This window comes from Atractosteus spatula, chromosome 7, assembly GCF_055471065.1.
Source record: "Atractosteus spatula isolate fAtrSpa1 chromosome 7, fAtrSpa1.hap1, whole genome shotgun sequence".
Lineage (NCBI taxonomy): Eukaryota > Metazoa > Chordata > Actinopteri > Semionotiformes > Lepisosteidae > Atractosteus > Atractosteus spatula.
Window position 1 is genome coordinate 39,935,033 of NC_142712.1, and position 131,323 is coordinate 40,066,355.

Consider the following 131,323-nt stretch of genomic DNA (forward strand, 5'->3'; position numbering starts at 1 on the left):
ACTATGGTGATTATAGAGTGTTTTTATTTGGATCCTTAATGCTGATCCACAGTGAATAGGAAATCTTAAGTGACTTCTATGAATCTGTATAAAACATTTTTTTTTCTCCATTGGATCTGATATGAATGGATGTGTAAACATGGCAAATATATTGTAATTGTAGCCGTTACTGGAGCACCAGCAATTGCCAAATTGTGGACAAATTTGATCCAATTTTTCCTGAAGCATAAATAATTGCATTGGGAAGTCACCTTTGAAGTGTCACATAAAAGAGAAGGTTCAAAAATATATTGGAAAACAGCAAAAAATACAAAACTAATTTAAGAAGCCAAATTTGTTTGCTGTAACACAAGATCTTCTTGGATCGGTGCAGTAACAATTTACACGTAAGAGTTCCTGGTCATCACATATGGCCAGCAGCCATATCACTCTGCAACTCACAACTGGCAGCCCACTGAAGCTCAGCAGGTGTGAGCCTGGTCAGTACCTGGATTGGAGACCTCCTTGGAAAAACTAAGGTGGCTGCTGCAAGAGGTGTTAGTGGGGCCAGCAGGGGGCACTCACCCTGCGGTCCATGTGGGTCCTAATGCCCCAGTATAGTGACGGGGACACTATACTGTAAACAGGCGCCGTCCTTCGGATGAGACGTAAAACCGAGGTCCTGACTCTCTGTGGTCATTAAAAATCCCAGGGCGTTTCTCGAAAAGAGTAGGGGTGTAACCCCGGCGTCCTGGGCAAATTTCCCATTGGCCCTTACCATCCATGGCCTGGTGTGGTGAGTGTTCTGGCGCACTATGGCTGTCGTCACATCATCCAGGTGGGGCTGCACATTGGTGGTGGTGGAGGGGAGTCCCCATTACCTGTAAAGCGCTTTGAGTGGAGTGTCCAGAAAAGCGCTATATAAGTGTAAGCATTATTATTATTATTATTATTGAGTGCCAAGTGTCAGGTGTGGTCTTTGTGCAGTTGTGCGAGAACAAGGCTCGTTTTATAAATGTATAGTTAGAGCTGATTGACTAATGACTTACAGCACTGAGGCCACTCTTGAATGGTGAACCTCCCAGCCAGTTTAGGTGCTGCAGAATTGTATGGAACTTGTATGGTGTGATCTGCACAAAAACATGTTAAGAAAATTACTAGTCAGGAACCAAGGCACTCTCTTGGACATTAGTACTAACTTATTTTAGTGAAGCGTTCAGATAGCTGTTAATTTTTCTCTGTTTTTGGAGGAAAATAGGTTCGACTCTTAATGTTACTCTTAAAATAAATTTGATTTACTACAGGAAGGTTCACGAAAAGAGGTGGTGTGGTATACAATTCATATGCTGTTAACAGAATTTCATTCACCCCCAGTCTTCACATACCTTGCCCCATTTGTATTGTATTAGCTTAAGGTAAGTTGTAACCATTATTCTCTTTTGAAAGTAGACCTACTCAGATTACATAATCAGTGGATTACATAGGCATGATATACATGGATGTAGTAGCACATACAGCAGGCTGAGGCCTGTGAATTATACCTCCAATGCTTTCAACGGGGAATGTCTGGTGGAATACCAGCAAGATCTGATGACAAATACACAGGAATGTACAGGAATTGCTAGGCTGCAGGGTCTTGATGCTCTTCAGGCCTTTCATTTATATTCCAGACAGCCTCATTTATAAATAGTACCAATCACAGCCATTCTGTCACCTCAACTACATTTAACATTCAATTATAAATGCCTCAAAGGATGATTAGTGAAATACAGCTGGGATATTTGTTTAGTGTTTTTACAAAAAGTCATCTTCCCTTGAGACTCTTAGCTGCCCACCAAAATTTGTCAAGAAGGTGGTATATTGTGCATGATTAAAGTATTTTGTACAATTTCCACTAAGCTCCAGTGTCCCTTGCCCTGCTGTCCTGTATGAATGTATTATTTCCCCCAATATTTGTGGTGGCTACATGTTCTATATTCTATATTGCTGTCAAGCAGGGCTTTCAGTCACAAAGCAGGTATGATTTAAACAAACACATGCCCTTATGTCGCAGTTTTCTTGCTTAAATCTGCTCAGGATGTCCTAGCTGCCCCCTTAGGCTTTGTCCAGGCCACACCTGCTGTGCTTGGCTGACTGAGGCCATTAGCTTGCCATGTTTGTTTTGCTAGTATTTAGCGCCCTGAGATGTTCATTGTAAGAGACATGATGGGGATGCAGATCACATTACACCATGGGCTCACGAGTGCTGTGGGGGAACTGGGCAGTTGTGCTGATTTTTCAATGGGCAGACTTATTTCACTGTCGGGGCTGTAGCCATGATGCTTCTGAAAGCTACTATGATTGGGCTATTTTAGAAGGAGGTAATCTTTGAAAAAGGCTCCAAAGCTCGCTACCGGAGAGTAGTGTGCCAAAGTCTGTTCGGACGGAATTTATTTGTTCCCCTCGGTGCCTCGTAGGTCACACCTTGGCAGGATCTGTGTAAAAGTTTCTTTTCTGGAGCGCCCAGTTGGAATGCAGATAGTATCGGCAAACTTAGAATTTTAGCCTGCCAAAAAAAAGGACCTACAGCAATTAAAATAACTGAATGAAAGGCTAGAATGTGGTGTGCTGCGCAGCTCACTCTAGTAATCACAGAAAACAAGGGCAGTATCCATCTATGTAGGCAGGCCTGAATAGAAAGTCCTTGTCTTACTGTCTGACCCTGGAGAATGCTCCGGCATCCTTGAAGGGCTGTTAATCCCTGTTCTCCTGCTTTCCGTAGTCACTGGCTGGCAGGATGGATGCGTTTCAGACACCCACTTCTAATCACCGTCGTGGTCAGAGACGGAGCCAGCTGCCTGTCCACACAGACCAGATTCTGCCTGTTGGAGTTTCCAGAGTCTTTCAGCACTCCGTCACATTTGCTAGCTGTTCAAGCTGCCTGTGTGAAACGCCTCTCAGCTGGCTACGGATCTCTACCCCCTCTAGTTGTTCCGTCAGTACGATGGTTTACTTAGATTCTGCTGTTAGCTTCTCACTGCGTTTCCCATCCCAGTTAAAGAAATGAGTTGCGTTTTTTAACGGCAAGAGAACACAATGGGGGCTCAGCTCGCAAGTATCGCAGCTCAGGTTAAACCTGTGGTGCTTTAAGGAGATTGCCTCTCCTGCTGCTAACCTTCTGCTAATTTCATCTGCCAGCAAGGGGCAGTAAGTATGACCTCTGTAAATGACAAGGTCGACAGTGTTTAGTTTGCATTTGATGCTTATCTAATGTCTGATTAATTTTCAGAACATGGTACTCCCCCATTAGTGTGAAGTTTATTTTCCCCGGTGAAATGCAAGAGACCACCTTTTCAGAATTAAATAAATATTTCAAAAGAGAACTGGTGGTTTAAGGACAAATCAGTGGTCAGCGGGGTGGTTCTTAATGATGGGCCCTGCATTACAGTGACTGCGATAGTGATCTGTCGACCCCAGCTTACCAATAAGCTCTTTCACCTTTCGCTCTACAGCCAGCGCTGTGTCTCCCAGTGCTTACACTTAGGAGTTTTTTCTGCACCATGAACCCAAGTGTGTGACCCAATTGTTTTGTTGTTGTTCTCTTCCTAAAAGAACTTCTTGGAAATCTACCGTTGCAGAGCACTGAACGGAGTCCTGCTTCGCTGAGGTGGAGTGAAAGATTTCAGAAATCTGCTCTGTAAGTAGCAGGTACTGTCAGAGCAACCTCTTTTGGTGAGGAACATTTTAATCAATGCTGCTCATTATACAGCTGTGGGCTCCCTCCCCCCCATACGCCTTGTGACTGCAGTAAGCTGGGAAAGAAGAAATCTTTTCACGTCTCCTGCTGGGCATTCCAGCCAGTTTCGTCTAGCTCTTATTCAGCTGAACTCGGATGTTTTCTCTTGGGTCCGCTGCAAATGCATACTCTTACTCTGCTTTGAGCGGTTTGGGGATACAGTGAGCAACCTAGGAAGGATGAAGGCTTGTACTGAGTGAATTCACCTCTCTTGCCAATACTGTTTCTCCTCCTCCCTTTTTTTCTGGAGTAAGAGGCACCATTTGACTTCCATCGTTTTGGTGCTCATATCCTGTAGGCAGATTCATTTCAGCATCCAATGCTTATGTTCAGGAAAATTGTCATTTTCAATATTATTTCATAATCTAATAGTGAATAATCAAATGAGTGGCATGGCACACCCGGGAGAAAAAACAAATACCAGAATTCTGCTGTTACAGTGATAAAACCCAGTAGCTACAATGCAGGACCATTTAGAATTGTATTATGGGAAGAGGACATGAAGACCTGAAAATTACAACTCGGCTTTAATGAATGAGCCGTGATTGAAAACCACAAGACTCACACTTTACAGACTTGTAGTCAAGGAGGTCCAGTAAGGAGTAAGTTTGTGAAAATGTTGACTCATCCTAGCCAGGACACTGTAGCAGCTGAAAAAGATGGAGAGACTGTGGTTTGTGTAAGTTGACCATACCTTGCAGTGCTTTGTTAAAGGAAAAACAAATCCGGTGTACTGAAAGCAAAAAAGATTTTAAAGTGTCTTCTGAGACTTTTAAGTGGGCCATTCTGAGTGATTATTATGACATATTACTATTGTTTCAGTGTTTTTTGACAAATGAAGGTGTAAAATGCAGATACTGTTAAGAGTGACCAACACCTAGTCTACGTTGTGATGTTTTAATGTAGACCTTGATGTCAAAGCGCTTGCTCTTTTTTTTTCAGCTCCTGAATGCTGCTGAGCTAATTCCCTGGCTGCCAGCAAAATGGGAGAGCAGCTCATTGATAATGGTATCAGGTAATCAGGTAAATTTGTTATGCAGCAGCGTGAGGAGGGATTTAAATTTTTCAAGTACTTAGAACAGAATTGAAAGCAAAACAACACCGAGCTGTGTAACATATGCGGTTATGCTGATTTACAGGTTTCAGTTTCATTTAATAAGGTTTCACAGCACTTTTGCTGATCCATTACCTGTCAGTTCTCTGCCACTGTGGTCATTAATTAGTTAAATATGCTGGAATGCAGGAGCAGAAGGCACCATAGTATATTTAGTAAGTATGGGGTTTAAGGTTTAAAATTAGCACCGTGGTTTGGTTCATTATTGTGTGAACCGTAAGGATATTATTGATTTGGTTCAGTGTGTACGTGCTTTTGTCTTTTTTTCCCAGTGCTTAGCCATTGGCTTTTTGTTGCTGCAGTGGCAGAGCAGCTCTGATCTAATATTTACTGAAACATTTTCTCGTGTATATTTCTTAGGATGTGTGCTGTTTCTCAACGTTTTTAGTCTTGGAACAGAGAAGACTACACAGGGAGCCAGTTCCTTTATTCAGAATCACCTGAGACATTGAGAAAGTCAACCCAGCGGACTTTTTCAGAATCAGCAGTGAAAACTATGTGAAAGTGCATTGAAAACTGACAGGAGGCACTTCTTTACCTAAAGGGTTGTGTGAGTCTGGAACAAACTGCCCACCCAATATCCTGAATTCTTTCAAAGAACAGCAGGGTGAAATAATTGGATTAATTAGCTACCAGTGATCAAATGTGCTAGATCAGCCAAATGCATATGTGCTTGTTGTTAGCCTGAGTTAGAATGCAAACATACCATCTCTTTTGAAGCATTTTTCTTGCCCTGGAAAATAGATTGTAAAAAGAGCTCTCAACTTCAATTTACAGAGCTCTGCAATATTGTGAAAGGCTTTTAATGTATTTTAACCAGTCATGTATTCAGTATAGTTCACTGTCCTCTTATGTATATTATATTACAGTATATGTACATTACAGCTAATTCTAAAAATTAAAATAATGATGTCCTATGACGTCTACTTGTTTAAAACAAACAAGCATTTCAGTTAACCTTTCAAGCTAAAAGGCTACTTAAATTTTAGGGTGCTAAATCCTCACATTATTTTTTCTCCCACAGAAATTAAATCAAAAAGGAAAATTCACAGAAAACCAAAAGGTGAGTACACTGTCTTTCTATAAATTGGAATTTGGTTTGTGTATCAGTTTTATTCAGAGGAGCCATAAAAACATAGAGTAAGTTAACATTAAACTCTTAAAAATTGCATTTGCAAGAAGTAATGCTAAATGTTTATGCTGAGTATTTTTGTACATCTTAATATCTAAATAAAAGTGTATTTCTGCAACAGAGCCTCTTGTCTTATCATTACAGTAATAAACACCAGGTACACTCTCTGTGGCTTATTCTCTCTGAGCTAATTATCTTATAGTGAATATCTCAGACAGTCACTGCCAATCTCCATTTTCATCACTACAGTATTCTCTATAAAGAAAAAAATCTAAATAGTCAAAAGAAGATGCTCTAATCTAATATGGTGAATAGGGACTGGGGTGTGAGGGGTTAATGAACATTTACGTTATCTCTAAGGAAGCAGCAGAGGGGTCTAAGCTCTCAGGCTCAGTGTAATGGAGAATAGCCATGGGACTTAACTTGAACTACTGGCTGCTTTAAAATAGTTTGCTGGTTATCAGCTTTTTCTTAAAAATCCCTCATTTGCCCATCCAAAACAAAGGGGTTAATAACCAGCTGATTTCTTAGTAAATATGCTGCTGGTGATGCACACCAGTTAAGTCTGGAATTTCATTTTAAATTGTAAACGTTTAGTTCAGTAGTTCAGTGACCTAACTGTAGAAGCTTAGTTATAGAAAGGAAAGGGTATTTAAATCTTGTCACTTTCACTAGACATGTTAAAAATGTGTATTTTGGGGGAATTTTTATGTTACAAAGGAACAATAATAAGTGCCTTAATTCTTTTAAATAAACCATTGGCACTTCTAACAATACATTTCAGAATTTAGTCAAGCATGTTTTTTTAATATTTTGTTTTTACTCCACTTCCAGAAGGCTGTAGGTTTTCATTGTTCCCGAGCTCTTTACCAAACTGATCTAATTGTTGGGTGTTCATTTAACAGTTCCCAGCTGTGTTAGGTGCTAGAGATATAAACTTACAAGACCTGCTTGGTTGCAGTGCTCCAGTGCTGGAATTGTGTGCCTCTGGATGAATTAATTGCCTCAGATTGGATAACACACTTCTGCTCTGGCCTGAACACATGTAACAGTGACTGTACTGCAAACTGAGGTGTCTTTTCAAACAAATTAGGGTCTAAGAGAATCCACTAATTATGTCAGCTGAGTTAATGGAAGACTTGAGCTGGAATGAAAAACAATTCTAGGAAGTGGAGTTTGACAACCTGTACGTTAGGAGGAATCTGAAGGGAGAAACTGTAGGATAGAGACCTTTCAGCAGCAGTATTGCTGAACCCTGGCTTGTGATTTCGATGGAACTTATTTGCAAATTTTTCAAGCGTGAGACTCTTGAAATCTGATCCACAATAAAAAAAAAAACTAACTAATGAAAAAAATCGTAAAAAAGTGCAAGATCTGGTAAGCCGGTTTCGGGGGGTGAGTGGTGGAATTTTAGTCTTTGTTTTTCTGAAACAAGTAAAGCAGCCTGTATCCCTCACAGCCCTGGACCACTTCAATCCAGCAGGTCTTGGTAAAATAAACTCCAGAACAACCCATACATGGTCAAAATTTTATTAACATCAACAGTTGGTACATGTTGCTAAAATTAAGACAACCCATCAGCTGAGAAGAAAGGTTTTGCCCCAGTCCCCAGAATCCACTGAGCCCAGTAACCACCTGTGAGGCTGAGGTTTCTCCCCTGCAGGGGGCAGACGTGAAGAATGCAAGGATAGAGTGGAGTATATATAATAACCTGAAATAACAGAAGTTCTGATGTCACAAAGCTGTCTTCAGCTTTTCTGAGAAACAATACTCCTTTCATTTTATCGCAGCAGCCACTCCAGTGTGGAACACAGGAACGACTTTCATTCACACCTCACTCACACTTGAGAGTGGATTAACTGGAATCAACACCTGTAACCAAAATACGTAGCTGAACATTTAACGCTCCCGCGAAATAAAAACCTTCCAGGCAACAATGGAGAAGAACGAGACAGAGGTCACTGTAGGTACAAACCCCTCAGAACAGCTTTCAAAATTACAGATATTTCATAAAATCATCAAAAAAATATAAAAACCCACACATTTTATAGTATCCACCAATATTTTTAAACAAAACGCAGGATACTTTTAATATTTTGTCTAAGGCATTAAATGGGTAAAACCAATACTCTTGAAAAATCATATTTATGTGTGTATTTATAGCGAGGTTTCTATATACACACATTTCTATGCTTTTAAGCAATTTCAAAATTTCTAAGCAAAAGAAATAGCTGATTGTGAACAGAATGAGCACAGTATTGTTGTCCCAGGAGATACAACAATAGAATCCCCCCCAAAAATGTATACAATACAATACAATAATCATGGGGGACTACTGAATTAGGTCCAAATAAAATGCTACATGCAACAAATTTCTTCGTTTGCGTCGTGCTACCACTAGAGGGCAATAATAAATAATTGTGCTGCAATTACTGCAGTTCAATGTATTTACAACTCTTGCAATACTAATAACAAAAAAAAAACAACCTGCAGTGATCATGGCACTCGTGTGGTTCATTCTTGAGTGAAAATGTGTTGAGAGTAACTTATCTAGGAATTCTGCAGTCCTTCCTCGGACTCTGCATTTACTTGCACAACTATTTGGAAAATGAAAAGGAACAAAAATGCAGATTACACCTTTGCAAGTCAACAAGGAAACATCACTGAGTTCCAATGGATCCTGTTGTTTAAAAAGAAAACTAAACAATTTAGAGAATAGCTTTTTCAACAGACATTGTATTTTGGCAACCTTGGAATAAATACACACTTAAAAGAATCAAACGTTAAGAGCTGGGCATATACACAGTATATTGGTCTCTTCTATTCACATAGTTGCCGGAATTCAAACCCAAGCAGCAGTCTCATGATCATATCAAAGTATCATTAGCCTCAAATAAAATGCCCACTAAGACCATGGCATAAATTATTTAAAACAATATCAGGCCACATACACAGTAACACATGAAAGTTCACGCAATACGTTTTAAGTGTTTCTGTCATTAGGTCTTTATAACACACCATGAGGAAGGAACCCTCAGGGATCTGCTCGTCGAAGAAGGAGATAAAGAATTTACTAATGAGATGGGAGCTTAATCTTGCAAGATCACAGGAGGTTACAGGCACTTATAGATAGATGTTCTTCAATGTAAGTGTGCTAAGAATTAATCAGAATTTGGAAAGCTGCAAAACAGACAATAGCCAAAATTTGATAAAAGCAATATATCACTAGTAAGGGGGCAAGAGAATGGTCTGAAGGTCTAGAGCAGAAGTGTCCAATCCTAGTTCTGGAGGAGGCCTGTGTACCTGTGGGGTTTTCGGGGCTCGTAAAAGCAGCAGCACCAGAAGAGCTGGGGAAAGAAGCTGTTAAACTGGTCCCAATAATTAAACGATGATCTGGACAGCCCTGCTCTGTACCTTGGTTCCAGCAAGTAATGGGCAGTTGTACTACTGTAGGCCCTATAAAGTGAAGGACATTATTTATTAACATACAGAAAATAGAGGATAGTGGAGAAAACAAAAGGGGGTTTTATATTTGAGGCCTATTTCTACATTTGTAAAGAGCTTAAAGCATTTTTTTTTATTTACAGGGTTTTTGGCATCAATAACCAATTGATATACTAATTAGTGACCAATACTGATATGACTGAAATCTGTTACACTGTTGTTTCCACCTGTGTTTCCATCATAAACTCATCTAATAAAAGCTTGTAGTTTTTAGTGAGAAATAGAACACATTCTTAATTGGCACTTTGAGGCGAGACTGCATAACCTTCTGCATGCTAAAGGTGTTGTAACCAAGGCCAGAGTGCAAACAAATTCTAGACAAGCAAGTAGGTCAGTTACAGGCATTTATTAGCACCAGTGATCGAGGGCCCAGTTGGAACAAAAACCCAGAGTCTGGGATTCCTCAGGAGCTGGACTGAGAACCACTGGCTTGAGTGAAGGCAGAAAAAGAAGACAGTCATAGATTTTAACACGAGGCTGTCTCCTTGGGATTGATGTCAGATGGGGAACATGAAGGACTTCATTGCAAGGCACTGTCCCAAATCCCCTGGGCCATGAAGGATGACGACAGCTAAACAGCGTGTCTTCTGCAGTGTCCATGTACAGTGCACAACACATTCAACTTTCTCATTTCGGGTACAGAATCAGAGTGCGTAGACCACTTATAATGGGCTGGTTTCCCTTAACAAGGACTGTCTTTTAAATTTGCCAATCAGTCTGAAAACAGAAAAGCTGTTCAGTAGTTTTCTTCTTTATACAGTATGTATAAATGTAATTTCATGACCACATGAAACAAAATTCCTCCAATACAATCACACGTCTGCTGGCCTGGTGGAGGTGGTTAGGGTTCAGAAATACATTTCCAAACCAGGCTGTACTAAGACATGATGTGCAATGGGCATTATTTATTTTGGTCTTGAGCTTTACAATTTAAGACCCAAGAAAGGCATTGTGCACATCCTTTTAGCACAAAAGTGTACAGGAAAGGCACTCAAAGTCACACCTAGTAAAAAGAAAGGCATCAGTAAATATGGAAAAAATGATTAAATTTTTTGAGTGAACTGGATCATCACCCAGGATACAGACGAAGCTGTACTGATTATAATTTAAGACCCATATTCTAGAGAAATTTCATGTTCATAATTGAAGATGAGCAGAAAATGAAATGAGCAAGATTAAACCAATAGTTTTGTGACACATACGTACTTCTTGGCTGAAGAACAAAAATTGGATGCAATATAAAGACATTGATTAAAATTACCTAGAAAAAATGCACCTCAAATACATTTGGAAGACTCAGGTAATTGCAACAGCTGTATGAGAGGGTGTCGTGTGAACTGTGTGTTTCCTTGGTTACATTTTTCATGTTGCACTTCAGTTGTAAAGCCTTCTCGAGAGTTAAATGAAGCAGTTGCAGAGAATATTAGGCACAGAATTCATAAGAATTTAATTACATGTGGTAGAGCTTTCTGTAGGTTTGTTTTCATGACCCCAACTGCTGTTCATTAAACTCCAGAAGCCTTGGCTGAGTTTATTTAACAACTCCATCTTTGGTTTATAGATTTATATTCTGTTCACTTACTAAAAAAAGCCAAAAAGAGAACAAAAAATCCTAAATGTGTTTTGGCAATGCTAGGTTAAAAGACAGAATACAAATGATAATGCTCATTAAAAAAATCTTCCTCTCCCGTTTAAAAATAAACCCCAGAAAATCTCATGAAATTCTTCTGCCTTAGCCCATGGTCTTTTTCAATAGCACTTATTATTACATTTGGTAGTGCAGATTTAAAGGCATGCTTTCATTTCTGTTAATGAATTCAGTGTTCTAATGACACAAGTGTAATACATACAGTATATACAGTATCTATTGAAGAGAGTGCCTGCACAGCCAAAGAGCTCACCAGTACCGTGCAAAGTCTGGGAGGAGAGCTCAAGGTATGCTGGGTAGCTACTGGGAATAGGTCATGAAGGTGCTTCAAGAAAGACAGGAAAATGAATTCAAGCTTCTTAAGAGAAAGTCTGACCATCTCACATTAGTGGTAACATGATTACTTGCAGTGCATATGGTCTAGGTTGAGTCTGAGTGATGCTGCATCTGAAGACCTGAAGATTGCAGGTGAGCACATTTGTACTGCAGGGTAAGGTAACAGCTTGGGTTGTTGTTCAGAAAGATGCATGGCAGCGCTGCAGGAATGCTGGAGTCGACGGCTCGTACAATTCTCAGTTTTAACATTTCTTTCTTGGACAGTTTTGTGTGTCGCTTCCAAGGCATCCCGGACACTGCCTTGATGCCCCAGCTTGGGGACTCTTGCCATCTTCTCCGTCTTGTTTTTTTGAGGACCGGGCCAATCAGGCGCAATCACGGGCTTTCTGAAGAGTTGCAAAAATCAGTGAGAATCATTTTCTGGACTTGAAAATACAAATATGAATAAAAATAATTATGATTTTAGTCTCGGTGCCTCCAAAAACGTACACCTGGTGCTTATCCAGACAACAGAAAATTGGATTTTCCTTTTTCTTTTGCTTTCATCATCCATGTGATAGAAGAGGATGTTTACTTAGAAAGTCATGAATTGATTTTGTTATGTCTGGGTTCTTTCCGATGTCAAAGGTCCTACCTTTCCCCACAGTAATGAAAGCCTGGGAGCCCCAGTGATGCCCACGTGACTTTCCCAGTCCCACCCAGTTCCTCTCCCCACGGTTCGGTTTGTGCAGCAGGGTTCCGGTCCGGTCCTGTTACACCACCCCATTCTTGGTGGCGTCTGAGACGAAGCAGCCATTGGTTCTGCACTCCGGCTCTCCGGATCGGGCTGCTCCCCGCCTCTTTGCCTTCCAGCTCTGCGCGAGGGGCTCCAGGAAGAGCGAGATGGAGGACAGGAGGTAGCACACCCCCGCCAGGTAGAAGGAGCAGTCGTACGTCTGCGTGTAGTCATACAGCAAGCCTGGAACGTACGACATGACAACACGGTCAGTGCCACTGATGGCCAGGTCTCCACCACTGCACAGCAAATACTGTACGCCTGCCCAGACAAAAGTGGCACTGCTGCATTAGACACAATTAAGTATATCGGATATAGAAGACTTACAGACACTTTTACCCAAACTGATTTAGAGAGACTAAGTGAACTATACATCAATTACAACCCCTTCAAGGTACCATGAAAAACAATTGTCTCCTTGGACCAGCCAGCCTCAGTAGCAGCAACAGTAGCAGTACAAAGAACAGTATGTATATACAGGATGTACTGTATGTATATGCATTCATCTGCCTTTCTTCTCCTACAAGGTAGTATTATGCATTCTCACCACTAGAGGGCAATCGCAGTCCAGCAGCTGTCCAGGCAGCTGGGCCAGGCAATGCGTTTCACCCTCCTGTGTACCCAAACCTCAAAAGGTCAGATCCTGTGGTTTTCCTGGTAAATTCAGCCACTCTCTATTTCCAGGACATATCCTTCTCTTTAATTGGGGCCCGTCCTGAGCCCTGGTACATTTATAGTGTCGTAAATCACACCAAACTCTGCAAGTCTGGCTGGCTGGTGTCGTTGAGCTCACGTGGGATGGCAGAGAAGTGCTTTCCTTTAACGAAGAGGCCAGGGTTCACTTTTCAGCCCTTCCTCAAAGCCTCAAAGATCATCTTTCATTTCTCTCGCATAAGGCCAGAGGCAGGCAGCCGGTTACCCCTTGGTATTTCTAATGTTAGAAGATTAGAACATTTAAATAGGTTTAACTGAAAGAAAACAAATCTGACTTAAACCTAAATATCAGCAATATGTATTTATGGGCTGTGAAATATTTCACATTCCACCACCAAAGAAGCTTGTCCTTCATTGGGCTTGGCTCCTTCTGGCATTTTATATTTAATAATGAAACACTGGCCTTTTAAATTGAAGTCTCTCTAAAATAAACTTGTTAATTATCCATCAGAGCTGAGTGCTTCATAATTTCCTTTTCTCCTCCTGAAAACTGTAACTCTGCCACAGCAAATTTCAACTGCTAAGCTTTATCAATTAACACCCTCCTTTCCTATTGTAACAGAGGTGATCAGACAGGTTAAAATTTCAAGAATCTCTTACCCAGTCTGATCAATGCTGGGATGTGTTACTTCTAAGATTGAAACTTTTTACTGAGAAACAAACAGTGGAATGGCTGACAAATATTGCATTAAACAAAGAAGTCACCTGCATCCTCAGTCAGATGCTGTTGACATAACTAATGCATGTCAGACTTGGCTTCATTTAAAACAATGAGGTCTAAAATTGGAATTCAAAGAGCAAGCCTACTAGAATGTACAATAATTACAGATGCCTGGTTACTGGCTGCCAGGCTGCATCTATCAGATTGAGCAGTGCATGTTGGGGTTGAAGCCAGAAGTTCAGTCCTTGCTGCCACTTTATTACCCGATTTCTTCTGTGCTTCAGAATATGACACAGACTTATACAAGTTAATACGGAGAGACATTGCAAATGCAGAAATGGTATTGGTTCCATCATTCATTACATTTTAAACCCTGTCTGTATATACTGTATAATGGAACAAACGAAAAGGCACTTCTTTACCCAAAGGGTTGTGTGAATGTGGAACAAGGTATCTAGCTATGTTATTGAAGCCTAGTGTCTTTCAAGAAACAGCTGGATGAGATCCTTGGAACAATTCATTACTAACTACCAAACAGTCAGATGGGCCAGATATGTAACTCTTTTTATGTTATTATATTATTCTGAATCATTGTATTAACTGATTCATTTTTTGTTTGCTACTCTTTTACACTATTTGTTTTAGTTAATTCATTTCTTTAAATATAAGTCACTTTGGATAGACACATAATTTAAGAACAAATTTTGTTGATTAGTAGTTACCTCCTAGAGTTGTTCAGACAGCTGACAGCACACAGATCAAAGCTATCCTGGGATTAATGAGATAAAAGCTGCTGCATATGTAACACGCTTTCAGATGATACTCTGCTTCTCTCTCTGTGACTGCCTTGGCTGTTATCTGTGAAAAGACATGGGTGGAGGGCACCTTGCACGCAGCAGTTTCAGTCCCTAGATGGATAGCAGACTGCCCAAATCAATCCCATCTGCTTGTGATCACAATTCTCACCATCTCTATGCAGACTGACTTTTAGAATTTGCCTCTGTTGCTCTCAGGAAGTGTGCATTTGTTGTTTTCGTTATTATTGCTGGTTCATGGGGTGGTAAGTTTTGATTGCTGTAGCAACCCTGCAGGCAATACATATCTAATAAATATCTATAAATCTCTAAAGATCCCTGTCAATATTGACAGATGTTGCTTGGTTTTCCTCTTGTCAATGTGCAGTAAAAAAACAGATTTGCATGAGCACGTTTTCAAAGACAAAAAATGATTCAGTTTTTCTAAAAACTGTACTGTGCAGTCCCATAAGGAAGTATCAAAGATTCCAAAATGGGGCCATGAAGAGGTTAGGGAAATAAAATAGGCAGCAAAAATATTATTGCATCAGGAAAAATATTATTGCATAGACAGTCTTTAGAACACACAGGGGGGCCTATCCACAAACTGGTTTTGGGACATATCAGTGATTGATCCCACCCATCATTTACCTGCAGTAGGTGGTCCTGTGAGGCAACCAATCCCTACAAAGAACATGGAGAAGCCCATTGAGTTGTTCAATTTTTCCACCCCAACAAGATCTACCTGAAAAGGAAACACAGTAGCAACAATTTATTGATAACCTTCACTCCTCAATCTGTTGCTGGCTGTACTGCAAACACATTCATGTGAATTCAATGTTTTTTATATTCAAATAGGAAAAGGAATTTGATTTGCAATTTTTTTCCACAATTTAAGCACCTGAACAGAAAACGTGTTTTCAACAGCACTTCTCTGCAATAAAACCAGTGTGCTCAGTGTTTCTCTGAGTACATCACCTGCGTGTGCTTATGGCTACTGACTGTAACACTGACCTCAGGTACAATGTGATGCACATCAAAATCTGCAGTATTTTTTACTCCTGAGCACAGTTAATGTGTATTTCTCTTTACTCAATAAGAAAACAGCTGAATGAAATTGACGGTGCCCTGGAAATCTTTCAGGGTGCAGATTGAAAAAAATTCAAGAAGTTATTTTTCATCTGGAATCTTTCTCCTTTCAAAAGTGTAAGTATCTTAACATATCAATATTCTGGGAATCTGAGCTTCTGTAAAATCTATAAGACGCTGGGATTGTAAATTTTATTCTGAAAAACAAAGTCTCAAAAGGCCACCTAATATTTAGTGTTGTACCAGGGAACTGAATGCCAAGTGGAGCAGATCATATTTACCATCTGCTGTCGACCACTAATATGGATTTTATTCTCAATGAACTTTTACAGTGAGCTTAAGAAGTCAAAAGCAGGCTTGTTGTGTTTGTGCTTGTGCTCAGGGCCAGGCTGAGGCATATGTTTCAGATTGAAAAACTTCAAATAGGCAGCCCCGTCTCCGGAGGCGCGGGGCAAGGGGAATGCTGGCCGAGGGCAACAAAACCACAGACACAGGGGCTGGCGTATCCAGAGAACGCCATCTGAGAAGGGAAAGTGCCGTTCAGATCGCAGCGTGCTTTATAAAACCTCAAGCGCAAGCACGCACACACATGCGCACCCTCCCTGCGCCACTAAGTGTGGCTGGAATTCCAAATCTCATTAGCCTCCAAAAAGGCCCCAGTGTGGGCTCAACAGCTCTCTTTAACAACCAATTAATTCATAACCTCTTGCCTCAATGCCATATCTTGCACTGCCAAACAGCTGTGGTAGGGGTATCTTTCTGGCTACTCGCAGGCTTTAAGAACACTCTACTCTCTTTAGCTCATCAGTTACTTTCAGGGGCCCTGCTGGAAGACAGCCTCCCTTGGATTCTTCTACAAACATCTGCCTCCAGATCTCCTCATTCGGCTTCCACCTGCCTGCAAACCTATCCAGCTGGTTTGACACTGGACTATGGGTCATTTTAATGTTTTTTTGGGAACTCTTGGGATCCAGTTTGGAATTGTTTTAATGAACCCACTATTACAGAACTGTTAATTGCCCATTTTGCATGGCTTGACTCGCGTCTAAGAACACTGTGGCCTTTCGCAGGGGAGACTGAGGAAGTGGAGGCAGACTCCTTCCGCCTGCCCGCCCTCGAAATTCTGCAGAAACAAGAGCTTGTATCCCTACCCGAACTGACATCTTTTCCTTCCAGGTTATGCCTTGATTAGCCACACGGACCCGTTTTCCAAATAAAACGCTCGGTTTAGGTTTTGCCCTTGTTTTAACTCACTTCGAAGACTTTTTCACCAAAAGGTGAAGAACACAGAGCAGCTCAAGAGAGCAGCACCCTTCTCTGAACTTGTAGGAACAGATTTCTAATCTGAGGTGGAGGCATAACTTCTCTGACCCTGAACCAAAATAAACACGCAGTCTGCTGAACCCATTAACGGGACAAGTCGTATAGTCGAGTCATTCAGGGCCTTATAGATTTTATGATTGATGGCTTGGAGTTCTGAATACATTTGTACGATACCATGAGAGAAGGAACAAGTCCTGGCAGGAGGCAGTGCCTCAGTCAGTCTAATATAAACACAAGAAGTAGGTCAGGGAGAGGGCCCAGCTGAGTCTAGGCAAAGCAACAAAGCAAACCTTCCTATTCCAGCTGGCGCCACCACCTCCTTGCTGCTCGGCCTTTCTTTCAAGCTGAATCAAATTACAAAAGCCCCAGCTCACAGGCGTCCTTTACTGCACACACACGGTCACTCAGTCAGGCCCCTCTGGCCATCATCAGATGGACATTCCTGCCGAGGGTCGCAGCAGCCCAGAATCTAACCTGGAAGTACTGCTCTGTCAAGGCAAGGATGCTTGAGACAGCAAGAGCCAGACACACTTAAGCATCATGTCTCTGGACAATGGGAGGGAACCAGAGCACTAGAGAAACCCACAGGAATGTGGACAGAACATGCAAACTCCATATACTGTATAAGCTATCCCAAGACAGAATCGAACCCAGGACCAGAGAGCAGATATCCCCAAACATGTACAAATTAGTGTATATATATGAAAGAATAGAGACCCCTAAAGTGTGTTTACATGTAGTTCTGTCATTTTTCAGTGTTGTAATTTGAGTAGTTCTCTACAAGGCCTGACAAACATATTTCAAGTAGATTATGTCAAAAAGAAGAACTCTCTCCTAAACAAGGGGATCAGGCTACAACAAGAGAGCTGCTCAACATTCTTATTTGTCACCAATGGGTTTTTCTCCATTTTGTCTCAATGCAATAGGGACAGTGACACGGAGGACAGCTCGGATGCATCCCGGCTCCAGGGTCCCACGTTCGGTTCCAGTTTGGCGTGTGCAAGTTCTCACAAAAACACAGGATGGGTGTTTGTCAGGTGCTCTGTTTTTTTCTGGCCATGACTGTAATTTGCTATGAAGACCCCAAGGTCATGTCCCCGGTTGGCATCTTGTACCATGAATTCAACACACAGTCACTGTGATAAACACCAATACTCAAAACAGCATTTCACGGGACATTCCTGATGTCCCCCTATCTCTGCATCTAATAGTTGTCAGAATATTAAATTGAGCCCATTGCAGATTTGCAGTTCTGAGCACTGCCCTGCCAAAGATGTTTTATATTAAAACTAAACTGCACCCAGTACAACCAACACTGACTATGGGAATATAGAGAAACAGAATGAAATGAACATGATGGAGTGAATGGCCTCCTGTCATCTGTGGCCTTTCTGATGTTTATCCATACTTGTTAGTACAGTGTTTTTGTTATCGAACAAGGAAAAACCATGAGCAGAAACAGGCCTAAAACATCCACTGCAAAAGACATAAACACGACAGAGAAACTGTGAGAAACTGGCAGGTCTCCTGATAAGCTACAGCAAACATGCAGCTGCAGTAAGGGGAGAAATAGGCACCAACAGTGTACTATTACTTTTCACTTCAAAAGTGAAAAAAGTGTTAAAAGGGAGAGCTTTGACAAAGATCATCTGTATTTCACACAACACCAAGCATAAAAAGGGAGGCAACACAAATTGTTTGCTTTTCTATGGTTCATGCAGGGCCTGAAGCTTGATGCAAATGCCTAACATTTATACCGCAAAGTCAATCACAATGTACCGGGAGTCTGGGAGGCGGGTGGGTATTTATTTTAGAAAGCAGTGGTTCCGTATTTGGAGAAAAATTGCCCTATTCTTTTCTCTTTAGTTTTAGTTTTATCTGTCAGGTACTGTAGCTATGAAGAGCTACAAAGGAGCTATGCGTGAAGTACCCACTAAGACTGGAAGCAACAACGCCATGTATCCCCCACAGAAAATGGCGAAGAAGACAGCGTAGACCATGAGGTGGATGTAGGTGGTTGCCAGGGGTGACAGCAGGTTGACGAGGCCACAGAGGATCAGGTAGGCCTTGTGGTAGTGGTACTTATGGACCAGATTCCTGTCCGCCACCCAGCCAGACACCAGCTGGGCCACCGTCTCAGTAATACCTGGAAGAGAGAAGCAGTGTACACTTGAACTGACTTACCAAAGCCACTGCAGATTGAAACAGCAGCATCTCAACAGTGCTCCTGAAAGGCTTTTTTGAGTTCTTTCACACTCTGACAAATAACATTCTGAAGAAACATGTACCTTGACTTTTGGAAGGGACTTTGTTTGCAGAAAAAAAAGAGTACAGGACTGCATGGCTGACACTTCTAAAAATTAGTACAGTTAAACTGACTCATCATTTTGACAACAAGTGCTCCAATAGGAAATACTCAGGAAGCCACAGTGGATTGTGCTCACCCAGCAACAACACTGGCAGCTCTAAGGAAACATTTTAAGGGAATCTTCTCACAAGCATTTGCAGGTTGTCGGGTTATTTACAGGTTTGAGGGACACAGAATGACATGTGATCAGGCCTCTGTCCTGCAGGTATTGACGAACACCTGGCAGCTGCTTTATAAAGCATGTTTCTGTGCACGCACTGTATGTCCCCTTTCACTTAAAAGCTTCCTTTACATATATGATGTCTTTTTGAAACTGAATACTATCTGTTAATTACATAACAGCTTTAGGAGCCGAGCCAAGTTTAGTGAAATGTTATATATGTATATATTTAACAGTTTATAGTTAGCCTACCATGCCCAAACCAATTCCTTATGCAGAAATTAGTGTGATCAGGATGATTCTTATTTAGAGAGAAAAGTACGGACATTGTTTGTCTCCAGAAACTGTTTCAGCCCGGACAGAATCCTTTTTTATTTACAAAATGTAGTCAAATACCTCCTTTCCTTCATTTTTTTCTTCCACTTCACTCTTACTGCAAGCTCTTTCTTTTATGTTTTTATGCTGTGATCTGTACTTATGGTATGTTGAGCATCATAATACAACCTAATAATCTTAACTTAATTAGCAGAAATAATTTTGAAATACAGCATAATATACAGTATGATGGGCTTTGAAAGTTCACAAAGTTGAAATGCCTAATTGCAGGCCGAGAACGACAGTCCCCCTGCACATAGTCATGAGTTCACCATTTTCCCTCGTCTGTTCAGGCCTATACAATGAGCTATGAGCTATGAGCCTCAGTAAGCTCATAGCTGAGTCACGAGTAAGGCTCTTGGATATTAACACACTTTGACTTCACTAAGGTCTTGTGTCAGAAGGGCTTGAGGTTGGCGCCTCAAAAATAATAAAGTAAGCAGGTGTTAAAAATCCGAAGGAACCTCTGACATTGCACACTGACGTAAACAAGTCAAATGAGTTCTCTGGACAAATCCCAGGAAGAAAGGCCCCACAATGACAGTCTTGGCTAACCTGTCAAAACAGAAACCCCCCAATTTTCTTCATTCTGATGGCAATCTCCTCGCCTCACCTGACTTTCAGAGGCTCCAACACTTGATATGATCCAAAGCAGACCACTGTGAGACTAAGCTGCTGAGTTATTTTCCACTGCAGGGTCTTTACTCACGGTACCAGGCTTTAACAACACATTTACTTTGCTTTTCTGAAGTTATCTCAACTCTATACATGAAAATGATTTATTGTGAAGTCACAATGTTTTATGGCAGTTTACACAGTGTAGCTTCACCCTGACATGGTTTTCTCCTCTGGTAACGCAAACTGCATTTTAATTGTATTTCAGATCTGTTTTCAATTTTTTTTTTCTTTTTGAAAGAAAGAGCATATGTAATATTTTGTCACTGTCTCCTCCCAGACTCGGAGCATACAGTATCTGGAGCTAGAGGGAGTTTTTGGTTGTTTTTATTCCCTCCTCATGCTGTTACAGTTTTCACGGCATCACTAAGTTGTTCAAAGTAAATATGGTGTGTCGGTCCAGACCGCTCTGACTTCACATTCTGAGCTGCACAGAATGTCCTGGGCTGGCTTCAGTGATGGCTGGCTGCTGAATCGAGTGTATAATACTGAAGAAGATAACCTGAGAGAAAGCAAACAATATTTCTTCCTATGCTCTTCTGAATAGCCAAGCTGATTTAAAAGGGTAAAAAAACATCTCGAAGAACTGTTATGTTCAGAATGATCTTGAAAAAACTGTGTAAAAGGATCTGGAAGAAGCCAGCCAAGATGTCTGTGCGAGCTACAATCCTTAGAAAAGTCATTCTCTGGTAAAAATATAGTACAGTGTAGTAAAGCACAAGGAAATTATTTTAAAAACACGGTAAAGCATGATTAAAGTGAAGGAAATGCAAGGTATAATCAACCAACTGCATAGCTGTAATCCTAATTGGCTATGCATGCCAAGTGCTATGAATGCTTTGATAAATTGACACAGTAAAATTCAGCTTAAACTCTGCTGCACTCTCAGATCAATCATTCAAGGTGATCAGCCAAAGACAACATATATCTGACACAGGATGAGATATGCTCATGGAATGATTTCTAAAATTCCTATCTGAAAAGCAAGTGTTCTTCATTTCCTAATTCTGCTGGTCTAAGTTATCAGAACTTTGTACGGTTCCATTGACAATGTCAGGGACAGCTATCAATAGCATTTTGACTGTCAGTCAAAGCCATGATTACTGAATAACTTCCCCTCCACAAAAACACAGAAAAATCAATTGCACCAATTGGCTCAGCCAAGTGAACCAACGTTCAAAGAAACGCTGACAGATTCTCTTTACAGCTGCCAGTCTGTGCTTTATGGTGAACGTTACAGCAAGGTAAAAGTGAAAGTGGGAGAGAAGTCATCAAGGGGATATCTCAATATACGTGACTGTCTTTGTAATCACAACTACTGACTACGAGAATTCATTTCCTTTCAAGTGTTCCAGTTTCTTAGTAGCTCCACTTCACAACAAATGTGCCTTTTGAACCATCATGCATAACATGTGCTGTTGAAAAAATGAACAGATCAGTTAAGAGACCAGAAGCTAAGATGAACCAGATGCTGTGCTGGCTCCTCAAGGAGAGAAGCTTGACACTAGATGTTTTTAGATCATTATACTATTTTTGTCAATCATTTCAGAGGTACACATCCCTGGTCCTGGGGGTCCCACATCCCTATGGAATGGTTTTCATTCCAGCTGAGCTCTTGGCTACAGTTAATCGAAACCTTCATTAAAGTAATGATTGGTTAATTATTTGGTTAATATGAACTCGGTTTTCAGTTCCTAAATGCGTTGAAGGTTGCCTTTTAAATATTACACTGCTTAGGGAATCTAAGATCTGCTCTGTTTGAGTAGAGAAAATACTTACAAAGGTTCCAGTCAAGCAACCCGTTAGCCCAGTTAAGGGCTCAGCTAGAACAAGAAGCAGCAGATGTGTGGTCTGCAGGACCAGAGCCTGAAATCTCTGCATTAGGTGCCACTGCTGTGTGTAGCCCCCAGGAAGCATGCAGGAGCTGTGCAGATATAGGCATGAGACAAGCTCCAGATCCTGAATCCTATATGAAAAGTGCACAGCCACACCAATCTGGCTTGGAAAGAGCTGGGTACATAGAACTCTAGGCTTTGTTTGTGTTGTTGACACTGAGCTCAGGGGTCTCCTGTTGCAGAGACTTTTTTTAAAATGAAAATGTGTTATACCTAGCTTCTCTCTAGCTTCTCTGTACTTGACTCTAGTCATTCTGCTCTTCTCCTCCAACAAGCATAGAAGCTTGCCATGTCCCCTCTTGGACACTACATTTTCAAGAATGTGCTGACATACTTTCATGGAGGTCAGTAGTTTTGGTCTTCCAGCTGTCTCTATCTATACATACATATTCAGTTTCCTTTATTGCCTCTCTGCCTGTCCTGGAAGCCTGGTGACATCCCTTGCTTCGCTCCCAGAGCAGTGATTTTCGGTTCCGGCTAAGAGGGAACACAAAAGGACTGGCTGCCACTCCTGTCACCAGTTTTCATTTTTTTCTAGTTTTTATTTACATTTTACTTTCATTTGTCTTTTTTTCTCCTTCTCCCCCATTTTTACTTCCATTCACGACAAACAAGATCTCTTGTTTAACATAATAGTCCCTCCAGGTTACGGTTTGTTTGAACAACCTCACCCTTCTGGCCGTGGTGGGGGCATAATTGTTATTTATAATCTCCTTTTCTGTTGAAGTCCTGCTCTGCTCTTTTGAATGTCTTGTTTCTTTCCCACTCTACTATTATTGTTAGTGTCTATAGACTCCCCTGGGCCTCGTGGTGCCTTTTTAGAGGAGTTTTTATCTCCGATTTAAGAGGAGCCGTGTTCTTGGTGACTTTAATATGCATGTGGACTCACAGTCTTCCTATTTAGCTTCTATCTTTGGGTTAGATCAAAGCATTCCAACAGTTTGTTCTTAGCCCAACTGATCACAAAGGACACACCCTGGATTTAGTAATTGGAGACGACTCTTTTGTTTCTCACTTCACTTATTTTAAACTGTGTCTCTCTGACCACTTAGCTATTCCCTTCAAGCCAGAACTCTTCCCCCTCATACTCTGTAAGTTTTTGCAACTGACAATCTGTTGACCAGACAAGTTTGCAAATTCTGTTCTGTTCTCTTCAGCTTGCTTTTCCTACTCTGATCCTTTAAAGGACAAACTTAATGAACACAATGATGCAGTAGAGTCTGCTCGATCCAGCTACTTCTCCCACATCATTGAGAACAACCATAACAAACCTAGACATCTGTTCTCCACCATCAACTGATTGCTTAAGCCAAACTGCCCCACCACATTACCTGCCTCATTCCAACTCTATGATCGACAACATCCGACATCACATTCTCTTCTGGAGACAAACAACGCATGTTACCTCCACGCCTCCTCCCTAGTTTAACTGGCTCCCTTCTCTCTAGCTTCTCTCTATGTGACTCTGAATGCCCCGGTAAACTGGTTTCGTGTATGAAATCCACTACCTGCATTTAGATCCAATTCCCACAGCTTTATTTCAATCCTGTTTCACTTCACTCTGCCCTATTGTCCTCAACATAATAAATGAGTCCTTGAGCACTGGCGTGGTACCAATGGCCTTCAAAACTTCTGCTGTTACCCCAGTGTAAAAAAAAACAACAAATATGTCTCTGGAAACCTAAACAATTTTTGTCCAATATCTAACCTACGCTTTCTTGCAAAAATTGTAACATGCTGTTACAAATCGGTTAAATAACCTCTTCGAACCCCTTTAATCTGGTTTCTGACAACTACACAGCACAGAAACTGGCCTAGTTAAAGTCACTAACAATCTACTTATGGCTTCTGATGCTGGTTCTCTTTCTATCCTTATTCTTCTTGATGACAGTGCTGCTTTTGATCCTGTTAACCACAATATCTTTTCTTTCTTGTCTTCAGGCTGTGCTTGGAGTTTCTGATACTGTTCTTAAATGGTTCAAATCTTGCTGATCACTGTCACTTTGTCTCTTGGCGGTTTTAGTTCTGAAATTGGACTCATTAAGTCTGGTATTCCTCAGGGCTCATCACTGGCACTTATACTTTTCAGCATTTTCATGAATAACCAATAGCTACTTGGTCAGCTGTTAAGATCACATGGTCTAAATGATCATTTCTATGCTGATGATACTCGGATCTACATCCATACTAAACCTGACACTAATGTAGCTGCCTCTGCTATCTAATTACATCTCTGACAAAAACATGGGCTTTTATTTAACTGGTCTTTTGTCTGCCCCTTTGCTTTCCTACTATATCCCAAACCTCCATCTACTATCTCCTCTCAATGTGTATTTTTCTGTTCTTTAAAGGGCTTTGAAAAGCTACTTTTAAAGACACTATATAGAATAAAGTATATTGTTTTATGTCACCCAAAGGAGACTCCACAGCTGAAAAGTTGTTTCTTTTCTTCTGTTTTCAGCATGGAATAAAACTTTAGTTGTTCCTTTGCAGCCTACGCATGCTGACGCAGCTACCTACTTGAACTACTTATTATTTTATTATTATTAATAATAATACGCTCTACAGAGATTAGCTTAGTTTTGTAGCTGCATACCATTTTGTGAGCAGAAGCAATAGGTACATTTCTATGCTGCACATTCTCCCTGCTCTTCCACAACTGCAAATAACAAGGGAATGAACGCCCTCAGGGACAAAGGACAATGACAAGTACACCATGTTAACTAAGTCTTCTCCAAACATTCCCCAGCCCACTTCTTAAAAAAAAAACACGTTCAGGCCTTTCTTCCACTGTACCCGTCGCAGACACAATGAATCTCTGTATAAATTCAGCAGCCACTTCAAAGCTCTGCAGAATTTAGAAACCTCCCGTCTCCAAGGTAGCGGCTCCTGTTGGAAGACGTTGCCTAGCGATTTTCTGGGCACCAGCAGCGGCCATAGCAAGGGCCTGTTTGGGAAGCCTTAGCTGTCTGGGTTGAAAGGAATCCTTTGAGTAGGGGGACTGGGCTGGCGGTCTCTACTGCTCTGTGAAGAGCTTCACACGCAGATGGAATCTGAGAAAGCAGGCTGCGTCTCACTCAAACACGGCAGGCACTCACACTCACACAGACTGTTCATTGTGAGCGTGCTCTGTAGCTCAGGACCCCTCCGGAGCTTGGCAAGACCCTGGGGTCGGATGGAACTCAGGATACAGAGAGAGACTCCATCATCCCCTGCACTACCTCCTCCTTGACTGGCCTGGCATCGACAGGACCCCACTGAGATGGGGCCAGTGTGATGGACACTGTCATTCGGAATTGGGGGGTGGGGAGCTGTTGGCAAAAGCTTAGTTTAGCCACATGCAGTCTGGGGGGTTTCACTACTGCCTTAGTCAGCCAGTATGAAAAAAAACAAAACATGAGTACATACAGTTGAGTAGTTGTGATCTCTTCTATCATGGTTTTAAAACCAGGTCAGGAGTTCCTAAGGGACTTAGGCAATAAAGACACTCATTTGGAACACAGGTAAACCACAATAGTCCAGGTGAACTTCAATTAGGTCACTAGCTGACTAAGCAAACAGCTGGCCAAAGAGCTGCCAGGGCTGTGTGGGCATGAGCCAGCCTGGTGATCCTCAGCTCACCGTGCAACAGCAGCCCCTGGCAGCTGCCAAGTGTGCCAGTGATCAGCTGGTGCGAGCTCTCCCCTGCCTACCTTCTAGCTGTCGAATGACTGCAGCAGTGAGCCGAGCTGATTTGCAGGTGCAGGGTATACAACTACAAGATTGTTGGCATTTTACATTAGAAAAACAGAAGAGATGATGGCTAACTCCCACCTGCCTGTCAAAAGACTTTAATTCCTCTGTTTTTCATGAAAAATATAAACATTTCAAAACTTATTTCCTTGCCAGTGTAGAGTATCAGAGTAAAGGGGCCCCAGTAGAAATATAACAAGACACATTCAGATGGGGATAGAAATTATAATAATAGCAGACATTTTAACTCATTGGAATTTTTTCCCTTTTTAAATATATTGTTTATATTGTAAAATAAAAGTATTAGTCCTGAGTCAGTCTATAAAAGACGCAATCAGGCAGATGTGGTGGGAGGGTCTGTCTGGGCTGACACTGGGAACTCTTCATGCTCAAGTCTCTTCAGGACAGTAGATAGCAGCAGCTTCGTGCAGGTGGAAGGAAGGAAGCGGTATCAACAGAAAGCATTTCAACTCCGTCGCTTGGGCCACTGTGCTAAAGTTCAGCAGCTGTTACATAAGACAGCAAACACTGAGCTGCTCACAAATAACTAATGAGTGCAGGTTCACAGAGGGCTTTTCTTTAATCAGACCGCAACTTTAAAACACATTTTCTGGCAGGCATCACTTTATAACAGCCTGGAGTTTAATGCTTGCAATTCTTAAGGGAATATTTTATCAGTTAAACTAGTAACTATCCTGTCCTAAGGATTGCTTATGGGTCTCTTAAGAATCAGACAATACTTAATTCTGACTTGTACATTTTTATAGTTTACTAGATACCCATGTGTTCTGTTCAGACATAAATGGACAAAGCATGGCAATGGGTATGTAAGAACCACAGAAATGCATGTTACTTTGTGTCAAAATCATTCAACACAAACTTTTTTCTCAGTTCTCCAAATTGGAAAACTCCTCAAGCAGGCACGCACACACACAATTTTGTGCAAACATTCATACCTATTTGACTTCCAAATCCTACCTAAAGATAAATCAGAACCCATGACCCCATGGTAATTTACATTAAGCACCTTTGCTCCTTGGACACATTGGATTCACTTTTTAAAAACAAGAATGTGCAAGTGAGAACCAGTTTTTTCAAACAGCTCAGGCTCAATGAAAAGCAGGTCATGCAAAAGTCATTAAGATTCGACAAAGGAAGGGAATGTGTGTGCAAGTACCAGGTCTCCTTGCCCACAGTAAAATTCAAGCATGGCATGCAATGTAACTGTGACTTACCGGCCACTGAGATAATAAAGGAAGCATCCATGGGGTCAATCCCAAGATTCCTGGCTCGGGCTGAAAGGTGGAAATAGGGGATAAAATAGGCCAGCTGGCTGAAGACCAGTGACCATGTGTAGATGCAGAAGAAAGGGTCTTTTAGTAGTGAGAAATCCAGGATTTTGGTCTTTGGGAGTTCTTTACTGACACTTTTGCTTGTTGACATCTCTATCGACAGAGCCTTGCCATTCTGCTCCAGGAACACCTTTGTTTCCTCTGGCATGTTGTCCCCATTGCAGTCATTCTTAATATGCCTGTTTTGGAAGATGCCGTTTTGGATGACACCGTTTTGGATGAGGGTGTTTGCTGGTTCTAGGGTTTGTGAGGCTTCTGGGTTGATGGGTACTTTTTCAGGTGTGGACACGTTTCTCTGCTCTCCTGACATGGAGTCGGTCTTGATACTGCCGGTTGTTAAAGGAATGCACCCATTAAAGCAGTTCTTATAGTGATGCTGAACTTTTTCTGCTTTGCTTGCATGGTCCTTCAGGAGAGAGGAGGAAGAGGGGGGCAGCTCAGGAGCCTTGACACTGATGGGTCTCAGGAGCATTCCAGATGCCACCAGGTTGAGCATGAGGCCTCCTAAGATTAGAAGTGCTCCTGTGAAAGAGGAAGAAAAACACTATGTTTTTGCAAGAAACGTCACATGTATTAAATAGTTCAAATAACATGCCTACATCTGAAATGCTGCACTTCCTAGTACCTATTATAAAAGGAGTTTCTGTGGGTCAAACACTTTGCTTGACGCAAAGAAGTAATTTGAAGTTGAGGCAATTTTTACTAAATCTTTCAGACTTTGTTCAGAGAAATTGGACAGATTTCAGCTTTGAAACGTGTATCATGTTATTAAAGTATCTAATTAGCTCCACGGCATTTTGGCATCGTCGCCAAACTGATTACCTACCAAGATATACACACTTTACCATAAAATCCCCTTTAAGTCTATTAAAATGTGTCCTTTGCAGATTCGCAGTGGCAACACACTGGAACACACTGGTGCAGTTGCTGTTGTCTCTGGCTTGGAATCCTATCCTGATCAATGCTGACCCAGAACAGCTCTCAAAGCAATTGACATGACAGCAAACGCCAGTTCTAACCAGGCTGCTGCTTCCCCAGGGGTAGGTTACAGACAGGATATGCTGAGATCCAAGGACTAATTTTCAGTTTCCCCTTAGCAAGTCCAAAATAGAGGGCACCATTTGTGTCATCTACAGCATGTTCACAGAACAAAGTGACACGTGCAGCCCATTTAAAAGCCTTGAACTGCAAACAGGAACAGAAATAAAAAGATCTAATAGAGTGCATATGGACCATCTTTAAAGATTTTAAACCCTGTTTCAATGGTTGATTTCTAAAGGCAGCAGGCATGCAACTACCCAATATTAATTCAAAACAGAGAAAAATTAGACAGAAAAACTCAAAACAAAAGTTTCAACATAAGAATAAAAACTCAGTAAGGTTTGGCAAGGGCAAGTTCCAAAAAGTACGCATTTTCCCACACTAACTTTCCTCTGCCCACCTCTATATTGACCCAAGCTGCTGTGCCAGGTGAGCCTCTGCCTAGTTGATAGTCCATCATGCCAGACTTCCTGGTGTTTTTGTAATCCTGGCGAATGTCCACCAGGAGCTATTCAAACACATTTCACTCAGACTCAGCATGAACTCCGTGACACCTGCTATGTCCTCATTGCAACAGCTGTTATGCATTATAAATACTTACGTTATGTTTTGCCTTTTTGATTAATGGTTCTTAAGGATTATAAATTTTATTATTCGCAATCATACGAATAATGCAAGTAATACATCATATGAATAATATAAGTATCATATACAGATCTGTGAAGGTATTACTCAGACTACATAAAAAATCTTCGACTATTCTGTCTGACCGTTGATTAAGGCTGGTGTTCTGTCAAAGGGGGAAACTTAAATTAATGATCTAGTGCTAGTTCCTTACAAATGTATGTTCCAGTTTTTTTAAGATATTGGAAAGTTAGATGGTTCTCTATTTTTCTTGCTGAGAGATTTGGAGTCATGTACGCCTTGATGTAATCCTCAGATCAAAAAACCACTAACAACTTACTGATCAGGACTTTTATATACTTTTAATAAATCAGTTTCCATACAACTAATGTTTTATTCCCCCAAACACTAATTTCTATATACTGTAGATTTTATTAGAAGACAGGATTATGTCAATTACCCTTAGCCTCATATTTATGTCCAACAGTGTTATGTTATTGCTCTTTTGTTTTTTGATAAGCACATAATTCACTTATGATTCCCCTGGTATCTCCCTTATTTCCCATGGTCTTATTTGGTCCACATACAAACCCAAAGGGAATATTCTAAAGGGAATATTTCATTTTGGCACCAGGCACACAGAGCCCCACATACCTTCCCAGCCATACTGCTCCAGCAGAAGCTGAGTGAAGGGAGCAAGGGCAAAGGTCAGCCCCATCCCCGAGCGGCCAATGGAGTAGGCAGTCGCCAGCCTCTTTCTAAAATACATTGCCGTGACGACAGAGGTGACCTGATACAAGAGAGCAAATCCCGTGCCTGAGGAAGACAACGACAATGTGAGGCTGATAGTACATCCTGACAATATCGAAGCCTAAAATGAAATGATATCTCAGTCAGAGGTTCCAAAACCAGTGCTTTAGAGCCACAAGGCCCGTGTTTTGGTTCAACTTCAATTTCTCAGTTAAACGATTCCTGCCCGGAACAGGAGACTAAAACATGTTTATCTTGAATTTTTGCATTTTCCAAGCCAATCAGGATGTGGAAAATACTTCCCATTTCTAAAAGTACGCTTTGAAGTACTGAAATGTTGATATACAGTATCATAGTGTTAAATTAGGAGTGAAATCAAATTATTTATTTTTTTTATTGATTATTAGAGTATTATAAGTACTGGACGTCTTCAGTCGCAAAGCTGGCAGAGGAAGTATACAATTTACCAGTATTTCAGAGGCTGTGCACCAACACTAGATAGAAGAGAAAGAGATCAGACTCTTGGCATTTTGGTGCCATCTTGTTTGGGTTGACTAAATTAAGTCAATGTCAACCCCAGGCATCTTTTCTCCACCATCAACAGACTGCTAAAGCCTAACTGCCCCACCACATTACTTGCCTCATTGAAACTTTGCAACACATTTTTAGATTTCTTTAGCTCCAACATCGACAACATCCGGCATCACATTCTCTCCCCAACTCATATCGTTCCCACACCTGCTCCCTGCTTGTCATACTTTTCTGGTTCCCTCCTCTCCAACGTCTCTCTTCTTGACTCTGCATCCCTCAGTAAACCTGAAATCCACCACCTCTATATTAGATCCCGTTCCCACCACTTTATTTCAGTCCTGTTTCACATCTCTCCGCCCCATTGTCCTCAATATACAGTAATAAATGAATCCTTGAGCACTGGTGTTGTACCAATGGTCCTCAAAAACTGTTGCCATTACCCCCGTGCTAAAAAAACCTATCATGGCTCTGGACAATCTAAACAATTTTTGCCCCATCTCCAGCTTACCCTTTCTTACAAAAATTCTAAAATGTGCTGTCAGATTTCAATTACATAACCACCTCATTGTAAATAACATTTTAGAACACTCCAATCTAGCTTCTGTCAACTTCACAGCACAGAAACTGCCATGTTCAAAGTTGATCTTCTAATAGCTTCTGATTCTGGTTCTCTCTCTATCCTCATTCTTCTTGATCTCAGTGCTGCTTACGACACTGTTAACCATAACATCTTATTTTTTTGCCTTGAGATTGTGTTTGCAGTTTCTGACACTGCTCTCAAATGGTCCAAGCCTTACCTCACAGATCATTGTCTTTGTCTCTCTTGGCGGATTTAGGTCTGAAATTGGTCTCGTTAAGTCTGGTGTCCCTCAGGGTTTGATACTGGGTCCCCTACTTTTCAGCATTTACATGTTTCCACTTGGCCAGCTTTTAAGATCACATGGGCTCAACTATCATTTCTATGCTGATGATACTCAAATATACATCCATACCAAACCTGACACTGATGTGGCTGTCTCTATTCTATGTAGTTGCATCTCTGACATAAAAACTTGGATGACTCAAAATTTCCTTCATCTTAACTATGACAAGACTGAAGTCATGCTTATTGGCACCCCCCCCCCATCAACTTTGTAAAGCCAATCCTGCAACCCTGTCTGTGGATGGTACTGTACTTGAGCTTCAGTCTAAATTGAAAAACCTTGGGGTGATATTTGTTTCAGGCTTAACATTTAACCCACACGTGCAGCATATTGTAAAAACATCTTTCTTTCACTTCAGAAACATCGCTAGACTACGCCCAATGTTATCACTAACTATGGCTGAAAAGCTGATCAACACATTTGTCTTCTCCCGAATTGACTGTAATGCTCTATTCACTGCAGTATCTAAATCCACACTGAAGAAACTCCAGTATGTCCAAAATTTGGCAGCCAGAATCCTGACCAGGCCTAGTGCAAGTGATCACATTACTCCTATCCTGGAGTCCTTGCACTGGCTTCCTGTCAGGTTTGGTGTAGATTTCAAAATCCTCATGCTCACCTATAAGGCTCTGCATGGCTTGGCACCTCAGTACCTGTCTGATCTATTATAACCCTACTCCCCATCTCCCAACCTTCGCTCCTCTAATTCTGGTCTCGTCTACACTTTATGGCTGACAGGGTTTCTCCTGTTATGCCCCTAAGCTCTGGAACTCTCTCCCCAAGGATATCAGAGAGTCACCTTCTCTAAACTCCTTCAAATACAGACTCAAAACCTTCTTCTTTAGAAGAGCCTTTACTTAACTGGTTCCATTCTTTACCCCTCTGCTCCTACTGTATTTAGTACCACCACCTACTGTCTCCTCTGCATATTCTCATCATGTTTTTCTTGTGTATTTTTTATTGTTTATTTTTAATTGTTGTTGTTGCTGTTGTCATTCTGTTAAGCACTTTGAGAAGCCACCTTTATTGGCACTATATAAAATAAAGTTTATTATTATTATAACTGGATCAACTGGAAATTTAGTTTGGATCTTTTCAGATATTTAACTTCTGAAAATTACAAGATGGATTTACTCACACGTCTAGAGTATAAAGCTGTAGAGGAGACCTGGAGAAATGTTAACATGCATCTGTCCACAGAATTAAACAGTCAGCCCAATGAAGGGAAGATGACATGGCTCTACAGGTATGGTGGGAAGCACTGTTGAGGCCCAGCCTCTTCCTCTCACTCACCAACGATGATGCCCATGCTAATGTACAGGAAGATAACATTGGTGGCGAGGATGCTGGTCAGAAAACCGGCACTGACGAGGACAGCCCCTACGATGGACGTCAAGCGGTTGCCCAGTTTCCCACAAGCCACTGACGCCAGGGGTCCTACAGAAGAAGAAGAGAACTGATCTGCAGGAGAAGAAGATGTTGCTTCAGACCGGTTACTGAAAACTAGAATTCCTGCTCTTTTCTTCATTTTTCCACATGAAGGGGCTCCATAGTCGAAACATTGTCTTCTTCTTCTCAGTGTGGAATTATCCTCTCCTTGTTCCTATTCTACTGTCTTGTCTTACAACAAGCTTTTGACCTGACATGTTCAACACTCCACTGTATGCAAGGGCTATCACACAATGCAATATTGTTGTATTAAACAAATGTTTCATGTTGCACCATGTTAAACTGCCTGAAAGTGTTGCCTATCTATCACAAGAGCTAAACTAGTGTAAATAAATCTTCCTGACAGTTCACCAAGGCAAGTGGATTGTTTCACCCTTTTACCATTTAAAACAAATTTACTTTTACTGCACTTTCCTTCATTTTACCACGAATTTACTCTACAACAGTGCACTAGACTAATACCGTACCATAATTATTATGATAACAACAGTGTGGTACAGCAGCTTCTGACATTCATGAGGGTAAATCATAATGATGACTTTCTAGTGCTGTGATTTACACCAAAAATGTTTGTTGTGGGAGAATATGGTAAAAGAAAGAAATAAGTACCCGATGTCCAGGAACAGCTGTGCTAAAAGTGCTGAAGTGCCATGTTTATCTATTAAAATTTCATAAGGGCTAAGAAAGTAAAACAGCGAGAATAAATTTTTAATGACAGTGACAGAGCTGTGTTATTGGCAATGCTGACCAGCAGAGAGCCGTAGGCTAGACATGATGGAACCGATCCAGCTGATTTGCTCCGAGGAGCCTCCAAAGGCATCCTGGAATGCCACAAAGAATATCCCAAATGACTTCAGAGTGCCCATAACCAGAATGTTCACCTGGAACAGCAGAGACATATACATAAGTCAGACAAAATGGATGTGACAGGAGAAGAGTAAAACCTGGGACATTTCTTTCTGTTCTTATGAATGTCCTCTATAAGGAACATTTTCTCATTTGAGTGTCTCAGCACATCCTTATTCTTATCTTCTAGAGTGGGCAAACTGTGCTTCATATTAGACTGGCAATTATCCCATCAGGTCTACTGATTCAAAAAACATTTAAAACTATTCAGAATCCAATAAGCCAATCTAGAGGGAATCTGCTTTGTGACAAATAGGGCAATAATGTTTACTATAAGAACAGAAGAAAAGAGAAAGCAGTAAAGTGCTTGTCCACTTTACAGGATTGTGCCATTAGGAGTTGAGAGTCATACGGTTTCACAATAAACACAATTCTTAATTCTTAGACAAAAAAGAAACAGAACTGTACTTAGAATGGAAATCAGTGTCAGAGGGTCAAAAAACATGGTTATAAAATCACTCTCTTGGATATTAGCTAATCTGCATTTCTGCAGATACACACAATAATTGGTTAGTGAGGTGAAGGCAGTGGTTTGGGGTCTCTTCGGAATGCTGTTGAGAGAGCATGCAAGACAGAAAGCTATTCATGGCAAACTGAAATGTACACAGTCCATATGCTTTCAAATATTCCAAATCCAGATCTCGAAGAAGCCATCTGACAGAAAGAATGGTCTACCTTTCTCTATTATTCAGCATCATTACACAAAATAGGGTGGCACAGTTGTTAGTACTGCTGTCTCACAGCTCTGGGACCTGCGGTGCTGTCTACATCTGAGTTTGTATGTTCTCCCCGTGTTTGTGTGGGTTTCCCCCAGGTGTTTCCATTCCCTCCCAGTCTAAAACATGCTTGTAGGCTAAATGGCTTCTGGGAAAAGTGGCTCTGACGTGTGTGAGTATGTGACTGTGTGTAAGAGCACACTAGTCATCCATCACTCTCATACTGCTGTGCAATTGAGAAACCTTGTTGTGTTTGATCACCGAGCGCCTCTCCAGTTACTTACCAGAAAGCAATGCAGCACAATCATCCAGCCCCAGCCACCATCTGGAGGGTCCACATACTGCAACACGACGCCTTCCTCCTCCTTTTTCACCATCGTCTTCTTCTCTCCAATGGCCATCTTGGCTGTCTTGACTTCGCTAGAAGGAATCACACAAGAGTCCGAGGCTTAGCCAAGTTGGAAAGGATGACAGGTGCAAAGGCAGCACAGTGTATCTCAGAAATGGGAATTTATTGTGCAGACATGGCGCAAAACTGGAGGAAGGCACAAAGACCGGTAACTGGGAAATGTACCTCAAGGGGGAGTTTCACAAAGATTATGACCTTGATGTAGTAATTGTAGATTCGATGCTCCAATATGAATTTCCAGGGGACACAGCAAAGGCTTGCAATGTATCAAGGAGCTCGGAAACATTCAGGAAATGGGTCTCTTTATGTTCGTCTCGGCTGTGGTCACTGGGACACTCCAAGGTGTTTCTGAAACAATGGTCTATTTCTGTGCCAAAGCAAAGACAAACCAAAACCAGCTTGTCCTCCTAGTAGCCGGGCACCCCAGTTGAGTTATGCCATAGAACTGACTCAATTTTATGCCAAAGATGGCAACACCATCATCCACATGAAGGCTGCATTCAAAACTAGTTCTTAATTACAAATTACTGTTAATAGTCATTGTAAGAGGTTTCTAAAACTATGAACGTACTTGTCTTCTACAAAGCAAAGCCTGGCTGTGTGTTTCACTGTGGTGACAACAAAGTGTGAGATAGCACCGTGAAACATTGCACAGTGTAATGTCGACAAAGGCAAATCGGAGCAATTGTGTGGTAAAAACATAGTAAAACCTTTGCCTGCACAAAACTACCATTCAAATTTACTGTGGAAAAAAGTCACTTTACAATTAACCTTATAACTCATAATAGACCTTCCCAAGGATAAAAAAATAATAACAGTGTATTAAAATGCAAGATACTTTAAGCCTTATCTATCTGCAAAAGACTTGAAAAACATGTGCAGTTTTCCCAAAGTTCTGTGCTGCCTGGTCCTAATTATATATGTTCTTTATTTAACCATATGCTGGAACGCCTCTGGGTAACATTTCTGATTTAATCAGAATTCTCAGATTGCCTGGGAGTTCACAAACACATGCCACGTACTCAACTGGGATTGTTTCTGGAGCTAACTCTTTATTTTCTCTGCTCATCCACATGGTCCTGACACTTGTATTGCTTAAAATGGATCATGCATTTATTACGTTCACCAAGGTTACATTTCGCCATACGACTTTTATCACAATTTTCAATGCTTCACTCAGTCTAGCCTTTGTCTAGAGTAGTTAAGATAAAGTTTTATCCTTTTGATGCAAAAGAGTAAGATAATAAATAAATATAAGCATATACAGTATATATAAGCATTCTCTGTAAATAAAGGCACAAAACCTGCTTTTGGCGTATTAGATGAACCCTGTTTTACAATAGTGCCACATTCAGTACAAAAAGCAGAGACTAATACACCCTGTTAAAAAACACTTTTCCATAGGCTTAATTTTGACAATGTTTAATCACGTTCATCCCTGTTTATGCAAAGATCTGAGTCCTGCCACCACCACCAGCAGATTGTGTTTTTAGAACTGAAATACCCACCAAGTTAGATCTTTAATAAAAGTGTGTGTGCAATAAATTCTTACGTGTTAAGGTAGTTGTTGTTGCACTTTTCAGAGCCAACAAATAGGACACCTTTTGTGGTGAGAATTTCAATATCATAAGCTTGTGTTTAACACAACCATGCTGCATAAATGCCAGAACAATCCAATGAATCTGTGTTTTGGCAGGTGGTTATACAGTATTATCTAAGAAACAGGTGCTTACATAAGGCAGAGTCAAGTCAACAGATGACACAGTACAGCGGACGACACCACACACAGTATATTACAAACAAAATAATAAATTCCTTTGCAAAGGAATTTCTTCAGGAATTTCTTTTTCACCTCCACAATTTGCATCAGGACACCAAACACTCAAGAGTGTGAGAGCAGGTGAGACTGGAATGTTACAGAACCAGATAAAAGAAATGGCACAAATGACCTCCATTATGAAATGGAGGATAGAGAAATGCCCCCAGACATTCGCTATTCATGGTCTTTAATCTGTTGCATTTGAATCCAAAAACCCTGTGAGACTCTGAAAACTAGGGAACTGCTGGTGATAAAAAGAGAGTGAAAAATCATAAATTTATCAAGGTAACCTGTCAAGGCACAAGTGTTGTCCTGCTTTGTGATATTCTAATGCTTTGGGCCATGCTGCTGAAGCACAACTCCAACACGTCTATAGTTACTGATCTTTGTAAAATTATTAATGTGTAAGAAAAGGGGTAACACAGTTCTGGTCAACCGGTTTACTGTGGCCTTCATTGGAATCCATCCGGATCGTCGTGGTTAAATTTCAGCAGGTGTTAGACATTTTTTTACCTTTAGAATTAAAGTTAAATATTAATTTCCACTCCAACATGCACAGGGATTTTTCGAGGTCTTCACATATCAAGACCAAACAGGCCTTTAACTAAAGGTTCTGAGAACTCTGGTATTTTGTATCGTAGTACAGGTGAAATGTTTTGCACAACATAATAAATGTATGTGGTCAAAAAATTTAATAATAATTTTAAAATTAAATAATAACTTAATTTCTTTAATATTTTAGAACCCTGTCACCCTTTTCATATGTACTGTACATCAAAAGAAATACATCACCTGTAATTGCAAAAAACATTACAAAGTAATAAAAAAATGAACATATTTTTTCGCCAAAGGCGGGCAGACATTTTATTGAACAGACAGATAAAATCCTTATACAGATTATCATCTGTCACATGTCTACTGTGAAAATCCCAGGCCAGTAATGAGCCTGGCCACCACAGCAAACAACACAATCAGTAGATCAGGGAATCACTCTTCGCACCAGGTTGCAGCTGCTGTTGTGTGAGAGTCTCTCCCCTCCTTTCATGCAGTCTGGACAAGCACCTGTTCAATAGTCTCGATGCCAAGTGTCAAGCCAGCTCATAACACAAATGGTCAGTGAGGCTTGAGTCTGGCATGCAGGGCAGAATGGCACACTTGAACCGTCACATTCTCGTCTTGCAAGAAAGCCGCTGCAATACGAGCAGCACGAGGATGTGCGCTGTCCTAATTGAGAAGTTGTCATGTCAGGGTGAGCCCACACGAAAGGCAGCAAGTGAGATTCCTTGACTTGTTCAGCATAGTGCCATGCAGTTAGACTGCCATCAAATCACCATACGAGAAGCTCCATAGGGACAGACACTCCTGCCACACTTGGACTAACACACTTGGATCTCCCGATTGGTCATGCTGAGGTGCTGTGATTTGTGGTTGATCATTTTTGGACTGTGTTTGACTATACTAAGCTGGTTGGTTGTTCCTGGATCTAAACACCCCAGGCAGTGAGGGACAGTGTGTCAACTCCAGCTAAGCCATCAACACACCTCTGGCATGAAGAGTGACTGACTACTTTTATTGTGTAATGTACTTTCCTGATTTTCAACATTTTTTTTCACTTTAGCTTTGCTTCATTCATTCTTCACCTGTCCTCCAAAAAATCATTCTGGCAATTTATCCATGAACAGCTTGGAGTAGTTGTTTATATATTGTTATTGCTAAGTTGCTGGACACACCTTGGATATAAGGAATATGTGGAGTCTGCAAAGCCTTGGGAGGTTTGAAGGTACAGCATACTAGGGATATCATCCATGTCTTTTCCTGCATTTCTGAAAACACCTTAATGAATTTATTTAAATATTACATTCTCTTGTTCATTGTGCTCTTCTCCGATATCCAGGAGACATCTTCATAGGGATTAGGATCAACTAAATCCACTTTACTCCAGCAGTTCTCAGCCCATGATGCACTGTGTCTTAAGGAATCCAGTCTCAGGCAGATTTGACATGATCCAAACTCAAATGAATGACATCTGGACCACAGAGCTCAACTGAAGATACACAGAAATGGTTATCTCATTTTGCCTGGTGGTCACTTCTGACACTGGGTCATTCTCTGGTTTGGTTGCCAAAAACTGGATTGCTTACCCCAGATATGTTTTACACATAAAACAACCTATACACAAACACGTTCTCATTATTATTCATTCATTGATATTCTATGCCCATCTATGCCCATTTTTAGATGATTGCTGGACCACTATCATGAAACTAAAGTGACCACCACACAACATAACATATTTCTGAGTCTCTTCCTTTTAGCAAAAAGCCTGAGAGCACCCTTTCTTTCCATTACAGGTGGGAAATGGATAACTCATACAGTCTAGTTTATAGATTTTCTGGGCCATGTGGGCCTATCCAGCCCTGGTCATGTCTGATTCAGGAGACTAGTAAGTGGATTAGCAAGAAATGAATCGGGCCAGTGTCTGGCTACAGTCCCGCTCCTTTCCTGTGCATTTCTCAAGCAGTCTGGGAGTGAGCAAGAAGGGGAAGGTAGAACTGTGTTAAGTGGTGCTCAAAGTATGATCCAATGACAGACCTATAATATCCTAATCCACAATAGCATGACACTTCAGCCACCTCCTCTCCACAGACTACCTTTGTAACTAATATTTCACTGGACTCTAGTTATCTGCAAAACGAATGCATAGTTTTCATTCAATTAAAAAAAAAGGCATTGAATAACTTATTTTACAAATAGTTAGTCCTTGCACCCTCTCTTTCACTTTCCCTTCGTCAGCATAAAATGCTGTAGCTAAGCAAATCTTCTTTCTCCTCCTTTCTAATTGGCTGGTCCCTTGATCCAGTGTTGCAAAGCACAGTGAAAGTGCATTGAAGCCATAGGAAACTGCAACAAACCTCCAGTGAAACCATAATAAAAGTGCACTGTAGCCTAATGGGAGTAAGCACAAAACTCAAACTTCATCTATGCCATCTGCAATTAAAGTAGCAAATCCCGGTTAGTCCAAATTTTCATACAAATGTTGAATCTATTCAACCCACCCATAGTGGTTTCCCTTTAGGTTTTAGTAAGGGCTCTTTGTAGGCTTGGAAGAGGATAAGAGGTCACCCATTCCTTGGAGCTCCTCGTTTTCTATGTCTTCTATCCAGATCGCTCCAGCCTTTTTGGTATGCAATAGATTGGTACAATATGTCATCTTTACTTAGCCTCAGCAACAACACAAAACAGTATTTTGAGGGGGAAGAAAAGTCTGCGCCCAGGGGGGCCTAATTGAAAGCAGAATCTGCTTTACAAGGGCAAGCAGCTGCTTAGGATAAAACCATAGGACGTGGGTCATAAAGAGGGGAAACATTTTCTACCTCAAACTTTTCAAGCTCTGACATTACTGGCAAAAGAGAAGTGACTGAGATGGTGGGGGGATGTAGTTTCAATGCCTACAGGGATGTAAAACTTCAACCTTAATGGCCTGATTAAAATGCGCACTTTGCATGCAAATGAACATTTTCTCAATGCACAATGAGAAAAAAAACAGGAGGGCTTTTTGCATTAGATTTGATTACTAGTTTGACCAACTCACTATGGGACAGTACTCTGTGCCCCATGTCCATAATGAAGCATGTGGCTTGTATGCAAATCAGTTTTATTGCTGCATTTTTCTGTTTTTCTAACCCTCAGTCCAAGAGGCACAGTATGGCCTTTATAGAGCAGTGCAGGAAATCTATGACTGTTCGCTGACCGAAAATCCAAACCGCCAACAATTTTCACTGGTCATGTAGCTCCATAAGACATCATCTTTTAAGCAAAATACATTTGCTTAGTCATTTCATTTTCCATCCATCCTTTTCCTAACTGCTTTAACCAATCCAAGGTCATGGGTGAGCCGAAGCCTATCCCAGCAAGCAATGGGCTCAAGGCGGGTACACTAGACAGGACGAGACAGAAAACACACTCTCGATCTCCCTCCTAAGGCCAATTTTCCCAAAAGCCAATTATTCTACTTATATCTCTGAACTGGGAGAGGAAAAAGGAGCACCCAGAAGAAACCTACGTAACCAGAGGGAGAACATACAAACTCCACCCAGACAACACCCCAGGAATTGAACCCGGGGGCCCCAGTGCTGTAAGACAGCAATGCTTACCACTGTGCCACCATATCATTTCATTTTAATTAGACTAACTGTCCAGTTTGTAGACAAGAAATAAATGGTCAGTGAGCGAACAAATGTAACAAGCAGAAAACGCAGCTTGTTGAATATAATGCCTTTCAAAAACGCTGACACGCTGGCATATTTTTCATACATTCTTATTAAGATCACATAAACCACCCTGCTATAAGAGGAGTGGTAAGAAGCTCACTGTGAAATTTTATCACGCTTCGGTTTTGTAATTTGCACCTGCTGTTTCCTGCCAGCTCTGCACAAATTCTGAAAGGCGGACAGATTAACGAGCTGGAACCACGGCAGTGACTAATTACTTTAAACCTGGTCCGAATCAAAGGGAACCCCACTGACCAGAAAAAATTCTTAGCAACAGAATCCAGGCATGAGCAAGCAATCTGGCTAGATGATGTGTTCACCCTTTCACTTAACCGAAATGTGCACTTCTTTCACAAATTGGTCCCTAAAGCTCGGAACTGTTAATCAATCAACACTATGCTAGATGAGGCACTGCAATCCTTCCACAGAACCTCTGCTGTTCATTATCCGGGCCTGCTGCAGTTTAAACAAACCTCATCCATTCCAGAGATTCACTCCCCGAGACAGCACTGCCTACAAAATGTGTTACAAGGATTCTCATCTTGCAGCCCTTCCAAAAGTGTCCTACTCCCAGCCCTTTAGTCTGATTTATTTTAAAAAATCTGGAAGCATGTTATTTTTTAGATATATACACACTGATTACCCATCCAGTTTAGTATCACCAATTATTTTAAGATGTGGTTTTCTGGCAAAAACCTCCTTAATTTCTTGGGAGAAAACAGGACATGTGGGAGTGTCTGGTTCACCCATCCACACAAGAGAAGTGTCAATCTCATTAACTGCTGTATGCCTGCAGGCACCCAGGAAGTACCAGGATCCTGGGGATAATTAATTCTGACCACAAATTCTTTGGGTGCTATCTGTGTGGAGTTTGTATGTTCTCCCCGTGTTTGTGTGCGGTGCACCGGTCTCCTTCCACAGCCCAAAGACACACTGGTAAGTTAACTGGCTTTTAGGAAAACTGTCCCTGGTGTGAGTGCGTGTCTGTTTATGTCTGTGTCTGCCGGTGGACTGGTTTCCCATCCAGGGTGTACGCCGCCTTGAACCCATTGCTTGCTGGGATAGGCTCTGGCTCCCCTGTAACCCTGAATTAGAAGAAGTGGTTAGAAAATGGATGGACAAACGGAAGGCCGTCGTAACAGACAGACATGAGAGCAAACCGTAACAAGGGACCTACCTGTTGTGCTCTTTCACTAGCATGGTGAAAATGCAGCAGAACTGCACTGAACTGAGTTTTGGGGGGAAAATTATATTCTTTCCATCATTCTCCCCATCGGTGGAGGTGAGATTGAAGGCTGTATGCTTGCGGTCTCCAAGGTCTTCTGCAACCTAGACAATGAGAAATAAAAAAGTTAGAAACCCTGACAGGAAGGAGAACACTACACATAAGGGATTCTGTGTCCTCAAGGACATTGCCCCCACACTATAGAGCAAACCAGCAAAGACCTTCACACACTGTTCGCTGTGCCTGCCTCCTGAGGAGCCATCCTGGTCCTCTGTTCTCATAGTGGGACCAGAAAAAAACCCCCAAACGCACAGAACATCTTTGCTTCCCAGGTCATCACTGCTACTGACAATGGCATGCATCAATTATACACAACTTGCATGCTAGAAATCAAAAGCCAGAATTATCTTAAACTAGGTTCACACATTCCTGCAACATTCACTGATCTGTTAATACCTTTCTAACCTTTCCATTTATTTACAGATTGCTGCCATCCGTGCATTCTCTGGAATTTGTTGCTCAAATTTCCAAGAAAAACGCCCCCCTCTCACCTTCTCATTACCCACTATCATGTTTTCTTTCATATTCTCCCTTTGCCTCAATCCTGCCCTCTGTCTCTCTCCTCTACATCCAAAACACTCTTCTCTTTTTATCATGGTAACTTTTCTTTCTTTCTCTTTCTAATGTGAAATTAACCTCTACTCATTCCTTTGAATGTCCAACACTGGTGCAGCTCCACGCACTAGAATTCTATACATATGTATATAAGAGCATAATAATATATAATACTATAAATGGGCCCGTTTGGCAGTTCAGAACTAACTGATGCCAGGATCTTACCCAGCCATTTAATGAAAGATGCCAAAGTACCAGCTTCAGCAATATGGCTGAGTAGCTTGTTCCATAATCCCATGACGCTTTGTGTAAAAAAGTGCTTCCCATTCTCAATTTTAAATACACTTCCACGTAATTGTAATGCCTTCATCAGTTACACACACAATTGTTTGTAATGTTCAGCTTGTTACAATTTCTAAATACATGACTTGGACGAAGAACATTGCAGGTGTGCTGGATTCAAGAATTCAAATTCTTTGGTTATCTGAGGAAATTGAGGAATGAGGAAATTCCTTAAAAAAAAAACATAACCAAAGATTACATTTAACGGCACAGATAAATGTAAAATCTTTGATATTAAGTGCCAATGTGCAAGATGAAGTACAGATTTTTATTACTGATGCTGTGGATTGTTTTGTACAAGATCAGCGGTAAAGACAACCTGAATGACAAAGCCTTGTGGCTTCCCTTGACATTTGCTGCAGTGTTGGAGAAAATGTCATGCAGAGTCCGACAGGCATTTCCAGTTCCACCCACAACACAGACACAAATTTGGGTCTTATTCTGTCCTGCCTGATTTTGTCAAGTGTGATGTTTTCCGTTTTAAACTCAGGGCATTCTGGAGAAGCAGAATATTTTGGCGGTGGGAGGTCCCAGTTAGTTCTGTTTATTCTTGATGCTAATCCAGCCTAAGAGAAACGGACACTGCCCACACTGCATGCCTGCAAGTGCCTCTGTGAGCCGAGGGAGCCCTGACAACTGATCCCATCCCACCCTTGCAGTGCTGAGACAACCGCGCTCACTTGATCACCTGCAATGCCTTTGTCATACTGGCAGGAAGGTCTCAGAGGACAGGTGTGGTGTGTTCAAAGGACACACCTTTGAACTAGGCGCGTCTTTAAAATTGTCAATGACAAACGCCAAAACAAAAGGGTCAAAATGGCTGGCTGGGCCTGTCAACTCATTAACCCAGAGGTTAAACTCATGTGCGATGGCAGCTCCTTGAGGGAAGGAGCAGGAGCAGGAGTCCCTTTTAAAAGCTGCCCTCCCAGGACAGCCACAAAGACAACAATGAAAACAAGCAGGAGCATTTTGTGACTGACTGAAATGTTGCTGAATTTTTTGTAGAAATTTAAAATGTACTGAAAAACTCAAAAACAGAGTATGGGAACCAACAGACCTGGAATGCCCAGTATATATATATACTATTAAACTCTTTCTGACTCTAAATATCACCTACTAATACATTGCTGATAATTCCACTAGAGAGGTTTGGGATCAGTGTGTACTTTGTACTCTTTAACCCCATTTTTACCACCAGCCCTGCTCATTGGCAGGTTTCTAACCCACCCATTACCATTGATTGTGATATCAATTTTATATTGCTTGGCTACACATAGTTTAATCCTGTCTTGGGGTTCTAGTCCAGCAAATGAGGAAATTGGGAATCTGCCTCATGCTTAAAATCCCCCACTTCAGGACCACTGTAACACTTTCAAACTGATATTAATTGTGCTTGTGCAGCTGCTGATGTCCAACCCTGGGTGTATCCCGCCTTGCACCCGTTGCTTGCTGGGATAGGCTCCGGCTCCCCCACAATCCTGTAGTATTCTCAAGCAGAGTCTGGGGCTTGAGAAGCAACCAGTTGTATTATGCTCTGTAAGGGCGTTTTCTAGAAGTGAATCTACATATTTTCCAGTGCACTGAAGGATGGATGCTGTTATATCCGTTTGTTTAAGGAAATTCCTTTCTCTAAAAATCCAGTCTAATACACCTCCTGTTCCTTTATTTTCCTGTCCTCTTTCTGACTGTGACCTGAACTCCCTCTTTCTGAGTGTTTTTCTTTTTTTTTCTTCATCTCCTTAAAGGTTATGTTTACATTGCATCTTTGCACTCACAAAACTGAAGAAAACAAAAAAGCTTTGCTTTTTCGGCATGAGCCTCGTTTGTGGTTTAACTACACTTGTTTGCGTTTACACGTGAAACTGTATCAGCTTGAGGTGGGTCGATGTGAAGACCAAACACCTCCAACGCCCTTTTCTGTTCTGTAATGTGTAATTTCACATTGGTCGTGGCACTGAAGAGAACACATTGAAAAAAAACATTCAGCGTGTGTTCTATACCTGACATCTTTATTTAGAAAGCCCTGGGTAATCACATAATGTTCACCTGCACACTGCTTATTATCTAAACTTACCAGAGTAGCAGCTTTGTTCCAAAGTATTAGCTTTCTACTTTCGGAATAGCAGAGTAAAAGAGACCAACAGTGCCAATTTCCTGGGCAATCATCATGGCTTACAGAGCAATTTCGTGATCCCCCAAAAGCAATGCTTTTAGTCCTTACTACCAGGTTACTTTTCTTATTCTGATATTCCATAAGTCTTCACCAAGAGCATTTGAAGTCTCGTAAGATTTTCCCTTCAGTTACGACAGATTTGTTTTTTGATGTTGGAGCCCTGCACTTACAGCTTGACTTGCAAACAAGAGTGGTGATAGAGTACCTGTTGTTCTTCCGTTCCTTTGTTATTGTACTCTAGAAATGAACTTCTAGATGTACTGCTGGCATTACAAGTCTTAAACAAACTCCAGCGTTCACTGAGAGAAAAATAGAAATCTGCGAGACCTTAATTGAAAACACATGCATACTCTCCCTTTCCAGGAAATTTACTGTTATATCAGTGGCGAACTGGGAAATAATTTGGGTCATTAAAACAGCTCTGCAGCTTGAACGGAATCCCTCTATCTCAGGGTGATGGCACACCACTGGATGAGAGAGAGCACTGCCCTACTTTTCACTCTAAAATAACAGTATTCACAATGAACTTCACTGGACCCAATTTCTCAACTGATACTGTATGTCACCCACAGACAGTTTCCCGCTATTGTTCCATACATATCAGGAAACAGCTCTGAAAATAATGTACCTACTTTTTTTTCTTATTAACACCTCCATTCATCTTAATTTTTAAGTGCAAGCTTACAACAGTAAAAGAAAATGTCTCAATAATCATGATAAAGTGAAATTATGCTCTTGTGTAATACTTACAAAAATGTGAATTTTGTGACTCAGTTTCAGTGTCACTAGCAATAGTGGTAGTATTGGTTGTAGCTGCAGCAGCTGTTCTTAGCTTCAGTTTAAGGAGTTAAACAGTTTTAGCTTATTTTCTGTATAAACTGTATATCAAAACCAGCGAAGTGAGGAGAAAATCTTATAAAAGTTCTAACAGCTGTTCTCAAAACTTGGGCTTCAGTGTGGCAGACTGAAACATTTAGGTCAGTGTGAAAGAAAAACAGAATTAAGTAGTGGGCTCTGTATTCACAACCCAAAAAAAGCATCCGGGCGCAGCAGTGAAAGGAAACGAGGTCTGGTCAATAACCGCACTAACAGGACGGGCTCCCCAGGATTCACCTGATCTGCTTGTATTCTGCTCCTCGTTACAGCTTGTCCTTATCACCAGCGTCAGACCATTGATCAATTTTCTGCTGACCATTCCGCCTCTACATTTCAAAACGCTCCTGTTGCACCACAGTCCACAGACAAAACCAACACTAATAACTCAATAGATTTTTCAGGGGGGTCCGCATTTGTGCAACAGGTTTTAAAAAGCTGTTCAGAAAGGCTAAGTGGAGACTCATCTCTGTAACATTAAATGGAAGACGTGCGTTATAATGGACCGTGAATCAAGCTAACCGCTCACTTAGGAACGCGCGCGTTTGACTAATATGTGGTGCCTAAAAAGCGCTGTGTACAGTTTGTTTCTGACTGTGAACCTAACATAGAAATACTGCATTTATTTAACAGCCATCGGGAATTCAGAAAAAAAAATCTTTCCTTCAAGAAAAAAGTACATTTCTACATTAGAACGTAAAATCTATGGGGTAACTGGCAGTCTGATATTAACTTACCAGAAGCCTTTTTTGCGGAGAATTATATATAATTAATTTCAGAATAAACGATCTTGTTCATAAATTCTGTTTAAGCTCCTAAAAATGGCATCTATTTGTGTATTCTTGAACCCGTAAAGCCGGATGGGATTACACTGTTAAGTGGGACAAGGAAACTACTCACCAAGCACTCCAGTCGCTGCCGTGCGCTAGTCTGAGAGTCGCCCCTTGAGTGCCGCATCTCACACGACTGCGCTATGCAGAACAGATTCAAAACACAATCAATGCATGTGTTAGATCGATTACGTCAGGAAAAAAAACCGTTACGTCATCCATGGATGCCGGCACAGTGTGGTGCCACGCACGAACAACTCAAGATGAGCGAGTAATTGAGTGTGGTACAACCGGTAATTTAAGGTCGCATTTGAGATGCGGAGATGTATACCGGCGCAGCCCCTCATCAGCTTTCCTTCCAGCGCCAGAGAGACTGTGGGACGTCCGATACCTATTGAAACTATTACACTGTCCGAAGGACTTGAAGAAGAAGGACAGGATTTTGTTTCATGAACGCCGAATGAAAAAAAAAAATGCTTGATCAGTTGTTGTTTTTTTTTTTAATGTAACAAACTTAAGATGAAAGTTCTTGTTTTACTTTGGGGTGTTCTCTTCCACTTGTCTGCGGTTCTTTATAAGCGCTTATTCCAACTGTTCCAGGAGTTGGTTTGTGACTTTAACGTCGCCCGGTTTCATGTCATTTTTTGTGGGGGGTCTCCGCCTTTTTAACTCTTGTTTCTGTGCTTGAGGGTGTCGCCCGATCACCTCCCACTCGACTGTTCACACCTGAAACGTTAGAGAATCATAAGCACAAAACCGCCTTCACTTCATTGTGACTGCAAATGCTGCAATGGAATAAATATGTCCTGGTGCATTTTGAAATAACGAATCTGAAATGCTGCATAGCTTGGTAGTTGTCTGACTTCACACGTTGGGTTCACGTTGACTTCAGCAAGCGCTTACCCGCATAGCTGGAAACATTTCCAATACACACATGTAAGCGAAGCACACCTGTGAGAACCGACGTGTCCATATGCGCCGGCCTTTCCACGGCGAAGGCACAGTAGAGGACGGAATCCAGGGACGTGGTTCTGAACAGTCAGGGATAGGCTGGGATGATAAACCAGGTGCAGACAACCCAGTCTTTCAACGACGGCCTCCAAGCGGTTTCAGATACCCTTTAATTAGCACTCGAGTAAGACAGACCTGAAGAACAGTTCTTTTGACTTTATAGTCACTTAATTAGTCCATTAAGGGCTGAGGCGGAATGAAACTCAGGAACGGATGCCGTTCTGCAGGACGGGAGTTGCCTTCCCCAGCCACAAGGAATGTGACAAACCCCTGCATACCAAAACAAGTGGATGATAATAATTTATAGGCAGCAGGGGGAAACTGCGAAGGATACCAGGAATACAATTAGAATGACTCGCTTTCAACAAATTTATTTAAAGTTTCTCCTTCAGAAGTCTAATTCGTAAACACCAAGAATTCGGGCACTTTCCTTTCTTAAGGAGCCAGAATTCAGGGGGGGAAAAAATAGGTCAGGTCAGCATTATGCGAGCACTTGTCGGCCTGCCTTGACCTAATTCTGGATTTCGCGCAACTGGACAGCCTACAATTGATTGGAATTGTATCAACCCGTGGACAGTGTTAGAACATGCGGGTATCCCAGCCACAAATCAACCATAACTGACTCCTCTTGGGTAGAATAGCGTGTTAAAAGAGAAACCGTCACCCCCTGACATGATTAAAAAAGACATTCATAAGACTGAAACTTTTTCTGTTATCAATAAACGTACTGAACAGCATTCAACGTGACTTACCATCTTTGCGTAAAATTATTTTCAGCAGAGAATTAAATCTTCGTCATTGATACAGGCGAATTCACACATATCATGAGCGCGTCCCGTCTTCTATATTGTAATTAACTGGATCTCCCCTCTCCCCTCTCCCAGCTCCGCAGAGGAGTAAAGCAAGTGCCAAATTATTTGACAATAATATCGCTTTACCGTTTTCGTTTAGGAAAAACAAAAGCGGCGGAGACGCAGAAAGGTCGCCGCCGTCTGAGCTGCCCGTTCAGTTACTTTTGCAAGTAACCGTGCGTACAAAAAATAGCGGCGGCCACCAAGGAAGCCTGCGCTCCCGCGACCATGTGACCGAGGAATTGACTCGCTTCGACCCGCAGAAAACCTGCTCGAGCGCAGGAGAGGCGCTGCCCGGAGCGCGCGCGCCACCTGACTCCCGAGCACGACGCGTTTCAGCGACTGGAGGGGCGTTAAGAGGTCCGGTGAAAAGGACGACCAGAAAGAAAGTGCAATTAGAAACGAATAAGTTGCCATGGGAAACCTTGCGAAGCTCTGAAAAGGAAATATTTCTTTCCCCCTTTTATCGTTCCCTTTATTTTCGAGAGCCGCTCTTAACAAAGTGAAGTTCGGTTGTCTGTTCAGTCGCCTCAGTAAATAATCATTAATTAAAAAAGGCTCGTTCCATTTGGATGGCTGTACAGTTTGTTCGCGTTTTTGGTTAACGACATATTGTATAGCGATTGATTTAACTCAAAAGAGAACTTGCGGAACTTTAAAGAAACATGCTTTTAGAACACAAAAATGTGCTTTAAACACACACAAAAAAATAAATGTATGGTCAGCGTCCTTAGCACGTGCTTGCAGGGGTCCTATTCTGCACAGGGTACGGAAAAGTCCTGCTCTGCTGCCTTTCTACAGCAGATAAACAGAAAACATGTTCTGATTTATCAATGAAATGCTTCGATAGAAATTAAGGGAAAGTGATTTTTAAACTCTGAAAGTTGAAAATCCAGTGGCGCGTTAGTGCTCCATGTGCAAGACATTTCTAAAGTACTTTGATCATTTTGTCGCATATCACCGATCCCGACCCCCTGTTGTTCCATTCCAGAAATCAGGCGATATTTCTGTGTCCCCAATGAAGTACCCTACTCTGTTTGCTTTGCGATAAAGTTTGCAGAAAAGGGAGCTGGCGAGTTTTTCTCGCCTTTTGACTGGGGTCAATTGAGTTCTCTCTTGACTGAAGTCAGAAAGGGGCGAATTAAGGCGCAAACCTCCCAAGAACGGCCAATTGCGACGAGTCCCACAAACAGCCCCCAAGACACGGTGTCCTTTTTAAATGGACTGAGAACGAAAAAAGCTGCGTTCCAATTGTATGTAGAATTTAAAAATCCAAAAGAATGCTGTATGATTATGAAATGCATTAAGAGTGCATTCGAGGAGTGAGGCTTGGTGTGTTAATCTAAATTCATTAAACAAAATTCGTGAACTGTTAAAAAAAAAAATTCAGTTCCTGCCTGGAAGGATTTCAGGTAAAACACGTCATAAGTAATACGTCATTTCATGATATTATTTCTGAATCAATTATAAATACGTCATATTTTATTCACATTACTACCAGTTCAATAATTCAGGTTATTTTCATTTTAACGTGTAACACTTTAAAAAATTATAACTAATGAGTACTACACTTGAAGTCACATTTTATTCTGTCAGTGTTTTATTTAATTAGTTAATTTAATTAACTAATTTAATTAGTTAATTGTAATCACCGTTCCATGTGTTAATGTAGCATCCCCCCCAAAGTATCAGGTGTTCTGCATATATACTGTACAGCACCCAGCAGGTCGAGACACGAGAAACTGCTTCACCAGCTCTATTAAAGGGGATCTTTGGACAAGTCCAGTGTGGAATGTAACCAGGCACTGAGCTCAACACGATTCCTCATATGTAGAGCTTCATGAGATCTTTAATGACCAAGTAGTCGAGATGTCAGTATAATATCTCATCTGATGGATGGCACAATGTCCCTGGCCACCCCACTGGGGCATCGGTTTGGCACATCTGGCCCACAGGGAAGAGTGACACCTACTGGTCTGCAAGAACCTCAACCAACAGCAACCTGGTTTTTCCAAGAGATCTTTTACCCTTTCTGAGCTCAGAAGATAAGGATCCACAGCACATCTTGACACTGCAGGAGGTGTTGAAGAAGTAAGGGTAGTTACAGAATACAGAATGGTACTCAAGGAAAATAATTGCTGTTTCAACAAAAAATGACATGATTAAGTTATGCAAGTGTCTAATTGCTGACTTATCCATAGTAAAGGTAGGCGGATGCAACCTTGTACAGCCAGTATGTAACCTGGTTATTCGATTTTCTTTCCATAATCACCTATAGTAAAACACAGTGAAGCCTTGTAGAAACCACGGTTAAAGCAAAGTGATTGCCCCCATCCACAAAGTCAAGCTTCTAATTAGGAGTCATACATTACAGTCCTTCATGCCCTATTGCTGAAATATTTTCAAGGCAGTTTCCAGGTCGACATACCAGACGAGTTGATTGGAATCAAATTCTTATTTACGATGACAACCGGAGACTCATTTATAAAGGGCCTTTCCTGGAGCAATGCGGGCAAAGCACCAGTAACAGCATTGCCACATGGATCTCAATGTACAGACCTCCTGTCCGGAGGCCTGACCACGAACCCGTGCTGCTGCTCAGACGCAGCTTCCTTTAGCGCTATCAGGTTTTCACACTCACCTTCCAAAAACTTCACATCCTTGCTTAAGACCTTACCCGAATCTCAGTACTCCTTCCAGCCTCAAGAGCCCATTCCTCCACAGTCTCAGAGTACGTGCTCTTGACTGCAGTTTCTTTTTCAAATTCGCTTCTGGTGATTCATGTCTCTTTTTTTAACTTTTTTATGTTCTTTTGGTCTTGGCCACCAATATTTCAGTAATAAATTAAAAGTCTAAATATACATGAATATGAAGGGAATGAATTTTATCCAGCCATGAAGGAAGGTCCTCAAAGGACTCGACCTCTATGGCATTTCAAAGAGAATGCGCTGCTGTAGCCCAGCTGTGCAGGACTGGTCTGCCCTCTCCTGGCCGAACCCTATTACTACAGTTGGCACATGCTGGGATGCCACCTATAAGGAGATCAGCAAGGTCACAATTTACAGATCAAATATATGAATATGAAAAATTTAGGGCTAAATATAAGGCTGAAGACAAACACTAAATGATACTCACAAATTATTGCAAAATAACAGTTATATTAGAAATGACAAAAAGAAACCTCTTAAGTTAAAAATCCAGTTGAGATCTACAGAGAGGTGGGAAATTATCCTTAAACACTTTCATGAAAAGAGATTTCCAAGCAATGGTAACTTCAGTCTGTTGATTCTTCAGAGCAAAATACTATAAATAAAAATGAAAACGGGATACGGTAAGAGATGAAAAATTAAAACAAGCCAAACAGTATCGGGTTACAGATTTCAACAGAATTTTATTCTTCAGATTTTTCATGCTTTAACATTACCTCCGAAATTGTGTCCAATTCATTTTCTTGTTTTCACTGGGAAATTAGTTAGAGTTAAACATTTACAACTTAGGTATTAAATACAGGAAATCCACCACACATTCCCTCTATTGACTGTCTCGACATAGACATGAATGACACAGAACTCGCAGATAGCAAAGCACAGCAGAAAACATGCTTAATGACAAAAAGAGTTCAAATCCTCTGCGAAGTGCCCAGTGTTTCTTTCATAAAAGTCATGATTCAAACCAACAAATCATAAAAATATGCCCTTCATTTCTATGATGTATGAGACTTTGCTACCTGTCCATTTGAAAGTTCCATTTTCTGCCACTGAATCTCCACCAATGGTGTGGTGGACAAAAACACATTTTAGGGGTAACCTAGAACTTGTTTATTAAGACTGAAACTAGCAAAATGTTTTCCCAGCCCAGTGCTGGCCAGACTATGACATAGCTGTCATTTGCTTCAGTTTTCAGTAGCATGACCTCATGCTATGCACCTTTTGGCGACCCTGGGCAAAGTTCAGATTAGTTGAACTTATGAAACATCGTACTGTACCTATCAGGGAGGCAGCAAGCAGACATTCACCTTGAAAAGCTCGTGTACATACGCAAGCATTCCAACAATCCCCAAACTATTTGTAACTAGTTGCTCATTAAAATGGAGGAGCTGAGCACAAATGACTGAGAAATCCAATGTCTAACTTTGTGTCTGAATGACTGACGCCATCCTTCTATGAAAACAAAGCAAATTGTTACTAAACTGTTAACACAAGAAATTGTATTCCAATGGTCTCAACATTCAAATGCTTATTCAGTTGTTTTTTATCTTTATTGGAAGATGACCATTTGGAGTTTGTTATGCGCTTCATAAAAAAAAACAAAGAAAAGGGGGTGGGGAAACAAGTAAAGTGTTTTCTTGTTGCTTGAAAAATCAGGATGCCATCTTGTGCACGGCTACTGTAATGGTGCCATGTGTCCTTATTAAGATGTTCCTACAGAGAGAAGAGAAACTGTCTTTCATAATTCAATAATAAATAAACAAGGACTTTAGTTCCAGGAATAAATGACCCCAAGCATAAGATGAGAGAGGTTTAAACATCCTCTTTTACATCCAGTGCCATGGTGTCATAAGACCTCTTTAATGCCCAGTTCCTCAGAGCTTTGGAAAAAGAAAAACTTTGTACATCTGAGACAGGCAGCTCCTGCCCTCAGGCTCCTGCAGTTTTCATTCACCTCTGACATTTAATAATTTAAACAAATGAAATATTTTAGACAAAAAAAATCCTATTGTTTTGGTTTTCCGTTGTTGAACGGTATAGCCCTTAAGGAATGAAGTTCTCATCCCCACTGCAGAGTTTTCAGGGCGCTTTGTAAAAATCAGACACACACAGGACAACTAACACCCCAGTTTCTTAGTTCAAATCCACAGGGTGGCAGTATAAGCAAAGAAGCAAATACAGAAAAAATCCCTTCTAACAGACACTGAACACAAGCATTTTGTACCTAGCATGCCAAGAGGGAAATGGAAAGAAAATGTGACAACATGTAGAAAGGTATAAAAAATGTTTCACAGTCATATAGAACATTAAGTAAGACAACTCTTCATAAATTAGGCAGTGTAGTTGAACCTTACCAATGAGAGACTAGGCGTTTTAATAGAACTAGGTTTAACTTAATGAAATAGTAAAAACCGTGCGCTTAACAAGCCTAATTGTTCAGCGAGGCAGAGGCAGAGCCTCCTGCCCCCTCTTACCCAGCATCAGACTCCAGGCACACTGTGGGGCAGTCAGTGTGGTCCGCCGTCAGCTGGGCAGCCTGCTTGGCCAGCACTGACACCACTCCACCGTGCTCATCAGACAGCGTGCCGCGGCCTAATGGCAAGACAGCAGCAGCAGGAGAGGGCAGGTCAGAGCTGGCACACAAATACCTGAACCCTGTGTATTAAAATGACTGCGCCCCCCTTTTTCGCCAACACTCAAAGTCAAAGTTGGGAAGGCACTGCCGTGCCTGCGGCAGCTCCATTCAGCACTGCGTGAACAGCAGCAAGGCCATCTGATCTCTGTGTTAAAGCTTCCCATTGGACTAATGTACCGTTCTGAAATTCAGGACTCCCCGTACCTGCGACCCTCTCTCCTGGTCCTAGAGAGCTCCCTTTTTAAAGGGAACCCAATCCATACTCCTTCACTAGGAAAAAGTTTAAATCAATAAATGATTGATTTAATTTCGCAAGTAAGAGCTCAAATGGAATGAAAGCCAGAAACACAAGAAGCCCTCCAGAACAAGAAGGAAGGACCACTTCTCTTCACTATATTTTTCATTCTGCAGGCATTACAGATCACTCTATGCTACTGAACTCTTGGAAAAGGTGGTCAACTGCAAACAGATTAAGTAAATTAAGAAGCACTGCGGCTCTCCAGGACTCTGAAACAACAGGTAGTGGCAAAGCGATGTTTTCAACAAAGCAGCACAGCCCGTGGGACAGGTGTGTGTACTCACAGCCCAGGTTGTGGCCCTGTTGGTCTGTGCAGAGGATCCCCACGATGGCAGGATTCTTCATTCTGACAGGCAGAAGACAAATTTGTTTTATATAAAGAGCGCGTATGTACCCTGATATCGCTCAGAAAGTAAAACGTTTTAAGTCTTTCTCTGGCGACATTAGTGGTAAAGGCAGGCGATCAACTTTTGGGTCAACGAAAAATATAAATACTATAAAAACAAATATTTAAATAAAGCCATATTGAAAGTAAAAATATAAATTATTTTAACTCAGAAAACTTGTTAGTGAATCCGTGGGCATCTATTTTTTATTTTTTTATTTCAATGCCAGGGTATGAAAATGTAAAAAGAAATTATAAGAATTTTCAACTACTTTAGTACCGTTTTTGGAATTAGCCAATCATGTTTCGCCACGATTATATATTAAAATCGCTGTCTATGTATAATGTATATTTAAAAAAGGTCAAATATTTTAGATCATGTAAAGCAACTGGGGTGACAAGTAATTCTTCCAGATCGCGTTTGTTTCTTTCCCAAAGTAAAACACTTAAAAAACGGATTATATTTAAAAAAATAAAAACTCACGTATCATCTAGATGCTGTTCTAGTGTTGACTCCATTCTTTAAAGGCTCACAGTAAATTACAAAAATAAAACAATGTAAATCGTGGAAATAACAGAACAGAGACGTTTCCCTCACTATGGGCAGCAGTCAGCTGACAGTTACACACATGACCAGTACATTATACGGAAGCCCGCAAGAGTCAAACCAGCCTAGCGATATATACGATTTAGACAAAAGTATTGAGTCAACATCAGTCACCATGTAAGATGTAGTTTTTCATGTATTAAACATTAAACACCTTAGAGCCTGCTTTTTTCCTGCCATCCCATGGAGTGAAAAGTGAAAAAGTGTTGTTGTTGTTATTATTATTAATAATAATAATAATAATTGCCAGAATTTTTTAGAAAATCAGAAGGCGGTACTCTGTGCCATAAAGAATGACTCACTGAGGACTGTTGGCAGGGTATTTGGATATGAACTCAAACTACGAACCTAGAGGTTCCTAAACATGGCCATCTTCATTCATCGAGTTTGAAAGGGTGTTTAATAAATTCTGAGCTTTGGGATCAAACATTATAAAAATACAGTGGATGCACTAAAATACAAATGGTCTTTATTTGTTTTGGTTTTTATTAAAATAATGAATTGAAGTGGTTAGAAGTTGATGCAGTCCAGAGTCTCAAATTTAGAACAGCTCATCCCTATACTCTTAGAAATGATGACTGACACAGTAACGATGTTCCTCCATTATAACTTATGGTCTGATGAGGATGGTATATCTCACACTGATATTAAATTAAACAAACCCATGAAGAGAAAAGGCATTACTTTCTTGTAAACATTTGGATGTTGGCATTAAGATTCATAAGATTCTTAAATTGCTTTCCATAGCACTTTCAGGTCTGCCGCCCAAAATGTCCTACAAATTCAATTTCAAAGGTAACAGGAAGGTGACAATAACACTGTTCATCGCAGTTTATCGAGAGCTGACGTGAGTCTCAGATTAGGCTCTTACATTTGTTTTATATTACATTCTCGGTATGAGTGTGGCTGTGCCAGTCGCCCAGGTTTTAGAGAGAACATCGTTTGTGCCTACAACTCTGTGTGAGTAGTGCAGTGTCCTGGCCCACAGAGCGCTGATAAATAACCCTGAATTAGTCATGGAGGAGTGATTCAGACCTAATCAGCCCTTGGCTTCATTAATTTCCCTGCGAGGAAGAATTATGGATTGAAATTGGAATCAGGCCAGCTGTCAAAGTCATTGATCAGGGAGCACAGAGATCTCTATTCTTGTATTCAGCTCCAACTCTCCTCACATGCCCAGCTGTGGATTGAGCAATGCAAACTGGTCACTGTACACGGGGGAGCTTCAGCCGTATGACCATCGTACTGGTCGCTGTAGTTACAAACACAAAATAAATCACGATTATAGTAATAAAAAAGTGTTCTTTTTTCTTGGAAAATACAATTTTAGTTACTTTGCCCATTTTATATTGGAATACTACAATTCAGGTTTGATTTCCTTAAGCATTACTACTATACATTTTAATGTTTTTCCTATGCCTGTTTTTTTAATAAGGCAATGTCACAGTATCTTTATTAAATAGTGTAAAGTACAAATGAATGAATGTATCATGTATAAATTATATCATTTAACCTACAGGATATTGTATACCTATTAATATGGTAATCATCTTCCTGTGTTTCAAATATGTGCAGTACATGTGTAATAGCGTTTCACTTGTGTGTTGTTAAATTTTTACTCATTATAGACCCTTTTTTTCAGCTTCATAACATGCCTGATCGTGAACAAATGTACCACACAGAGCCTTTCTCAGATGAGCTCTTTGACATTGACAGTCTTTAACATTAAACACTGGATGGGCCCATAATGGAAAGGTCAAGGAGTGATGCAAACTGGATGAACTCACCAGCCCTCTCTTGCTTCTGCGGTATCATGGGGCTTCCTTTCTAATTTGCAGTAATGATAAACCATATCTCGTTATAGTAAGGTCAGCCACAACTAGAATTAATTATTTTCCACGCATCTAACCTTAAATGGCAATGCAATAAATACAGCATCTATCTCAAGTCTGGCTATTTTTAGTCACACTGAAAGTGCATTGTATTTCATCTAATAAAAAGGATTACAAAAGTCCTCATCAGGGCATTTTACAGAAAATACCATCCAAGCTTCTGCAGGATGTACCACCTTTAGATATAACCTTATTACAAAAAGGCAAACATACATAATAAAGATGTTACCTACTGGGATTCGTGATACTCAGCTTCTTTCCTAGAAAAGCAAAGGAGTTGTTATGTACGGGGATTTTATCAGAGCTAACCCATCCATGCTTACATGATTAGGATTCAGGATTACTAGGACTGTCCACCCTTGGAGAGACAGCAGTCTATTGCTGACCACACATTTTGAGAGGGAGATCCTTGCCCGAACTACATTCCCCAGAAGGCAGTAGGGGTAACTTGCCATCCTCAGTCAGCTGACTATTTGAAGGAAGACAATTGGTCAGGTTCTGTTTAAAAACACAGAAGAGGAGTGGCATCCAATGACCATTGACCTTTACCAGCTAGGGATTTAGCAGAGCTTGAGCCAGGGAAAGAATAGAGTCTGGAAGGAAGTGAGACTGTTATTTGAAAACCACCTGAGAATTAGGTCTGGCATATGAAGTTGATGAAAGGGGTAGGTGATCTGCCCTTGACCGACTGTAGGGATGGGAGGTTGTGTGATATTTAATAATGGAATTTGCATTTCAAAGATCTTGCATGCCAGTGCTTGGAAACAGCAGGAGCTGTCAACAATTGACTTTCTCAAGGACAAATTTCTCAAGCCCTGTGTTGCAGCCAGCCTATTGGCCCTTACTGATTTCCCAGAGGGCTGTCTTTGTTGTGTTTTTCGTCTTTAGAGTCCCTTGTTAATTTGTGGGTTCAGGCATTGACATGGACTTTTTGAAACAACAGATGTGTAAAAAATGAAAGATCTCCATCCTGTTTGATTTGTAAATGTAATTAAAATGGTAGTATTTAGCATTTCTGCTATGAAGTTGAAGCTGACTTCTTTCCAAACGACAAAGAAAAATGAGTTGATCACAAAGATGTCTCAGTGGTTATTTCAAATTTCTTCTAAATTCTTGTTTCTCTCTCCAGTTTTCTTTTTAACACAAACTTTTGTGCACTTTGTTGAACTCTTTTTGAATGTGTCCTAAGCCAATTAAAGATGCAGTATAAAGGTTGTTATGGGGGGAGGAACAGTTAACTTCTGATTTTGTTTTTAAGCTAGGAACAGAGGTTTAAAAACCTGAATTCATCCTGTACCAACCACACTTGTGCAAGTAATAGTTGAGGAGTTTTACTAAGCTCTGCTTTCTGATTTTCATTAAATTTGATTTCTTCAGTGCTGTACCAGGATTCCCCTGTTGTAACTAATGCAGACCCACTTTGTTCAGACACACCACCATCTGCCTGGCCTTCCTCAGGTCAGCAGTTCACTGCAAGACCACCGATAACAGCATTGCCACGCGATCTTCTGTACAGATTCTCATCTCTTGTGAGTTCAGTCTTTTGAAAAGAGCAGCTCTATTTTAAGCATTGGCGGGAGTGCTGTCTGAAACTGCCTTGTGTTATGGTCTCAGAAGGATGAAACTCCTTATCGCGAATCTATGCTGTACAGTAGGTCACCATCAGATGCACCATATATCCAGAGATGGTGACTCGGGTTCTTTTGTGTTGATACTGGAAAGTCTTTTTATTGCAGTCCGACAGATTTTGCTGGGCTGTTTCAACTGCACACAGCTCTTGGTGGCAGGATGGTTTGTTTTACCTTATCTACCCCTAAAGTTTCTTGTCTGTGCCATGTTGGAAGAAATAATGCAAATTATTTTCATTCACGAATTTATGAAGGGTGTTTAGTGTTTAATGTATGTATCCATGTCTGTTTTCTGAATCTTGTGTCAAATGTTTAAAGATGGTAAACATTTTCTTACAAATGACTTCCTCACATCCACAGGGTGCTCTGGTTTCCTCTCACATTCCAAAGGCCTACTAGTGGGTTAACTGGCTTGTGGGTAAGCTGGCCGTGGTGTGAGTGTGTGCATGTCTGTGTCTGTCTGTGCCCTGCGATGGACTCGTGTTCCGTCCAGGGTGTGCCCTTGTTTGTGCCCATTGCTTGCCAGGATAGCCTCTGGCTCCCCCACAAAACCGAATTGCATAAAGCACTTCTTTTTAAAAAAGATGAGTACTGAGGTTAGTGAAGTACTGTACAAAAACCCAAAACCCAAAACTAGTGAGGCTAACTACCATATCATTCTAATGCAGCTCAAACTGACACCAACTGTTCTTTGCAGCATGAGGTGATCAGAAAAACAGAAACATGGTGGCTTTCAAACCAGGTTTTCCATCCAGGATCATAGCTGAGATGAGTGAAGGTTCCTAGTTACAAATCCAGGGGGTAAGAACTTAATTTTCATTGTTGTCTCTCTACCAACCAGTGACCTTTCTTTAAGACAATGTTATTAATTAACTAATGGAACATCTGCTCATTCTACTTAGTCTGCAATTAGTTGAGAGACAGGACTGAGCCATCTATCATCAGAGGCTCCAGAATTGTCTCCTGGTTCATAGTGTTAAGCAGGTTGTTACGACTATTTACGATGCATCTTCTGAATCTCTGAAGGGAGAGATTAGTGCTGGCTGTTTTATGTAAAGAATAAAGCAGTCTTCATTTCAGAACACTTACAAATACAGTCAGATTAAAACTAGAGTGGTTCAAAATATCCTCTTTTTTGTTGATAATACGGAGGACAGGTTTTCATTATTGGTGTTATGAATAGTATATGAATTATTATTTTATTCCTAAAACCACTAATAGAGGTAAATTCATTTACTCTTCTTCTTATGATAAAACTTTGAGATAATAATAATTGCATTTGTATAAAGTTTTTTCTACCCTAAAGGACTTCATATACAGTATACAGTATGTGAGGGGACCCACTTCATCCACGTCTGAAGTACAGCCCCCACCGGGGTGACGCAGAGCAGCCATTCTTTCCCAGCTGCCCCCCTTCACTGATTGAAATAAGGGGAACTTTAGGGAGACCAGATCAGGCCCATAGTAACTCTGCAGTTAAAAAGACAAATATTGCCACGTGTTTTTTAATGTTCTTTAATGTTTCGTTTCAATGATTTATTTCTATGTATTTCATTTTTTGTTTTTGGTTATTTTGTGGTAAGTATTTTTTTCTCCTGAGGAAGTACAGTAAGGTCACCCTAGACGCAGCTGCTGCTGTTGATTTGTATTCATCAGAAGCGCCACTTCTCAGATGCAGGAGATCAAATGTCCAGAGGCCAACGACCACATTTGCAACCCATTATATACTGGTTTATGACTCTGATTTATCTTGAGCTCTGATATTATTTATTGCAGAGTATATGTTTTCTTCCCTGCTCTTTCTGATGTATAGCTTTAATAAACTGCAATCTAGTGTAACATTGTCATTATTTTAGCAGCCTTTTTAAATCTAGCCTGAGCAGATACCTTTTGTGTCTCTTCTGAAAGACAGTAAATCACACAGTTTAACAACCTTCTTCGATGTAGTTCTTTTCTTTTATATATGTTAGGATTGTATTTGAAATAAATAACAAATTACAATACTAATCATTGTTATTTTTCACTAGTTCAATATTGTAGTTAGCACAATGTCAATAACTTATACTGTATATTGTACTACAAAAAATCGGCATTAAAAGCATTTAGCTTTTCAATAATACATAGTGCATGGAAATTTAACTACATTTCTTTTTTTATATAAATTTGAGAGTCTCAATTCTTCTTTGCTTTATTATATACAGAAATCTATGGAGAAATAGAGGACTATTTCTGGACAGTCACCTAGTTTGAAGCAATCTTAAACATCCCAGAAAAATACAGAACTAACACTGTATACAATATATTAAAAATGTTCAGCTTTTATATAAAAGCCAAAATGACTATTTTTTAGCATGTATAATTGTAAAATATAGTACTCTCCTCTTACATACAGTACAGTAGGTACCTAGAGGCAGTAAAATTGTTTTCCCAGAGTGCACATTAAAATCTAGAAGGCACAAATTTGCTTAATACCGGTTTCAGGGAGAATTAATAAGAGTGATGATTAAAATTGCTTACAATGTCTTGGGAAGATGAAATTAAAGAGAAGGATGCTGAAACGTTTTTGAAAACCATTTTTTAAAATATCTCTAAACTTTAACTTACTGAACATTATAAAAAAGCTATTACACACATTAATGTGTGATTTCTGAGTGTTGGCTATAGTACATTTCCAGGGATGTTTAATTTATTCCCAAGGTTTTGCAATGGCTGTATTCCGTCTGCTTTGGCCTGCTTCCTGTAGTTTGTATCATGATTTACCAGCTCTCTGTGCTTTGTCGTGATAACACTGGGCTTAAGCACCATCACTCTGCTGTTCCCTTGTCATACTGCAGTAAACATTTATCAGGAGCTGCACTGTACAGTATATTGTAAATATATTTTGAAAAGTTAGCACCCTTCAAGCAGGCAACTTATTCTTTATTTCCCCACAAACCAATCTGCTTTTTAGCCTGCGTCACACTGCCAGCAGGGAACTAACTTATTTACCTCTTAACGAAGATGAAAGATTGGTCTGTGTTTTTTTAACCCCAGACATTATTCTACAGAATCATAGAAATAAAAAGAGATTGCTAGTAAGAGCTAAGCTGGGTATCTGATCCAGAGACACATACTAGATCTTGGGAGTGTTATCAGAAGGATGTATGACTCCATTCAAAGAAATAATGAACCAGTAATCCTAATGCATTTACTGGGAATGGTATTTGGGCTGTTGAGATGATTATCGGGGATAGTTATCACTCTTAAATGTGGGTCTGCATTATATTTTTTTAGTGTTTCATGCACGCAGGTGTGTGGTCCTGTTTGTGTGCCAGGCTGGCAGGGAGTGTTGCAAACTTTAAAGGGCTAATCTTTGAGAATTCACAAAAAGTGGACCAGGTTATTTCCTGGCATGAATATCTTTGTATCTGGGATGTAAAAGATATTGCACCATGTCAATTATGTGATGGAGATTCCTTTCTTTAGCGTAACAAATATAGTTTTATTTACAGAAAATACGAAAACAATGTGTGTCCTTTAGTTGCGCCACCTAAGCACAAAATGAAAAAAATGTAATTGTCCAGTTCAATTACAAAGTTCAAATTTCAGTTTAGTCCAATCTCAAAAGGCTTTAATGACAGCAAAGATAGAGACAGGATTTATTTAGAAGTTTATCCCATTAATAGTAGGACAGCAGCTACTTTGTAGCTCCACAATAGGACACTGGTTGTTCTCCTATAAATTTCCACAGTCTTGCAGCTCTTTGCATTCCTGCAATAAGTTACAGCATCTGTTTATTATACATGTTTAATAGTTTATTTCACTGACCCTTTTATACCACTCAACAGACACTTGCACCCATTAGCTGAGTAATATGACTGGAACAATTCCGGTGAACTACCTTTCTCTACAATACAACAGCAGTATCTCATCCACAACCTTGCAGTTACAAGTCGAGGGCCATAGCTCAGTCCATTCCAGAAATCTGATACAACCAGCTCCTTACTGCCTATATTGAGCCTGTTGCTTATCAAGTACTGTATAAGCAATGGAGAAGCGGGTTGTAGTGAAATTCTGGAATAGAGCAGATTGGAAGAGCCAAAAGTTAAGTAATCCCCCTGGAGCCAGTCTGGCATAGAGGATAAACACACACGCACACAGTGACAGGAAAAAAACAGAATTATCCCAGCCTGTAAATCTCCAGATTGCCACCACCCTGTTTTTTTGAGAATGGATGGATATTAGATAGAGCATGTGGCGAGAAGTTTGATTTACTCTCTTATTCTCCAAACTGAATCTGTAGTCCATTTTGTCTCTTTTTCTGTTTGTCAAGCCTTTTCCTATTTTTTCTGCTTCGACACAAAATACATGCAAGCTCATTTGTAGGCAGTAATCAGGTAGTAAACAAGATAGCAAACCTGAACACCCTGCCTTGAATCTAGTAGTGTTCTGCGAAAAGACAGGAAAAATACAGTTGTTTAAACATTAGAATTAAATGTGAAGGGTGTGAAATAGAAAGCCATCATTTTTTTTGTATTAGCCAGAGGTGGTGGCAAAATTTATTTGTTAATATATTATTGGAGAGACAGATTTATGATTGAGAACAGGCTTCTGCAGTGAGAAAGAGATGCAAATCTCTCTCGGATGTTGGCGCCTGTAAATATATTGCACAATTTCCCCCTGGACATTATTCCCTCACACAGAAAATGAGACTGTAATAAAAGGACTTGCCACACAATGTATTTAGTTTAGGGCTTTTACACCTGATTCATTTTTTCAGCATCCATCTTCAGATTTGTTTTCTTTTTTATCTGAAATGCTATAATTTACAACATCTTTTTAACTTCCAGAGAAGCAGGATTGAATAGACAGAGTGTTGCTGTTACATTATTTTTGGATTTTCACCACACACACTGAGAAAGCAGATGAATTCTATTGTATATAGTTTTTGGTCATGGGTTTTTCAACAGGCAGAGCTGTGAAAAACAGAATTTCATCTACAGTACTGCATCATTTACTTTTAAAAAGCAACAAAAGAATTTACCAAAAAATTAAGTACACAGAATACAAAAGATGATATTAATACTAGATAAAATGCAATTTGAAATTTAACACTGTATTAACACCGGTGGACCTGAGTAATCGTATAAAATTCTAAATACAATATTTTTTTTAAACTGTATTCAGATTTAACCAATTTTGTCTTTTCCAGATTGTTGCTCAAAGTTGAGAAATGAAATGAAATTCTGAGCAGGGAAATGAAGAAAGTCTTCAGTTTTTTTAATGAAAGAAAATAGAGCAAACCTTGCATTAACCTAACATGGCATCTATCCATTTTCAAACTGCTTTATCCAATACAGATTGACAGGGAACTGGAGCCCATCTTGGAAAACAACCGGTGCAAGTAGGATACACCCTGGATGGGGTGCCAGTCCATCACAGCTTAGACACACACTCTCACACTCACACCAGGCCCAGTTTTCCCAGAAGCCAAATGTCCACATGAGTCCAAGCCCCACTCCTGGTAGACTCTTGCAAGTTAAGTCCAGCTCACCAGTATGTCTTCGGACTGTGGGAGGAAACCAGAGCACCAGGAGGAAAGCTATGCAAACACAGGGACAACATACAAACTCCACACAGATAGCACCCCAGGAATTGGACCCAGGGCTCCAGCACTGTGAGACAGCGATGCTAACCACTATACCACCATGCCGGAACCCCAGGAAGGCACGTTATTCAAATAATTCAACTGCAAACCACAGCCTATGCAGCATTTTTGAATTACCAAGGCTATTTTCCTGTACGTAGTCTTTGCTGAGAGGGCACTGTGTCATTCTCTACAGACTGCAGCTCTTCCCGAGACACATCTTCGTAAACCTCCTGGTGGCTGATGCACATCAGACCCTGACATTACAAATCTGGCGCGATCTGCTCTATACGTGCTCAGAGATGAAAACTAAACGTCTTGCTTTTGCTGATGCAGCATGAAAGTGAAATATAATTACGGAGCCCGAGCGTTTCTAAAATTCATCCTCATGCAGCCACGTAATACTTTGCTGACTAACACCCCCCCCCACCCACCCCAACCTCTCTCCAGCTTAACATGGCTCTTCAATCAAAAGGTCTGCTGACGCAATTCATCCAGGCGTGACACAACAGCAGGGGGAGGGACTCGCCCAGCAGCCTGAAGTGTTTTCTAAATTAAGTACCAAGAAAAGATAAGCAGAGTGGACAAAAATAGCTGATCTTTATCATTCTGCTAAGGCCAGTACTCTGAAATGCATTACACTCCTTAAAACTGCTTTGTCTGTGATATGGGCCAATATCTAACTGAAGCACTGAGGCAAACCTGTTATTGAACACTGTATAGTATTCAGATCAGTACTGCTCAACCTTTTCAGATTGTCTTGTGGAATTTCAGCAGAGCAAGACCATATCCCTTAACATTCAAGCTCGGTAGAATGTTTGACTTTGATTAAGTTAAAAATTACAAAGGAAGCAGATTTATTTCACCCAGTACTGTTTGTTGTTTGTTGGTGGCAGGTAACAGGAAATAGTTTGGGATAAGCACACACAAAAAAAGTATTATACTACTATAGCTATTTCAAGAGATCATGGCACGTCAATTATGTTGGCTTCGCCACGTGCTGAGAATAAAGCCTGACCAGATATCAATATTTGCCCTGAGATGGAGACCACATGGCACATGAAAACCTGGAAGATCTAAAACCACCTGGCGCAGGATCACACAAGAAGTGCTGGTCAAGTTCACTCTCTCTTGGAATGAGACACAACATGTTGCCAAGGACAGAAATAGGTGTTAGGAACTCAATGTGTCTTTATGTCCCACATGGGATGAAAAATAGTAGTAGTAGTGCAGCTATTTGCACTCCTCATTAAGATGGCCTTCCTCCTTCATAGGAATCACAGGATTGAAATGACAATTTAAAACATTTACAGTGCATTCGATGATAATATACGCTACTTCAGGACATACAGACAAAACTCTGCACAAGTAGTGCTGTAATTGGTGAAATGAAGGCTCATTTCGAATGAACCCATCTGGCTGGAGAGACACTATCCTGGCTGTGTGGACAAGGGAGTCAGACAAAAGAGGGGCTGCATTTTCAGTGACACTGGGCTAGTTGAAATGTGTTTGAGCAGACAATGTTGGGAAAGAAAAGATGAAGTCTCACATTTGTACTGTGGTAAGTATGTGAATTGAAGAGAATTGGTCATTCTCCCAAAGCTTTCATTATGAACCTCATTAAGTGTAACAGGTTAATCAATAGCTTTCAGGTATTGCTGATGTTTAAAATATGTGACTTATACTGTACATGTGACTAACTAGAGAGGGTCTCTCTGGGACCAGGGTTGGAGATCCCTGCTCTAAAGAAACTGGGTAATTTCCAATGTTTATAGCCTATGGGTTGATGGCTTTTAATATCAGCATATTCCTCAGTCAACATGCTAATAGGAAAATAAATTATGACAAATGCTGTATATTCTTCAGTTAAGTGCCTAGTTCAAATGGAAAGCCATGATGCATTGATGATAAGGGGCAGTAATGTGACTGCATCTGAATAACTGCATATGAAATCTTGAGACAGTGACAACCTGGATTAAAAAAAATAATCACAAAAATGCACAGTTTCTTTTGCCTTTTCTCCGTGCTACACTGCTGTGAGCAGTAGTCATAGCAAACACATTCACAGGGGCAAATGATCTGAAAACTCTGTCTTAAACGAGGCTTCAGACAAGCAGATTGGAAAGCAAAAACAGAGAGCATACTTTTTTTTACATAAAGAGCATGGATTTGAAAAACAAAAAATGTTAAACCGAGCAACGAGAAAGTCACATGAGTCAAAGGAACAGAGCTTGCGTATGCCTTTGATAAACCTACAGGTCCCTGCACATAAATATAATTAACAGTTACACGTCCACTGGGATGCACGCTAGCGCTAAGTCAACTTTAATTTCGCACCATGTAATATATAGTGTTTGATTTAGCAATGGTATAAGTTACTTTGTTAATTAGTTGTTAATTAAGCATGCGGGAGCAGAAGTGTAGCTCATTTACCAGAGGGCACTAGCAGAACCTTCTGCGTGGGTAACAGAAAGACCCTATACTGCCCGCCGTTAAGCAAATGTCACTGACGCAGGGGTCTCATGTTGAAATGCGTCAAAGAAATCCATCCGAGTTTAATCATGGAGAGTATTTATTTGCGCTTTTCCAGCTCATCTGAAATTTGTGCGTGCATTTCTTTTTCTGAGAATGCTGTGGGACCAGAAAGCGGTCTAAAAATGTCAGGCTATATCTGAAGCAGAACAAATATTAAATAGCTTACACTTATTTTTTTGCCACTGTAATGGCTTGCACAGTTTGCTTGGGTGAGTACATCATGCCAACATGAATTAGGTTGACTCTCTAATGTCACTGACGAAGGTTAGATATATGATGAAAGATAATTTGGAACAAAATCTTCCAGTCAAAATCTTCCACAGTGAAATAATCAAGACTGCCAGCACTGCAGTGCTGCTGTCCATTCATTTCGACAGCAGAGTTACCACCTTCCTGTCTGATCTCATGAAATCTCAAAAGCTACGCAAGGCTCAGCCTGGCCAGTACCAGCACAGGAGGGGAGGAAAGCCCAGTTGCTGCTGTAAGTGGTGCTGTGAACCAGCAGGTGGTGCTATTTCATCTGGACAAGAATGTCCAAACCCATGCCCCAGTATGGTGACTGCGGACACTGTGCTGTAGGAGCTTCTGTCCTTTCAGAGAAGACATTAAATTAAGGTTCTGCCTACTTAGTCATTAATAATTCCATGGCTCTAGAAGAAGCAGTGGTGTTAACCGTGATGTGATGCTCAGCTCTAGGCTTTTATAATCTGTTCTTCCTAAAATCCGCCCTTAATTCAGCCAGTGACACAATGTCTCACTCAGCATCTCACTGATCTGCAGATGGGAGCTGAAACTTAGTGATGGGTGATATGGATCCCCTCCAAAATGTGAAGTGCTTTAGTATGATTTGGCATGAAAAGCGCTATACAGTTCAAATGCAATTAGTTATTATTCAATTCAAGCAGTTGTCATTAGACAGTACGCCTAGTTACGAATATACCCATATTTGTAATACAGTGATACAAGTAGTATACTAGTATTACTAATTACTACTAGTACTAATAGTATTACTGGCATATAGTAGTAGTAGTAATAGTATATAGTAATAGTAGTACTGGCAGTAATAACCTCACTTTGCTTGAATCACTGTTGTAATCTAAACTAAAGATCCCTGAGTCCTAGCGAAAACCAAAGTGTAACATAGCATGCAAAATATTGCATATTGGACGTAATGTTGATTTGGGAGTTTTGTTTTTTGTTTTTCAGATGCATAATTGAGTATATGTATAAGGGAAGGAAGGATGTTTTCCCCCTTCACACCTCTGTGGAGTTCTAATGCTTCTTTTAACAGCAATTCACCCTCACCATCTCCTGCTCTGTGCAATACAGAAAGGTCTTCATTTCACAACCATGCACCAGGAATGAGGACTTAAGTCTTTATGCATATTACCACACACACACGTGGAGATCACACCAAACTGCCAGTGTGCATTTTAAAGGAAAACATTGCAATTCTTCTTTTTCACTACATTATTGAAAATCTGATTACATTTAAATTCATTTATACAGTAGCCTAATCAACGAATTAAAGAGCTTGACGTCATTGAAGGGGTTTTTCAAAACCCTCCAAAGGAGCTGGAAGTCTGGGTTACTATCCATGCTTTTGTTTTAGAAAAAAATAAAGAAATCAGAGCCCACATAAATCTTTTGCCAGCTATCTGTCCATTGCCCCGCTAATGAGGTAACTACACCACTAACAAATTACACTATTTAGCTGTGGGAGAGAAATGGGAACAGAAAATGCACAATGCAGGGACTGTGATAAATTCCCCCACTATAGCAGGACAAGAACAGCCTTCAGATAATATTGATACATGCTGACAAGTGTCTGTTGAAGGCAATCGACCAAACTGGCCCTAACAGTGACTGCTCTTCTTAAAGACTGCAGCTCTTTTTCCTGAATTAAATAAAGCCTTTCTCCAAGATGTTATGATTATTTCAGGTTCATATATCTAGGACATATCTGTATTTTTTAACATTGCGGAGACATGATGAAAAGATTTCCACGCCAAGATTAAAGTTCTCAGTAATTAGTAAAATGTCCTCATTAGACTGAAGATCTGTTCTCAGGCTTGACGATATGGGGGTGGAGTGGAGGGGCGTTGTAGGGGCGCAAGCACATCTAACTTCTATCCATGCGTCCTCGGCTTCCGATTTCGAATCCCACCCTTGAAGCAAAAACTAAGTGAGTCCCTCCCCCAGAACAACCCCACAAGAAGCAATATGTTCATTTTGAGTGTCCTCTACAAGTTATTTATTAGCTCCCCATTAAAATAAAAACTTGCACTGACCGGTTTGTTGTCCTGCAGTACAGATTTGGATGTCTCTTAATTACATCAGATAAAGACAACTTTAATTTTGCGTTTCTATATATACTAGCTGTGGAGGTTGAGAGGGGATTCTTGTTAAAAGTGATTATTTAGAAAGGCTCACTTCACTGTAAGGGAAAATACTGTAATCAGCTAATTAGATTTGTAATACAGTATATTTTTAACAGGAGTTTTTAATGAGGGCTCAAGATGTTTAATCACAGTCTAACAGCAGAGTTCTTCTTATGCGGTTTTACTTTGAATGTTTTATTATTTATAGCAAACATTAAAATATAGACTAGATTACACATCAGTTTGATTTGTTCTGTATGAACTGGGCATCCTTAACAAGAAGCACTTCTTGACAGCGAGAAGAATGTGATGCAGTCATGGAAAAGGATATACTGTAGACATGGCACCTGTGGATCCCAGCCACATCTGTGGGGTCCTGTGGGAAAGAATCCTTCCAGCTTCTCTGCTGACAATAGGTTAACGAGACAAAAGATCTGTGGAAACATGTGCAGGGGGAACATGCAGACCTCACACCTCACACGCGTGGGCACCCATGGGTGGGATCTAACCCAGAGCACTGGGCAGGAAATCTGACCACCATGACCGCCCAATAAATACCCCTCAATCAACGTTCTTATGAGAAAAGGTGTGTGATAGGCATTGCAAGTTTCTGGAAACACCCAAGTTTGAGAGATATCCAAGTTTCTGGAAGGCACACCTGATCCTTGAACAGTATTGGCAAAATACAGGCAGGTTCACCATACGGTAGTGTGCTGCCATCCTTGGTCTGAATCCTGCTCTCCTCTGTATTGTGCACATTGCTGTTCTGCTCAAGGCAGGGCCCAGGCACTGTGCTATTGATTGGGTAGGAATGAGTAGATATCAGTACAGCCCTAACAAAACCCTGCTTTGTTAAAATAAACCTCTTTACATGTGAGATAAAACAGATTTGACAAAGCTCCAAGTCACAAAGTGGAAGGGCTGAGCACATGTTCCAGAACTACAGTAACCGCCTCCATAATTATTACAATTTGTCATTCAATTACCTGTCAGTGGGATCAATGTGATGGGTTGATTCAGAGAGTTTCACTGAAATAAATTGGAATTCCTGCAAGTTGAGCAGCCCTGATTTAGAATCATTTTCTTTTATACAGTCTCTGGACATACTGTGAATACCCCCCGTGTGTCCGGGCTGATTGCACATTAAACACCTGGGCCACTTCCTGCTGTCTCTGTGCTCCTCTGCTGCGCTGAATAAGCTAATGAAATAGGAAGCCACCCCTCCATAAAACATGCAGGGGCGATAAACCCGACAGAACAGTGCTGATGGATGTCTGGCAGTTAAGGAGCCATGAGTCTGAAAAGACACCGCGTGCCCTAATTCTGCAGATCCATCACCACAACTGACAGCACTGAATATATCAGAGGCCTAATGAAGAGCGCTCCACTCTTTCAAAATCTGCCTTTTTGATAATACTGTGCTGCTATGCATATACATTTTTCTCAAATCTCAAAACCAAACAATATTAGTAAGGAGCTGTGTTCCTATTTCCCTCAGTCTCTATTTACATTTGCTCCACCACACTGATAGAAAAGTACTATGAATATCCCCTCACGTTTAAACAGCATGTTGTGTTTCCAAGGGTAATTATTCTATACCCTTTCATTTTAAATAGATCTTAGAGTTGAAATGGCATTTAATGCATTATCTCTTTATTTTAAATTGTTTTGATGGCGATAAGAGATTTGTCTGTCACTGAGATTTAATAAAAATAAATGGGTCCCAATTCAGTTGCTTTCTCTATATTAACAAGTTTCTACATTGTTCTTTAGGATGAAGAAACACTCAATGAGCACATCATCTTCCTCAGGTAGATCGTACACAATTTCATTCAATAACAGCCCCGTTCCTGTTGTTAAAGTTAGCAATGACAATACAGGGAGTCCTTAGTCGTCCTGTCAGAGTAATAAGTCAAATCCTGTATTGACCTGCTGCACAAGCAATCTGACAGTAAATGGAATAGCATTACATTTGAGTCAGTTTCTATTTAGCTCTTCAGATAAAAAGCAACACAGGACACCCAATGAGTGAAGATTTTTAAGATTAGGGGAGGGAGGTAAGGGGGGTGGGGCTGTGAGTGGGTTGTGGGTTGTGTTTGTAGTGGTAGTGGGTGCGGGGGGGAGTTTGGGGGGGGGCATTAAATAAAGAGACAGCTTGGCACCCTGCTTTCAGAATTCACAGGAACACAGAGGCGCAGAGTAAGAGCGCGAGAGAGACAGAAGCAGAGAGAGTGAGAGAAAACCCGTGAGCTGTCCACTCCAGCACATCAAACTTGAACGTCCCATCTGAGAGACCCTAGAAGACCCATCACCCTTTCTCGCTCCTGCTATGATGAGAACAGTGCTGCTCCTTTCTGCCCTCCTGGTGTTACTGACCTGCTCCCGATGCGCAGTGATCACAGGGGTAAGTCTCTCTATACATTTAACAAGGCATTTGTCTGACTCCTGCCTTCAGCATGAGCCCAGGTCTCCAAGCACTTGGAGAAGGAGCTGCTGGGATACAATTAAACCCCAGACTATTTTCTGCATGAATTTATGGCTTGTAAAAATATGCAGAGTTAAAGTATTATGCCCACTTAGATGTACCTATAAATACAGTAAAGTAACATGTTATTAGATCTTAGGTGATTTTTGTTTTGAACAAAAATTGCTCAAACTGAGCAATAGAGTTTAACAGAGAGCAGCAGAGAGAACAGCCGTTTGGCCACAGAGCGCAGCTCTCAGGTGCGCCTTCTGGGGAATTATGTTGTCTAATTCAGTACTCAGCTGTGAGACTTTTTAATGTCCTAAAGAAGAGCACATTGAGGAATGAGGCAGGAGTAATGTCTTTAGCATATGAAACCCTGATGAGACTTATTTCTAATTTTGAAATAAAAATGTATTAAAACCATTACTTGATATGTGCACTGTGCACTGCAAATTATTTTTTAAATCTACTTTACTCTTGAAGGAAGTATAACACTATGGTAAAAATTAATTTAAACTGCAATGAAGAACTTGAAAGTGGGTGAAAATGTTAAGGAGGAATTAAAGCAGAGCTCTGTCCGATCCACCAAGTCCATCTTCGGTATTATGCAAATAAATTATTGACAGCAAAAAACATTTTCATCTTTTTTGGAACAACATTAATTATTGCTTTTACGATGTTTAGCTACAGTCCACGAGATGTTTTGTCTGTATTGTTTCATAATGTCAGTGTCATACCGTTGCAAGTCCATTGTAATTCTGCTATCAGTAATCCAGCAACAGACAGCACTAAACTTGTGCAACAATGGAAACATAATGAACTTGCCATCAACACAAAGACAAATCTCCAAGTGCAACAAATAAGCAAAACTGAAGTACCTTTGTCTGGACATATCTATACACTCATCTATAAATCATACCCATTCTGTCAGCTTTGGTCTTTATTTGTAGCTGGATGAAAATGGCATTTATCTATCATTTTAACTCAATTATTTCTCTATGGCATATTGTCTGTAAAGGTTGCCACAATTAGATGTAAATGAATGTATTTTTTAATCATGGAGTATCTTACATAATTTACCAGGTCTGTCGACCTACAGTATATATTTTTCTAGGAAGCTGCGGAAAAGTGAACATTTCAATTAGGCTTTCATTTGATTCAAATAAGATGTAATTATTTCATAGTAATAACACATAATACAGGTTTATTGGAAAGGTCTAGAACTAACTCATACTTCAGAAACAGATTTCAGCAATTTTGTAATCTTAGTGCAGTGTGGCTGAGACAGAATGTTTATCTTTTTAATCTTGATTTAGTCAATAAGGTATTCAAACTGTTTACTTTTTTTCGGAGGGGAGAGAAAACCATTAGACTGGTGTTGTTATTGACAGAAAGGAAGCTGGAAACATAGACTAGAGCAATCATCAGGCTGCTCCGTTGAACCTAAAAGTTTAGATGTCTTGTTTCTGGGCTATTGTGTAGTTATTTTGGATTGAACTGCAGTAGGCTGATATCTTTAGCTGTGGTACCAGCAACGTGTGAATTAAAACATTTCTTTATTTTTTATTAGACATTAAAAACATTTATCTAAGAGCAAGTGTTGGTCCCTCTTTTCGAATAGTGAGTGCAAAGCTCCTAGAGAGGAAAGAGAATGCAATTAATTAAACCTTAAGTTGCTTTAAAAAGAAAAATACCTCAGGATCTTATTGTCACTTGGAAACAGTGTTGTAGCATATTTCTACGGTATATCTACAGATCTGACTTCAGATTAGAAAGGTGTTCTGAGTTTTGTGTCGACATGTCTTCTAACCCTTCTCCCTGGAAAGGAGACAATAGATGATGGGGATGTAATGCCAGCATTGCCCCTTGCCCCCTCCAAAAAATCTTTACTACGTCCCTGTTCTGCATGCTGCAGAAATGCGCTTCAAAACCTCTTTTCTCTAGCTCTTTGCAAGAGGTGTTATGACAAATGTCTGGTGTCAAGTTCCTCCTCTGTCCCTGTGAGGACAATTCAGAGAGCTGAAGAGACCCAAGTTCAACTTCGGGAATCCTCTTCTCCCCCACCCACTGCGTCTGGGAGGCCAGTAACTGCCTCCAATGAACAAGGGCTGCCCCTTTAAAGATCCCTGGAAGGAGAAATGCTGTCTCGAGGACCGTATTGGGTTTGGTGGTGTGAGGAGTCAGAAGAATCTGACAGCACCCTCTCCTCTCCTCTTGCGCTGGTTTGAAACAGCGGCCTTATTGTAACACTGTTCTTCTCTCCCCTGTCGCACGCCCAGGCCTGTGAGAGGGATGTGCAGTGTGGGCTGGGGACCTGCTGTGCGGTCAGCCTGTGGCTCCGCGGCCTGCGGATGTGCACGCCACGCGGGAGGGAGGGTGACGAGTGCCACCCCTTCAGTCACAAGGTATGCCACTCAAGAAGGCCTAAGACCTGCCCACCTCGTGCACTAGGAACGTAATGAACTTGCTCTCAACAAGTGCACAGTACCAGCAGCTTGCACTCATCTTTATGGTGGGTGTAGCTTCAGGCAAAAACGGGTCGACCGAGCTCTACAAGGAGAAACCATCTAGTGGTGTCTTCAAGGAACAAGTAAAGGTCTATTCCACGCTGTCAAGAAAAGAAAAGAGACACAGCATTTTGGCTGTGGTGCCTTCTTCAGGTGTGTGAGTCAGATGACAGAGGGCAGTAATCCTGAGTGCACTGCAACAAAAGACACGAGCACTGCGATATCCGACGACAACACAACCAAAGAAGACTCCACAGCTGAAACGTGTGTTTCTTCTCTTCAGTATGGAATAAACCTTTACTTGTTCTTTTGCAGCCCACGCATGCTGACGCAGCTACCTACTTGAGTTTCTAGTGGTGTCTTCTCAGAGATTAGAAGGGAGGTCAGTTGTAATATTCTGGACGAACATTATCAATTGGTTAAAGTAATAAAGCCAGAAGTGAAATCTCTCAAACTTGTTATCTTGTAGTATTGTAGGGAAAAGCAATGTGAAATAGAGACGGGGTCCACTAAAGGAAAGGTTAGCACCATGTTATTAAAGGGCCAAAACCTCTTGTAAGATGGAAACGAGCTCTACAGGACCTTTGTGTTACAAGTATGAGAACCTAAGGCAGCATGCACTTGGGCTCTGGATATGGACCTGAGCAATTAATGTTAAAATCTTGAGGAGACTGGGAGGCTTGCTCCAGACTATCACAATCGCTGTTCTGAATTTTAATTGTGTTTCTCTTTAGTTTCATCCTTTAATGCCTATTTTGTGTTTCACTGTCGAATCTGAAGTTTTATTTGGTCAATACCTTTAAGGATGTTGAATATTTGAATTAAATCCCCAAGTCCTCCTCTTTTCAAAAATAAAACTCTTTCTACTTCTCTATGGAGGACAGCTTGGGATCAATTCCAGTGCAGCGGTGTAGTTTTTAAATTCATGACACAATATCCCAAATAAGGTCTTCCTTTGTGCAATTATGCATAGTACAACTTTTACATAACATCAACCCTTGGTTAAACATGTGAGAATGTCTACTATGGAGGCTGCAGTATGCTTCGATGGTCTTGAAGCATAGCCTCTGTCCAAAAGGTGCTGGGCAACTGTACTTAATGTTTTTGAAAGGGGGGGGAAAGGCAAAGCAAGGTTTTAAACCCTTATTCGTGTCACACATGAATAAATGGATACATGACATGTGAGAGCTATCCACCTGTGTATCAGAAAGCTGCTTACTCCTGATGAGAGCCATGGCATCCTGGAACCTATCCTATAAGCACAGGGCATAAGGCAGGACTACATGCTAGATGGATGCCTGTCCATTTCATAGAGGGGCAATTTAGTGGTACCAAGTAATGAAGATGGGAGGAAGCACTCAAAACTGTACAGTGAAGCTCAGGGAAAACATGCAATCTCCACGCAGATGATGCTCCAGTCTAGACCTAAGAGCTGTGTCACAGCAGTGTTAACCACCACACCACCTTGGCGTTTAAGATCAGTTTGTAGAAATCAGTTATATAACCCTTTTCTTCTTTTACCCCTTTCTAAAAAGAACTATTCAGATTTCCCTAATCCTGCTAAGTACAGATCTTTCTGCATACAGAGATAATCATTCGGCACACGCCCAGTCTGAATCCCTTCTGACGGCTCCATATTGTGTGGCCCACTGAGGGAATTGTTCAGAAAATGTGTGAATTTGAGCCATAAATTTTCTTGTTATCTTAATAGGCAGTGAATGGTGTCTCAGGAAGTGGGGGAGGGCGCAATTATTTGTGATGGATATAGTTGCATAGAAGCACCCGTTAAATCACTATAAAGAGGTTATCAAGCCTGGCTGGGTTCCTGTAAAGCAGGGGCTGCAGGTGAGAGAGGACAGTATACTCAGAGGACTTTCTGTGTCGGTCCAGATGCTGCTGCAGCTGCAGCAGTGAAGAAAACAGAAAGGACATCTTTCCAGACAGAGCTGGATGAGAGGGCTCTGGGAGGTAAATTATCTGGGGCGACAGAGAAAGGGGAGCTCAGAAGGAAGAATTCATTTGCTTTTCCCTTTGTGGGTATTAGCCTTCAGAAAGTGAAAAATATCCCTCCAGTCCAGTCATCTCTGTAAAAAGAAAAGGTAGTATCAGCACTGATCTCCGGAGAGATTTCAGAAAAGCTGCTGATAACTAGATATTGATCTCACCCCAAGCGACGCACGATCCCCTGAATAATACATCACTTCACTGGCGGATCTATCGCTGAGGATTAGTGTAGCTCTGAAGGAAAATGCCATGCTAGGAAATGGTAGTGGATTTCCCCAGAGAATCCACACAACAGAAGTCTGTTCATAGGGATGGGATTAGAGCGTCCTTGCCTAATCTCTGTTTTTTTTACGATTGGAGTGGCAGAACTGTACATAAGCACTCTTGGGGAGTCTTAAAACAGGACTTCGCTGTCTGGTACTTTAAACTTCAGGCCGAAAATCTCCTAACATTTTCAAGTTCAAAACTTATCCAGGACAAACAGGTGACTTCTTTTTCAAAGGGGATGGATTTAAAAAAAAAACGATCTTACATTTCTTTCTTAGACTCACAGTGAAACATGAAGACTAATTTCTCTAAGCACCTTCAAAATTAGTCCTCTGCTAATTTACACAAATTTTCTGCTGTTATCTGACTTAACCCTGGTATTGTTGTCTGGAGCCAATCTTTGTATGATAACAGGGATACCTGCCAAGGGTACTGGAAAGTATTCTGCAGTCATAATTATTCTCTACATTTTGTAATGGATTAATTTAAGTATTTATTGAGTTTCTGTGGCACAGTTTAGCTTAACCTGTAAAACCTGCAAGGAAAAGGCCCTTCAGGATCAGGGGAATGTCTCTCTTTTATATAATCCTAGTTAAGATCTGTAGTTACAACTTTTACCCACAAGGTGGCGCTGTATCCTGCTTTGTCTTTGCGCTGACTTTGTTTTGTCTGTTCTCATACAGGTTCCTTTCTCTGGAAAAAGGCAACACCACACGTGTCCCTGTCTGCCTCACTTGGTCTGCACCAGGTTTATTGACAACAGATACCGGTGTACTGACAACTTCAAAGACATAGACTTTTAACGACAAGGAGGAAACAAGGAAGGAAAGAGAGGAAGGGAAGGAAGGGGGTCGCTGGGGAGGAGATATTTTTCTGTGCATTATGATGAAAAACAAAAGAGCCCTGCAAACACAACGCAAACACGCCTCTTTCCACTCAGATAGTGACACTACACTAGAGGCTTCTGGGAAAACCTCAGTCTGCACTGACGTCTTTTCATTTAGTTCACTGATTCATCTTACTTTTGATGTGCTTGATGTACATTTGCAGTTTTTGTTAATGTTTTAAGCTGCTCCCCATTTAAGCAGTGATACCAGAACTGTCTGGGTGAAGCAGATTAAGACAGTAAAGCATCTACTGAATGTTGATTCTAGCATGTACTGGAATTACTCAGACACTAAGAGGTTTATATCACAGAGCAGTGCTTTTAGTAATTGTTATTCCATGTGAGATATATAGGGAGAAATTTTTCTTACTCTTCAAGTCATTTCTTTACCTTCTTCAGTACTACTTCTCAGCAGCACAGCCAATGAAACAGCCCCTTCGAAATATAAACGATTGGTTTATTCCAATGGGATTTTTTTTAATCAAACAAATCTGTAAATGTCTTATACTCCACAACAGATACTGTTATTTTATTTTTGCAAATGGCATTTTGTGTGTAGTGATTGATAGTGACCAGTTAAACAGTAGGAGCTTTGGATACCTGATCAAGTCCAAATTCTTAGTAGGCCTGAGTGGAGGTCAGCCAGGCAGCAGAAGTATCCAGTCGGCAAGTAAAATCGTTGGACTGCTGGAGCTCAGCACATGTCTGACAGCATAAAGACCCTCTGCAGTGTGATAAATCCGTCCTGTTGAATCTGTACAAGGAGTCAGGTTGCAGCATTGCTGGGAAAGAGGAAGAGAAAAACCTGTGGCTGAAAATAAATCTGTATCTACTATGAAATTGCTAAGACTGCTATTTTATTTATTGATGGAATCAGATTAAAAATGTTTAAAACAACTATCATCACAATTGTAAGGATGTTTGAAAATAAATTCTTGACCTGAAATTTGTTGTAACACCCATACTGTATAACTTTATTAAAGTGCCATAAAGGGTGCATTCCTATTTATTTAATGTCATTGTGATACATACAGTAAGCACAGGACCAAGCAATGTTTATTTCCATGCTAAAAAACAGAAAAAAGAAAAAAACAAATTTCAGCATTGTAACCCAATTCAAGTATCAATTTTTATTTAATTTCCCTTCAAACCTTGGTATATATTGGAATAATTTGTTATTGTAGTTTCTGGATAACTTTGGCTGAAGGCAAAATAGAGTTCCATTTGTTTACATCTCCTTAAATTATTTTACTGTCTCTACTGTGGGAAACACCCCTGTGGCCCATTCTTAAATAAATTACCTTTTATCTAGGCTTGATGAGTGTGACCTGCCTCTCTTTGCACAAATTTCTTTGTTGACCAGAGGGTGGCAACTACAGTTTTTATGCACCCACAGGGAGATTTTGATAACCCTACATCTTGAGCAAGCAATGTTATGGAAAAGTATATAGGCCGAGGAGATTTTAATGGAACATTAAGTGCTGGTTGATAACCTGACCTTGTTATTTTCCATCACATTAACGACTGCTTCTTAGAACACTTCAGGGATTCCTTTTTATTTTGCTTCAGACTTTGTTTGTTTTAAAGCAGCAATACACAGCACCGATGTCTATTTAAATTCTGAAAGTCTGGAATGAATATTTGAATGCCTATTTAGAACCAGGTTCTGGAATGCTTCACAGAAATCTAATTTTCTGAATTACAGTTGTTTTCAAGGCTTTTCAACTTGGGAAAGCACTGCAAAACATGGAGATACAATGAAATCACCTAGACAAGGAGCACTAAAGATCTAAAGGAATGTGAAGAAACAGACTGGCGTGCAGATCCAGAGAACCTGCTTCACGAGAACTAGATTAGATTAGGCCTTTGATGAAAAAGGATGGGAATTTAAAGCTGCCCTGAAATTGAAAGAGCCTTCATGTTTCTGAAATCAGACACCTTTGATGACCTGCAAAATGTTGCTTAATTTCTGTGTGCAGCAAGGCAATACACCCACCAGTTTATTAAATAAAAATAAAATAAACTTAATCTCTGGTATTTTTGTTTCAATAATTCAGATGTTGATTTCTTTTTTATATGCTGGTTCCTATGCTTAAAAAGCCTGCTGCATTTTCATTGATTATGCCCCATCTTAATTTACACCCACTGGTCCCAAACCACATTAGTGATGTACAACACTTTGCTCACCTGTTCTGATCTGTGGCAGAAACAGAAAACTGCTGATCAGCATGGCTGTATGCAGGAATTTAGCAATATAACTTCATTTAAAGTGATGCACTTAGCTTCCACGCTAATTTCTTTTAAACGATGAGCAACCAAATAATCTTCACCCATCTCAAAACCTCCTTGTGATGAGTGTGGCAAATGTGTGCATTTTCTAACAAAAGATGCACTTACATGTACGCTTTTCTTTAAAAATATTCTAGAAGCAATCAGTCACTGACTTAACTGAGGTTCTCCATCTATTACCACAATATAGCCCGTATTTCACTGTGGTTCATTTTCTAAAGTCAATGGACTTTCACTGGTAGCTGATTTGCAGTTCAGTGAGATTTGTCACACAAGTTGCTTGCTTCTTATCAAGAGCCTCAGACATGGTCCTTTATCTGGCTGCATTGTGTGCGTTCGACACCAAAAATCAATTAATAACAAAGACACAAGAGTTTCATGAAAAATTATCAATATAGAAATCTGTTGCACTTGATAAAAACATGTCGCTTTTTTAGAATTCAGGGTCAGTGAGAGAGTTCACGTGTCTCCAGAGCTTTGTTGAACTGACTGGGTACAAGCACTAGATAAGCTGGGCTTTCTTTGCAGAGAAAGTACGATCTCTCCCCGAATCACAAAGCACCCCTTCCTTGTTTGAGGGCTGTTCCTGTTTGAGGTGTTTTCGAGATTAAGGCAAATGGGCAGGTATAAAAGGATGCCCTTGAGATCTCGGAGAGCACAGCAAGACCCAGTGTCCTGAAGAGCTTGTGAGTCTGCTGAGAGAGACGTGACAGGATGAAGTGGGCGATTGTGTTGCTGGGCTTGGTGGCCCTCTCTGAGTGCATGACCAAGTGAGTACTGCAAACTTAGGACAGCACGCTGAGGTGATCACACAAGACCGTGATGCAGAAATGAGCACAGGCTCAAGAAAATGGACCTTAGGATTTAGTGTAGTTAATCAGCACTTTTACAATAGTTTACCAGTGACTTGTGTTGTGTTTCGCAAGGCATGCCTTCACCATGCTTTACTACAGAAATAACACGGTGTGTTATGGTGAGCCTGCCTTGCACACATCAATAATAGTATGTAATGACAGACCCATAATCACAACAAAAATACGGTAGAAAAAGCAGTGAAACTCTTGTAAAAGTGTAAAAATGTTCGGATAGAGCTACACATGTAAACATTCAGGGGGTAAGTGCAACCCATGATGTACAACAGGTTCAAAAGAAGCAAAAAGGGAGCTGGGTAACGTAGTGCCTCACTTGGAAATCATGCAGGCTCATGCAGACGCTCATGCAGAAGAGGAACTAAGTTTTAGAATCATATGTGATAGGTGTCTTCCTTTTTTTTGTGGTGGCAGTGGTGGCTGCTCATCTCAAAGCTGAAGGACTTTGTAAGTGCCAGTGTAAGAAAGTATTGCAGCTACATTTTTATATATGATATTAAGGTTGAGCTGGTTTATCTGGATGCATTACATCCCTTGAACAGTAACAATGTGGCACACACAGACAGCTTCTACCTGTTGTTTACTGCAAAGGTAACTTAGAAAGCTACAAAGCTTAGTTTTACCTGGTCACCCTCTGATCACTGAGTGCACCTCATTAACGATAAAAAATAAAAATGTATAATCAGACTCATTCTAAGGACTGCAAGAGAAAACCTTTAAGTAAGCTGTCTGAGGGAGAAGAAGAAACATTGGATGTATTATGGGCATGCTTTTAAGAAAAGGGAAGGGAGATCAAGCTATATCATTCTAGTCCAACACTTTGCCTCTTGTTTTCTAAGACCAGTTGAACTCCAGGCATTGTTGAAAATCACATGCAAAAATGGAGATAAGAATCTTTTCTTGCTGTTTTTCTGCTTTTTCATAGCAAGTGTTACATTCTTTTGCTAGGTTTGCCTTCTGACATTTAAAATGTAGTTTTTAGGGAATAAAGAGCATTGGTTTGTTTCAACCATTTGTTCCATTGGCTTGAGATAGTAAAGAGATGGTTGGAAATGTCCAAATCTGTGTGCTGCTGTGCTCTGACAGGGTGCCCTTGTTGAAGAGGAAGTCAATGAGGAAGGCGCTCATGGAGCAGGGCAAGCTGGAGGAGTTTCTGCAGAAATACCCCTATGATCTGGCATCCAAATACTCTCGCTATGCCACCACCTCCAACCTGCCCATGCACAACTACATGGACGTAAGTACACTGCATTGCCATGGAGAAAGTGACGATACAAATAGGCCCAGTCCAGTTCATCTTGTCCCTAGGGGAAGGTGGTAAACCTGTGTCTTTTCAAACCCAATTGCACAGTGGAGAATGTGTGCAAATTATAAGAACATCTAAAATACAAGATGAACGGTTTCAAACGAGAGGGGGACATGTGGCCCATCTAGCCCATTTGGTAGTTAGTAACTAATTGATCCTAGAATCTCATCCAGCCATTCCTTAAAAGATGTTAATTAATTCTGATCATAGGCTCGGCAATCAAAGGTGTATTGGTATTGTCTGCTTGCAATGGCTCTTTTCCTATGCTTTTTTCCAGATTGAATACATTGCCACCATCTCCATTGGAACCCCACCTCAATCCTTCATTGTTCTCCCGGACACTGGCTCTGCCAATCTCTGGGTGCCTTCCATCTACTGCAGCAGCCTTGCCTGCTGTAAGTCCTGCCAGCCTTGTCACTCAAATAATTAGCAATAGCAGTGACACAATCATTATGAGCGTTACTTCTGTTCTAAAGATATGTGCATCTTTATAAAAGTTGTACAGTAGATGTAGTTGGTACCAAATTACACTGTTTTTCTTCAGTTGCTTCCAAACACATTCTGGACAAATTAATTGATTAATTGATTTTTTTTGCATGGACTCATTAATGATTTCCATTTAGTCCATGTAAAGTGCACTGACTCTGTAATGATTACCTCTATTGATTGTTTCATGTGGTGAACTTTACTACTCCCCTACCACATCGCAACAATGTCGATACTGTGGCAGCCCCACAGTACTACATGAATTGAAGAAAATGACTCAAAGCTACTTTTCTAAAGGGAGAGAACAGAACTATTGATGGAAATCTTAAGCTGTGGGTTAGTAAAGAGTAAGTGGCATCGCTAACGAATATTCCCTTCTGAATGCTTTCAGCGAACCATCACAAATTCAACCCCAGCCTGTCCTCCACTTACCGTGCTCTCAACACCCCTGTGTCCATCGCCTATGGGACTGGCAGCATGACAGGCTTCCTGGGCTACGACACCGTCACCGTAAGCACTTGTCATCACGTTCCTCCATACTGTATTAAACAAAAGTGTTATCGAAACACCTGCGTCTATGAAAGTCTATTTTCTTTGCTGTCTGTGTTGAAAGGTGGGCGGCATCATTGACTCCAACCAGGAGTTCGGTCTGAGCCAGACTGAGCCAGGCAACTTCCTGTACTACAGCCCTTTTGATGGCATTATGGGTCTGTCCTACCCCTACATCTCTGCCTCAAGTGCCACTCCTGTCTTCGACAACATGATGCAGCAGGGTCTGGTGTCCCAGGATCTCTTCTCTATTTACCTGACTAAGTGAGCCACAGATATTTTTTAACAATCTCTAGTTCACTAATGCATGGGCATGCACCGATGTAGTGCAGCATACAGCAGTGAATCCAGGCTGCGGGCTGGTATTGGCACCAATACTTTGTGACCTGCTACCAGTATGTTTGAGCATGTTCGTGTATTGCACACCTAACCTTTGTGTTAACCAGGGCTTGGTTTTGAACCTAAACTTTGACCAGGCTGTTCAGAGGCACAAAAGGTCATCCAGACATGAGCAAAGGTGTTTTTTTCACTTCATGAAGCACGATACTTGCATAACACATAATTTCTCACCTCACACAGTTTAATTAGCTTAATGTTACCAGGTTTTAATTCAGCTGAAGTGCTTTCTCTTTGAGTTTTTAAATGACAATACTCATCACTCAACTGTGCTGTTTTTGCAATGCTAGGAATGGGGCCTCAGGCAGCGTTGTGACTTTTGGAGGATATGATTCATCTTACTTCACCGGCCAGATCAACTGGGTCCCTGTCACCTACATGGGCTACTGGCAGATTGCCATTGAGAAGTAAGACAAGCCTAAAATTAATCAAATTTCAAATAGGGACATTTATTATCACAATCGGCACACCAGAGCCAAATAAGATGAAGAACAGTGAATTACTCACAGAAATATAAATAATATAAACAAACTGGCACTGTTCTTTTAATTTCATAGGTTTGTCCATTTTCGTTGAGATAAATACTCCACCTTATTGCTGAAAGCTGCTAAAGAGATACATTGCCTATGCACACCTGTTTGCGCAGCCACTAACTGCTTTTCTTTGTCACAGTAGGACAGGTTTTGTGTCAGTGTCACTTGCTGCAGGTTATTGACAGTGACTCAGGGTTGTGAGGTGGCTATATCCCATTTTTCTGCTGCTTCAGATTCTGATTAGATTGCCCCTAGTACCAGTGCGGTAAGCTGTGTTGTTTCTTGCTTTCCAGTGTCATGGTTAATGGACAGGTGGTGGCCTGTGCCCAGGGATGCCAGGGCATTGTCGATTCTGGCACATCCCTGATTGCTGGACCCCCCTCTGAGATCTCCACCATCCAGCAGTATATTGGTGCCACTCAGAACAGCTACCACCAGGTGAAGTCATTTAAAATGGACTTCTGCTTTCATTGGCTTCCCTCTGAATGTAGTGGATTTCTGTGGCTTAGTGTTACAAAATGATGACAGGTTGGCGCTGAGCTGTTACAGAAGGAGACAACACCCTCACCTGTGACCTGTGACGGTGTAGAATATGCTGCAGAAGAAGATCATTGCTCTGAGGCAGTGAATTATTTCATGTTGTCAAGGGCTGAGTAGATCTGCCTACAAGATCGTTCTGTTGCTTCTCTCCAGGTCTGTGGAGTATCCTACTCATGGCTGATACAGACCCACAGCCAACATTTTAATCAACTTGGAAAATCAGGCATTTCCTAGTATTTAATATGTATACATTGTTTCTTGTGCAATTTTCAAGATGTAGAAGTCCAGACATTATATTATTAAATGGTCGATAGTTTTGGAATGACTGACATTGACCCTTTTTGCTTTAACAGTATTCTATCAACTGCCAGAACATGGGTAGCATGCCTAACGTGGTCTTCACCATCAATGGTCTTCAGTACACCCTGACTCCTTCTGCCTACGTCCGCCAGGTATGTGACCCAGAAAGCATCAACTAAAGGTGTGACAACATGGTCTCACCATGCACTTTCCTGGAATGCGCTTTTCAATAGAAAACAATACAGTGTATGTATGAGATCAACCCATATGTACTGTATGAGATCACGCAATCATACCAACTGATAAATAGGTCTGAAATCAACCTATTTAAAACTGTAAATTGGTGATGTCCTTCATTCTGGTTGTGTTCTCTTTTAAAATCCTCATAAAAGCTAGATGAAGATATGAATGTCTTTCCATGCATCTTCAGTAACCACTGCAACCTTTGAGTGTGTCAGTGATCTAGAGTACAACTACATCCCGGATGGGACCCAGTCCATCACAGAGCAGAGACATGGTTTGTGACAAAACTGGAGCACTTTTTAGACTACTGTTTTCTTTGTTGCTGTTGTTTTATCATCTGGTTGAGGTATCTAGACTGTGGGAGCCAGGATGAGTTACTTAATACACTGGTATAGTGAATTGGTTACTCTGGCAGTATCCATGATGGTGCTATTCTGGGATTCGCAGCTCTACGGTGCCTGCACCAGTGGTTTCCAGTCCATGGCACTGCCGTCCGCCCAGGGAGACCTGTGGATCCTGGGAGATGTCTTCATCAGGGAGTACTACGCCATCTTCGACAGAGGCAACAACAGGGTGGGCCTGGCCCAGGCTGTCTAGGATTTAGGAGCCAGGGGCACGTGTTGATCCACGCTTTCCAGATCCTGTCTCATCTAATCTTACTAGCTATAGTTTTCCTTGAAAGCATCCAAAGAGGAAATTTAAGGCCCAGCACTAACAAAAAACACAATAACAAAATGTACAGTTCACTAGGAACAACAACAACCAAGATCAAAGCGTGATGAACTATTATGGGGTGGATATTGGCTTAACCCACTTGGCCAAAGGACAAAGAGGCCAGGACACCCACACAGGGTAACCAGGGGGTAGCTGCAGGGGTAGAGTTGGGGTGGAGGTGGGATGCAAAAGTCGCATGTGAGGGAGAGTAGGAAATCACGTTGGTATTTATAGCGTTTGGTGGAGGAAGGATGACAGGAGCGATTGCTAATTACTGACAGCTGAGTACGATTGAGCTTGGATGTTGTCATCCCCCCTGAACTTTCGTTATATAAACTCCATTTCATGTCCCTTGAAAGTAATAGTAAATTCAGTGCCTGTTTCGACAGTTTAAAAAGATTGAAACAATGTGCAACATTGCCCCATCTTCTGTTCTGTACTCTCATACACTGTTTTTCTTTCTGCAATAAAAATTTCAAAATCATACACTCCTCTGTTCTGTTTTTCATTGCTACCATTTGAAACTCTTATATAGCACCAGTACTTCAAAATATCCATCACTGCTCAAGGTCCACCACCTGCCTCTACACCTGTATATCAAAAACACAGAGTTGCATATTGCATTTTGTGATTTTTTTGTCCTCATGTTTTATTTAAATTATTTTTCATGTGCCCATATGACAACACTCAGTACCTGTTTTTTCAACTTATACATTCATTCTTGTACACTTATACACTCATCTGCACTTATATAATCCAGTTCAGGATGTTTATCAGAATTCTGTGATATGAAAGTAACTTTGGGGTTTGTGTAATTTTTTACATTGCACACTAGACAGAGCAGCAGAAGCTCACAGGCTTCCAAATTTCAAAGATGCAGCCCTGCAGCTGTAGTATACCAGGAGCACAGAGTATAAGGGGGACTGTAATTTTTCATGACAGAGCTCTTCAATGGTTTTATATTCGAACTTTGCCATTTGGAACCAAATTTAGCCAATGAGCCAACAAGCACCAGTTGTGCCTCAGTCTATCATTCGAAGCAGTATACTACATTGTTTTAGCATGTGAAAAATTCTCCTCTCAAGCAGAATCCTCTGATGCATTTTCTGTTATTGAACTAGCTAACTAATCAATCAGCTTTGTGCATTAAACCATGGGAAAGTTACAAACAAGAAGTGTCTTTAGCCCAAATATCCTCTTTGGTAGTTTGTAACTCAATGATCCGAGGACCTCCTCCAGCTGTTTCCTGTAAGAAACCAGGGCATCTGCTTCAACTACATGGCTGGATAGCTTGTTCCAGACCCCACACACCTTCGTGTTGTGCAGTGCCTCCTGTCCTGATTGAAAGATCACATCCAGCCATTTCTTGGGAGAAGCCAAGGCGTCGACTTCAACAACATGGCTGGTCAGCTTGTTTCAGATTCCCATAACCCTTTGCTTAAAGAAGAGCCTCCTGTTCTGAGTTTTAAATGACTTCTATACAGTTTTCATTCATGTTCACTGTTTGTATTTATGTTTGTGTTGCTTAAGAAGTAATCCATTTGGTCAAACTATGAGGATAATAATACTTGGAATGAAGGAACACTTGAAGTACAGTAAGTTAAATGAAAAAATCCTTAACATTATAAAAGAAACATTAATTAATAAACTTTATAAGATAGGCTTAGGATCTAATTCCTAGGCAAATGCAGTTCTGATCTTTGTCCAAGGGTTGCTAGAGTCCTGCCTTAATTTACCTCAAGAGCTCTGCAAGAGCCATAGCAATAGCAAATCTACAGTATATTGTATTACCTAGGAACCGCCTTCCCTGATATTCATAATCTTGAGCCATCTTCTAAAAATGCATGGGGCCTAGCCCGTCCCAGTCCCTCCCACAAGCTCAAATAATGTGGTTTTCACCTTTTTTTCTTTCTCCATTGAAGACTGTGGGATTCACATTAAATGCTACAGGACATTTCTAAAACTGAGAACTACTGGTCATCATTTTCCATTTTCCATTACCTACTTGAATATTCTAAAGCCAACAAAGTGAAACATTAATCAGAACATTTCAATATTGAAAAGGGATTGTGTTATACTGAATGTTACTGAGCTATGTACAAAAATTAAGATTTTAATAATAATGTAAAGTAAGAAACACATTTTGTAAAGTTGGTAAAACTGGTAAATTGTCATGAAATAATTACCAGGTTTTCTTGATATTCAGAAAATTAATATCTTGCAGGTGATTTTATGAGCTTTTATGAGAGAGGTGAACAAGATGACTCACTTGGCTAATGGATCAGACACCAGCAGGCTCACAAGAGTATAGTCTGTTAATGAATCAAAAGGGAAGAGTTCTATATATATACTGTAGTGATCTTCCTAGGAGGCTGAGTTAAATGTTAATCCCTGCCTACGTAAAACTTAGTATAATAAAATGATTGCTTTTCTATAAAATTATATTTGTTTTTTCAAAGAATAAGCCAGGAGTCCCTGTGAGGCTTTTCTGACATTTAATAAAACTACCTATGTCTCAGCGCACAACAGTTTCTTGACTTCATCTGCTGCATATTTTAAAAATGAGTGCTCTGAGGTGTTTATCTTCATCATAGGAATTCCGGATAAAACTGACAGAAGAATTGGGGCTTTAAGGGTGTGTTTTGCCCTGCAAATAAGTGGCATATCCACATATAGAGCTGCTGACATCTGGAACAAACTATCCAACCATATTATTAAACCTGATTTTCCTGGGTTATGTGAAGAAATGGCTCAAGTGGGAATTTTGAGTCAATAAACTACTAGCAACAACTCAAGGAAGATGGACAATATTCCTTCCCCCCATTCCTTTTCCTTTCCTAGAGCCTTTGCTGTGTCCATGAAGGGAGAAGTGAGTAAACTCCCTGTGGAATATTCAGGTGTTTTATATGAGCAATTGTCATCTGCAGCTTGATGAAAAGCTGTCATTTCTGTCGTGTTTTCCTGCACAGCCTTCTGTTGCGTTAATTCATTTATATAAGTCTGAGAGAGGATTAGGTGAGAGAAGAGGGCTCCTTCTTGCATGGGGATTTATAATTACATTATCCCTTTACTTTTCTTAGCAATCATCAATAGATCAGCATACGTCATGGGTAAAGTATGCACGTCAACGGCCATTGCAGTTTGCATTGTCATTTCATAAACATAGCTATATTTTGTGATTCTGTTTTCTTTATTTTATCTCTGCTCTTCACTATGCCCTAAGTTAAGGAGCTCTCTCAGGTGCCTTAAAAATGTCTTCAGAAACTACTGCAACAAGAGAATTTGCCATTGCCAAAAGTATAAGACTTTGCTTTTCTGTAACAACTCCAGCACTTGCTAAACCGTGAATCTGGAATTGCATACATTCTTATCTGACCTGATAAAAAGAGATTTTAGGTACCACTGTGTTCATTCTTAACCATTATTAACTCTCTGCTGTAGTTAATTCAACAACAAACTCTAGAAAGAATAGTAATACTTAACTATATCGTTTTTAGTTTAATGTTAACAACATAATATATGAAGTAATGAATGTCTGTGCACTGAAATCAAGTGGTAACACATAATCAAGGGCTCTGTATTTCAGAATTTGAGAAGTTTTAATACAAATCCAATATTTGTTACATATTAGATTTCCCTCTGTCTCTATTTATGATTTAACTCTCAGCATTACGCCATCTGGGTTGTGTTCTAGTGCGATTTAATTACTGGATAAAGGAAGTGGCTCTAACTTATAGAATCAGGCCGGACATTTGATAAAAGATCAGACAATTTAAACCACGTGCTCAAGCACATTTGCAGGAATGAACGATGAGAACAAAATGACATTTAAAAAATTAAAAGTCAAAACCTCCCCTGTCCCAAAGTCTCCCTCAAATTACTGATTTTAATTAAATCCAGTTGTTTTACCTGAGGGGTAGAAAGAAATACAGTATTTCTTACAGAGCTTGCACCAATCTGACACCAAGAAACCACACAGTCAGCGTAAGTGTCACTAATATTAATGTAACAGCAACAGCACACAGTAATTTAACTCCCCGAATTAGTCAAGGTCTCAGGTGTAAAATTTATTATGAAGATGTTAGATTAGGAAGTTGTATAAGCTTCTGCAAAGGAACAATGATCTGCAAAGGAACAAGTGGTGGTTAAGTCCACACAGAAAAGTAGCATGAATGAGTAAAAGTTGGAAAGAGGAAACCAAATGGACTTATTAAAAAGAAGCTCGAGAAGAGGTTGAATTATGTATGATTTTGCACTTCTGGTCTCTGATATATAAAAACTTGCCTGCTGAGCTCCTGTTAGCAAATGTTTTCTCTCACCCCTCTGACCCATCCTCACTTTTCCAGCTGCTTTCATAGCTCATCCCTCACAAATGAGGGGAGTCTTGACAAATCTGACTTCACAGCCAGATAAGTGAACACCAAACACCAAAATATTAAGTACAGAATCCCTTTATATTCATCGACCTGTTTCATCGTGCTTACAATTTGATTGAACTGCTGATTCATTTTTGGACTTTATCAAATGTAATCCTTTCGGTAACCAGATGAGTCAATGGATAGAACACCCTCATTTGTGATGGCAACCAGCATATTTACACAGTAGGTCATTTACCAAGCAAGTCAAGTGAAGTACCTTGCCCAATAGCTCAACAGCAGCCTTTATCCATGACCCGCCAGTAGAGTAGAGTGCAGAGCCTGCTCCACTTCCACTGCTCCACAGCTGGAAATATATTGTTAAGTTAGTGTACAGTATAGCACAGTTCTCCCCACAAGTAAAAAGAAACTGGGCAACAATCATTTTAACTATTCTTTCTTGATTCGTCCTCTTGACAAAGGTATTTATGGTGAACTGAAATTAGAAGCAAGGATGGAAGCAAAGAAATATTTATTGAGGACTGCAAAGCGAAAAAGAGTACTCAGTGAACATGGCACTTACAGTCTACTCTGCCCTGTCTCCATCCCGATGTATTATTCTCATTGTCTCTCAGAGCAGTCTGATGACTAAAGTAGTGACTGGGGACATCTATTCATGTGTGGATAAGACAGTCTTTAATTATGGCAAAAGGAAAATGATTTGACTTTGCAAAGGTGGATTTGTATGCTTCATATCAACAGCACATTTGAAATAAATAATCAAGCACGACTCTAGCGGTCACATTGTTTGTTAAATCCACAAAGCCTGGTTTGCTTTCTTTGCTGTTATCAGTTTGATAGATGCTGACCAAGGGCAAGACATTTTATTAAGGTCTTCGTTCTTTGGCAAAGGAGAAAAGGGTGTTCTTGTGTGAAAAGACTCACATTATCTTGTATTCCCTGTAATAGCTAGTGCTGCCTTTGTTTGATGTACTGTAAGTTCAACGAAATACTCAGAACCAGTAACGTGATTTACATTTTATCACTTGACAAAAAATATTGAATAAAGATTAATGCCATATTTCATTTTAAAAAATGCCCTGTAATTTTTTATTCTGCATACAGTATGTATCATTGTTTCAAGTCGGACAAGTAGGGTTTTGTATATTGTTGTACTTAACAAAAGAACCTCCATATTGATCATTTTTAAAGAAGGAACAAGTAATAGGTTTATTCCATGCTGAAAAGAGAAGAAAGAAAACACAACGTTTCGGCCGTGGAGCCTAAACCTGAAGAAGGCGTCAAGGCCGAAACGTTGTGTTTTCTTTCTTCTCTTTTCAGCATAGAATAAACTTCTTAGTTGTTCCTTTACAGCCTACGCATGCTGACACAGCTACCCACCTGAACTACAGTATTTAAAAAGAAGTGCTACTTACATATAAACATATGGCTGGTGATGCTTTTAAAGGATTCAGAATCAGAGACAGAGACACACAAAATAATTATCCAGAAACCAGACCTGTAAGGCAGACAGGTTTTAACTTGGATTGTTATCTCTCATCCTAGCATTAGGCCTGCTTGTCAGCACGCCCGTCTCCATTTGGTGGTTTGAACCAAATCTTTGAGCTGATGTTGCCATTAAATGCAACCAAGAATACACCCCCTGCCATCGGAGGGGGGGACGTCCCCATCACTATACTGGGGTACTAGGACCCACATGGACCACAGGGTGAGCACCCCCTGCTGGCCTCACTAACACCTCTTCTAGCAGCAACCTTAGTTTCTCCCAGGAGATCTCCCATCCAAGTACTGACCAGGCTCACACCTGCTTAGCTTCAGTGGGTTGCTAATTGTAAGTTGCAGGGTGACATGGCTGCTGGCCCATTTAACTTGGATTGTTATCAATGCTCTTTTTTCCAAAAGAAAACACAACACATCATTAAATTGTAACGCATACGGCCTCCATTGCTTGCGAGAGCTGGCTTACCAGAGCGGTGACGTCACCGGCCTTCCCTGTGCATAGCAGGGACCGCAGCCAACAGGCTGAAGAGAGATTTCTCTTCAGCTCAAGAGGCTGGGTCCCTGTTGAGTGATGCTGGAGGCCCGGGTTCGAGTCCCTGATGGTGGGGGGCTGACCTGATATGGCAATGGTGAGGGTGCCCATGTGAACCACAAAGTGTTACATTGGTGTCAGAAGCAGGGTGGGATAGGCCTTTGCTAAGGACAGCGAGTTAAGTGGGGGAGAGTGTAATGCATACGGCCTCCATTGCTTGCGAGAGCTGGCTTACCAGAGCAGTGATGTCACCGGCCTTCCCTGTGGATAGCAGGGACTGCAGCCAACAGGCTGAGGGGAGATTTCCCTTTGGCTCAAGAGGCTGGGTCCCTGTTGAGTGACGCTGGAGGCCCGGGTTCGAGTCCCCGACGGTGGGGGGCTGACCTGATGCGACAGTGGTGAAGGTGCCTACGTGAACCCCGAAGCGTTACAATATGATAGAAATGGATATTAAACAGCAAAAATGAAATATGCTTAATTTTGGCATTTGTGTGGTAGATATTCCCATTCCAGGGCTGCAGTTATCCATTATCATACTAACCTGAGTGTTTTGAGGGAGTTCTCAAACATTCAATGACACAGGACACGTGACTCAACTGAGCACCTATTGTTCCAGACGTTCATTTGTACACATTCGCAGTTACATTGAGAAAGGACACACCTCTTTATTATTCCACTGCTTATCGCATGACCTGAAGGTTTGTTGGGTTTTCTTATCGTGGTAAAGTAATGGAGGGTCCTATTGTGACCCTCACGTATAAAAGGGCCTGTCTCACCCCAGCAGGACACTCTCAGCCTTGAAGTCCAGCGGGAGACTGTTCTGAACTGCAGCACCATGATGAAGTGGGCCGTTGTCCTCTGTGCCCTGGTGGCTCTCTCCGAGTGCCTCCACAAGTGAGTTCCTCTTGTCTATTTCATACTGTACCTTACAGCAAGAATTACAATGGGATTCAAAAGATTTCCACTGCAGAATACTTATTCTTTCTTAATGTGTCTTTTTGCCAGGTCGTCTTAACATTCTTCTTCCATTGGCCTTGCGCCATCTCTGCGCCCTCTCATCACACACCACTGCATGCTTCATGCTCTTAATGAATCAATGCAGGTGCTTCTGTCATGACCTTCCTAGGAGGCTGAGTGAAATATTAATTTCTACCTGTGTAACTAAGACAGATACCTGAGGTTTTTGCACTTGTAGGATCAAAATGTTCAAGTGTTTTTGTTTTGGTGAGATGGTCTTTATTAGCTGCAATTAAAAAAAAAAGATACGATAAGAACAAAAAAAGTATCACATACTGTAACAGCATCTCCCCACCCTCCTGCCATCCGTGGTGACCTTTTCTACGTTTCCAGCCAAAGGTCCCAACGCAAATGTACCTCATCAAGTGGAGGATGGATGAGCAAACCGGAAAAAAAATCCCTAATAAAAGTTTATAGTGGTATACTATAGCAAGATGTCAGTAAAGTATTGGAAAGAGCGTGACAAACTATGAGGTATTGGAAACCTCGATGCAAACTTCTTGAAACCATGGGATGGCAAAGGCAAAGCATTTTATAGTGGGAAGGGGGAAACCATGAGACAACTTTCAAATTTACGTACAAATTCATCACAGCTGGATTTGAAGAACTACTTACAGATGTCGTCAGAACAGATACTTGGCAATAGTGAACAGACTTGAATCTCATGGGAGAATGTCTGGATACAGCCTGCAGTTAGCACGGAAACTCAGTTCATTAGCACAGGACACACAGAAGTCAAGTCATTGGCTTCAGCTTTGCACTTTCATTATGTAGCACCAACATACTGTAAATTCTGCCTGGACTCGTGGTTTATCTTAAGTATACTGATGGGTTGTGCCCTGCCAGAAAAGTACTTAGTGTAAATTTCATTGTGTAAATTAATTGGTACTATGGTGCCAACACAGACCTAGAACTATTGCTCTAAGGGCTGCATTGTGAATCTAATCTAACCTAACCTGGTTTTAGAGTCACGTGTCCGAGTCTTGTCAAGGTCTTGTTCCAGTCCCTTGAATGTGGAAGTCTCATGGTCTGTGTATCCTACAGAGTGCAAGATAGGAAAACTCTGGCTAACTTGTCTATATTCTCTGGTTCCAGGATCTCATTGATTAAAGGGAAGACAGCTAGGGAGGCTCTGGAAGAGAGAGGCTTGTGGGAGGAGTACAGGAAGAGACACCCCTACAACCCAATCATCAAATTTGACCCCATTGCTGCCGCAGCTTCAAATGAGCCCTTGACTAATGACGCTGACGTAAGCATTATCTCTCCTTTGTACCCAAGTATATACTGTACTATTAACACTGAGAATGTTTCTGACAAACTTATTTCCTGTTCTGACATTTTCTACAGATTTTAAGAAGTGACAGAATAATATGGCAAATGACCTTAAAAAGGATTATTTTTTAAGTCAGAGTAAACGTCTGTTGTAATGTACAGTATATATTTATTTGCTTAGCAGATGCTCTTACCCAGGGTGTATACACGATACATACATTAAATTTACTTTAGGTAACTAGCAATCCTTTGCATACAACAAGATAACTGCAAAGCTATAAAGACCATAATGGTCATAATGTACTGTACACTTTAACTGGGTTTCCTCCATTGTTAACAGTATTGGAAACAATGAGATACACTCTATCAATATTGAAGAGTCCAGAAAAAATATAATTTAAAATTGGGTGGGGTATGATGTGTTAAATGCAACAAACAAACCTGTTAAAAATTATTACAGTTCTGATTCTTTTCGTATAACAGAGATAGTAACTATTATATTACTGTATAACAGTTAATGTATAATGTGTTATACTTTAACTGTGATGAAAATAATACGTTATGGCTTGCTGTGTTGTTTAACTAATTTTGAAATATATTCAACTTCGAGTCTGTGCTAGTAGTTAACCAGAATGAAGCCTGCAATGTTGCTGTCAGTAAAGCGTCTTGGATTGTTAGTGGACACACATTTGCTGCAGAGGCTTGCGTCTCCTTTCCTTTTCTTTGGTTGCCAAAGCTCAGAACATCCCCATTGTCTGCTCACGCTCCGTTACTGTTTCCCACCACAGCTGGCCTATTATGGAGTCATCTCCATTGGAACTCCCCCCCAGTCCTTCAAGGTGGTCTTCGACACCGGCTCCTCCAACCTGTGGGTGCCCTCTGTCTACTGCAACAGTGCCGCCTGCGGTGAGTCTGTAAAGCACATTGCCTGAGCCTGCCACATGTTCATGGAACTGGGGTGTCAGCAATGCAACAGTGCGCCAAGCAAAGCCATGTATTTGACTATTCCTTAAATTCTGTTTTTAGGCAACCACAACAGATTTAACCCCAGCCAGTCCTCCACCTACCGGTCCACTTCCCAGACCCTCAGCATCCAGTACGGAACGGGCAGCATGACTGGAATCCTGGGATACGACACTGTCACTGTGAGTGTGGAAGCACCATAACTTTGAATGTAGGGTTGTTAGTATGTGCTGGAATGGAGTATGAAACCGGCAATGATAACAACAATAGGGCTGAAACCAATATCAGCATGAGACCGAGTGGATAACGTAAATACCATGCACTTAATTTAGGTTTCCATACAACTCTGACTTAAAATGAAGTGAAAAAAACCTTTAAAAATCTATATCTAGAATCTAGAAATAAAGTATTGTTGAGGATATGTAAGATGATAATGGGTACGACAAGACCCTATAAGAAACATTTCCTTATCATTTTATGAGGACATGCTGGTGCAGTAGGTAATAAGACTTCTTGATTTTCTTCTACAAAGGTTGCTGGCATTGCGGACACCAACCAGATCTTTGGTCTGAGTGAGACAGAAGCCAATTTCATGTACTACATGGAGGCTGATGGCATCCTGGGCTTGGCCTTCCCCTCCATTGCTGCCTCTGGGGCCACCCCTGTCTTTGACAACATGATGAGCGAGAATCTGGTGTCCCAGGACATCTTCTCCTTCTACCTGAGCCGGTGAGAAATCCCAGTCATTGTGTTTCCAGGAATTTCTACAGAGTACAAGGAGAAAGAGAGACTGGCATCCAGACTATCTGCATTGGCACTAATATGTGTCTCTGGATACTTCCTGGCTTTGTAAAGCAAGGCTGTGATCTGGATTTAAAAACCATAATTGACTTTGCTAGCCACACCAGTCCCCTGGTAGAGTAAACTATTAATGGAAACTAATTCATTCTTAATGTTATTTTGCAGTATGATTGTTACGGATGTCGGAAGGGCAAGCTGTGGACTGGCAGGAGAGCAAAAAAGACCCAATGTGTAGTGGCGAAACGGGGATTAACCCAGGCTCAGGAGATCAGACGATGCTGGGAAGAAACCTATGCCCTCAGGCTGTGGAGGAGATGACCTGGTACTAGACGGGTCTCAAGACATCCGAACCCTTAGGCTGAGCCCGGGTTAATCCCCGTTTCACCGCTATGCATAGGGTCTTGCTCTCCTGCCATTCCACGGCATGCCCTTCTGACATCCGTAACAATGATATTGAACAGGTACAGTATTTTTAAGATAATACGAAGCTAGACCAAATCGAGTGTGGTGATACACAGAGTGACTCGGTTAACACTTACCACCTGCTTCACAATACAAACATCTCCAGGACACGGCAGCCTGAAACTGCTATGCACATGTGCTATGGTTAGTCCATGTTAAATCAGTTACATGTGCTGTACAATATATGGAATTAGCGTGCTCTTTTGTCCTGTCTTTCTCCAGCAACGGCCAGACTGGCAGTATTCTGACTCTCGGTGGAGTTGACCAATCCTACTACAACGGCCAGATTAACTGGATCCCTCTTTCCTCTGAGACCTACTGGCAGATCACCATGGATCAGTAAGCACAACTTGTCTTCTTTTGAGTTTATCATTCTCTCTTCTGATTCAGACAAAACCAGCCCGTGCAGTGGCACACTCATAAATTCACCTCCCCTGTGCCGTCAGCAAGTATTGAACATACCGGGACATGCTTCTGAATTTTGAAGGAGCTTCATTCCATTGTAGCAACTTTTCAGACTAATACTTGTTTTTTTTGTTTTGGCGCAATCTGTAGCCAAGTGTTCAAAATCCTGAAGGGCACTCACCCTGTCAAATCAGGGTGTTTTTCAAGATGAGTAGAACAAGGTCTCTGTGAGATACATGAGGAAATTAATCTTAGGATGATTGAGGACATAAAACAAGACGATTATAGGAGTCTCTGACAGACTCCCTTGTCACTCTGATAAACTCTCTGGGATCCTTTCAGAAACAGACCTGATTAAAGTTTTAAGTCATTCAGCTGCTATCTAAAACCCAAGCAATCAGGACTTTCTCCTGTTTCTGACTGTTCTTATGGTCTATGTCTGATGCCAGTGTCTGTGGTGACTTGCAGGGTTACCATCAATGGCAATACTGTGGCCTGTGCTGGTGGCTGCCAGGCTATTGTGGACAGTGGCACCTCTCTGGTTGTTGGTCCAACTAGTGACATCAGCAACATCAACGCCTGGGTTGGAGCCTCTCAGAACCAGTATGGAGATGTAAGACCCAGTTGGCTCCAACTTTGTTTTTCTTCTTTCACCAGCATGCAGTAAGCCAGAAGTACTCACAGTTTAAAGCATGGGATCGTCATTCCACCTCTGTTTGTAGGTGGCCTAATTAGGCCTAATCCTGATCATTAGTTAAATTTAACACCTTTAAAAGGTCTTTAGTGGTTGATTATTTAAAAAGGCACTGAAACCCTGGTGAATTCTGGATAGGACTCATGCACCTGGGGTTCAGACAGTTCTGCTTCACAGCAAATTGCTTTTGTGTGTCTGATGGTGGGGCTGCTTTTTGACATTTGGCGGGATTGAGTCTGGATTTTTGTTTTTCCAGGCTGTTGTGAGCTGTTCCAACATCGGAAGCATGCCCCAGGTGACCTTCACCATCAATGGATATGACTTCACCCTGCCCGCCTCTGCCTATGTTTTCCAGGTTCGTAAGTGTTTGATTTGACTGATCCCATATCTAACATATATTACTACATATTGTAACTCCACTGAAATCCATGTGAGGCTCATAAAAATATAACAAATATGACAATACAATACAACTGCAATACAATACCATAATACAAAACAATTTGGAGAAACATCACTCAATTAGGGGTCTTCCAGTACCATAAAGGATGCCATCGATTACCAGTTCTGATCACTTTGTTTAACTTAATTTTGCTCTGAAAGGAAAAGGCACCTCCCCAGGTCTGGATACAAAAAGGTTAGAATAAAAAGTGTCACCATTGTGCTTTTTACATTAAAGCTCCTTACTTAAAAAATGTAGCCTTTGTTGCACGTTGAATGACCTTGCCTTTGTATTGGCAGACCAAGTCAATTTACAATTAAGTACAGTGCCGAGGTATTTCCCACCACCCTTTGTGTAAAGACCTCCTTCAAGCCATGACCTCTGTTTTTGTTCTCTCCCTTCAGAGAAGCAGCGGCTGCTCTACCGGATTTGGCAATGGTGGAAATGACCAGCTCTGGATCCTGGGTGATGTGTTCATGAGGGAGTACTACTCCGTCTTTGACAGGGCCAACAACAGAGTGGGTCTGGCCCAGGCTGTCTAGTCTGGCCATGCTGCAGCATTTCCGCTCTCCAACACTCGCAGCGAGCAGCAATGAGGCTGCTGTAGAGCCCAGCCTTGGGTCAAAACACCGTCAGAAAAGCTCCCCGTCTGTTAATACTGTATGTATAGGATGAGACAACTTAAATGTATCTTTATTTGTAATCATAAAACTGCCAAATATAAACTGATTCTAGCAATAAAAATGTCTCAGTTTCTTTTTTCCCTTGGCCAGACCTCAGGAACAATTCACCTTCCTTTCTTCAGGGTTGTGCCCAGGCTGATAAACCCCAGTGCTCAGAAAGCAAAGTGTGATGCTGTTTCAGCTTGAGTGCATTGTGTTGGCTGCAAGAATTAAACACACAAATTGAATGTACAGTAGCTCAAAAATTGGATTTGATATAAAACAGACTCTTTCTTTTACCAGTGAGACCAGGGGGTTTCTGGGGTTGGGTGAAAGCCCAGGAGGCAGTTTGGTTTGGCTTGGTAATACTAAATAAATAATTTATTTAATTTGTTGAGTTATTTAATTCTAAATAACAAAATCAGAATTTCATGTCACACTGTTTTTGTTTTATTACAGTACCTAATCAACTACTATAACATATTTGTGAGAATTCAACACGATGAGTGTATTTTGTCAATATATTCTGATGGAAAACAGAAACGCAACATTTTCTGGAATGAGAACACTGTAGTTATAGCTTATGTACTTTCACAAAAAGTTGTCAATTTGTTTTAAGCCCTCTGACCAGCAATACAGCTTGTGCAGTGAGGCATTGCAACTTGCCAATCACACGAAAACTCGTTAGGTGCACTTTTACCCAACGAGGTCCAGGTGGAACAATGCCTGATCAGGTCACCTTTAAAAAGGCCTTAATTCAAAGTTTAGGTCACTGCAAGAAAAAGGCCACACTTAGTCAGTGTCACGCCCTCTGCAGCCAGAGGGTGCTCCTTCTCTGTCCTGTCTCTTATTTCCGGTTCTTTGCTTTCCTACCGGTGTTTCTCTCTCTTTGGGGCTATATATTTCTGGGTCTTTCATTCTGCCGGTGCTCAGCATTGACGTTCGGATGTCCTGAAACCCGCCTAGCACCAGGTCGCCCCACGTCCGCTACCTGAGGGCATAGGTTTCTATACGGCATTCCCTGAACAGCTGAGCCCGGGCTAACCCCTGTCTCGCCGCTACGCATAGGGTCTTTTCGCTCTCCTGTCATTCTACGGTTCGTCCTTTCCGACATCCGTGACAGTCAGTTTTCTGTGCATTCCATAGTGCCTCGAATGTCATCAGAAGCAAGGTAGAGGGCCATTGGCATGTTGCAGGCAGGCATGTCATGTGCCAGCGTTGCCAGACACTATGGAGTAAGCTGCTCCATTGTGTCCCGACTGCAGAGAAGGTATCAGCAGACTGGCAGGACAGATTACCGTCCAAGACAGCAGGACCCACACATCAGGCTGGTCCATCTGAGGAATCGTTTCAGATCTGCCACCCGTACTGCTGCTGAAACTGCCTGCAGATGCAATGCCCTCATCAGTGACAGGACAGTGAGGCTCCATGCTGCTGCCCTTAGAGGTCAGAAGCCCTCTGCTCACTCCTCCTAGACATCAAACCCAACTGGCTTGGGCCAGACAGAGGCTGCGATGGACTTGTCAGCAGTGGCATCAGGTCCCTTTCACGGATGAGTCACTCTTCAGCCTGTTCCATGCAGACAGGAAGGCCAGAGTGTGGAGGAGGAGGTGTTGGGTTTCTTTTTTCCATCAATATATTTATCTTTTATGTTTTGCTGCTTTGTACCCTGCAAAAGACAACAGTATGTGACAAACTAGCTAAATTCTCATCAGCTAAACTATCTGTATGATTGGCATTTTCTCTAGGATTTCCAATAAATATACCACAACCCTCTTTCTCAAACTACATATCTTTCCATGTGGAAAAAGCAACATTACTAAGACTATGGATTTGACATATTCCCATGTTCTTTAGTTTCTTTAGCTTCTTCATTTAGCTTCTTAAATGAGTAAGCCTTGTTTCACAAATTATTTCTCTGAATGTGGAATTCAGTGGCACTCTGTCTTTTAAGGAACACGTTTCAGATTTTGAATTATTCACTGACAGACTTGATTCAGTAGTACAGTTTTGTTCAGTGTATTAGTGAATCGAATGAACAAATCTTTTTATATGATAACTGAACTGAATAAAATCACTTTCATTCGCTAGAGGAACTGAACTGTCCTGCTCTGGTTATGGATGATCCAAAGTCTTGGGGCTCTACTGCCACCATTCTTGTTCTTCAAGGGTTTTGAGTGCCACAAAAGTGACACAATTTGCAGGAGCCATATTCAACTGCGCTACCTAGTGAGTTAGAAAAACTCTTCTGCCTACATAGGATGACAGGCCTCCTAGCACCACCAGCGCTGTCACAGACCAGCTTACAACAGGTAACACTACTTGGTCGGCCCAGCAGTTTCTACTTTAGTGTCTTAAAGACCTCCTGCAAAACTGTAATCCAAGTCACTGCCTTCCCTTTCCACCTTTTCCATGGGTAGCCATTCAGCACTGCAAGGCATGCAACCATGGAAAATTCCTACAAACCCCCAAAATTAGCATAATTGGCTCAAAGTCCCGGGAAGCAGCCAATCTCTCACTTCCGGCAGCTTCTCTGAATTAGTCTCAATCCCAGATATCTTGTCTCTCGACAAAAGAATGGACATTTTCTGGTCCCGATGAGTTCAGGTCATACACCCAGACAATCACAAATGCCTAACCCAGATGTTATAAATAAGCCTCAGATATAGGTAAGGACACAATCAGATATATCCACACCAACTCACTGGTCAATGGTCTAAGACAGAGCTGATTTGGACTACAGGAGCATTGTACTGTACATAGTGAGAAAGGAATCTATTCAAACTCACATAGCTCCAGTGGGCTTGTAAAAATTGTCTTCTCCCTTAGTTGTTTGCTAAATACCAATTCCAGTAACTACTGCCCAGAACTACTGTACAAGTCCTTGATGTTTAGCATCCTTATGGATCAACACATTCATCTATGCACCTGACACAACACTGGTTGCTCCAGTAGCTCCACTCCACTGGGAAAACTCCTGCACTCATGCATGCCCAACCATATCCCTGTCTTTAGGGATCTGATCTTTCAATTCCAGAAGCCCATGCAAAACCTACATGATCCATTCTTCTTTTTTAGCAGCACAACTGCCCATAAGGTACAAACGTGTATAAACCCTTTCTCCAACATTCCATGTGTCAGTTGATGCAGGGATATGGTGAAGCAAGGTCTTCTGCCATCCAAGGGCCTCCTCATGGGCAGCAAGCACCTCCTGTCATGTATATAGAAGGGCCTCCAGTAGTCCCTGTTGACCCACCATCAGCTTTGAAGGAAGAAGACAACATTTTTCCTCCTCCAGAATAGGAGGACAGCCCAACCACCTCCACCACGGAGACATCGTTTGGAGAAAAACATCTGAATCACCATAAACATGATCTTCAGTAGTTCTACTCACTAAATGGAGTTTATATAACGAAAGTTCGGGAGGGATGACAACAACCATGCTCAATTGTTCCCAGCCATCAGTAATTAGCAATCACTCCCTTCATCCTTCCTCCACCAAACGCTATAAAAACCAATGCAATATCTCTCTCCCTCTCGTGCGACTTTTGTATCCCACCTCCACCCCAACTCCACCTCTGCAGCGACTCCTTGGTTACCCTGCGTGGGGGTCCTGGCCTCCTCGTCCTATGGCCAGGAGGTCGCCCCTCAGCCAAGTGGGTTAAGCCAATATCCACCCCATAATAGTTCATCACACCTTGATGTTGGGCGTTGACATTCCTAGTGAATGCCAAAGGTCTCTGCAAAGGATGTGAATGGAGTTTCTGTAGACAAACAGGGTCCCTTCATCCCTTGGTCAATCCTATAGATCTGGTAATCTGCTGCTGCATTGTTTTTTTCCAGCAACCTCACTGACTTGGCAATATGATGTGGAAATAAGAAAAGACCTAGTAAAAATGGTTTGTAACTGAATGTTAAACTGATTTTAGCATTCAAAATGTCTCTTGTTGCTCTTGTCCTTTGTTCAAAGGATATTTGAACCAGGTGTGAGCCTGGTCATTACCTGGATGGGAGACCTCCTGGGGAAAACTAAGGTTGCTGCTGGAAGAGGTGTTAGTGGGGCCAGCAGGGGGCGCTCACCCTGCGGTCCATGAGGGTCCTAATGCCCCAGTATAGTGACGGGGACACTATACTGTAAACAGGTGCTGTCCTTCGGATGAGACGTAAAACCGAGGTCCTGACTCTCTGTGGTCATTAAAAATCCCAGGGTGTTTCTCAAAAAGAGCAGGGGTGTAACCTGGAGTCCAATTTCCCATTGGCCCTTACCAATCATGGCCTCCTAATAATCCCCATCTATGAATTGGCTTCATTACTCTGCTCTCCTCCCCACTGATAGCTGATGTGTGGTGAGCGTTCTGGCGCACTATGGCTGCAGTCGCATCATCCAAGTGGGGCTGCACAGTGGTGGTGGTGGAGGGGAGTCCCCATTACCTGTAAAGTGCTTTGAGTGGAGTGTCCAGAAAAGCGCTATATAAGTGTAAGCAATTATTTATTATTATTATTATTATGTGCATGTGATACATATTTCATAGTGTAACATTAAAACACTTGTAAGACGTTGTAGATGTGTGAAAACCCATCAGTCTCAGAGCTTGTGAGTGCATTAACTATTGAATTCATTCTGAACTATTACTGCTAAGTGTTAACAGTATTAGGAACACCATCAAGAAGGCAAAAACCATTACTAAGTGTTTTATTCAGATTGTATGCCCTCTGATTGCAGGTTTATAAACAATGACTGCACCAGCACCTTACATTAGCAGTTTATAATTCACTTATGATTACCTTGGTGGAAATTTGCTATGTTTAAACATTAGATTGTGCTCAAGTTACAGGTACATTGTATTTACATAAAACTGTGCAGGATTGGATGTATATCTTATCCAATTCAAAACATTTCACCTTTGTAACTTTGGCTTGTGGCTGGAATAGTGCCACACAGTCTTTGCTGACATTGCTATGCAACAAGGCTTTTTATTTTCATGGCTCAAGAAAGAAAAAAATATTTAAGGCCTTTTTTAGTATTATTAAGAATCTACAAAAACAGTAATAGAAAGTTTTTAGGAATTTTCTGTAGACTTGCAATTATATTTTAATGAGCTGTGCAAACATCTAATACAGTACCTGGAATTAAAGGTCAGCTGAATACCCTTGTACTCCTTATCCCCAAAGTTGTTTTCTAAACGTTTGCATTGGATAAAGTTTATTATTTCTGTTACTTATCTTTTTCCTTTATTGAAGCTTTTTGGGTTTTCTTATCATGGTGATAAAGTAATGGAGGGTCCTATTGTGACCCTCAGGTATAAAAGGGTCTGTCTCACCCCAGGAGGACACTTTCAGCCTTGGAGTCCAGCGGGAGACTGTTCTGAACTGCAGCACCATGATGAAGTGGGCCGTTGTCCTCTGTGCCCTGGTGGCTCTCTCCGAGTGCCTGCACAAGTGAGTTTTTCCTTTTGCAACATTTAAAACTATTCAACTTTCTCTCTAATTATGTGTGCTGTCTAGTCTTATCAATTATTTTAATGCTGCTCTGAAGTATAACAGCTGAAGCAATAACCTGCATAACGTGAGATGAGATGAGTAAAATATTGCACATGCTATTAAGTAGAACGACATTCTTTGGAAAACAGCAAATAAGGCAGAATAAATAAGGAAATGCAAAATACAATGCAAAAAAGGAATCAAAAGGAATCAAAAGGAAAAAAAAGGGTTGCGCATAATAATTAATCTTAAAAATAACTGATTACTCCATTCAGAAAATTTGCATCATGAAAATTATTTAGTTGGCTTGTTCTTGTACTTCAAATGGTTCTCTGTAATAAACCCAGTGTGGTTTTAAGAAAACCATACTCTTTTCTATATTCAGTCATGTAAATTGGACGTACAGTATGAAGCTGCAGACTTCAAACTATTGTCCCTATTGGCTGAAATCTCCCCTGATGTAAGTCTAGTCCCTTTCTAAAGTGTACTGAAAATTAGATGCTATGAATTAAACAGTTACAAAATAAGTATAGAACTTATTAAACACAGAATGATTGATTTATTACTTATTTTATTGAAATGCAGGGTAGAATTTAAACATAGCTCTTCTTTATTGATGCACATCTGCAAATCACACTCTGCATGTTTAGGTGTCAATTGGAAACTGGTGATACAGATTCCAAGAGTGCATCACAGATATTGTCAATTCTACATCCCATTATCAAACTACATTATACATAACATCAGCCTGCTGAAAAACATGAACAGAAGCTACATTTTGTCTTACCTTTAACACACCACAGGCCATTAGTACAACCTGACTCAAGGAAATGAGGCCACTTTTATTGCTATCTCTGTCCACCTACAGTACTTTACCTAAAGTGATCAGTCTTATTCTAACACATTAGAACTTGAGCATTTGAAATGTATTTAATATGGGACTGTAGTAGTCCCCAGCAGCAAGTGCTTGGTCAGTTGTCCATTAGTGCATGTCAGGCTTATAAAGGGGGAATATACATTTACTTGAATGGAGTAAGCTTACATGAAATTTAATTACTATGTCTCTGTCCCCCGGAATTTATCATGCTACCGCAGGATATCCATTTAGATAGTGTCTGACTCATAAGGTCATCTGTTTTCAGGATCCCCTTGATTAAAGGGAAATCTGCAAGGCAGGCTCTGGAAGAGAAAGGCCTGTGGGAGGAGTACAGGAAGAGACACCCCTACAACCCCGGTGCCAAGTTTAACCCTGATTTTGCCACAGTAGCAAATGAGCCCATGACCAATGATGCTGATGTAAGTACGACCACTTTATAGTTGTGTTACAGCAGAGATCAGTCTGGTTGATATCTGATGAAAGAGAAATGGACTGTTCAATACCTCATGGGGGTGTTCTGTGTGTGGAGACACTACTGCAAAAACAAACACTACGTTTATATGTATAATCAAAATGTTTGCCAAGTACAGGAACAGACTATATTAGAAATAGTATAATGTATGAAAGTCCAGTAAGTAAAGGTTATTTCTTTCTTACCATTTCAGTGCTGCAGCCACAAATGTCCTTAACAGGTTTAATGTTTGCTTTTGGTTCAAATGGACCGTGATGACAAATGAAACCACTACTATTTGATCACTAATAGTGTCAACTTTAGCCACATTTATTCTCTATGATTACAAAGTATTTTATTTTGAATGGATCATGATTACTTTAAAGTGTACCCACACAACTGGAGCCTTTCTGCTCATTTTTAGTGACGATATTGTAACGTATACGGCCTCCATTGCTTGCGAGAGCTGACGTCACCGCCCTTCCCTGTGAATAGCAGGGACCACAGCCGCCGGGCTGGGGGGTGATCTCTCTTTAGCTCAAGAGGCTGGGTCCCTGTTGAATGACACCGGAGGCCTGGGTTTGAGTCCCCGACGGTGGGGGTCCAACCTGATGCGGCGGCAGCGAGGGTGCCCACGTGAACCCCGTAGCGTTATAATATTAACATCGGCACTAACATCTCTCAACCCTGTGTGTGCGCTCCTTTGTGTCTCCAGCTCTCCTACTATGGGGTCATCTCCATTGGAACTCCCCCCCAGTCCTTCAATGTCCTCTTCGACACCGGATCCTCCAACCTGTGGGTGCCCTCTGTCTACTGCAATAGCGAAGCCTGCAGTGAGTATGCAAAACAGAAATGGATGAATATGCCCTCAGTGTATATTTTCATTGTTGCTCTCTTCTGCATATGCCAACCCTAACCCATTCTGCATTCCACCCACCCCTAACTATTAAACCATTTCCAAACTTTTACCACAAAGCATGAGTTCTATTGTCTGATGTGTGAAAATATAGATGCTTGAACACAGCAAGAGGTGGAATATCTACAGCAGCTTACTCCTCAATAGAATGAGCCCATTTGAGCTTTAAAGTGAAACAAAAAAGTTGCAGCTGCCAAAATTACAAATGCCAGATATATCTGAAAAGTATAAAAAGGAAAGATGACTTTCTTATCAATGTACGGTTGAGAAGTTAAATGCCTTTGGATGGCATCAGCGAAAGCCAACATTTTTGATCATTGCCTAAATTCCCTTTGCAGCCAACCACAACACCTTCAACCCCAGCCAGTCCTCCACCTACCAGTCCACTTCCCAGACCCTCACCATCCAGTACGGAACGGGCAGCATGACTGGAATCCTGGGATACGACACTGTCACTGTGAGTGTGGAAGCACAGAACACACAGAAATCTGGCATGACAGAACCAGAAAACAACCTCAGACTACTACATGAGAAACAGGCTGCCTATAGAAGTTAAATTAATACTTAATGAAGACTGGGCATAAAGTAATGAATAATTTGTGATTTACAAATTTTAAGAAATCTTGCTTTCTGCTAACTTATGATTTGTCTTCTACAAGGTTGCTGGCATTAGTGTCGCAAACCAGATTTTTGGTCTGAGCGAGACTGAAGCAAGCTTCCAGTACTACATGCCTTTTGATGGCATCCTGGGTCTGGCCTTCCCCTCAATCGCAGCCTCTGGTGCCACCCCTGTCTTCGACAATATGATGAGCCAGGGCCTGGTTTCCCAGGATGTCTTCTCCATCTACCTGAGCCCGTGAGTGATGGCTCCTTTGCAGAATGCAACATGTGGAGAGCATATTTGTGTGTAACAGAGCAGTGTCAAAACTGGGACAGGCCACCAGAGGGCGGTATAAAGACACTCCAGGAAAAGGGAGTAAATGAATCACCCAAATTTGCGCAAGGTTATAAGGGGATTGACTTCACCTGTTTGGAAGTTGGTTCTCTTTCATAAGGATTCAGAGAATAGTTGGAGGTTGCCTACTCAGGTTTGGGCTAGATCTTAGATCTCAGTCACTCATGACAATGATAAACTCAGTCCCACAGTGAGACATCTTGTTATTAAAGAAAGGTTTGGAGCTTGAGTGTGTAAATATCTTAAAGACGGACTGTTGTCTTGTCCGGGGCAGTAAAACCACTTTTTTGTGTTTTCGCCCCAGGAAAATGGATCAACCTTTCAGTTAGGATTACAAAAAAGGAAAGAGAAAGGCGTGCAAGTGATACTATAGATCACATTTGGGCTGGAAAGGCTATTTCAGAAATGGGTTGGTCCGGCCTCTGCCAAATTCCCATTAAAAAAGGATGTGTGTGTGTGCAGATCCGCCACACTGTGCTATTCCACTAGGGGGATCTGTCTTATTTAGCTTCCAGCTCTTACAGAGTACTGTATAGACAGGAATTTCAATGCAGGAAGCAAATAAGGACAGCAGTAGAAATAAGGACATGCAAATGCAGAAGAGATCTGATGTTTTAAATTATGTTGCATATAGGATAGGATTCATATTAACTACTCATGTTCCTTCAATCTAGAACATAATTTATTTTTAAGTGGATCAGATATTCTCCTCATCTCTTGTTCCTTGTCCAGCAATGGCGAGACTGGCAGTGTTCTGACTCTCGGTGGATTTGACCAATCCTACTACACTGGCCAGATCACCTGGATCCCTCTGTCCTCAGAGACGTACTGGCAGATCACCATGGACCAGTGAGTAAAGATCATCTGTTTGGGTCTTCGCTATTCTCGTCAGCACAAGGACTGTTAACAGTATCTCACACCCCTAGATTAGTCTAAACCCCTCCAACATCTCAATGTACTGTTGGAGTGCAAAGACACTAGGAATGGATTTGAGAGAAAGACTACAAAATTGGAAAATAATGTGTGCAAAAAAACAGTAACTGCAACTAGAACAGGACTAAATGTCCTTAAATTAAATCTTTTCCAAAGGATGCCTTTAACTTTTTAAAGTTTAATTCCATAGCAGCTAGCTCCTTCTGTAGGGTGTGCTATACCTTGTGATGCTCTGACTCCGTACCTGTCTGAGACGCCTGGCCTTGTTTTCGGTTACAGGATTAGCATCAATGGCCAGGCTGTTGCGTGTGCCGGGGGATGCCAAGCCATCGTGGACAGTGGCACTTCTCAGCTTGTTGGCCCATCTGGTGGAATCAGCAACATCAATGCTTACATTGGAGTAAGGAATTCTTCTCAGGGGTCACCTCATACTGTAACTCTCTAATGTCATCAGAAGAGCACTGTCAGAGCATGCGAACTCTCAAAATCAAACATCCTTCATGTCTTTCCTTTTGACTGGCCTGCAACATGTTTCTGTAGTGGTTACACCTCACTTAATTTTGCTACAACAGGGTGAATCTTTTCTTTTTTTGTTTTACATTTTTCTCTGTTGGAGAACATGAGCTTGAGAGCTCAGCACAAAATGATGAAGCAAGTCAGAAAGCAGAGGAAACCCATTCATGATTTCGTACTTGGGTCACGTGTTCCACAACATGGCTGCAAGAATGACGCTTTAAAAGTCACTTTCCTCAAGGCTTGCAGAACAGCCCATGGTTTCACTTCCCATAAATATCTCATAAACCTAAACCGTGTTGTGCCAGTTTCCAAGTCACAACCAAAAACAGCTTATGTGTGATTCAGAATCATATGAACTAATTAAATTAGTGAATGAAAATGTAAGTAGCAATACCCTCCCAGATTTGATGCATGTGTTTTTCTGGTAATCTCCTTGCACAGGAAAGCAGTGTTTTTGTTTGCCATCACTCCAATGAGTCACCTGTAACCCTTTTCTTCATGTGGTTGCATCCTAGCTGTTCTTGGGATGTTTCTGGGTTTTCACTGTTTGCACTACTCCATTTAGGGGAGGTTGTAACTTGTGGGATTTCCTGTCTTTGCTCAGGATGTTTCCAGCTGCAACATCGGAAACCTGCCTGATGTCACGTTCACTCTCAATGGGTATGACTTCACTCTGACTCCCTCTGCCTATGTGTCGCAGGTGAGTGGCCATTTACAAAAGGACAGCCAAACGAGCCATTACTCGGAATGTTATGTTCTTTTTGTCCACTCCAACAAAAAGTAAAACCTTTTCAGTTCTCCAATTAAGAGCCTAAATCTAATTCTTCATTGCAGAAATGTCTTTCATACATACCGATTTTCTAACATTTCATATGTATGGGGCTGAAGAAAAGATGAATGTGGTAGTTTGCTTTGACCATGATCTTTATGAGTGAAACATCTATCTGAGAGAAGGGGCCAGCACCGAGGCCCTTAATTGTTTCTGAATGTAACAAAAATGATTAATTTCCCTATCTGTATTTATCATTGTTAACCATAAATATTTTAAAGATTGATGCTGCGGCTACAGCAAACCACACACAGTACATCTCCATTCTGCTGTAAAGGATATTGTCAGTTCTTTCAACAACTGCTGCAACATTTCGTAACCAAAATGCATGACTAACAGAGAAGTAAACAGCTTTTGGGGTTAATGTTCAGGGACACCTGAAGAGAAAGGCAGCAGCCTTGTGTTGTAAAGAGCTGTTTTTTGTTACTTTAACTGGGAATCAGAGTCTGCCAAAGGTACGTTTAAAGGGATAAACACTGTATATACACTCAATAAACATTGAAGTTGCAGTCCTGTCCAAGGACTAAATGAAAAACAAGACCTTTTCCTAGCCTGAGGTCCTAACTTTTATTGATCAGTATTTTGACAACCAGGCCTTGCTATTCTGATGGACTATTGAGAGAGAACATGACCTTTCAACAATACTCCCAGTTGAAATGAAAGGGGGTTCTTGTGATTTTCCCAGTTGAATACAATGCTGTCTCCCTCTATCACCACAGACAAGCAGCGGCTGCGAGTCTGGCTTCGCCAGTGGTGGATTTGGCCAGTGGATTCTGGGTGATGTCTTCATCAGGCAGTACTACGCCATCTTTGACAGAGGCAACAACATGGTGGGCCTGGCCCAGGCTGCCTAATCTCACAGTTTCCCGTGGGAGAGCAGCATCACAGCACAGCCACCTGCCTGCACTCCCCGTGAACGTCACCGCGGCTCTTCTTGTGCTGTCTGTCTTCTGTAGATGCTTCCAATCATTGCTGTCGCAGGATAGGCCTGGAGATCTTCAAGCTGTAACGGGAGACAGAATAAAATGCTTTTTGAACTTGTATCTCTGATTGTAAATAATAAAGAGAAATTAGCATCAAATAATGCCTGTCCAAAAATGATTTTGTCCAGTTGGGTTAAGTCCACACATTGACACATGTTGTGTATGCTTATAGTCATTGGCATTGGTCTGCATTTAATCTAAAGATGCACTCAGCTATTTGGTCCAAGTGTCCACACTATTCCAGCTACCAATGTGTGTGACAGAATGCAATTAACATTCTGTTGTAGGCCTCCTCTTCATCTCAGTAATAACGGTTATATACTGCATTCATTTATTGTTTTAGTCTGAGCTCCAGAAAGACTAGTGGTCTTTTTATAATTCCAGGATAACTGTTAAACTTTAAGAGCAAGATTTAAAGTGATGGCTTTTCTCTTTGAAGCTGTTCACCCTATCAGCCAATAGAAGGCTATTATTAATAACCCTATCTGGTATTTTATAGTACCGTCATATAAATATTTTATATAGTACCTTTTTATAGTACCTTTTATATAGTATCTCAAAGTGATATACAATAATAAAAAAAGTTAACAAGGAGAAGAAGTTACAAAATTTGCCAAATTAAAAACAAGGATTTGGAATACAGAAGCAGATGTAAGGGGCAGACACAGGCCTGATTAAGTAAAAGCCTTTCTGAAGAATAAGTTTTTGAGTCTGGATTTGAAAGCTCTCAGGGAAGGTGACTCTCTGATATCCTTAGGGATAGAATTCCAGACATTTAGGGCATAGTAAGAGAAGGCCCTGTCACCCATACTATCTCAAAAAGCTTGGGGGATGAACAGGAGACCAGAGTCAGATGAACAAGGGTTGTGAGGATGATAGTACCTCAGACAGGTACTCAGACAAGTACTGAGGTGATATAATTCAATCCATGTTATTTTAATAGCTGACCAAGTGGGGAGACATACAGTAAATGCCAAATATTAGAGACCCAGTACTGAGCCATGAGGAACACCAAAATTCCTAACTGAACAAAAAGTGAGAACTGAAACCCTCAAGAGAGACAAAGTGTTGGTGATCAGTAAGTTCAGACTCTTCTCAAGACGGGAATGTAAGATATCAAAAGCAGCACTGAAGTCTAGGAGAATAAGGATAGAACCGGAATCAGATGCCATAAGAAAATTGTTAGTGACTTAATCAGAGCAGTTTCTGTGCTGTGTAAATGTTTAAAGCCATATTGGAAGGGTTCAGTGAGGTTATTTGTATTGAATCGCAACAGCACGTTTCAAATTTTAGCAGGAAAGGGTAAGTTGGATATAGGACAAAAATTGTTTAAGTTGTCCAGAGCCATATTTGTGGTTTTTTTTTGGCACAGGGGTATTGGCAGCAATTTTAAAGGCCATAGGTGCCACTGCAGTTCTCGAGGGCTAGATTATTATCTTAAGAACAACAGGGCAGAGAGAAGAAAAACAGGACTGAGATTAAACAGTAGGAATGGGATCTAATAAACAGGTGGTGGATTTTACACATGGTACCAATTTACGAAGGCATGCAGCATCAAGTTGAGAAAGACTAGAGAAAAGGGAACTAGCAAACCTTGGCCAGCAGGGAGGACGTGTGGTGTGGAGACAACATGATGCTGGATATTGTCAGTCTTGGAAGTAAAAACCTCTAACAATGTGGCAGGTAATGTGGTGGGGCAGTTTAGTAGTCTATTGACGGTGGAGAACAGGTATTTAGGATTGGTATGGTTGGTCTTAATTACATGGAAGAAGTAGCTGGATGTAACAGACTCCTTCCAAGACTGAAGAGATACATTCAGACCAAAAAGACACCACCTACAGTATGTACTAGTTTGTGGGACACTGCCTTTACTGAGCATAACTACCATAGGGCAGATCAACTAAAGGAGATTATTTGAGTTTCCAGAGGTGCTAGGCTGTCAAGAGTAGTTAAAAGAGAACTGTTAAAAACTTGTACCTTGTTTTCCAGAGTATCAGAGTTAGAAAAGCAAGACAAGACAGAGCAGTCAGTAAAACTAGACTGGTCAACTTTTTACCAATTGCAAAAACTATTAGAGCATGAAGGTGAAGAGTGTGAGACAGGAAATCCTAAATCAAAAAGAACAGCTAGGTCACCATAAAGGCCTAGTTCAAGGTACTGTAAGTGTGACCTTTGTGTGACCTTTGTTGTGAGTTATACTGAGCTGAATGAGACTAAAGTATTCCATCAAAGTTAGAAAACCCTTAGATAAACTGGTAGGCAGTGAATCAACATGGATATTACAACCACCAAGATTAAGGAACATATTAAATCTGAAGATTAACAGAGGAAGCAGAAAATCCACAAACTCACATCAAAAGACCACATGGGGGGTCTGTAAACTGTAACAATGATAGAAGAGTGGGGACATTTGAAAAAAGACCCTCGAAAGAAGAAAAATGAAAACCTATGGCTCACCTAACACTGGTTTCTGCACGTCATTCCATTTGTACACATTGCCTCGGGATCGGTACTGGGTTGTGCTGGGCAACTGTAACTGGCAGGTTTGCAGGGACGTTCATTGGAGGAAGCTAAGTCTGAGGCTGCCTTTCCTTTTTGGTTGGGACACCAGCCATGTGTCTAGTCTATTAATCTGTAGGCCCATAAAAACCTAAAATGTACAGTAATTGGAAATGCCCTTACTTCCTTGCTGGCATTGCCAAATCATTTAATTGTTTTAAAAAATGCATTCTGGAGAGCAATTTTTAAGGGATTCTTAAATAGAAATGTGTCTGTGATTTCAGAAGCTACAGGCTTCACTTTTCCTGAAAAAGTCAAATGCAAAATAAGATGTGACTGGCCATTCACATTACAGAAAGAAAGCAAAAACACTTTATCACATTGAATTAGTATTTCCATATGATCTGTATGATGTAAGTATTTCGTTGTATGTATTTTGTTCCGTATGATTTCACAAAATCTTCTTTCCTGGAAATAAACATTATGTAAGTGACAGTTCAAATAATAATAAGAATTATTTGTATGAGTCGGCCAGTCTCAATAATTGTCACCAAATTATACCATGATTGCTGATGAATAGAATAGAATCGTGTCTAATATTTCTTTATTTTATTGTGGTATACAACAAAATGTGGTTTCAACCTCTACTAGAACTGTACATTGTTTGTTTTCTCTATCTTAATAAGGACTATTAATACTTTTTCATACTAATGCAAATACCAAATATTTAGGAAGGGATTTCAAAGTACTTATCAGTGAATTAATCTCAATGATTACGATAAAGGTATTACTACCATAAGAGTTCCACTGATTACAGTGATTTGAGAAAGTGAAGCAGCTTTAAACTCTAAGATAATTTTAGATAAACCCTAGTGGCCTAAAGATAAAGCGTGCTACTGTTTATCCAGTGACCTCAGCAATTCCTCCATGATGTCACAGACCGGCCGGCTGGTACTGTACTGTAATGCTGTGGTTCCTCACTTTTAATTTAGTTATCATTAATGACTAAGAATAATGAATAAGAGCAGTTTCCTGCAGGTGCTGCTTTTGTCTTCCAAGAACTCAAACCCTTTTAGAATATTTGCATATTTGTTTGAAACATGGAAAGTTAACTAAGGATGATGAAGGCAATGGAAGGTAACCACCATATCAACAAGAACGACGTTGATCACAATAAAGGCATTGATCCCAATAAAGAGCAGATCCCAAACCACAGTATTTTCATGCTCGGCACCATCCATGTCTTAAGAAACGAAGCAGACAATTATTTCATGTTATGATGCATGGTCATGAGGTTACAGACTGTTAGGTTCTTCTAACCTTGAATCCTTGATTATTCATTTCTGTTATAGTAGCTGTCTTGGGTATAAATCATGGTGATGGAAAAACAGAATAAAATATCATTATTAGGCTTTAGAGATGCTTACAGAGGAACCAATTAATTACATGAATGTTTCCAATCAGGACATCAGTTCCTAGTTCATCCAAAGAAATCTAAAGTCTCTCTATGTCCTCAGTGTATCTTACTATGATATTTTTATGCATAAATGTCTTTCAGAATTTCTTTAACATAAATAACTTGGAGGCAAGGCTGATCTAAGTTTGATCTGTTATTTTGCACACTTTCACATTGACATTATGAGAAAGGACACCCATCTTTACCATTCCACTGCTTATCACTTTCTGTTAAGAAGACTTGTTGGGTTTTCTTATCATGGTGATAAAGTAATGGAGGGTCCTATTGTGACCCTCAGGTATAAAAGGGTCTGTCTCACCCCAGCAGGACACTCTCAGCCTTGGAGTCCAGACTGTTCTGAACTGCAGCACCATGATGAAGTGGGCCGTTGTCCTCTGTGCCCTGGTGGCTCTCTCCGAGTGCCTGCACAAGTGAGTTCCTTCTATATATTTAATATCAATTTCTTTATAATGCAGAATTTTAGTGCAGAATACCTTGATTTCTCTTTGTAATTTCTGGTGAACATGTGGTCTAGGTTATGCATTACTTCAATGCATTGTCTGAGAATGTAAGGTGCACGAGACTCTATTTCTTAAAAAATAATGTAGGGGAAAGTGGAAACTAGTGGGAAGCGCAATTAAAGCTGAGAGAAGGGGTCACTCTTTTAGGTATTACTAAGACATGAGTTTCACTGATCAGGAGCAAGCGATCCCACCAATGCTGCCAAAGCTGTTACCCTGGTTTCTTTGGAGAAAGCAAAGAATCAATTGATAGATCACTGACCTGTGAGAAATAAAAAGGCTAGAACAGCAGAATAGATTAAAAATAGCTCAGGTGGGGTAGCTGCGTCAGCATGCACAGGCTGCAAAGGAACAAGTAACAGGTTTATTCCATGCTGAAAAGAGAAAAAAGGAAGAAGGAGAAAAGAAAAGGAGAGAAAACAAGAAGAAAACATCGCTGCTTACACCCAAAGAAGGCTCCACAGCCAAAGCGTCGTGTTTCCTTTCTTCTGTTTTCAGCATGGAATAAACCTTTTGTTCCTTTGTAGATTAAAAACCAATTGGTGTCATCAGGAGCATATTTTACAGTGATGGTTAAAGTAACAAAATAATAGTGAAAGATCTCAAGTGTCTCTGCAATTTGAAGCCAAAAACGTACTTTTTGATATTTCTTAAGCTTTGTCATGCAAGTAAAACATATTAAATTAAACCATTAAGGCTTCCCCCAGAACACACAATAAAAACATATATTTGCTCAAAGGCAAAAATAAATTAAGTTTTGCGCCAATTTAGGACTGTAAGTAGTTAATAAACTATTGATATCTGCCCTGATGTATTTCTTTCAATGTCCCAAGTAAAGGTCTTCTGAAAGTCAGGCATTATGAACTAAGATATCAAGTAAAAGTATTCTAGTTGTTAACTTTACCTGTTGGATCCAGGATCCCCTTGATTAAAGGGAAATCTGCAAGGCAGGCTCTGGAAGAGAAAGGCCTGTGGGAGGAGTACAGGAAGAGACACCCCTACAACCCCAGTGCCAAGTTTAACCCTGATTTTGCCACAGTAGCAAATGAGCCCATGACCAACGATGCTGATGTAAGTGTAAATCCTTCCCTGCTGTCTTGTCAGGATAAGCTGACAGTGGTCTATGCATGCCACAGATTCATTTAAAAAAAATAAGTCAAGCGTGTTTTGTATGATAATACCTGCCTGTGAAAGCAAACTCTGATGTCTAGAATGTATAAAATCTAATTAGATATGATTTATTTGACTGATGCTTTATTTTCAAGGTTCCTTCTAATACTGGCAATAAGATAAAATAGAAGGCATAACAAAATACACGTTAAAATCATCCAAATGTCACTCTGTGTGACACCTCTGCAGACTATGGGCTATGCTTTTCTTTGGTGCCAGATCAATTTATGCTGTCATTCCTCAAGCAGGTTAGAGCCAAAGATGTTGTAAGATCGTCAACTCTTTTAACGTCATCTTCTTTAAACTTGTTTGAGTATTGTACTGTGTCTCCTGAACTGACAATCAATTAATTAACAACAACACAATCTCTCTATGGTTGCAGCTCGTCTACACTGGGATCATCTCCATTGGCAATCCCCCCCAGTCCTTCAAGGTGCAGTTTGACACCGGCTCTGCCAACCTGTGGGTGCCCTCGGTCTACTGCAGCAGCGCCGCCTGCGGTGAGTGAGGGAAAGAAGGCTGAATCCAGCATGGAAAACTTCTTTCTTGGTCGTGTTTCCAATTATGAAACTATGGAATACAATAAATCATATTCCCTTTCACTTTAAATCATTCCTGGATGGGAATAGCACCACTAGGCATATTTCTTTCAAGTGTCTGGAAATATTAATCATGTCAGTTTGTAATGGCTAAAGCTTATATCCCTTCTTTTTTTTCCTTGGACGAAGTAACTGTGAGCTTCTAGTGTTGTGTCACACTAGAATTGTGAAATATCGAAGCTCACAAGATGGCTGTAATATCTTCAGATGCAAGTGTTATCCTTATAGTAACATCATGTCAAATAAGAACACAACAAATCAGTGACACGCCTAACTTCCATTACTAGGGAACCACGACAGATTCAACCCTGCCCAGTCTTCCACCTTCCGTTACACTTCCCAAACCCTCTCTATCAGTTATGGAACTGGCAGCATGACTGGTTTCCTCGGATACGACACTGTCACTGTGAGTATGCAACTATAGTGTGACCTGAGATACTTTGTCAGTGCCTTACAGGGTAATAATATTCCATCTGTTCATCCTATCCTGGAAGCACAGAGTACAAGGTGATACTACATCTGGGATGGGATTCCTGCCCATTACAGGGCATGTATATTCACACAGGAACAATTTAGAGACACCTCTTAATCTGGCAGGCATGCCTTTGGACAATAGATGGAAAATGGAACTCTTGGTGAAAACCCACATGGACAAGAGTGCGCATGCAAGATCCAACAATAGCCTCAGCAATCAAAGTTAGGGCCCCAGAGTACTGTAGCAGCAGTGTTAAAGAAAAAACATGAGAGTACAAAGAAAATAAGAAGTTATGCAAGAACCAGATGGTCGTACTCGTAGCTCAATCTGATATCAGGAAATCTTGTGAAAGAATGATTGCTTATGCAGGTTGTTTATATTTAAATGTTCTTCTGCAAGGTTGCTGGCATTGCAATCAGAAACCAGATTTTTGGTCTGAGCCAGACTGAAGCAGACTTTGAGTACTACATGCCATATGATGGCATCCTGGGCATGGCCTTCCCCTCCATCTCAGCCTCTGGTGCCACCCCCGTCTTCGACAACATGATGAAACAGGGCCTGGTCTCCCAGGATGTCTTCTCCTTCTACCTGAGCCGGTGAGAAATCCTTCCCCGCAGGACACAGGCTTCTTATCTAGCTTGCAGTTCAAGATAGCAAGAGAGGAACGACAGAGATCTAGACATAAATGGGACAATAAAAGCATTTTTGTAATTTCTAGGATGCTTTGGTAGACTGGGATATACCATTACTTACATCAACTGCCAAATGAAAAACTGATTATTTTCTTATCAGTTATATGTCTTTATGTGAATTGAAGTTAAAATGTGAGGTGCTCTTTGCAATGTCTAATGTGGATTCTTTGTCCCATCTTGCTCCAGCAATGGCCAGACTGGCAGTGTTCTGACCCTTGGTGGAGTAGACCCATCCTACTACACTGGCCAGATCTACTGGATCCCTCTGTCCTCCAAGACCTACTGGCAGATCACCATGGAAAAGTGAGCAGATTTATTTTTGTATTTGTCTGTTCTTTTCCATTAAAGTAATATAATATTACACAGTCCTACTTGCTTTGGCCAAACCTTCTGACAACAAATGCACATGCTAATACTCATATTTGTATCCATATCCATATCCAATCTTCTGGGTGAGGAAAGATCATCAATTAGTCTAAGAAGGGATACACAAGAAAAAAAAGTAAAGCTGGTTCTTTATCCTGTATATGCTATATCAGCTAATGCTATGGTAGCAAGCGTCTATAAAGCTGCTTGCGCTGGTCAGTAATGAACAGATTCTGCACTGAAGTCTGATGTCAATGTCTGTGGTAACATGCAGGGTTACCATCAATGGCAACATTGTGGCCTGTGCTGGTGGCTGCCAGGCTATTGTGGACAGTGGCACCTCCTTGGTCATTGGTCCATCTAGCGACATCAACAACATCAACGCCTGGGTGGGAACCTCAGGGAGCCAGAATGGAGAAGTAAGACCTTGAGTACAAAAATTACCACTTTCCTCGTTTAAGCTACCAATATGACACCGATTTCCCATGAAGACAATAGCATGCCTTTTACTCTGTTGCAGCTCGCAGTTTGTTTTTTAATAAGACAGAGGAAAACATGAATTACTTTTGCACGTCCACTAGAGTGGCATGCACAGCCCTGGAACATGATACAATTCCCATTTATAATCAAAACCCTTTTCCATGATGCATTTGTTCATCTCCATTACATTCTCACAGAGGAAGAGGAGAAACAGCACTGCTAGTGACAGGCCTGCTATTTTACTCTAGCATTGTGAAATATTAATTTATTTCTGCACTAGAATGAAGAATAAGCTTATAAGACATACTGTAAGTAGGAATTAAGAGAGAATGAATTAAAGACTGAGATTTGGAAGAACTTAAGCAAAGCATTGGGTTGTGGTGGTTTGGAACAAACCATTGTTTGGGATTCTTCAAAGAGGAAGAGAACTTTACTTCAATAAAATGTTAGCAACCAAATGGGCATAGTCCCATAAGAAAGGTTTTTGGCCCAACTAGCGCATTTTGTTAATAGCAAATTGATCCTAGTTTCAGCCAGCTGTTCCTTGAAAGAAGCCAGGATATCAGCTTCAGCATCACAGCTGGGTAGCTTGTTCTACTGTATATCTCTTGTTCTTATGTTTATTTTTTGTTTTTAAGTATAATTTTAACAATGGAATCCATCATTTCCCAAGGCTATTGTGAACTGCCAAAATATTGGAAGCATGCCTGCGGTGACCTTCACCATCAATGGACACGACTTCACCCTGCCGTCCTCTGCTTATGTCATGCAGGTCAGTGTGTCCTTGTGTGAGGCTGGTACCTTCCTGAACAGGACAGTTCAGAGAGTTAAGCAGGAACTAGACCAGGACTTGTCTAATTTAACAAGCAGCCATGGATGGCACTGGGCTGAACAAGTGCCTTTGGATGGAGTGACCCAAAGTGATATCATAACAGGAAGGGAGACCTAGGTGTTTTCTGCTAACAGGAAGTCATACTCATGTTTCGTTCTTACCTCCCTCTAGAGAAGAAATGGCTGCACTTCCGGCTTCTACAGTGGAAACAACCAGCTCTGGATCCTGGGTGATGTGTTCATGAGGGAGTACTACTCCATCTTTAACAGGGCCTACAACATGGTGGGTCTGGCTCAGGCTGTCTAGTCTGGCCTTGTCTTGAGGGAGCAGATGCAAGAAAAGGTGGACAAGTGGACAATACATCATGCCCACTCCCTCATGGCACTCACCATCTCCTTCTAGTTGGCATGTCTGCTGTTGTAGTCCAAAGGGATTGAAGAGGCTTACATTGTAACAGAAGACAGTAAAGAAGATGTTAATCTGTTAGTATATATATGATAGAACAAAATTGAAAAATAAAAGCAATTAAAATAATTGTCTTTATTTGTATTTTTCTGACTGAAAAATAAAAGTATTCTAGCATTTAAAATTCATTGCTGTCCTTTTTTCTTCAATCAGAATGTATTGACCTGAGACTGAGACTGGATTGCCAATTGGAATCTTTTCTAACTGCAATCTGGTGTTCCCTGGATGTCTCCCATTCCAGTATTATCCAGACTTAGCTTTTGCACTGTAACAGGATCAAGCCAGAGTTTGCGGCCATCTGTCTCCATGGCAACCAGCCGTGTTTCACATGTGGAGTCAAACACCTCCCATTGCTGTGAAATCTCGTTCTCATTGACTTTTACATATAGTAATAGAGGATTTTATCCTGTCACAACTTTGACTCACAGCCTTGCTTTTCTGGGTACACCAGTTACATACATATATAGTTTGTAAGGATTGCTCTAACTGTCCAAAAGGAGAAAATAACATACTTTAAATACTGTAGGTTGTGATGGTTGCGCTTTGTCTGCATCAGCACTTCATAGTCGCTTTATTTAAAAAATTCATACAGTTGGGAGCTACAGTTGTTCACCTTTATCTTCCAGGATGAATAAGAATCCTTAATATTGCCAAAAATGTTATCAGCCGCTAACTATGGAGGCATGAATCTGGATAAGGGATTATAGCTGAGAAGCCAGATCTGGCGTGTCAAATCTGGGTTCGGCCACCAGAGGGCGGCATAGAGACGCTCCATAATCAGAAAGAAAAAGAAACCCCCGCATTCTCCTGAGGTTACTGGGGGATTGGCTTGACCTGTGGCTAGGCATTTCGAGGGAAATCTGGGAGTCTCCAGATAATTAGGAGAAAAGTATTGTTGAATATGTAATCCAGATGCATGATCTTACCGCTGAAAATAAGCCTATTGCTCATAAGTATCTGGAGAGAGTGCAGTAAAATCAAAAGACTTATTATGACCAATGCGCTACAGAAAGGGAATTGAATCTAGCAGACAAGGTTCTAGTTTTTCTCCCTACTCCAAAGGGCAAATTATATGCCCAATGGCAGGGGTATTGCAAATGTAGTATAATGGGTATATCTGGTGAGTTTCAAAATACATTAACAAGATAAACAGATAAACAAAAAATCCAGAAATACCACTTTAACCTACTTAAACCATGGAAACAATGGAACAGGAATAGCATGTTAGTTCAGTGGTTACATCTTGTGTGCATGTTAAGCAATCCATAGACCAGGACCTGATTGCTCCCAAACTCACTAAAAACCATAACAGAGATATGAAAAGGCCGTTTAGCCGTGAATTGATCCTGGCATGATAATTCACAAAACCCCCTACAGAGTGCCAGAAGCAGAGAAAAGGGAAATAATTGGGGAAGTTGAAAGATCAAAAGAGTTATCAAGGAAGCCTGCAGCCGCCGATCTAGTCCAATAGTATTAATACTAAAGCTGGATGGGAGCAATTAAATGAACTCTCTAAATTCGACTTGTACCCAATGCCCAGAGCATCTGTGCTTACAGAACACCTAGGGGAAGAAAAATATCTCTTCATTTCAGACTTGCCAAGGGATACTGGTGAATACCTTAGAAATTGTCGAAAGAGAAAACCGCTTTCACAACTCCCACAGGACTGTACCAGTATACAGTGCTTCCTTTAAGTTCACGTGCTTCTCCAGCAGCTTTGCAAAGGCTGATGGATAACATTTTAAGGACTCACATCTCATATGCTTCTTTGCATTTACAGGTTAGTATGGTGATTGCCATTAGATCACAAGGCCTGTCTCAGACCTGGTTCAAGCAACACTCCTTAACCACACAGATCTTTATGCTCTGGTTGCTGGTTCACAGAATATTGCTGCCAGTTTCTTTTCTCCCACCAGAATGAAGTGGCTCATTCTACTGGCCCTCATTGGACTTTCAGAGTGTCTTTATAGGTAAACTCCATTCAGCTGCATTACAATATACACAGGACTGGGGCCCCAGCTCTATTTACTAAAATGTGACAATTATATCCCTTTAGAGGTTTGTTTTATGTTGGCTTAATTCATAAGACTGGGGCGTTTACTGTAACAGTTTTCAGCACCTACCAAGAGCAGATGTGAAGATAAGTGCCTTAATCTGTTTATCCAAACCAATTGGGAGTTTCAGAGTCTAGTTGGAAAAGGGCAAGTCCCTCAGGAACATCCTGGAAGAGAAAGGCGTGTTGGTGGAGTTCCTGAAGAACAACACCCATGATCCCTACACCAAGTACCAGGGCTTCTCTTTACAATGGTAAAGTACCCCTGATCAACTACCTGGATATGAGTATTATCATTTTTATACCAATGCTGCTGGCTAACCACGTGGACCCTTTAATGCTGTATGTGGATTCTTCACACACACCCCACCAGTTCAGAAAAGGTCTCATTTGCTTTATTGCTGTACATTGAGACCTTAAATTAATTACTAACTTGCTTACATTAGACCTTGAGCATGTTTGCCTGTTTTTTTGCAATCAAATAACATCAACCCAAAAGTTCTCAAAGCGCTTTAGCAGTTTTATCACCATTTAACTTAAATGTGCCACCAGTACAAAAGGTCTATGAACTCTGAATGTAGCCTTCAGAGAGGAGAAAGGGAAGATTGTCAGTGAGTGATGACATTATACTGCAGAATCAAGATGGACACTGGCCAGAGTTCAGCTCTCAATGAGTCAGATGTATATAGTGGCCGACATTATATGAGCTTTTCTTTTTTTTAACCCAAGGACATAAAGGGTTGCAAAGGTCCAAAGTTAGGTTAGACTTTACCGTGAAAAACCTTACACTGTGAGTGTCTAGAGAGATAGTATATAAGAATATACTATGCTACTCTACTGTGATAAGGAATTACTCTAGAACTGCTTTTTTTCTTTCAAAGTGAAAATATCTCTGAGGTGACTTAGGCAGGATATATGGAATGGTTTTGTAGCAGTTGAAATGTATAGCTTCTGTCTCTAATTCTAATATGACCCATGTCCTGATAATGTTCCAAACAATGTATTCTGGTCTGTCTTCTCCTCAAATCACAGGTGTCCTACTTTGGGACCATCTCCACTGGAACCCCACCCCAGACCTAGGTGATTTTTGATACCGGCTCTGCTAACCTGTGGGTGACTTCAGTCTTCTGCATCAGTCATGCCTGCTCTAAGTAAGACTGCACACAGTGCTCAGCATTCACAGCAAATCTGTCAGTTTGATAAGTGCCTTTATATACCAAGGTTACTTCAAACGCCTTTACAATGTAAAGGGTTTGTCTCGTGAAGGACTTGTAATTTATCACACCCTGAACATTTCAGATTTAATTTTCTTTTCCTGATAACACTTTCTTTGCATCATTGATTATTTACAGTAGCTGACAAAAATACATAAGAACATAAAAATGTTTTCAGATGAGAGCATGCCGCTCAGACCATCTAGATCATATGGTTTCTGGTAGCTTTGTGAATGGAGGATCTCATTCTGTTTTTTTCATTTGATACTTTTGTCTGAAGTGACTTGTGGAAACTATAGCTGAGCTCTGGATCAACATTCTTGAAGCCTGCAGAAGAGAAATGAGTGTGTTACTGTCAAGCTACAGCTTAATACTGTGTCCTAGGAATACATAATTTTTATTTCAATGAAAATATGATGAATAAATAATATATCACAATAAATAAGTTCAGCTTCAGCCTTTCAAGGCTTAAATAAAAACACACAATACTCCAGGGTTTGCCATATCCATCTGTTAAACTGTTAAACTTCTACTGAATTCTACAGTTGAACCAGTGAGCTCTCCTTAAACATCAGCTCCACTGTTTACCATCAGGAAACTGTGTCTCCTGGAGTAGCTGGTGACTGCAGACCTGTTCTAGACTGAGGGCTGCAGATGTGAACGAGTAAAATGAGGAAGGTTTTTATTGTGTTCTTTGTCATCTCTATGCCAAGCACTTTAGATGAACTCTTTACAAGAAGATTTAATTTGATTAAAATTGATTTAGTTTCTTTATTTTCCAGCAGCCATATCACCCTGCAACTCACAACTGGCAGCCCACTGAAGCTAAGCAGGTTGCTGCTGGAAGAGGTGTTAGTGGGGCCAACAGGGGGCGCTCACCCTGCGGTCCATGTGGGTCCCAATGCCCCAGTATAGTGATGGGGACACTATACTGTGAACAGGTGCAGTCCTTCGGATGAGACGTAAAACTGAGGTCCTGACTCTCTGTGGTCATTAAAAATCCCCAGCGTCCTGGCCAAATTTCCCATTGGCCCTTACCAATCATGGCCTCCTAATAATCCCTATCTATGAATTGGTTTCATTACTCTGCTCTCCTCCCCACTGATAGCTGATGTGTGGTGAGCGTTCTGGCGCACTATGGCTGCGGTCACATCATCCAGGTGGGGCTGCACATTGGTGGTGGTGGAGGGGAGTCCCCATTACCTGTAAAGCGCTTTGAGTGGAGTGTCCAGAAAAGCACTATATAAGCGTAAGCAATTATTATTATTATTATTATTATAATTTATTTTGACGTGTTAAAAACAGTTTGGGACATGATAAGCCTCATCTCATACATTTAATCGAATGATTTCCATTACAACCATGAGCTGTTATACCTGCACTGGCTGAATAGGCTGCAGCAATGCAGGGGAAAGTCCATTCAGGAGTGTATGGAGGACGAGGGCTTGCTGGAGGAATTCCTGAAGCAGAATCCTGTGATTCTGGTGAGGAAATACAGGAGTGCTCCCACCACTGGCAAGGAGCCCCTCACCAATCACCTTGATGTAATCACAGCTACACTTTGTTGGGTGGAAATAACATTAATGACTTCCAGCAATTAGAAAGCATGCTAAATTATATTATATAAAGTTAAATAAAATTATTGAACATATAAATCCTTATGTATAAAAAGTTGCATACAAAGTAGTTTATATTTTAAGATGGGAAAGGTTGCATTGTATTTGAGCGATTGCACAGCATCTTACTCAGGGTTAAGTCACTTGGTTTACTGTATTTTCTGCAACTAATGCATTATTTCTAAGTGAATAATGCTGTTCTATAAAAAGCTACTCATATCCAAAACAAGTGAATAGCTTCATGTGGAAAAGTCAGTCTTTAATGTCCTTTTCCCTGTTACGGTCAATGTTTGGCAGGGATAAGTGAAATGCAGCCCTGCAACTTCCCTGCATTTTGCAGAGTATGCAAAGCAAGTCCAGCGAGTGAGCAGTGCAAGCTGTGTTTCTGTCTGTCTTGCCTGCTGTAGAGTATGTCCTATAGGATCGTGTCCATCGGAACTCCCCTTCAGAACTTCAAGGTCCTGTTTGATACACGCTCTTCCAACTTGTGGCTGCCCTCCAAAGAGTGCAGAATCCATGCCTACAGTATCACTGACTCTAAGACAGGGATCCTCAGTGCCTGTCTCTAAAGAGGTAATCCAGCAATAACAAATGAAACAAAACCACAATTAATGGTTAAACTGGTTTAAGCAAGTATTTGGTATGACTGGGTCATTTAATTATCAAGAGGAATGAAAATGGGGGATTTGACTTTATGATACCTCTAGTGTTGCAAGAGCACATGGAGTGATTCTAACAATCTCCTCTGGAATCTTTTCTCTACTAGTGAACCATCCCATCTTCAATTCCAACACATTCTCTACATTACAGGGGACTGACCGGCCCTTCTTCATCTTGTACGGTTCTGGGGCCATGAATGGAATTCTGGGATATGACACATTGAGAGCAAGTGTGGCAGGGGAGGCAGAGAACCAGCAGGCAAGCATCTCAAAACCACCAAATTCTTTCCAAGGTGACCTGTGGCTGACTTGTTCAAGTGGTTTCTTTTTCCCTTTCATGGGGGAAAGAGAAAAGTTGTGAACAAAAAATGGCATGTCATTGCTCCTGTTATATATAAAATAAAGAAGGACTTTGCATAACAAATCATAATTGAAACAAGAACTACAGTACTTGAAGTTCAAACCCTCAGAACTATGTCCTTTATTTAAATAAATGGACACTGAATGGACACAGAACTTTGACTTGTAAGAGCTGAATTTCTTTTTCCCAAAGAGGAGTGCAGCTTGAATGAAAATTGTAAGTATTATAGACTGCTAATGGAGGCAAGAGAACACTGTGCTTTGAACAGCAGTGGAGCTCAGTCAAAAGGCTCCTGCAGCCTCTGGGTTCACTGTTACTGACAATTGAATACAGGAAGTCTTATTTATATATTTTCCTTTTTCCTCTGGTTAACTAAAAGAGAGACGTATGGGTTAACCCAGAAATGAGAACTGATGCATTTTTTTGCAGTTCCCTTTATTTGTTACCTCAGTCAGCTACAGTAGCTGTCAACATTTATTAAAAGTAACAATAGTCCTATGGTTATTGAATCACTATTTACAGACGTATACACAAAAAAGGAGTGGAAAAAATAGCCTTTGTCAGTTAAGATTTTTTTTAAACTGGAACAGCTAATAACCTCAATGTCACAAAGCAACAGTGTGTTGAAAGCATAAGAGAGGGATTCCTATGGAACACTAAACTGTTAAATAGCTTAAAAAACCTAATAGCTTAAAAATGATATAATCTGATCAGAAATATCTCGGATACAAAGGGTGAAAAAGCACTCCTTGTATACAAGAGCATAAGAATCAGTATTTGATAATGATTTAATCATGGTATAAAAGTATGATAAGTAATTCAGGTGTGTAGCTGCATCAGCATGTCTAGTCTGCAAAGGAACAAGTAATAGATTTATTCCATGTTGAAAAGAGAAGAGAGAAAACACAACGTTTCGGCTGTGAAGCCTTCTTCAGAAGACTTCTTCAAGCTTTCTTCAGACACCTGAAGAAGGCTTCACAGCTGAAATGTTGTGTTTTCAGAATGGAATAAACCTATTACTTGTTCCTTAAATGTATGATAGATAAAAACAACAATACAATTCTTTGCATTTCTGTATATTTTAAACCCAAAGGTTCACAAAGTAGTTTTACACATAGAAAGACAGCCACTTCACTCACTCCTGAAGTGATGCTGTCACCTGGGTAATGTCTTTCACCCATTCTGCTCCAGCAATCCCACTGCCAATCCCAATCCCACTCCATCAAGCGGAGGAGAGAGAAATAAAGGGAGCCAGATTGTACAAACCCAGTGCTGAATTAAGTCAGGACACGGGCGATAACACCCCAGCTCTTGGGATCTTTACCTTTCCTTTTACTTACTCTTTTGAATGATGGGAATGTGGGCCTGGCCTATCCCAGCATCTCTTCAGGAGCTACAATTCCTGTCTTTGACACCATGATGGCTGAAGACCTTATGCACCAGGACGTCTTCTCCTTCTACCTGAACAGGAGCCCAGCCAATATGCAGCACCTCCGCAATTAATGATTTAACCCAGGTGGCATTTCAATGCTCATAACCCTTCATCTACCAGATAAATATTGGGTTACTTGGTGGGCAGCACAGTGGTGCAGTGGTTAGCAGTGCTGAGGGCCTGGGCACAATTCCAGACCTGCGGTGCTATCTGTGTGGAGTTTGTACTGTATGTTCTCCAAATGTTCAAGTGAGTTTCCTCCAGGTGCGCCAGGTTCCTACAACAATCCAAAAACGTAGGTTAATTGGCTTCTGGGAAAATTGGTCCTGGTGTGAATATGTGTGGGTGGTTGTGGTTCTGCCTGTGTGTCTGCAACTGGTGTTCTGTCCAGGGAGCACCTACTGCTTGTTGGGACAGACTCCAGCTCCCCTGCAAACCTGAATTGGAAGAAGTGATAAGAAAATAGATGGATGGGTTACCTGGTGTTTGCTCCTTAGTTGCTCATTTTCATATGTCATGACTCTGGTTTAGTCTGGTCTATTCCCTGAGCCTCAGCATGAGTGTACTGTAATCTTAAGATGCGCGGACACAGCGGTGCATGACAACTCCACTGACTACACGTTTCGAACATCGTGGTCCAGCAGTGTGGGTTTCCGCCTCCAGTTCAAATGCTAGACTGGATGATGTTGCTGGTAATGTGCTGTGTTGACTTGGAATATTCTCCTGTTTACTTTAATAAATATTCTGACTGTGCTGGAATCCAAACTCAACTTAAGAGTGTACAATGGGACAAACTGAGTGACATTTGCAGGACAAAAATATAGTGAGATAGGTCTCCTTGTCCTGTTATTCCTCCACGTTTGTGCTGGTGGGACAACACCTTCACTTTTTAGCATCAGTGAACTTTGAGATATCTGCAAATCCTGCTTTTCAGGACTTGGAGTGAGTCCTGCTGGTAACTCAATTTCTGTTCCAGGGTCCCCACTATAGGTCCTGCAGCTACGCTGACATTTGGAGGGGTTGACCCTGGTGGCTATGCTGGCCCTGTGCACTGGACTCCTGTCAGAAGCAGAACCTGGAAACTTAGTTCTTTTTTGCCTAATGTCAGGGATACTGTCTAATGTATTCTTTGCACATTTGTTTGCACAATCCTGTAAAGTAAATTGCACTATGTACTTTATGTACCCTGTACCCTGTCAGAAATGTCTATGTCTACATTGTCTATAGCACTGTCTTGTCAGTGTCTTGTCTGTATTCGCACCGTAGACCTGGAGAAAGTTATCTCGCTCCTCTGTATACTTGTATATGGCTGGATTCACACATAAACTTGAACTTGAACCTGTCCTGATCAGGCTAGACAGGCAAGACCACTGCCAAAACTTGTTTCAGGGTTGTAAAGCCCTGGTGCTCACGGGCCCAGTGTACTCTGATTTTCATTGAAGCAGAGCTATTACTTACTTAACTGAGCTATCTGTCTGCTTAATGAGAATCATCTTTCTGTCTGAAAGAAGATTAACAAAAATTGACTGATTTTAATTCATACATTTCAACAACTATCTTAAAGGTCTTTCCAGAGACCAGGAGATAAAAACATCCAAAGAGTTTAAACAGATGAAATGAAGAATTCAACGAAAAGTTCAATTAAGTCACATTAGTTCAATACAAGTTAGCGTGGCTTGAAAGAAAACCAGTAGACACTGAAAACTATGAACCGCAGAAGCCCTTATCTCACAATCTGTGTGCATTAGATGTAACACTTTAACATATTTTGGAACAATTATTCATATCAATTTACTTAAACAGGAAGTACATTTTAAAACCCAATCAAAACAGGACGTTTATGAAACTGTGACCAAATCGTGTTCATTTAGGTTTAGATTGTACTATATTTTAGATATATTTACTATTATCATGATCATTTTTTTGTCATCAACATTATTTGAATCTTATTTTTCACTTTGGGGCATTGATGAAAATGAAGGGTTTGATGACGAAGATTAGTAGTATCTGCCCTCAAAATACAAAAACTAAAAGAACAGTTTCCAAATGAAAGATAGGCCTGCATCTTTACAAATGTTCCTCTCGATGTACCCATCGTGAAGATCAGTGTGAAGATCAATGGTTCTGCTGTGGCCTGCAGCACTAGGGATACAGGGACATTCAGAAACTAAGATTCTTCCTACGCTAACAGAAAGGTCAGATAAGAGCCAACATGTGAAATGTGGTACGAGTCCAAGAGAGGAGCTGATTGCATTATGTGATCTTCAGCTTCATCCAAGGCAGTGTCATGATCACCTGCTGTGTCAATTTATGTGCAACTATTTCCTTTTTGTTCTTCTTCTTGTGCAATTCTGTGCTCTTGCTGCTCTTGAATGACTCTGTATCGTACAGTATCTGCAGCTTTGTTAATACACGATTGGGCAATTCTGAAATTACAACTCCATCAAGATGCAATCCTATCATCTAAATTGCTGTAACAACGCAAACTTCTATGCACTTAGTGGTGATGTGGTAAGAGACAAGGTGAACTTTGCATGTTCTGACCCCATAATGGCTGCACAGTATGTTGTCAGCTGCTGTGACCTGGACATGACGCCTGATGTTTTGTTCACCATCACTGGAGTGAAGTTTCCACTGACCCCAGCCGGCTACACACTGCCTGTGAGTTCACCCTCCTGCCCAACACCCTCAGACCCTCAAGATCTTCCTGAAGGCCTCAGAGCTCCTTGTACCACACTTAACTCACATTCCTCATTGATAGTTCAGTACCTCATGTATTTCCTTCAATTATATTTATGCACAAGGTTTTTGAAAACACTTTCCTCTTCCCTGGTTCATTTAGTCTTTTTTAAGAACTTTAAAGCATTTTTTCATTTTCCTAATAGATGCTAACATTTGTCTTGTTACTTCTCCCCACGTCCAATCACCACACAGATATCACCAGCAACACGGGCTAGAGGAGGATGGACAAGCACAATTGACTCTTTGGGGTTGTGGAAGACTGTAGAAGTACAGTTCAGATTCATGGTAGCTATCTTTCCCTTTATCTCAGATTCCTCCTTTTCTTTACTCAGGTGAGCAAGGGGGGAGAATGCAAGAGGGAGTCCTTGGCGAAGCCTTCCTGAGGGAGAACTATTGTATCTCTGACTCAGCGCACAACAGTTCAGTACTAGCTAGTGCCCTGCAATTCACATAAAGATCTAGAGAATGTGGAGGAAATAGCTGGACAAGAGGAGGAAGGAACCCTTCCCATAACTGAGAAATATCCAAAGAACTGTGAGCACCATAATTATCCATAAAGCAAGTCTTCAGATTCAGCCTAAAGTGCCAGGTTTCTAAGCTGAATCCTCATAAACAACACAAAAAGATGTAACCAAATAAAGCAATTTTAAAATTTAAATACTTGATGAGCTGGTTTTATTGTGCATTATTGTGTTTATTTGTGTTATTTTTTAATGAAAGACAAAATCTAATTGTTTTTCTTCTCTTTGTGCACTATGTGCACCCTTCTGACAGATCAAGATTGCTTCTGAAAAAGAAATAATTTAAGTTGTT

The 131,323-nt window shown here is 40.9% G+C and overlaps 8 protein-coding genes across 10 annotated transcripts; 6 read left to right on the forward strand and 2 right to left on the reverse strand.

Moving 5' to 3' along the window:
- Positions 1 to 9,838: 9,838 nt before the first annotated feature.
- Positions 9,839 to 48,993, reverse strand: slc16a4 (solute carrier family 16 member 4). Its single transcript, XM_088922452.1, has 11 exons — positions 48,662 to 48,993; positions 46,969 to 47,034; positions 42,018 to 42,169; positions 34,626 to 34,761; positions 33,468 to 33,600; positions 32,564 to 32,707; positions 29,721 to 29,882; positions 27,285 to 27,923; positions 18,779 to 18,990; positions 15,084 to 15,177; positions 9,839 to 12,446 (listed from the first exon to the last, which is right to left on the reverse strand). Exons 1-11 carry the CDS (start codon positions 48,662 to 48,664, stop codon positions 12,241 to 12,243), a joined length of 1,947 nt encoding a protein of 648 aa, XP_088778578.1. The 5' UTR covers positions 48,665 to 48,993; the 3' UTR covers positions 9,839 to 12,240.
- Positions 48,994 to 52,126: 3,133 nt separating this feature from the next.
- lamtor5 (late endosomal/lysosomal adaptor, MAPK and MTOR activator 5) lies at positions 52,127 to 55,426 on the reverse strand. The gene is made up of 4 exons (XM_088921067.1): positions 55,271 to 55,426; positions 54,686 to 54,747; positions 53,943 to 54,060; positions 52,127 to 53,181 (listed from the first exon to the last, which is right to left on the reverse strand). The coding sequence occupies exons 1-4, from the start codon at positions 55,303 to 55,305 to the stop codon at positions 53,121 to 53,123; spliced, it is 276 nt and encodes a 91-aa protein (XP_088777193.1). The 5' UTR covers positions 55,306 to 55,426; the 3' UTR covers positions 52,127 to 53,120.
- A 16,358-nt stretch (positions 55,427 to 71,784) lies between these two features.
- Positions 71,785 to 77,503, forward strand: prok1 (prokineticin 1). The gene is made up of 3 exons (XM_088922194.1): positions 71,785 to 71,859; positions 74,202 to 74,327; positions 77,384 to 77,503. The coding sequence occupies exons 1-3, from the start codon at positions 71,785 to 71,787 to the stop codon at positions 77,501 to 77,503; spliced, it is 321 nt and encodes a 106-aa protein (XP_088778320.1).
- A 3,086-nt stretch (positions 77,504 to 80,589) lies between these two features.
- Positions 80,590 to 85,694, forward strand: LOC148830968 (pepsin A-like). The gene is made up of 9 exons (XM_088921031.1): positions 80,590 to 80,645; positions 81,831 to 81,981; positions 82,328 to 82,445; positions 82,928 to 83,046; positions 83,150 to 83,349; positions 83,772 to 83,888; positions 84,308 to 84,452; positions 84,908 to 85,006; positions 85,545 to 85,694. The coding sequence occupies exons 1-9, from the start codon at positions 80,590 to 80,592 to the stop codon at positions 85,692 to 85,694; spliced, it is 1,155 nt and encodes a 384-aa protein (XP_088777157.1).
- A 7,360-nt stretch (positions 85,695 to 93,054) lies between these two features.
- On the forward strand, positions 93,055 to 98,817 carry LOC148830969 (pepsin A-like). 2 transcript variants are annotated; one of them, XM_088921058.1, is made up of 9 exons: positions 93,055 to 93,113; positions 94,332 to 94,485; positions 95,297 to 95,414; positions 95,535 to 95,653; positions 96,004 to 96,200; positions 96,957 to 97,073; positions 97,608 to 97,752; positions 98,090 to 98,196; positions 98,685 to 98,817. In XM_088921058.1, the coding sequence occupies exons 1-9, from the start codon at positions 93,055 to 93,057 to the stop codon at positions 98,815 to 98,817; spliced, it is 1,149 nt and encodes a 382-aa protein (XP_088777184.1). The 2 variants fall into 2 exon arrangements, with proteins under 2 accessions (XP_088777184.1, XP_088777185.1); XM_088921059.1 differs by having other exon boundaries at positions 98,090 to 98,188; positions 98,680 to 98,817.
- A 5,500-nt stretch (positions 98,818 to 104,317) lies between these two features.
- Positions 104,318 to 110,749, forward strand: LOC148830970 (pepsin A-like). 2 transcript variants are annotated; one of them, XM_088920685.1, is made up of 11 exons: positions 104,318 to 104,376; positions 105,561 to 105,714; positions 106,462 to 106,579; positions 107,001 to 107,119; positions 107,322 to 107,518; positions 108,350 to 108,466; positions 108,830 to 108,950; positions 109,181 to 109,201; positions 109,671 to 109,766; positions 110,307 to 110,317; positions 110,623 to 110,749. In XM_088920685.1, the coding sequence occupies exons 1-11, from the start codon at positions 104,318 to 104,320 to the stop codon at positions 110,747 to 110,749; spliced, it is 1,140 nt and encodes a 379-aa protein (XP_088776811.1). The 2 variants fall into 2 exon arrangements, with proteins under 2 accessions (XP_088776811.1, XP_088776810.1); XM_088920684.1 differs by lacking the exons at positions 109,181 to 109,201; positions 110,307 to 110,317 and adding an exon at positions 109,508 to 109,514 and having other exon boundaries at positions 108,830 to 108,970; positions 110,615 to 110,749.
- Positions 110,750 to 115,205: 4,456 nt separating this feature from the next.
- Positions 115,206 to 120,274, forward strand: LOC148830971 (pepsin A-like). Its single transcript, XM_088920683.1, has 9 exons — positions 115,206 to 115,264; positions 116,272 to 116,425; positions 116,907 to 117,024; positions 117,411 to 117,529; positions 117,998 to 118,194; positions 118,477 to 118,593; positions 118,931 to 119,075; positions 119,810 to 119,908; positions 120,140 to 120,274. The coding sequence occupies exons 1-9, from the start codon at positions 115,206 to 115,208 to the stop codon at positions 120,272 to 120,274; spliced, it is 1,143 nt and encodes a 380-aa protein (XP_088776809.1).
- Positions 120,275 to 125,130: 4,856 nt separating this feature from the next.
- On the forward strand, positions 125,131 to 127,839 carry LOC148830972 (pepsin A-like). The gene is made up of 3 exons (XM_088919997.1): positions 125,131 to 125,244; positions 126,127 to 126,234; positions 127,645 to 127,839. The coding sequence occupies exons 1-3, from the start codon at positions 125,131 to 125,133 to the stop codon at positions 127,837 to 127,839; spliced, it is 417 nt and encodes a 138-aa protein (XP_088776123.1).
- Positions 127,840 to 131,323: the final 3,484 nt, after the last annotated feature.

Coding starts and splice junctions, on each gene's coding strand:
- prok1 (XM_088922194.1), top strand. CDS start 71,785: ATGATGAGAACAGTGCTGCTCCTTTCTGCCCTCCTGGTGTTACTGACC. Junction 71,860..74,201: donor GATGCGCAGTGATCACAGGG/GTAAGTCTCTCT, acceptor TCGCACGCCCAG/GCCTGTGAGAGGGATGTGCA. Junction 74,328..77,383: donor GCCACCCCTTCAGTCACAAG/GTATGCCACTCA, acceptor GTTCTCATACAG/GTTCCTTTCTCTGGAAAAAG.
- lamtor5 (XM_088921067.1), bottom strand. CDS start 55,305: ATGGAGTCAACACTAGAACAGCATCTAGATGATAC. Junction 54,748..55,270: donor GAACAGCATCTAGATGATAC/GTGAGTTTTTAT, acceptor TCTGCCTGTCAG/AATGAAGAATCCTGCCATCG. Junction 53,182..53,942: donor TGCCTGGAGTCTGATGCTGG/GTAAGAGGGGGC, acceptor TTCTCTCTGTAG/GAACATCTTAATAAGGACAC.
- LOC148830972 (XM_088919997.1), top strand. CDS start 125,131: ATGGAGGACGAGGGCTTGCTGGAGGAATTCCTGAAGCAGAATCCTGTG. Junction 125,245..126,126: donor CCCTCACCAATCACCTTGAT/GTAATCACAGCT, acceptor TCTACATTACAG/GGGACTGACCGGCCCTTCTT. Junction 126,235..127,644: donor GGGAGGCAGAGAACCAGCAG/GCAAGCATCTCA, acceptor ATAACACCCCAG/CTCTTGGGATCTTTACCTTT.
- LOC148830970 (XM_088920684.1), top strand. CDS start 104,318: ATGATGAAGTGGGCCGTTGTCCTCTGTGCCCTGGTGGCTCTCTCCGAG. Junction 104,377..105,560: donor CTCTCCGAGTGCCTGCACAA/GTGAGTTTTTCC, acceptor ATCTGTTTTCAG/GATCCCCTTGATTAAAGGGA. Junction 106,580..107,000: donor CTGCAATAGCGAAGCCTGCA/GTGAGTATGCAA, acceptor TTCCCTTTGCAG/CCAACCACAACACCTTCAAC.
- slc16a4 (XM_088922452.1), bottom strand. Junction 27,924..29,720: donor GGAGCAGTATGGCTGGGAAG/GTATGTGGGGCT, acceptor CCTCTTTCACAG/GAGCACTTCTAATCTTAGGA. Junction 12,447..15,083: donor CACAGGACCACCTACTGCAG/GTAAATGATGGG, acceptor CGTACGTTCCAG/GCTTGCTGTATGACTACACG.
- LOC148830969 (XM_088921058.1), top strand. CDS start 93,055: ATGATGAAGTGGGCCGTTGTCCTCTGTGCCCTGGTGGCTCTCTCCGAG. Junction 94,486..95,296: donor CCTTGACTAATGACGCTGAC/GTAAGCATTATC, acceptor TTCCCACCACAG/CTGGCCTATTATGGAGTCAT. Junction 98,197..98,684: donor TATGTTTTCCAGGTTCGTAA/GTGTTTGATTTG, acceptor CCTTCAGAGAAG/CAGCGGCTGCTCTACCGGAT.
- LOC148830968 (XM_088921031.1), top strand. CDS start 80,590: ATGAAGTGGGCGATTGTGTTGCTGGGCTTGGTGGCCCTCTCTGAGTGC. Junction 83,889..84,307: donor TGGCAGATTGCCATTGAGAA/GTAAGACAAGCC, acceptor CTTGCTTTCCAG/TGTCATGGTTAATGGACAGG. Junction 84,453..84,907: donor CTCAGAACAGCTACCACCAG/GTGAAGTCATTT, acceptor TTGCTTTAACAG/TATTCTATCAACTGCCAGAA.
- LOC148830971 (XM_088920683.1), top strand. CDS start 115,206: ATGATGAAGTGGGCCGTTGTCCTCTGTGCCCTGGTGGCTCTCTCCGAG. Junction 118,195..118,476: donor TTCTCCTTCTACCTGAGCCG/GTGAGAAATCCT, acceptor ATCTTGCTCCAG/CAATGGCCAGACTGGCAGTG. Junction 118,594..118,930: donor TGGCAGATCACCATGGAAAA/GTGAGCAGATTT, acceptor GGTAACATGCAG/GGTTACCATCAATGGCAACA.